The sequence below is a fragment of the Saccopteryx leptura genome, chromosome 1 (assembly GCF_036850995.1).
Source record: "Saccopteryx leptura isolate mSacLep1 chromosome 1, mSacLep1_pri_phased_curated, whole genome shotgun sequence".
Taxonomy (NCBI): Eukaryota; Metazoa; Chordata; class Mammalia; order Chiroptera; family Emballonuridae; genus Saccopteryx; species Saccopteryx leptura.
The window spans coordinates 172111728-172255906 of record NC_089503.1 but is presented as its reverse complement, the minus strand read 5'-3'; the positions used below and the strand labels follow the sequence as shown (position 1 = coordinate 172255906).

The window sequence follows — 144179 nt, the reverse complement described above, 5'->3', positions numbered from 1 at the left end:
CAGAAGTTAAATGTAGGGCCTCTTTCTTTCTTTACTCCTTCTCTCCTTCCCTCCTTCCCTTCCCTTCCCTCCCCTCCCCTCCCCACCCCTTCCCTTCCCCCTCTCCCTCCCCTTCCCCTTCCTTCCTTCCTTCCTTCCTTTCTTCCTCCCTCCCTCCCTCCCTCCCTCTCTCCCTCCCTCCCTCCCTCCCTCCCTCCCTCCCTCCTTCCCTCCCTCTCTTCCTTCCTTCTTGATTACCTTTATCATGTGAAAGATATTCTCTTATATTCTTAGTGTGCTGAGATTTTTAAACCATCGCTGTTTTGAATTTTCTCAAATATTATTTCTACATCTATTGAAATGATTATGTTGTTTCTTATTTAGTCAGTTAATAAAATTAATTACATTGATTAATATTGAAATGGTAAAACAGTCTTATATTCCTGGGATAAGCATCATTTGGTCATGACATATTAACCTTTGTATAGATTGCTGGATTTTATTTGCTAATATTTGGTTGAGGGTTTTGGGTCTATGTTAATGAGGGATATTGACTTGTAGTTGTTTTTTTTTTCTTGTAATGTCTCTGTTTGTTTTTGATATTAGGGTAATGATGACCTTGTTAAATGAGTTGGTAAGCATCTCATTTCTTTCTATTTTTCAAGAAAGTTTTTAGATTTTGTATTATTTCTTCCTTAAATGTTTGATAGAACTAACAGTGATCTCATTCAAGCTAGGATTTATTTTGTGAAAGGTTTTTAACTAGAAACTCAATTTCTGTTGTAGGTATAGGACTATTCTGGTTATTGATTTCTTCTTGAATGGATTTTGGTAATTTGTGTCTTTCAAAGAATAAAATTCCTTTCATCTAAATTGTTGAATTTGGGGGCATAGAATTGTTTGTAGCATTCCCTTGTTATTCTTTTAACTGTTGGATCAGGGGTGATATCTCTTCTTTTATTCTGATGTTGGCAAATTATAGTCACTGCTGTCTCTGTATCCAACAAATGTTATTACATTATAGTTTATTTTATTTTTTCATCTTGAAGTATTTTAAAATTTCCTTCAGACCTTTTACTTGGACCTAGGGTTATTTAGAAGTGTTTTTTTGTTTGTTTGTTTTGTTTTGTTTTCTTAGTTTCCAAATATTTATATTTAGGGATTTTTTTCAAATATCTTTCTGTTATTGATGTCTAGTTTAATTCTTTTACAAACTGAAAACATACTTGGTATGATTTCTGCTCTTTTGAATTTGTTAATGTTTGTTTTATGGTCCAGAATATAGTCAATCTTGCTGAATATTCTGTCTGCAATTGAAAAAAATATATGTATTTTACTTTTGTAAGAGCTGAACCTTGCACAGCTTCACATTAAAAGTCCTTTCTACAGTTTATGTTGCTCAGCATGTTGGTCCAGAGATTTATAAAGGCACAAACATATGCCTTTTTGGTTAAGGCTATAGTTAGTGGAAGAAACCAGCACAGTTATTGAAGGAATGCTATAACTTAGGGAAAAGGAAAGGTGTTTCTTTCAAAACTGGATTTCCTAATATTTGGAGTGTGACTCTGTCAGGTTTTGTCTACTTTCTACCCAGATTCTAGCTCTGTTTCCCCCCATAACCAGGGATACGGTACCTCAACCTGGCACAAAGTATTGCACAGGGCCTTGGGACCAATTCTGACCTAAGGCCAAATGGCAGGGCTTAGCAATCTTATCCATCACTGGTTCTGAGCACCAGGTCTGCTTGGCTGTTATTACCTGGTGCTTCCAGGAACCCTAACTCCTATTTGCAGGGCCACTTTGTGGAGAGTACATGGTCACGGTCTTCTACAGCAGAGACCCCAAGTGAATCCTACTGCCTCCTGCAGAGGGAGGACCCTCCACCCAGAAATTGCAGTGTCTTGAGTCAAGTCATTCACTTGCCAAAGCTTTGACTGCTCTAAAGACAAGCGATGCCTTTGAACAGCAGGCAGCATTCTGGAGGGCTCCATCTGGGAAGCTGTAAGCATAAAAAGTACATCTGTTTCCATTGTTAGAGAAAGATAAACAGGACCAGACTCAAGACAGTGTGGGGGAAAAGTTCCTGCTCAGCTGCTTACTGTTGACTGCCTTTCCAGAGGAAGTAACACCATGGATGTGTCGAATGGTAAGGATCAACTGGTGTATAGCACAAATCATCTTAAATATTTCCTGTCAAGGATCAAAAAAGACATTGCATCAACATGATAGAAAAATGCTCAGTTGATCATTCATTGATTCACATCTGCCCACATTTTAGCAAACTCAAGAGCCTGAGGAGGTTCATATTTATATTTGCTTTTTGGCTTTTTAGACTATGATGTACGAAAATGGAGTAGTTGTCCTTTTTGACTCTAGTCTGGTTATGGGTGTTTTTAGGCTACACTTGCTTTTCCATGAGAAACTACATCAGGTTGCTTGACAATAGAATTGTCTAATGCTCTCTTTGAGCATTTGATATTGTCAATCCATGCAATATATTGGGAATAAATTTGCTTACTTGTTATTTGAAGAAGTACTTCCTTTTACTTGCTTGAAAATGACTGGCCCAACTGGTTTTTTGACTGAATTAACTGGAAGGTTTGGCCCATTGATGAAGTCAGAAGTTGCCAAACAATGTAGAAGAGCAACATCATTTTTTCCCTTCTAGGGTAAAATGATGACGTTCCTACCTCCAAGTGACCTTTCCAGTCTTTTCAGCCAGGAGCCCTCAGATCCATGGAGATATTGGTCCACACTGGACCTTCTTGGAAGAGAGAGCGGGCCTTCCTTTCTATTAACTCTGCAGGCTGCACTTTGGCCAAGTCCAGATTGAAGACTTATTAGTCACGTCTGACCAGAGACACATCCTGAATCTGTGGCCTTCAAGGTGATGTATGGGCATCTGATAGGCTATTTGTTTCCCCTGACAGTTCCCAGCACCTACTTTCTACCCAGCATCCAATAATCAGGGATCCGTGGGTTGGGGGTGCCAGTTATTGAGGTGATGGATTTGTGTTAAACCCTAGGATCAGCAGGGCGTAATGAATCAGCCAGTGGAAATCTGCCTCAGTTAGAGACAGAGCTCCTTACCCAAACCACGTGTGGTTCCCCAGCAGGGCTTTGGGAAAATGCCTCATAAAACCCGGGGGCAGCTAGAACCACGGAGTTATGTGTGCTTGAAGGCTCTCATGGTAACGTTTCCCTTTTTGAAACTCTGTTCCACAGTTGTGACCCCCTGCTTCTCCCGGCCACAGACTCAGAAGAGATGAAAGCCGGTGGGTTTTTTCACCAGCAGGGTAAATAAATGAGAACTCAGCTTAGAGAAAGGACAGCTTCTCTTATGCTTTCCAGCTCGGCTGCTGGGCATTTGATGTTGAATTAACAGAGAATACACATGATGCAGAAAATGTGATTGAGATCACTCTAAACCAGCGGGCTGCCTTCTATGCACGGAAAGTTTCATGCAAAAGATTCCACTCGGTAGGGGAAACACTTCTCAAATAAACCCAAATTATCTGTCCTATGGCACCAAACCTTTTAATATACATCCATCTGTTTACTAATTTGTGGAGAATGCGAAAACCACAGAGTTCCTGTTTGCTCTGTTTCTTTGGGATAAAGTTCTTCTGTGGTCAGAGACACCTGAGACCATTAGGCACGCACACTACAGATCTGAGGAAGGCCTGTTTACCCTAGCTTCCAGGAAAAATATTGACAAGGTAGTAAAAATACTTGCCTTGATTACTCAACCTCATATTTGAAACCTAAAATTATAGGAACTTCTCTCTTTTAGCCGTGTATTTTTAGCGTCCCTATTTTTCCACCTTTTTCAGGTTTATTTGGCTCACCTTTTAAAACACGGTCTATTTATACTGAGACTGCAAATTGAAGGATAGCAAAGCCTTTTTAAGTGTTGTTATAGTTTCCGTCTTGGGGACAAGCGAGTCTCAGCTTCTGGAGGTAAATGGGTAAAGGACATGTGTGACCACGCCGAAAGGAACTCCAGAAAGTCCATTAGCTAGTGCTGGCTTTCAGGGAAGTCACCAAGTTAGCTGTGTCCCATTTCCCTACCTGTGACCAGAGGTCAGAAATTGTTCTGCATCTGAAGGGGAGGGGCTGAGTCAGATTTTATCAGTATCACATAGAGTGACTTTACTGGACTTGATTATGGAGATCAGAATTAGAGATCCAGACCACTCTCTCTTCCTCTCTTCCCTGACCACTTGCTATAATAACCCTTACCCCTTTATCTGCCCCTGCTATCTGTTTACTCATTGCACCATCTGAAATTGGACTATATATTTATCCCCTTCTCTGCAGGGGATACATTACAAGACCCTCAGTGGATGCCTGAAACCATGGATAGTACTGAATCCTATGTATACTGGGTTGTTCTTCTATATATAGACAACCCCATGACAAAGCTTAATTTTATGAATTAGACACAATAAGAGCTAACAATGATAGCTGATAATAAAACACAACAATTATAACAATAGACTGTAGTAAAAATTCTGTGAGGTGGCATTAGTTAAATCAAATAAGGGTGGCTTGAACATGACCCCTTCAATGCTGTGATTGTCAGGCTGATAACCAAGATGGCTACCAGGTGACTCATGGCAGCAGCATCTACAGCGTGGACATGCTGGACAAAGGGACAATTCATGTCTCAGGAAGAACCGAATGGGATGATGTGCGAATTCATCACGTTACTCAAAACTGTGTGCAGATGAACACTTCTGTATTGTTTATTTCTGGATTTTTTCATGTAATATATTCAGACTGCAGTTGACTGTGGGTAACACAAAACACAGAAAGTGAGGCCGTAGGGAAGGGGGAGGACCATGCACTTGTTTATTATTTGTGATTCTGACCAGATTATAAGCTCTAGGAAGGTGAGGGGCTTTTACTTGCATCCTTGACAGGTAGAGGAAAATAATGCTTTTGTTATTGAATGAGTAAGTCCAAGTCTGTGAGTGGACTTGCCTTTTTAATTGATCTGTTTATTAATTCACAACTGTTGATGCTTATTACTCTCCGACTTCTAATTGGCAGAGACTCACTTCTCAAATGAGACTGTCGCATATGAAGAAATATCAGTGACGCTAAGTCCCGCCCTCCCAGACCATTTTCAGAATGAATAAATGAATGATGCCTGAATGTGAAGCTTTCGCTGAATCCTCTCTAGGGTTAAATTCTGATTTTTAAAACTTTGGTGCGAGGTTCCCTGTGGCTCTCCTGCTACTTCCCCTTGCCAGTTTATATGTTGTATATCACTGTGTTGGCTGACTTTATATCCTGCTATAAAAATACACACATTCTGGTCTGGCTAAACAGCCATCAAGAGCAGACAAAAGACTCTGACTAAGATCAAAGAACAGTTGGGTCACCTGGCGTTGAATCACAGCTGCTCACTCCTGGAATGATTTAGTGCTGCTCAGGGGAGAAGGACGGTTAGTTGCATCAGGAGTAAAATATTGCTACTGAGCATTGGAAATCCAAGGAAAGGCTTTTGTAAAACGAAGCAATGCCAAATTAGCCACTGAAGAGGTAGGCATCATGTGGATTACTCACCTGAAATGTGACTTCCCCAAACCACAGGATCTTGCTTGGAAAAGTCCTACAAGGTCAGTCCATCTTCTTCCTATCACGGAGCATATGATTGGACATTCCCCCTCACTGAGAGCTGGCTATGCTTGGTGACCCGGATGACATAATAAGGAAAGTCAGTCTTCTGCAGGAAGTAAGTGCAAGCATATAATTCATTGCAATGATAGTTAGATGCCTGTGTAGTCATCATTATAAGGGATATCTGTTCAACTACTCTCATATAGAGTAAGCATGATAAAGATTGACAATACTCAAATAATAATGAGGAACATTGAGCATTTACTCTGTGATACATAGTGTTCACAGTATTCCAGAGCTATTTCTTAACATGTGAGAGGCAGAGTTGATACTCTTATTATCATTCCCATTTAAAATAGAAGAATCAGAGACTCAGAGAAGTTAATTTCCTCACAGTCACCAAGATCAAGATCTGAAATCAAAGAGCTTTCCTCAGAGCCCACCTGGGACACTTCCAGTCCTGACAATGACTGAGCGGTTGTTTGCACAGCCTGCGGAGTACCTTACCAAAATGAGTCATAGCTTCTAAGACTTGGCCACGTCTCTATTTTCGAATCCACAAATATTAAAATTTCCACGAGAAGCCTCAGAGGTCCCATTTCTGGCTCAGGAGAGGGTTAACACATTCTACCCGAGAGTCACCCAGCACTGGGCGTCATCCATTTTCCAAAATACACCATGTTCTGTTTATTAGTCTGCTCCACACTGTTAAAGGAAACCCGCACACCAACGCTGAGTTGATCTCCAGTCATGGGGTGTCTTTGTGAACTTGACCTCAATTCCTCCTCAGACGCTTGGTTTTGATTGATTCCCAGAACCCCGAGTTCTGTAGTAGAGGATTCCTATTAAAACAAAGAAAAATGTTTTAATGGTTTACTTCTACAAGGAATCAAGTCCTCTCTTCTGATGTGACACAGAAAGAAAGTCCTGGACATTTGAAACTCTGATTTCATTTGTTTTTAAGGGCTGGCAGCATTCTTGTCCTTCCCATCAATTGATTATTTAAGGCTTCGTTTGTGAACTTGTGATGTTTTAGCACCAACCAATATATTCCCTCTTAAGTTTATCTGAGTTAGATTTCTGTCACTTGCAATCAAAAGAACCCTGAGTAGCACATAGCACTTAAAAGGCTTTAATTAGAATTAGTCATTTGCATAATATTGCCACATCTTGTTAAATTAAAAAAACCAAAAACCTTTTTTTAGTCATTCTAGTTAAGAACACTGTATCTGTCTTGTGCCAGGAAGAATGACAGGCCTGTATGTACCTTTTCAAACAATTTTTGTTTCCATTTGGCATATGCAAGGTTGAAATATTAACAGTGAATCCCAGAAGAAAAATCCTAGCTCTGTAAGGGTCTATGGGTGATAAAAAATATATTATATAAATATTCTGAGTTCAAATCAGCATATTCTGTACATTTTTTTTCCCTGCTGGGAATTACTCATTTTTATGGAAAATGACCTGGTCCTCTAAAATAAACATGAGGGAAACTGCTGGGGAATACCTCTTCTAATACTTCTCATATCATAAGCAGGTAGTGAATAATGTTTTGTGTATTGCAGGATCCCATTTTTAGAGGTAGAATATTTGTAGGGGGGCAAGACTGAAGGTAGGTCATCTTCCTTTAAGTAGACCATTTGCCAACAGCAAAGTAAGTCCTTACTTGGTGCAAAGAAATTCCCCTTTCTTGAGGACCAATCTCGAGGAAAGCTACCAGTGCCCCCCACAAAAGATCTCTGTGACCAATAGAAATTAACTTTTGGTTGAGTTTCTCTGGTTTGTTTTCATTACTCGAACTGATTGTAGTCCATCCTTTGTTTCATGGCTGTTTTCCTTGTATCGTTTCTCTCTCTCCCTTCCCATTTCCCCAGGGCTTAGTGAATCCTCCATCCCTCCTCTTGTTGCCCACTTGTGAACTGCAGGAAGTGACTTCGCCACCATTCCACACAAGGGGAACGTTCAATAGTTTCTAGTCTGGACTTCTTGCTCTAGGACGTTGGGATGCTCAGAGGCAAACGGAGGAGAAACGAAGGATAATTGACTCACAGATTTCTGTTGTGCTGGAGATGTTCGCTCTTGCACACATGTAGCAATTCCTGATTGCTTAAGATGTCTCTGGTGTGTTTGGCAAGCAAAGACCTTAACATGTACCTGGCTCTGATCCAAGTGACAGGCACCGCTCTGGGATTACTTAACTACTCGTCTGCCTGCACGCTCTTCCAATTCCTTAGAAAGAAAATTGAAAACAAGGAGAGAGAAAGAAAAGGGGTGTTGACCTTGATGACCCCCCAAAATGTCCTTTTAGATACTTTCCAAGATAAACTTCAAGATTAAAGAGATAAGACACTCCTCAGTGGAATATTTGTGGAAAATAAGACCCAACGGAGACTTTCTTTAAAAATCAGATGGAGAGAAGGACTCTAACCCTTGAAAATGTGTGTGATCAAGTCTGTGTAGGTTTCATTTCATTTCATGACCTGATAGTGATCTGTAATGACTTTCAAATGTGCCTAGGATGAGGGACAAGTGAAAAGTAACCCAGAATAGAGTCCACTCTGTGTCATAGATAGACTGGATCTAGATGTGGAAAGCACTTGTGAGAGAAAAAGAATGAAAACAAAACAAAACAACAGACTGTAAAACCTTAAAAATGACTTTTAAAAAATGTTTTTACATATAAATTACCATGCTTAATTACACAGAGCCAAGACAAGATTTTTTTTTTTTTTTGAGAGAGGAGATACAGAGAGAGAAAGAGACAGAGAGAGGAAAGAGATAGAAAGAACAGAGGGAGGAGCAGGAAGCAACTCCCATATGTGCCTTGACCAGGCAAGCCTGGGGTTTCGAACCGGCGACCTCAGCGTTCCAGGTCGACGCTTTTACCCACTTGTGCCACCACAGGTCAGGCCCAAGACAAGAATTTGGAGTTCCAAACAGAGAGAGGAAGGGGAGAAGAGAAAGCACCTTAGAGACCCTGGGAAGTCACTCCAGTCTGTGTCTTGCAGGAATCTACACTTGCTTCTCTCCAACAGGAACCACTTCTGCCTTCAGGCCCCTGGGGGGCCTGGGGCATGGGTGCCACCCCCCCCCCCCCCGTGTGCTTGAAAGCAGAACAATCCTTACTCGTTTGACATAAGGCGCGTGCCATGCCCTTTGCTCTATAAAAAGAACGGTTCTTTTTTTTTTTTTTTTTTTCTGAAGCCGGAAACGGGGAGAGACAGTCAGACAGACTCCCACATGCGCCCGACCGGGATCCACCCGGCACGCCCACCAGGGGGCGACGCTCTGCCCATCAGGGGGCGATGCTCTGCCCCTCCGGGGCGTCGCTCTATCGCGACCAGAGCCACTCTAGCGCCTGGGGCAGAGGCCAAGGAGCCATCCCCAGCGCCCGGGCCATCTTTGCTCCAATGGAGCCTTGGCTGCGGGAGGGGAAGAGAGAGACAGAGAGGAAGGAGGGGGTGGGGGGTGGAGAAGCAAATGGGCGCTTCTCCTATGTGCCCTGGCCGGGAATCGAACCCGGGTCCCCCGCACGCCAGGCCGACGCTCTACCGCTGAGCCACCCGGCCAGGGCCAAAAGAACGGTTCTTTCTCCTATTTCTCATCCAGTACAGCCGCCCGCGCACCAAACTCGAAATTGAAAAGGCTCAAGAGCAGTAAGGGAACTTGGCGGCAGAGGAAAAGGGCTTGGTGAGATGGACAGTCCCCTGAACCTGAGAAAAAAAACCTCTTTCATTCTCTCTGCTGGTGTCGACTTTGCGGCCCAATCATGCGACGCAGGTGTGGTCAGGGTTTAGTCTTAGAATAGGACAGACTAGTTCCTATCTGGAGCATTCATGGAGGATTTGAAGAAGGGGAGGATGAAGGTCACCTAAAACTTTGTAGAAACTATTTTTATTGGTATTTTTCCCCCCAAACACCTGGCCCATTGGCACTGAAGAGGTGGGGATGTTTTAAGCGGAAGGTCTCTCCAAGTGTAAGATATAATTTAGATCAAGTATGGATGGTGGTAAGTGTGCAGTGAAAGGCCCGGATAATGGCTTTGGGAATCTTCAGAGTAGGGGAGAGAAATGAACAGCAGGTTACAGGAAATGCGGGGCAGGAGGAAAAAATAAAAAGTGAGGCGGAGAGAACTGCTCAGGGACAAGGAAGGACCTATCTCAGTGTGCGGTGTTTCTCTCTCTGCTGCCACGCCCACTGCAGTTACTATGCAATTAATTGTTCTTTGTTTCATGTAACTGCTTGCTTTAAAACCTTTCCTATGATACAGGACAGTCTGTAAAGGCTGGCCTGAGTCGTGTGGGCCATATGCCTTTTGTGTTCTGCAGCCATCTCTCTTACCCCAGAGCCAGGAGTTAAACGAGTACTCCATACACACTCCTTTATGGAGGGTTTGACCAGAGACGGCTAAAGGACCCAGCTACACAGCGCAGAAAGCTGGACCACATCGATGATCCATGTGCAAGACACCGCCGTTTCTGCATCACTCCATCGGAGGAAATTTCTCTTCGATGTCTCTTTGCTGTTAGAGATGTTAACAAGAGATACGGGGAAGTAAAATGAATTCTCTTTTTCTGATCCTCAGAGGCCCCCAACTTTGCCATCACTACAGCTAAGAAATTTATCAGCTCCTAAGTCAAAGGATTCCTCAGAGTCACCTTGCCCTCTTATTTGGTTTTGGAATCTGCTAGCTTTTTTACTTTTATTTTTTATTTATTTTTTTGCTGTACACAAAAGTCATAACCTCAGGATACAGCAAGGTACCCATAGGATTGAGAGCAAACTCTATCATCAGGCAGGGGATGGACAGGGCTGTTATTTTCTCTGTACACCATATTTAATAGGCCACATGACACTGGTCTAGATGGATGGAAAGGGAAGCCTGCTTTATTCCACGTGATGAGGGTCTGAGACCATCACTTTGGACACACGGTGAAAATTAAGATCAGCACTCAGCAGGGCGCTGGAGCACCAGATCTGGACAAATAAAGAATAGTGGGAGCTGTCCCTCCACCTGATCGTTATATGAGCCTTTCTCATCAGCCACCAAGAATTTTATGGAGCAGTCAACTTTCCCAGTGATGGGGGGTGCGACAGACTGAAGGGCACCAAAGTAAAAGTTTATGGGAGCCATGGAGAAAAATGGTGTTGGGGTTTTTTCTCCCCCCCAACTCTCCTTTTTGTTTAGCTTAGCTGGTTCTGAAGTCTACCATAGCAAAGGTCTCGATTATCAAATGTAATATTCACGTAAGATTGTGCCATGCAGCCTCACGTCGGGGACCATACAGGGCTTCAGTGTTCCTTAATAAATTACCTCTTCTTGTAGCAATTAACCCCCTTCTGTGAAGGTTCAGTGTTTCCCTGGGCCCATGCCAGTGCTAACAGCTACGGCTTAGCATTCTTTTTAATGGGCTGCAATTACTGCTGAGAGCAGGGAAACATAAAATATTAACACTTAAGCATCTTTTACACTTCTTTGAACGTTAGATTACGTCGAAAATATAACTGACTTTTTATTCTTAAGCCTGATATTTGCTTAGAATTCCACAGGACCCATGAAAATCCTTCAGTAAAGTGGTTTCTGTTGATTTATTAACTCCCATGAAAGCCTCTTGGAAACCCCACAGCCACCAAATATTGAATATGTTGTGCGTGCTTACAAAAGCCTAGTTTACTGATGCAATGGCTTTTTCCATATTTTACAGAAGATAAATGATTTCACATGCAACTTGATGAGAGTCCCGTTTTTCTCCTCGGTGCCTATCTATTGGGGGAGGGGAGGACTGAAGCTTCAAACCACCTAACTGTTAACGTCCAGGGAAAGTTGACTTGGCCTCTTTCTTCGTTAAAAACCTATTTGCTGTCATCTTTTGCCTTTTTTGGGTGTCCTGTTGATGTGAAGATCTACTGAGGTAAATGGAATGGAAATGTTGGTATCTGTACATTACTTACTATTCTGTATTCTCTGTATAATGTATATGTAGAATGCAATATGTAGTCACATATCCATGGCATATACTATATACAAAATATATATGTGAAGATGTACATTACATGTACTATATATGTTATATACACAATGTGCATATAATATATATATTATGTGGAGATTAGAGGGTAATAAGTAATGTATATAAATAAACATATGTATATTTAAGTGAATATATATGTAGTCATTTTGATGCCTGCTTTATAAAACCATGGAGTAAGAACTAATAGAACTATAATTAATTTTAAGAGATTATATGACTCCATCCCATGGTTTCAGGTGATTAAAAGTCTAAATCCATTAAGGCCCATCTATTTTCTTCTCTGCTATCTTTAGGACTGGCTTCCACATAGACTTTTAATTACAGAAGTAACTTAAGCACTTCTAACTATGGAAGGATTTTCCATACCAAAATATAAAGTAAATACCTTTGATAAAGAACCACGTAATAATTTTTGATGAATTAAATATATGTAATTCTCTTATATTAGTTTCTTTGTTTTACTTTCTTTTTTTTAAAAATTAAGTTTATTTTTATCTTTTTTTTTCTCCAAGACTTGCAACATTAAAGGTATATAGATTGATACTCAGCTTTACTCTCGTTCTACTATTAGCACTGAAGTATTTTCCAGTGATATGACAACTAAGACATTCTTCTTTATGAATCACTGAATTCCTTTATCATTTAACATAAGTCCATTTCCCCTGAACTGTCCTTTAATACAACTGAAATTAAAAAATGAAAATTGTGTAGACCACCTCCCTTTATAAACATAAATTTCCTCAAAGAGTTATTTTAGCCCTTCTAAAACTGACATTGGCAAACTATGGACTATAGTCCAAGTTTATTGCTGCCTGTTTTTGTGAATACAATTTGACTAGAACGTAGCCACACTTATTTGTCTATGGTTGCTTTCACACCACAGTGGCTGAGCTGAGTAATTATGACAGAGAATCCATGACCCACAAAGCTGGAAATAGTTACTATATAGCCCTTCCCAATCCCTGCACCATGGACATTTAGTACCATTAATTATGCTGTTATGAAAACAAACATTCACATATAGTATTGTTACCTGTATTGATAAGTGCATCCAATCATGAGACAGGTTCAGTGTGCATTTGAATATTTCATATCAAACATATTGCTTGTTTAATATGGAATTAGAAAAGAATAAAATGTTATAATATATTCATGGACTATGGCCAGAGCACATAGTCCCATGTATGCCCCATAAATAATTTTTGTAATGATAACCAAAGTAAATGTAAAATAAAGAATAATAATTATAATAATAGGAGTGTTGCCTCAGTTCCTCTCTGTATATATTCATGGAACCCTTACTCTTGTTCCTATATCCGTAACTTGGTCTGCTTCTTTGACTCATAATAAATAAAGCTCAAGGTTCATTCTGAACCATGAGGATATGATGTGAGGCTAAGCAGAACTCCTAGTTTATTTATGTTTCTTAATTAGCCTCCCTCGTTGAGTCTCTGTGTCTCCAAGCACAATTAAAATGTTATGTGTTTCTCTAACACACCAAACAATCTCGGTCCCCAAGCTCCCTAGAATCTCAAACCTGTGCAATGATTAAGGAAGAGGAAAATCCCAGAGGTGCCCAGTGGTGATGTCTGAACACAACAGATGCTCACATTCATGTTGACATGTGGAAATTCCAACGCACCAATCTATGCACTGCTAACGATGCCATATGGCCTAGACACTCTAGGACAGGTTCTTATTCATCCAGGCATTTGGGGTGTTTTTAATATCCTGGGAATTTTTATCTCTTATTCATGTTGCCATAATGTTTAAAATTTTACCAGTAGAGAACCATTTATTGGAGGATTCTTTTTCCGCTCCCTATAAACTAGATAAGCAATTCCTTTCTGTAACAACACTTTTTCCCCCATGAAAAATAATTTCTCCCCCCCCAAAGCCTGCATTTTGCCAGCCACTTTTTATAGCATATCATACATGAGCTTATTACATATTAGTCTGAGTCACTTCACCATCTCCTCTCCATACTCATTGGGAGACCTGGATACAGACCACATACCATTAGCTTTCTGTGAGCCCCAGATACCAGATATATGCTTGAGGACTGCTACCATAATGAAAACTATTTCTTGACTTTTCATAAAACTCTTAAAAGCTATACTTTATAAGAATGCTTCTACTAGTTAATGAAAGGTAGAATATATTGATCTAATAATCCTTTCTGCTTTGGACTGGATGTTGTGTTGCCTCCAAAACTTGTATGTAGGAACCTTTATTCCCAATGTGACAGTATTGGGAGGTGAGGCCGTGAGGGGATTATTGGGATTAAATTAAGCCATGAGGGTGGGGCTCTCCTGATGGGATTAATGCCCTTATAAAAGAGGGAGAAACACAATTCTTTTTTCCTCACTACATGAGGACCTTGCAAGAAGGCATCATCTACAAACCAGAAAGAGGAGACTCATCAGGAACAGAGTCTGCTGGCACCTTGATCTTGAATTTGCCAATGTCCAAAACTATGAGAAATGAATATCTGTTGTTTAAGCCACTTAGTCTATGGTATTTTTATTATAGAAGTCCAAACCAACTGAGACATATTCTTTCTGAATATTTACTTTTGGCCAATACTTTTGGTTGGCAAACTTCATGCCCAACCCTAATCCCCTTCTCTCTTACATACTTCTACTTATAGACATTGCCAAAAATATTGGTTGCCTTTATAGCCTCTTTGCAACAAGTTGTAACCATGTCTCACTGATCTGAGCAGTGTAATATAAAAGAGTCTACTGGGACTTCTGAGAAAACTTTTCATTTTCTAACAAAAGGGTGTTGCTGGCTCTAGACCCTTCCCTCCTTCCTGACTAGAACATGGACCTGATTGATGCCTGGTGCTTTGGAGGTCATCACACGTCTGAGCTGACGCTCTGCTCTCTTAAGGATGGTGAAGGGACTGAAAAAGCCTTGGTGCTTAAAGACCCTGTCAAACTATCAAACCTCCTTCAAGAGACAGTTACCCCAGATTTCATATTCTATCAGACAGTGAACTTCCCCCAACTTATTCAAGTCATTTAAGTTGTATTTAATGCTCCTTGCAATGAAATGTCCTATTAACTATATAATTAATAATGCAGCAGGGTCTTTAAAAATACTTATGTTAGAGAGATGATTAAAGTTGTATTGTACTATAACTGTTGTTTTTAAAAAGTAAGAAAAATAGCACAGCATTTAAGAACAAGGTTTTAGTTTTGAGCTCTAGCCCCACTGCCCGCTGGTTCACTCAGGTAAATTATTTCACCCTTTCTCAGACTTGGTTTCTGTGTCTGTAAATTGTGCAGGAATCTGTAATAAGAAGACTAAAGAGTTAGGTGACAAACATACATGGAAAATATTTACTAGGTGTACAGTAAGTGCTCAAGAAAGATGAAATATTTTCATTATTTATAATAATGTAGATGAAGCCACGCTAAAGAACTTAATTCATGGACTCTATTATGCTTCACAGAGGTTCCACTTATAAATTCACAATAGTTCATATTTTGGGATTCTGTACTGTCCTATTCAACTTGACATCAATAAATAAACTCACTTCTATTTAGTATTTCTTGCAAAAGAGACAAGAAGACATATCACAAATTTTGAAGAGAATACCTGTATTGTTCCATCATGCTGCTGTTACTGTACTTCTGTCATAATAATAACCTTTCACCATTCAAGTTGTTCAAAACCAAAGGTTCATTTGAGTTACAATCATTAGAATTAGTATCTCAGTTGCCAAGGTTAATTTGGATCACCTCATGCATTCAGAGAATGCTGGTCATTTCTCTTGCCCACTCACTGTTCAAAGATCTAATTTGTCCAATTTCTGATTGAGAAAAAAAAAATCCTTAAGAGTGTTTTATCTTCTCTCCCCAGTTTGGAAGAGGCCTTTGGCCTGGTTGCCCTTGCTAAAACCGGAGACACCAAATGGAAAAAAGATATGACTTATATGAGAAAGAATGAAAACACAACTCACACCCCACTTAGAGGAAGAGCCTGGGATCGAGTCAAAATAGAGATGAAAGCTTAATAACTCTGTACTCTGCGCCTGACCTGTGGTGGCACAGTGGATAAAGCGTCAACCTGGAAATGCTGAGGTCACCGGTTCGAAACCCTGGGCTTGCCTGGTCAAGGCACATATGGGAGTTGATGCTTCCAGCTCCTCCCCCCTTCTCTCTCTCTCTGTCTCTCTCTCTCTCCCTTGCTCTCTCTCCTCTCTAAAAATGAATAAATAAAATAAAAAAAAAAAACAAAAAAAATCCCAAAAAACAAAAAAAAAAACTCTGTACTCTTTAAGCCCTGCCTGAAATTCTGACTGATGGGATGTTCTGGAAGGAGGCTTAAGCAAATAAGTACGCGCAGGGGAACACTGAAGTTGTTTCATGCTGTGGCTGTTTTAATCTTTGGGTATGGACTAGTAATTATTTTCATAGGGTGTGGGGTTAGAAGTGACCAGGGGATTTCTGAGGCCCACAAGTGGATTTCTGTGGTGGGTACTGGGGACCAAATGTGATGCCACAAGATGACTGGCCCCTCCATCTCTTCTGACCAGTGAAAATTCTTGCCCACACCTCAGCCTGAGTGTGTCATCTCAGCTTGGGGCTGCAGAGGTGGGGGGACTTCTTCCTGCTGCGTGGGCTTTAGAATAAGTCAGACGGTGTTCAGTGTTATCTTAAAGGCAGACCTGATGGGGTCGAGTTAACCTGTAGCTCTCAGGGAGGTATGCATAGTTGAACGTGCATCTCTCTATAAGTAATTGCAAAGTGCATGGGGTTAATTAGCCAAAACAGATGGAAAAAGAAAAAGTCTGAGTCTCAACTACTGAGAAGACATTAGAAAGCATCCAGGAAAGGTAAAAAAAAAATGGCCAACTTCATTCAGTGATGTTCTTCTTGGGCTCAGGTACTTTCAGGTGTTTATTATTAGGATCAGAAGTCTGACAACTAAGGTTGTCCCCTCTGATAATAGAAAAATGTTTTGAGGATAGACTTCTTGAAGCTTAAAGGACCGACTGGCAGAGGTCCCAGGGCCTTGGGCCCGGATGATATTTAAATAGTCTGTAATGAAGAATGAAGAAAAAGAAAAAGCTCAAATTACTGGGAAGACATTAATATCCCATTACATTATTCTTTTATTTTACACACCGAGTCTATCTTTTTTCCCTAAGCCTATATATCACATAAATACCATTTAATGTCTCTTTGTCTCCTCATTGCAGATACAGGATATTAAAAATAACAATGTCATCCTGAGGGTTAGTGGTTTCAAAAGGTAGGTTTTTCTGTGGTTTACATATTTGGCATGCATTTTGATTAGGAGATGTTCCTCGCGGTTGAGCCTTGTCCTTTGACATTATCTTTTCCCAGCACCCTGGAGCTTGATTAATCTTCTCCAGCATTGTTTTTGTTGGGTCAGAAATGAGCCCTGGTTTCTCCTGTCAGTGATGTTGTTCCTTTTCCAATCTGACCAGCCCTAACTTTCAAGTCTCCTCTTGTGACTCTTGTATTTGAACTCGATTACTAAAGTCCCGACACACTTGGTTACTGCTTATTCTTCCAACATACTGCATAATTCTCCATGGGCTTGGTCTCCTCACTTCGAAATGCCCTTGTCATCTGTCTGTATGGCAGTCTGGTGTATGCATCGTGGGCTAAGTTAAAAGTATCTTCCTGCAAGAGGCCTCTTGTGGTCACTGTAGGTCTCATAGTTTCCTTTTCTAAATTCCTACAGGGTTTCATTTGTACCACTAGTAGGTCATTCTTCACTTATTGTCCTTTATTAAGCTATTTCAAAACCAGCCTTCATTAATTCAAGGCGTATTTCTGGACCACCCTCTCTGTGTCAGTAACTATTTTAGGAACAAGGAATATTGTAGTGAGCAAAACAAATGTAGTTCCAGGGGATCTACTCTATTAAATTATTAAATCCTCAAGGATATTCACTTTACCTTTATATTTGACCTTGAACAATGCTTTGAACATGGAAAGTAATGGCTATCACCGTTCAGTCAGTCAGTGGTTTCCAATCCTATAAAGCTCAATGACATTCTTTAGCCAGTATTTTTCTAATGTGCCTTTTACTATGCTGAAAGAAAAGTAACAAATAGTAGCATTTATCAACACATAATTTGAAAAATATTAAAAGAGCTCCACATAAAAATAATAGCTTCCAAAAAGGCAAATGAAAGAAAAGCAATTTAAACAAAATAATGTGTGTTTCATTACATAAACTCTTGGACATGACTACGTTGAAGGTGCAGTGAAGTAGTCAGAGGAGTAAGTGAGGATTCTCAACAAGTAAAAAGGTAAGAAATTGTTTCCTACATGAAAATGAAATAGTAGGCAGTTATGACAACCTAGATTCATCTGTATATAATATGGGAAGGAAAGATATCACCTTCATTGAAGTTGGGATAACATGTCAAGGACACCTGTGGCCCAGCAAAGTAGGGAAGTGAGGAAGTATGACAGTTCAACAAATGAGCTGCATCTTACCTGTAAGGGGGAGGTAATGATCTAGGACAGAGTAGTGACTGAGTAGAGGAGAAAACATCTTCTATTTTAAAACCTTTCCACGTGTTGGTGGAATACTTTCAGTTTCTGGTATTTATTAAGACTTTGAAGGCCAAATATTTTGGCAGGTGGTAGGGACCAGAGGGTGGATTAAGAAAAAAAAAGAGTAATATATACAGGAGGCTGTAGAAAACTGTTTTATGATATGTTTCTGGGGGAAATATAAGAGGAAAATTAAAATTAATAGGCAGTTCACTTCTGCTTCCGGTCACGACTGAGGAACTAGTATTGGAATAGCCTTCCTGCCATAAACAACACATATCTGTGAAAAATATGGGAAACAAATGTGTTTTGATGTTGGACAAGAGCCAGCACAAGATTGCAATTTCCGAGAGATGGCAAGCAAGGACGGTACATTGAATGAGCTCTCTGGTATTCAGTATGTGAAGCTGTGTTCTGGACCACAGCACAGGGAACAGGAGGTGACACAGAGGTCAGAGCCATTCCGAGGCAGAGAGAGCTAGAATGTTTAAGGCAGAGAATAAGAGACAAAGGAGAAATGAAATACTCTAGAAATCTGCATGGAAGTCCCCTTTAATCTAAGATGGAACTCCATGAGACCAGAGAAAAACCACTACTGTGAAAAGAACAAGAGCACAGGAGTGACAAAGTGAGTAATTTCTGGAGCAGACACGGGCTGACAACAGTTTGAATCTGGTTTGGTCAGAAGTGGGAGGATCTCATTAAACATTCAGTGCCTCCATAGAGATTCCAGAAAAGCCACGTCTTATAAGTAGGGCCAAACTAGTCATTCATGACTTGACCTAATAAAGCTTAATGAAAGAACTCAAAAGAATCAAACTAATCCATAAATAATCTAACTGCTGCTGGACAAAAAAATCTAATGCTCTTTAAAGAAAGACAGGAAAATTGAGAGAATCAACATTATAACATTCATACTATTCAGAATCTCTAATCAAAGTGTATTCAACATGGAAAAGCAGATACCCAACTACACTCATGACAATGTAAAAGGTCTAACAAATGTGTAGATTGGTGTCCCAGGAAAAGAAAAGGAAGACTAGAAAAATATTTGAAGAAATAACGCTCAAAAAATTTCCCAACCTGATACAAATTATGAACACAAAGGTCTAGGGAGCCAAATGAAGTGCAAATAGGACAAACACAAAGAAAACTACAAGGAAGTATATTATAATAAAATTCCTGAAAACTGCAAGAAAGAGAAAAATCTTAAAAGCAGCCAGAATAGAAAGACACACTATGGACCAGAAACAATACAAGCCAGAAGATGAGAAATGACATTTTAAAAATACTGAAAGAAAATAAAAAGAAACCAATTCACTATGTTAATCAAAAATTCTAAATCAGCAAAAACATCCATCAAATATGAAAATGAAATTAAAGATATTTTCACTGAAACAAAAGCTGAATTTGTTCACTAGATATTAGAATAAATGTTAAAGGATGTTCTGGAAGGGAAAGATGTCACTTAGAAACTCAAATCTACATGATGGAATTAAGAGCACTGGAAATAGTACATATGAACGAAAATGAAAGACTTTTTTCCCCCTCATTTTCTAATTTCTCCAAATATCAGTGACTGTATAAAACAAAATAAATACTATAGCATGGAGTTTATAATATATATAAAATTTTAAAATAAGTGACAATATTTCAAAGGACTAGAGGAGAAATTTCAAAAATACTTGTCAAGTGGATATAATGTTATTTGAATGTAGCCTGTGATAAGTTGAAGGTGCACATTTCATATGAAACAAACTATCTATAATCCTAATTTTCCAAGAAAACAACTGGCTCAATAAAAGATTAAATTTGTAAAAAAAAAATAAATAAATAAAAGGTAACCCAAACAAAATAAATATGCATTATAAATGCAAATTATGTACAAAATGGTCAAGCAGGGCCCTCCCACATTGCATTAAATATATATGGAAAAGAAGAAAGCAAGGAAAAAAAAGAGACTCTGGAAACGGACATATGATTTGCCTAACATATCTTCTTTATTTCAATACTGTCATAATTGTGGATAAATGTGTATTATGGCTTTGACTGACCATTTCAGAGGCATGGAAGTCAGGGTGAATGAAAGTTTGTTTACGCAACTTTGTCATGGACTCAAACTTTCAGCCATCACTTAATTGCTTTACATTATAGCTGATTTTCTAGTGAAAATGCAACATGTCATTTATTAATTATTAGTGCACAGATTATATGAATAGATTGTTTTGTAATCACTCTCTACTGAGGAGGTGTTTTATTTTTTTCTGTAATATTATGTGGATTACACCCTCCATGGATACCTAATTTGTAGCCAGGCTATGAACCTCTGAGCTAGAGTGATAAGGTAAAAGTCTGACTTGGAACGAAGGGTGGTACGTGTCTGATGTCTCCTCTAAATGACCAGCATGGTGGCTGCAGAAAATTAGAAAGGATATGAGTCCAACTGAAGACAATAGAGGCATCACAAGTCAAGGACATTTGACTGAAAATATCTAGGTGATAAAATATATTTTTAAAGCATGTTTTCTGAGTCAGTATTGCCACTGCAAATAATAGTAGCAAGCCACAAGAAAAGTTTTATTTGGCTCAAGTCCCCACCCAAGCCTCGCTCTGACACAACGGACATTCTTGGTAACTTGGCAATAGAATACCTCCTGTTACAGAAAGGCCATGTTCTTGAACACATATTTATTCCTCCCTTTGGTGTCAGGGGCCAGTCAACACACAAAGCTGTAGGAGCTGATACCAGGCTCCCCTTCCTCCCTGGCTTGGCTCCTCTGTCCCACCCCTTCGCCAGTCCTACTCCCGTATGTGGGCCCTCTTTGTCTGAAGGACTTGCTCGCAGCCTCTGCTCCAGACCTCTGTAATCACCGTGACTCTTGGTCAGAAAGTGCACCCATGGGGAAAACGGACTGTTGTTGGAAGTTGCCATCAGGGAAGGTGAGAGGTACTCTTTCTTCAACAGTGTTCTTGCCTTTGGAAGCAGGGACTCAGAACTTCTTGGACTGTTGTGTATTGCTCTTCATAGAGAAGTCTCATGAAAGACTTAAGAGTGAACAGGTTCTAGATACAGATGAACTTGAATTTGAACCGTAACTCTCCCACTAGTGCGTGAGCCAGCCTCCTACAGTCCCACTTTGCCCAGTACCTGAAGCCAACGCCTCAGGAAGTGTGGAACCACATGGGGACTCCAGTCTACCTGTTGTGTAAACAGAACAAGTAAAACATATTACAGATTGAATCAAAACATTACGGAACAAGAAGGAAGGTCCTGCAATTTCATGGAATTCTCCAGGAAGAATTTAATAGCTCAAACTCAGGCCATTCTTGTTTTCATATACTAGAGAACAGAGGGGGAAAAAAAGACAATAACAGCTGTAGAACAGAGCTTGAAAAGTGGAATTAACTTACTTTTGGTTGTGGTTCTTTAGTGGAATTAAATTTAATGGTTTTTTTTTTGGGTTTTTTGGCTGTTCATGACATGGAGGGTGATATTGTCCACCAAAGTGAAAACATGTCTCTTATTTCTTTGTCTGAGGGTGCGTGTGTAAATAGAAAGAACTGATCAACAGGTTCATTTTGTTAGGATAATAAACGCATTGCTAGGCATTTTCTTATTAGAGTAAGTGGTCATTGTGCTAATTGCCTGGAACCGAGGACCACCTGATGCTCACCTTCTGTCGGGGGGCCATCTGGCAGTTCATCTGGCGGTTCTCAGTGGTGTAGCAGAGTTTGCAGGGAACATCAGACATGGGCTCTCAGCTTCCCGCTGCCCCACACTTTTGTGTAGTTTGGGCTGCTTTTCTAAGTCAGGGAGATTTCCTTTCAGGGAAATGTGGGGAACTGAGAAGCCCTTTGTATCTTCCAGGATGTGAGGCGAATGGGATTCAAGTCCCCTGTAGCCTGGAAGGCAAGGGAGACCAAATGGAAGCTCACAATGGATGCCACTTTTTTTAATGCATATTTTGTATGTTTATTTGTAATATATATGTATTCTTACAATGAAAGGCGAGAGGAAAAAGATGTTATTAAGAAAAGAGAAAATACATATACTATATTTATTGAAAAAAATCACATATAAGTGGATCTGTGCAGTTCAAGCCCATGTTGTTCAAGGGTCAACTCTGGTCAGAACAAAACCTTCAATGTAAGAGAAAAAAATGAATTAAGTTAAAACTGCATATTGTTAAGTTTTGTGGAAATGTCAGAATTAGTTGACATTTTATTTCTTAAATATTTGTGTAGTTCTTAACTTTTTCCCTAAAAAGATCTAGAAATAAGTGACAATCAAATAGCAATAAACACCTCTAGCCCCAGACTATTTTTTTCTTTTTTTTTTATAATTTTACTTTTTTAATGGGGTGACATCAATAAATCAGGATACATATATTCAAAGATAACAAGTCCAGGTTATCTTGTCGTTCAATTATGTTGCATACCCATCACCCAAAGTCAGATTGTCCTCTGTCACCTTCTATCTAGTTTTTTTTGTGTCCCTCCCCCTCCCCCTTTCCCTCTCCCTCTCCCCCCTCCCCCCATAATCACCACACTCTTATCAATGTCTCTTAGTTTCACTTTTATGTCCCACCTACGTATGGAATAATGCAGTTCCTGGTTTTTTCTGATTTACTTATTTCACTTCGTATAATGTTATCAAGATCCCACCATTTTGCTGTAAATGATCCGATGTCATCATTTCTTATGGCTGAGTAGTATTCCATAGTATATATGTGCCACATCTTCTTTATCCAGTCATCTACTGATGGGCTTTTTGGATGTTTCCATGTCCTGGCCACTGAGAACAATGCTGCAATGAACACGGGGCTGCATGTGTCTTTACGTATCAATGTTTCTGAGTTTTTAGGGTATATACCCAGTAGAGGGATTGCTGGGTCATAAGGTAGTTCTATTTTCAATTTTTTGAGGAACCACCATACTTTCTTCCATAATGGTTGTACTACTTTACATTCCCACTAACAGTGGATGAGGGTTCCTTTTTCTCCACAGCCTCTCTAACATTTGCTATTACCTGTCTTGTTAATAATAGCTAGTCTAACAGGTGTGAGGTGGTATTTCATTGCAGTTTTGATTTGCATTTCTCTAATAACTAAAGAAGATGAGCATCTTTTCATATATCTGTTGGCCATTTGTATTTCTTCCTGGGAGAAGTGTCTGTTCATGTCCTCTTCCCATTTTTTAATTGGATTGTTTGTTTGTTTGTTGTTGAGTTTTATGAGTTCTTTGTATATTTTGGATATTAGGCCCTTATCTGAGCTGTTGTTTGAAAATATCATTTCCCAATTAGTTGGCTGTCTGTTTATTTTGTTACCAGTTTCTCCTGCTGAGCAAAAACTTCTTAGTCTGATGTAGTCCCATTCATTAATTTTTGCCTTCACTTCTCTTGCCTTTGGAGTCAAATTCATAAAATGCTCTTTAAAACCAAGGTCCATGAGTTTAGTACCTATGTCTTCTTCTATGTACTTTATTGTTTCAGGTCTTATGTTTAGATCTTTGATCCACAATGGATGCCATTTTAAGTTTGATGAGCTGAGAGCAGGGTGACTATGTGAAGCCCTGGAAAAACCCCAGAAGGTGGCTTTTCCCCCTTTTAATACAAATGTGTGACTAGATGCCTAAAAGCCAATTTGATTTCCTGGGGCACAGGCCTTGAAGGCCGCCACTGTTCCCAGCGGAGCGCCAGCCTTACTTTTTTGAGACCCAGCCAGCGATGTGGCCGCAGGTTCATGCACTGCGCTAGAAAACCCTCTGGCATCACCCAATTAAATATATCACTATGTCACCTCATACACAAATACTTTCCCTTAGACAAATATAATACTTATTCCAGAATGGGGCAAGAAAAATATATATATATATTGCATTTACTATCAATATTTTACAAAGCTTTCACATTTTTATGGAAAGTCCTACTTTCTGGGGTTTTTCCCCCCAAGGTTCTAGATGAATTTCCCAAAGTGCTAAGAAATTTTGGGCTTTCCCCCCTCCGGCCCAAGCTTCTGGTCAACCATACAATCTTGGAGTGGCATTTGCTTTGAACCTCTGCTGGGGCAGAGTTGATTATTTTTTGCACATGGACATTCAGATGCCAGACATCAGTTTTTGTCTCCTGGGGAAGCTATCTCTGCATTGAAGAGGCAGGCTTCGGCCAGTTCAAAGAAATTGTGCAAGTGCAAATTATGGGAACCTCAGAGAACTAGCTGTATTTCTGTAACTGAATCCCCTCAAGGTTCTTCTGAAGATGTTTGTGGTTCTTGAAGAAGCAGTAAATGCTGCCTGAGGGGTGGGGTGGGGGGTGTTGCACCAATACTCTACCTACCCACATTCCTCTGAAAGTATCCTGCGGGGTGGGTGCGGCTGCCCAGGCACAGGCAGAGATTAGGTAATAGCCCCTCCCCCTTAGACTGAAGATGTGTGAACTAGTTTAAAACTTTTATTAGGGCTTTTATTAGACTCCAATGCCGTCCCAGCCTCTTGACAATTGCCAACTTAGCCAGTTGCTCACAAGTTACAACAAATTAGAAATACCTAATGCCTAAGCTATTCTTACACTTTGGGGGCAAAGTCCCAAACAAATCATCATCTTCCTTGAGACTCAGGTCTCCCTCTTAGAAACAGAGCTTGCAGGCAGGATGGCCCCCACCCGGAGCCGGGATTTCACTGTGGCTTGGTAATAACGGTGCGGTTCAGTTCTTTCGAGCCCATAAACCCCAGTCTCCTTTATCATTTTCTGCCTGGCCACAGAGTTGCCCTGTCTTGGACCTTTGATGGCTTTCCAAAGTCATTTATTCTCTTCTTTTTATTGCATGTATTCCTTAAGTGACCTTACGGTTTCCCTGAGCACCAGGTTCACATCTCTGAAGGCTGCCATTGGCTCTGGGTCCTCAGAAGCAGTAACCACGGTACAGAGGATACTTCCCCCCATTTTTCCTCTGTTGAGGAGGAAGGGGCTGCCGCTCTTACCTAGGGAGACACAACAGCCTGGACTTGGCTTAAAAAGTTTTTATTACGTGCCAGTGAAACAAGCTTACCAGGCTGTCTAGCTCCTTCATCTGAGAAAGACATTAATCTTCCCCCTATTTAGACTGATTTAAAGGGGAGTGAATAGCACCAAGCAGAGGGCTCCCTTTCTTGACGTTAATGGTGTGCGTTGAAATGCCCCCCATGCAAGAGTCCCTAAACATTTTGCCTTGAAGTTTCAATCCAGGCACCAAAATAACCTTGTTGTGCCCTAATAGCTGCACCGAAACCTAAGTCTTTTGAACCAATGAAATGACAAAAAGTGAAAATGATCAATTGAATCACTATGTATGTTATATTTGAACTTATTAAAAATATCTTAATACGTGAGTCATATTGCGAGGATTGACCACCTGATCCATAACCAATATTCAAAAAAATCGACACAATTTAGTGTGCTTCTGGTTTTGTCCGTTTTTGTCAGTTTCTGCTTAATTTCCTGCCACTGCTTCCTGTGGTGATGGTTACAAATAAAGGGTTTGCTGAAAAATTAAGCGGATGTAACCCATTTAAATCTTATTCCCTTTATTTGATAAACAAAATTAAGGCCCAGAAAGAAAAAAAAAGAAAGTTTCCCAGAAATAAACCCCAGCTTTAAATTTTGGCTACTCTACCACAGCCTAGAAATTCGGTTGTGAACAAGTTGTCTTAGCCTCTCTGGCCTCAACAGTGAAAAGGAGTCAATGTTAACTAAACGTAACACTGGTGTGCTCATTAAATAAAGCGCATATTAAGTGTCTGGCATGGAATAGATGCTCAGCATTCTACTGTTTTCCAACAATCTACATCCTTTTTAAAAAATATTTATTTATTGATTTTAGTGAGAGATAGATAGAGAGAGAGGAACATCAATTTGTTACTGTATGTGCCCTGACTGGGGATTGAACCGATAACCTCTGTGCTTTGGGATGACACTCTTAACCAACTGAGCTATCTGGCCAAGGCTCAACAATCTACATTCTTTCAATGATACAATGCTGTTTCCTGTCAAGAATAGCAAGGAAGAAAGTAGTTTTTATGTTATAATGATATCAGGTTAGACAGTTTCACTATATCTCCAACAGTTTTGATAATATTTTAGTTTTTAATAGATGGTTCCTTTTAATTTCCCAAACTTATAATTAAAGTCTTTTTAAAAAAAGATTAAGATATACTGGAGATATAACATGATCTTCATTTCCAACATACAACATAAGGATTCCTATATGCTTATATTGCAAAATGATCACCACAATAAATCTTGTTCACATTCATCACTACATATAGTTACAAACCTTTCTTTTGTGATGAGAACTTTTAATTTGTACTCTCTTAGCAGATTTCAAATATACCATACAGTATTATCAACTACAGTTACTGTGATGTATGTTACATCCGCAGGACTTATTTATGTGGTAAGTGGAAGTTTGTACGTTTTGACTACCTTCACCCATTTTGCCCATCCCCACTGTCCCTACAGACTCTGGCAACACCCAATCTGTTTTCTCTATCTATGAATTCATTATTTTTCTTAGATTGTACATATAAGTGAGCTCACCTAGTATTTGTCTTATTCTATCTGACTTAATTTCATTTTATAATGCCTTTAAGGTCCATCCATGTTGCTACAAATAGCAAGATCTCTTTCTTTTATGGCTGAATAATGATCCACTGTTTTTATATCCATTAATCCATCAGTAGATGCTTAGATTGTGTCCATGTCTTGGCTATTGTAAGCATCACTACAATGAATGGGGTGGGGTTCCCTTTTCACCATATCTTTGCCAACACTTGCCCTTTCTTCCTTCTTTCCTTCCTTCCTTCCTTCCTTCCTTCCTTCCTTCCTTCCTTCCTTCCTCCCTCCCTCCCTCCCTCCCTCCCTTTCTTTCTTTCTTTCTTTCTTTCTTTCTTTCTTTCTTTCTTTCTTTCTTTCTTTCTTTCTTTCTTTCTCTCTTTCTTTTTTTTTCTTTTTTAACTCAGTGAGAGGAGGGGAGGCAGAGAGACAGACTCTTGCATGCTCCCCAACCAGGATCCACCTAGCAAACCCACTAGAGGGTGATGCTCTGCCCATATGGAATGTTTCGCTGTTGCTCAGCAACCAAGCTCATCTTAGCCCCTGAGGCAGAGGCCATGGAGCCATCGGGGCCAACTTGCTCCAGTCGAGCCATGGCTGCAAGGGGTGGAGGGAAGAAACAGAGAAGCGAGAGGGGGAGGGGTGGAGAAGAAGATGGGTGCTTCTCCTCTGTGCCATGACTGGAATTGAAACTGAACATCGATACACCGGGCTGATGCTCTACCACTGAGCCAACTGGCCAAGGCCTATTTCTTTTCTTAGTTATGGTCTTATACCCATTTCCATTAAATGTTCCTAGAATGTCACTTCTTACTGAAGTATTTTAGAAATATATAAGTAAATAGTCATGGAAAGTAAATTTTCTACACTTGCTGTGTTGGCAAAGATGTGAACAGAACTTTTCCACCTCTAATGACTCTCTCTCTAAAGTCAGCAGTTACCAAAGGCCTCTTCATAGAGTGATTTATGGGAGAAAATAACAAGTGACTTACATCTTGGATACAAAGAAGAACATCTTTATTTGTTTACTTTTGGTTTTCATTTTCTCAGATTGTTGCCTCATAGAATTTCTTTCTTGAATGTGGATTTTTTTAATCTACTTATTTATTCTCTACTCTTTTGATTATTTGGCTTTGTTGAACTTTAAGACGTTTGTGCAAGTAACCATTCATCTTTCTTCCTCAATGAAAGCTGACACTGGCTAATGTTGCACACCTCTGTGCAAGCTGACGTAGGGCATAATGCTCTGATTGTGGCTTCATGGCAACCAACGGGAGAAGCCAAGAGGAGATTTCCACGTAGGGTATGTCATCCAAACTCAGCCTCTGCCACAGCATGTGTGTCGTACTCAATATGATGATTTGCTGACCTGGTGTAATCACTCACTCTGTTCCAGTGACCTCAACCCGTCCCAACCTATAGTGCCCCCCCCCACACTTACCCATGTATATAATATTTATGTGTCTATATCTGTATGTGTATATTTCATATAAAGTTCTATGTTTTGTGCATAATATGTATCATCTGATGTAGTCAATAATATTTAAATTATTAAGATGTAATATATCTATAAATTTTGTATATTGCACATTATATACATACACAAGTACAGACATATTTCATACGTATCTTTTTTTGTATGGGTATAAAATACCTATACCTCTATATAGTCATACTGAACAGTATTTATTTCTGTGGATGGGTCCTGGAGATTAAGGGAGAAGAAGACTAATGTTTTTTGCAAGTTTTGTATTTTTTCCTTTAACTAGGTAACTAAAATAAGTGCCTCCCAGTCTTCACCTCTCCAGTGATCTTCAAGACAAGCCAGGCCTTCCAGCATCCAATACATTGCTGTATATTTGATCTAAGTCAATGAGAATGTTTGCTGTTGATGCTCACTTGTCTTTTTGGTCCTCTTTCTGCCAACACACTCTCCAATCTGCTGTCATTGTCATCCTGCTTCACGCTATTCCCCAAACACTTGATGGTAATTGAGAAGCCCTAGCGACTATCATAACATTAGAAGTTACATGTTCATGTCATGTCTGCATGGGTTACGTTCAGCAAATGAGCCAGTTACCTAGTGGCACTTAAAGAACATGTTACTCGGGGGGGACAAGGTTGATGGAAGGGAGACATGAGAAGATTCCACAGGTCATGTGGAGGCCCCTGAGTGACACTGGTGTGACATTGATGTAGGAGAAGAAGAGGGTACAATGAGTTGACTCTAAGCTAAGGAGGTTACTTAGGTTTAACTTTACTTTTGGGTTAGGTGTGTATGGACATGTGTGTATAAACTCTAAAGGCATAAAATTATGATTAAACATAGAAAACAGGGTACAGAATATTAGCTCATTTGCAGTGGGAAAAAATATAAGTTGTTGGTGAGAGACTGGTTATTCCATCTAGATTTTCCTAGCTTCAAATATAATGAAAGAAAAACAGACGCACTAATACGACGTTTATTTGGATAGGTGAGCTCATTGATCAGATGTCAGTTCTCAAAAGTTATTGTTCAACCTAGAAGATTGCAATTTATTCTCCTGTGTTATTTTGGAAAGATAACTATTTCGGTTTTATTTATGCTTGTTATATTAGTTTTCCTTCAGCTGCTGGTCCAAGAACCCCTTTCCACTATTGCTTCTGTCTTTTGTTGAGGTTTTTCACGCAGGTAAGCAAAATGTCAACTATAGATACAATTAAAAAATAACTAGCAATGATAAGAGTTTATAACACACTTTTTCAATCGTGATTTACCCTCTACTTTGAACGGTAAATTGATATTTTGGAAAAATCAAAATCCTTTGAGAGAAATACACTTATAAAATAGTCTAATGTGTATAATATAAAGTAACAAAAATCATTGAGTCTCTAAAATAATATTAGTTTTTTAATGTCAATTTTTCTTTAACATCGACCTTTTTAAAAACTGTTTTATTGAAAATTCTACAGACAGTAGCTTATTTTTCCACCAACCTAAGCACCTGAGACTTTTGGCTGATGGATATAAGACTAATAAAATTGCCTATAAAATGTAATTTTATATCATAACTTACACAATGTTTATAGAATATATTCCGACATTTACTTTTTTTCCTCCCAAAAGCAAACATCCCTGTGTTTGTATGTGTAGATTCATTGTATTACCATGGAAAACAAAAATTAATAACCTGATTTTGGATACTGATTGCTGGTAGTACTGGCTCTATTATGTTATGTTTTATACATGCCAATCAATAAATATAAAGAGAGGGACACCAAACTCACTTAGTGTAATTTTTTCAGAGCCTACAATGAAGGAAATAGAGTCATATTTTTATTTTATTTTATTTTTTTTCTATGTGAGCATTTTTTTTAAAATTAAATTTAATGCAGTGACATTGATAAATCAGGGTACATATGTTGAAAGAAAACATCTCTAGATTATTTTGACATTTGATTGTGCTGTGTACCCCTCCTCCAAAGTTAAATTGTCTTCTGTCACCTTCTATCTGGTTTTCTTTGTGCCCCTCCCCTCCCCCAACCCCTCCCTCCTTCTTCGCCGATCCCCCCCCCACCTCCCACCCGATCCCCCCCCCACCTCCCACCCCTGTTGCCATCACATTTTTGTTCATGTCTCTGAGTCTCATTTTTATGTCCCTTCTATGTATGGATTCATATAGTTCTTAGTTTTTTTCTGATTTACTTATTTCACTCGGTATAATGTTATCAAGGTCCATCCATGTTATTGTAAATGATCCGATGTCATCATTTCTTATGGCTGAGTAGTATTCCATAGTATATATGTACCAAAGCTTTTTAATCTACTTGTCCTCTGACGGACACTTGGGCTGTTTCCAGATCTTTGCTATTGTGAACAATGCTGCCATAAACATGGGGGTGCATTTCTCCTTTTCGAGCCGTTCTATGGTGTCCTTGGGGTATATTTCTAAAAGTGGTATAGCTGGGTCAAAAGGCAGTTTGATTTTCAGTTTTTTGAGGAATCTCCATACTGTTTTCCACAGTGGCTGCACCAGTCTGCATTCCCACCAGTAGTGTAGGAGGGTTCCCTTTTCTCCACATCCTCGCCAGCACTTATTCTGTGTTGTTTTGTTGATGAGCGCCATTCTGACTGGTGTGAGGTGATATCTCATTGTGGTTTTAATTTGCATTTCTCTAATGATTAGTGATGTTGAGCATTTTTTCATATGCCTATTGGCCATCTGTATGTCCTCTTTGGAGAAGTGTCTATTCATCTCTTTTGCCCATTTTTGGATTGGATTGTTTGTCTTCCTGGTGTTGAGATTTACAAGTTCTTTATAAATTTTGGTTATTAACCCCTTATCAGACGTATTGTCAAATATGTTCTCCCATTGTGTAGTTTGTCTTTTATTCTGTTCTTGTTGTCTTTAGCTGTGCAAAAGCTTTTTAGTTTGATATAGTCCCATTTGTTTATCCTGTCTTTTATTTCACTTCCCTGTGGAGATAAATCAGCAAATATATTGCTGCGAGAGATGTCGGAGAGCTTACTGCCTATGTTTTCTTCTAAGATGCTTATGGTTTTACGGCTTATGTTTAAGTCTTTTATCCATTTTGAGTTTATTTTGTGAATGGTGTAAGCTGGTGATCTAGTTTCATTTTTTTGTAGGTAGCTGTCCAATTTTCCCAACACCAGTTGTTAAAGAGGCTGTCTTTACTCCATTTTATTTCCTTACCTCCTTTGTCAAATATCAGTTGTCCATAGAACTGTGGGTTTATTTCTGGGTTCTCTGTTCTGTTCCATTGATCTATATGCCTGTTCTTATGACAGTACCAGGCTGTTTTTGAGTACAATGGCCTTGTAGTATAACTTGATATCAGGAAGTGTGATACCTCCCACTTTATTCTTCTTTTTTAAGATTGCTGAGGCTATTCGTGTTCTCTTTTGGTTCCATATAAATTTTTGGAATATGTGGTCTATATCTTTGAAGTATGTCATTGGTATTTTAATTGGTATTGCATTGAATTTATAGATTGCTTTGGGTAAAATAGACATTTTAATGATGTTTATTCTTCCTAACCATGAGCACGGTATATGCTTCCACTTGTTTGTGTCTTCCTTGATTTCTTTTATCAATGCTTTGTAATTTTCTGAGTACAAGTCTTTAGTCTCCTTGGTTAAGTTTACTCCTAGGTACTTTATTTTTTTGGTTGTAATTGTGAAGGGGATTGTTTCCTTAATTTCTCTTTCTGACTGTTCATTGTTGGTGTATAAAAATGCCTCTGATTTCTGAGTATTGATTTTATATCTGCCACTTTGCTGAATTCATTTATCAGGTCCAGTAGCTTTTTGACTGAGACTTTAGGGTTTTCTATATACAATATCATATCATCTGCAAATGATAGTTTTACTTCTTCTTTTCCAACTTGAATGCCTTTTATTTCTTCTTCTTGTCTGATTGCTGTGGTAGGACTTCCAGGACTATGTTAAATAAGAGTGGTGAAAGGGGGCACCCCTGCCTTGTTCCTGATCTTAAGGGGATTGCTTTTAATTTTTGCCCATTGAGTATGATGTTGGCTGTGGGTTTCTCATAGATTAGAGTCATATTTTATCAGAGAGTATTTTATTAGCTTTATTTTCAAATGCTACGGTAAAGCTGTGTCTTGAACTCTCTGTGCAGCCTGAAATAATATGGAATCATCATCATCATCATCATCATCATCTCTCTCTCTCTCTCTTTCTCTCTTGATTTATAATAGGAAAGAGGAATTGGTTCCCATGACCATGAAGGCTGAGAAGTCCCAAGATTGGCCACGTGGAAGTTGGAGAACCAAGAAAGCTTGCAGTGTCTGTCATTCAGTCTCCAAGATGGCCAACCATGGGAGTTGATAATGTAAGTTCTGGTCCAAGTCTGAAGGCTCAAGAACCATGAGGGCCAGTGTCTTAGGGTGAGAGGGGATGGGTGTTACAGTCCAAGCAGGGACCACAAATGCACCTCCTTCCACTTTTTTCATTCCAGGTTGTCTATGGATTGGCTGGTGCCCACATGCACTGGGGAAGGTGGTCTTAGCCCACTGACTCAATGCTAATATCTTCTAGAGATATGGTCACAGACACAGTCCGTGGTTTAGCAGTTACCTGGTGTAGTCGACACATAAAATGAACTATCACATCTCACTGCCTGTTCCCACCTCTGGGTCTTTGCCTGGAGTAATACTTTTTTCAGATATCCACTTGGCTCACTCCTTTACCTCCTTTAAGTTTTTGTTCAGCATCACCTACTCGGATAACCATGGTCATCCTATTTAAAATCACACTCTCGCCATTCAGCACCTTTCATCCCTTTTATTCTCAGTCATGTTTCTCTGGAACTCATCACTTTTGAAATACTCTGAATTCAAATATTTATTATGACCACTGTCTGTCTCCTCACAGTAGATTATAAAGGTCATAGCAGGAAGAACATTTTCCCTGTTGTATTCCCAATACCTACAGCCATGTACATAGTAGCCTCAATACATATTGTTGTAAAAATGAATAAATAATTAATAGGTGTAGGTTACTTTCTCCAGACATTTGTATTGTACTCATTAGTTACTTTCTTATTTTTTTTTTAAGTGAGAGTAGGGGAGATAGTGAAACAGACTCCCACATGTGCCCCGACTGGGATTAACCTCACAACCCTATCTGAGGCTGATGCTCTAATCAACCAAGCTATTTTTAGAACCTAAGGCCAATGCTTGGACCAGCTGACTATTCTCAGCACCTAGGGTCAATGCTCAAACCAGTCAAGCCACTGGCTGTGGGAGGAGAAGAGTTAGAGAAGGGGAAGAGGAAGGGTGAGAGAAGCAGGTCATTTCTCCTATGTGCTCTGACCGGGAATCAAACCCAGGATGTCCATATGCTGGGCCAACACTCTATCCATTGAGCTACCAGCCAGGGCCTCTTAGTTTTTTTTTAAGAAAGGAATTTTAGTATTTCATAAAAATAGCAGATCTATGATAACCACCACTGAAACTGATGACAACAAACATTATAATAATTTAGAGAAAAAAAAAATCCCAAAGAGAGGGAGCCAGTAATAAAATGAGGCAAATTTGCTGAAGATCATAGAATTCTTCTCAACCATAAAAAAATAATAAATCAATAAATGTAGTGTTACTCTGCCAAGTATGACAGAACCCAAGTTGTAAGTATGTGACTCATTCAGCACAAGACAAGAGATGGTGATGCTTAAACCAAAAGACTTGATAGAAATGTGATTTGTTACTTATTGACCGATATCATCCCGTGGGGTGTCTCAACCCCTGAAGTTTCTAAGTCACACACTGAAATGTGTTCTGGGCACTGGTCTCCTTCTATTGCAGAGGAAGCCAGGTAAAAAGCTTAGCAGCTTTCCAGAATGGACTTGTAATTGATCAGAGACTCGAAGGAGAAAATGACAAGTGGACCAGAAGAGGAGGGGCATAGAGATGGTGCTCACATTTCTCCTTCCCTTTCATTTCTGCACCTTTTTCTACCTCCACAGTTCCACTTAGTTTGTGGTTCCACATTTGGGCCTAAAAGGGGAAACACAATGTTGTCTTTTCATTTTTATTGAGTGTACTTTTTGTCCTCGCTAACGATAGATATTTATTGAGGAAGAAAAAGCTGTAATAGGTATTCAGAAGGAAAAGTCTTACAGAGGGTAAGTGAAATCAAGCAGTAAAAACCGTGGCTAGAGGAGGGGGGAGTGGAGACTTGACTTTTACAGACATCATATCCCACCTGGTAGTGTTGAACCACCGTTTGGTTCTTCCCATATTAGATTTCAAATTAATGTCTGGAAGAGGTTCAGAAGGGGAAAGAATTATTGCAATCATGTCATGATCGTGTGCCAAAATGTTGCACATTGTTGCATAACCCATACTGCAATACCCTTCGACAGTTTCCCATCAGAATAAAGTTGGGCCTTATTAAATGGGGCTCAGCATGTCTAGCAAACATTGTTTACATTCAGTCAAATGTTAGTACCCAAAGAAACTATAAAAGACATAGAAAAGAGGAATGGGCACCAATTTCTTCCGAAGCATTGGGCATGAAAAATGCCATCTGTTCTATTTAATTCTGAGGATTTCGTCCTCTGAAGTCAGATTCCTGCTTTGACTTTTTAGATTTCTGGGCTGTCTACCTACTGAAATATCTCCCACCATTTTTTCCCTAGCATCCACCTCCCTATCTTTAACTACATCTCCAGTATGAGCTAAAACAGGGGATTGAATTTGAGTAGCTCTAAGTTTTACATGCATTGGTTGGTTTCCCTAATTATAAGAGAAATGGGAGCTTTTGAACACTACCCTAGAGGTCAGTACAAGTCATCCCACTATAATTACTGAGTATACACAGTTAGATTCATAAGTAACCAGAAAGAGATGGGAAATAACCCTGAGAATTTAATCTCTCTCTCTCTCTCTATTTGTATATGTATTTGATTTCTATAAGGCAGTTTCAACATATTTTCTCATTTTACATTTTCTACATTAATAAAATGATTTTGTCATTAATTCCCTTTTATAGTGTAGGACTGGATTTAGGGAAGCCAAATAATTAAATAATTAACCCAGAGTGACGTAGCTACCACGTGGCAGAGATGGAATTCAAACTCGAGTCCAGCCGACTTTGCGGTCAACGTCCATTCAGACAAGGGAGCTCCGGTGGGGCTGGCTGTCAGGGAGGCACAAGCACACTTGTCTTCGGGCTTTTAGAACTCCCAAGCTCACCCCTTTCACCAACAAGGGGAACCCCACCCTGCCACATGCTACTCGCCCAAATACCACTTCTTTCTTTCTTTCTGTTTTTGCGTTTCTATCACACTGATTTTATTCTGCTTCCTGTGAAAGTTACTCCCTGAGGTGGCTTTTCCCCCAAGACATGGTGCAGGCATCAAAGACAGGATTCTGTCTTACTCATTTCACCTTTCCTCTGGGGCAAAGCCTGCTCCTGTGCACATATAGGTGCGCAGTAAACATTAAAAACATCAAAATAGCTGCGTATGAGCGTGGAGAGCCAGGGCTGTGAGATCTCTTAAGCCCTGTGAGATCTGCATTAGCTCAAGAGATAGAAAGAACGGTTTTCTTGGTACTGTAGTTTCGTCTGCTCTGGCCAAACATAGAAAGCTGTCGTGTGAATATTTTTGAACCTCAAAAACAATTTTGGTTTAAGTCTGGGTGGTGGTGGTGTGGGGGGGTGTGGGTGGTGGCTCTAATTTCTCCCACCCCCGTCTTCCCCTCTGATATTAGAACATGTAATCCCCGCAGTGCTGACTGCTCTGAATTTTGTGAACAGCATGTCCTCTGGACATATTGTTGGGTACACAGCTTGCCTCTTGAAGAAACTTACTTGTAGCTTATAATTAAATTAAAGGATCAGCTGCTGCCTAGATGCCCTGTTTACGAGTTTCTCAGGCAAGAGGTAGTCATGTCAGAACTACTATTGTTATGAGTTTGGCTGTTTCCAATGAACCCTTTGCACAAGTCAGTTGCTTAGCACCCGTCAGTCAGTCATGCACCTTGGCTCCGTCACACTGTTTCCCCTTTGCGCTGGCATAAACAACTCTGCAAAGGAAAACACTTCGTAAGAAAAGTCATAAGCGTTGGCTTAAAATCAAAACCAAACCAAACCCATAGACTGGACCCTGTGACCAATTCACGGGGCTGCTGCCTCCAGTTCCAATGGCCCCGGAAGACCACAACAAACACATGAGCCCACGAAGGCAGGGACCATCTCCTCTGCCCTTTGTTTCATTGATGGAATATTCTACTATGCAGTAGGTGGAGGACTGAGTCCCTGGCTTGGCTATGATTGTCCCAGTGTTGGCAATGAGAGTCTCCTGCCCTGGGAAACCCCTCAGTGCTGGTCAAGCTGGCATAGTGTGTCACCCCAGCATAAGGTGCCTTATTAGTGCTGTTCACCACGAGACTCCCATTCTGGGTCAGTTTGTGAGCTAGAAGGCTCTGGACCATGGTGCCCAAAATACAAATCCGTGGTTAAGTCCCAGTGACTTTTTGCTAAAACATAGTCATGCAATCCCCAAAGGGTCCGTGAATATCCTTGACTCCAGAACTTCCAACCCCATGTGCCCGGTGGTCTTGGGTGTTGACATGCTGGTGTGCTACTGATGGGTTGTGGCTCTGCCCAGCTGGGGACTCCCTTGGCTTTTGAGGTAGCTGGGCAGGGCCTGCTCTGCCTTCAGCCCCCAGTTTCTTTCCTCTCATCTTTTTAGCCCAGTGAGCTCTGAAAAATGACCTCATTTTCTACATGTGTCGTAAGAAGAAAAATGTTGGGAAGAACTAACTGTTCAACTCCAACCCATTTATTTTCTGGATGAAGCTTAACTTAGATCATTTTCTATTAAATGCAGGTTTGTATCAAAGCTGAGGCAAAACTGTTTAATTTGTCTGCATTCAGCTGATCCAGATGACTTAGATCACTGCCTGGGAAAGCCGATGAATTACGCGGTGACTGGTAAGTGACAGAACCCAGAAAACTGATAAACTGTGCTGTCGTCCATTCACTTGCATCAAAGGCGCACAACCAGCAGGTGAGAAAAAGAAGAAACATGTTTCTGGGTGCTATCAACACAGATCTCTACGATGCCTCACTTCATGTATGTTTTCAGTAAACCTTTTACCATTCACGTCTGAATTACCTTTAAGTTCAAGTCACCCAGCTCATGTCTCAGTTCTACACTAGAATTTGTATGTCTACAACATGATAATTTCAGAAATCGAGACGTCAGAAATGTAGACAGCCAAGCGAAAATCATAGACTCAAAAACCCCTGTTCCCAAGACAACAGGCATTTACATCTTTGCCAAATTATTCTGTAAATCAAAGATGAGTTCAAGCTCACAGTGGGGAAAGGATTCAGAGAGAAAGGCAATATGCACATAGAAGTCTCTGCCTCCAGGGTACCGGAGTCTCCGATTCTTGGTTCCTCTGCTGTTTCTCTAAGGCAGTGGGTGGAGAAGGGATGGAGTCTGTATATGAAGTTGGGTCTTTACAGATCAGAACTTGACATTGCGCCAAACTTGATTCCTGCCCAACTTCTGGCTCTTCGATTGCTTAATACATTAGTGGCCTCCTTCCAGTTCCCAGTGGTCAGAGCTCCACATCACACAGTCCTTGTCCCATCTGGTGCTAATTGGCACCCTTGTTGGTAGTTTCCAAAAGCAGAACAGGAAAAAAAAAGGCTACCTTTCTATCCTTAAAAGCTAGAAGCTTAGTACAGGCAGTCCTCAATTTAAATGGAGATGTCTCTTAAACTATTGTATGTAAATCAGTTGTTAAGGACCCAGAACATTTTTATTTTTCAATTACTGTTTATATTCAATAACATTCCAACTTAGTTGCAGACGTACAGCACAATGTGTACTTTATGGAGTGGTTTCCAGATATTTCAAGTACCCATCGGGCCTGTACATAGTTGTTACAGTATTATTGCCTATGTTCTCAATGCTATAATTGACATCGCTGTGACTACTCTTTACCTACCAGTTTGTGCTTCTTAATCCCTTCATCATTTTCACCAGGGTCCCTAAACCCCTTCCATTCTGTCAACGGTCAGTCTGTTCTCTCTATGAGTCTATTTCTATCTTGTCTGTTTATTTTGTTTTTCTTAAAAATATTTTGTTCTTTAGAACCCACATATAACTATAATCATATAGTATTTGTCTTTCTCTGTCTGACTTATTTCACTTAGCATAATACCTTCTAGGTCTATCCATGCTGTTGCAAAAGGTAAGATTTCATGTTTTTAATATATTTTTTTTTCTGTATTTCTCTGAAGCTGGAAACGGGGAGAGACAGTCAGACAGACTCCCGCATGCGCCCGTCCGGGATCCACCCAGCACGCCCACCAGGGGGTGACACTCTGCCCACCAGGGGGCGATGCTCTGCTCCTCCAGGGGGTCGCTCTGCCATGACCAGAGCCACTCTAGCGCCTGGGGCAGAGGCCAAGGAGCCATCCCCAGCGCCCAGGCCATCTTTGCTCCAATGGAGCCTCGGCTGCGGCTGCGGGAGGGGAAGAGAGAGACAGAGAGGAAGGAGAGGGGGAGGGGTGGAGAAGCAGATGGGCGCTTCTCCTGTGTGCCCTGGCCAGGAATCGAACCCAGGACTTCTGCACGCCAGGCTGATGCTCTACCACTGAGCCAACCGGCCAGGGCCAGATTTCATGTTTTTAAAATGGTTGAGTAGCATTCCATTGTGAAGAACAGAATTTTCCAATGAAATACATCTGTGCCTGATGGTTACTTCCTCAGGTCAGCTCAATTCAAAAAGTCTGTTTGACCCATGATGCACCCAAGAAACACTTCCCATCTTGATAGCCTGGAGCCATCATGCTGTTGAAGAGAGAAAGATGAATCTGAAGAGCATGTGGCTCTTCAGGGGGTGGGGGGATTCTGGAGGCTCTCATGGTGGCTGGGTCTTCAAGAGTATAGGAGAGAGAGTGACGGAGGAGAGGACCTTTTAAATAAAAAGAAGATACCTTAAGAAAGTTCTGGTTTGAGGATCACATATAAGAAAAGCTCCCAGGGGAATAAGTCACTACTATTTCCCAGAGATGTGTTCATTATTTTTCCCCAGAACAAGTGAAAGAGAACCCTAGGCTTCTAGTGAAAATCTCTGAGGATATAGGAGTAACAGAGCCAGCTGCGTAAAATACAAGGAACATTCCTATCTTTCTTTCATCCTTTGATAATAAAGACACACGCCTCTAGAAGTCCCTAGAAACAACTCACTCATTATGAGGAAAAGTAGCAAAACAAGAGTATAAGAGTGGTATCTCTGCCCCTCATGGCTCACCACCAAAGCAGCCCTGCCACCAAGGGCTCTGGCTCATGCTAATAAATTCTGTGCTAAAAGTCCCCCAGTGGAAAGGTAGTAATCATGTGGTTCTGTTTAATGAAAGTATAAACAGAGGCCATCCCTTTCTAATTCAGACAGGGAGAAAACTTAGGACCTGGGGTTCTTGGGGCAGTGACTCAGACGTGAGCCATTAACTCAAGAGAGAGCCTGTGTTGACATGTACAAATTGGGTGTGTGTTTTGACTTGACTGGTCAAGGAAAAAGCCAGGTTAGGGGTGTGTGTGTGTGTGTATGTGTTTAAGGAGAACAATAGGCAGGGGTGTGTGTGTGTGTGTGTTTAAGGAGAACAATAGGCAGGGGTGTGTGTGTGTGTGTGTGTGTGTGTGTGTGTTTAAGGAGAACAATAGGCAGGGGTGTGTGTGTGTGTGTGTGTGTGTGTGTGTGTGTGTGTGTGTGTGTGTTTAAGGAGAACAATAGGCAGGACAGTCCAGAAACAGTCAAAGTGATTGTTTAACAGGTGATCATTGTTTCCGTTTTGGTTTGTCACTTACATCAAGTAAATCACAGCAGTTAAAGCTCATGGACTTCATGTTCAATATACTCTTGGTGAAGTTCTACCACGCAGCTCATTTGGGTGGGGACTGCACAGTTCTCATTTGGCTCTCTCTACTTAAAAATTGTGCAGATCCTTTCTCTTCTGAAGCTAATTTCCAATGCTGCTTCTAACTGTTCAGGCATTATGTCAGAAGTCAGCTCAGGAAACTGACAGAAATCTATGTAAACACATTCACATTAGAGGAGAGAAGGTTTTGACAGGTCTTAAACAAATTCCCAGCTTGATTTTTACTTGTGACAGAACGGCTATAAGTCACTTGCTGACACTTTCTAGGAACCAAAAGCTCGAAGCACCCCAGACTGGAAGTCAGATGGTTTCTACTCTCCTGCCTGGCCAGTGGTTGACTTTCTGTGTCCTGGGACTCAGTCTTGTAATGGAACATCAGAGCTGGTCTACTTGATTTATACTGCTGTAACATCCTAGGATTGTGATTCTCAAAAGCTTCTATAAAATGGATTCACCATTGTGGGGCATTTAGACACTATTTATTTAGACATGCTTAATGTCAATTTTGGCTTTCCTATACATACCTGATCTTGAACATCACAGCTAATGGCAGGCAGTCTTTCCTATACATTTATAAATAACTAATTATACAGACTTTATGTCTCCAAACCTGTCCTTCCTGTAGATAGCAATGAAGTATGCTAATATTAAAGACTTAAATCCCACTATCTCTTGCCTTCTTATGCTAACATTAGTACCCCCACCCCCACCCCCCCAATCATGGGAAATTCTTACTCTGCAGGTCTGCCCTGCAGACTCACATGGCCACAAATTTGTCAGATCTCATGGTACTGGGCACAGAAGTTCTTAAGTTGAGCCTGTTGTTGCTCTACTGGGTGTGACAGGTATGTTTTTGCTCTGCCAGGCTTGGCATTTTCACTTGTGGTTCTGCTGGTTCAGCTGACTACTAGTGGCTGCTGCTAATGCCGAGCTGGGTATAAAATCTTGTGTCAGATGCTGCCTTTATTCTACCGCTGGGTATCTGTCTCTGTACTGATCCAAGAGTGTGGCATTTCCTCCTGAATGACCACACTTAGACTATTGACAAGGCATGGTGGTCGATACAGCACTTGCTCTGCTAGAGTCCTTGGATGGCCAACCCTGTGTGCTGATTTTTGGAAAAAAGTGGTGGGGAGAAATTGTTCCTTTTTGCTAAGTTCTGCTAGAGGGGATTCCAAAGCATAATCGCTTAGGTTGTAAAGCAAAACAACCATTTCAGCATTTACTTAGAACTGCTTGCTTTCTGTAATACACTAAGCCCAATGGGGGGTAAGTTTGGGATAAATCTCCAACTTGCTATGTTCAGAATCATCTTCCTCATGCAATGACTAAGGCTTTTTGACTGAGTCACTTCTTCATGCCTGCAGCCTTCCTCCCTCCGGACCAGTTATCTCCCAGAAGTTTCTTAGTCCTCATGTAAGTAGATTTATAGAGGCTGACACTGCCCTTCTGCCAGATGTCCCTAGACACATCTGAATCTCTTTTAGTCTCAAGCCGAGGCCTTTATTATAGTTGCATAAAAAGCTGGATAGAGTTCAAATTCTTGACAATATTTTCTGATTCCCTTGGACATTTAGACTCTGCCTTTCCACAAAGTTCATCCTGTGTGAGGGTCTGAATGCAACTTGTTAATATGCTTTGGTTATGGTTTGCTATGTTTGTGTATGGTACCTCCCTCTGAGCAGTAACCTTCTCAGAGGTAGAACTTGTTTTCTTCTGTTATGTCCTTTGTCATGTCTTGCAAAGTGCTGCTCACATACTAGGATTTTGATTGGAAGAGAGATACTCAGGCAGATCACTGGAAGGTGCTCTTGGAACTGTAAATAAGTCTCACTTCCTTGAGCAATAATAACTCTACATGCTCAAAACACTGGGACACAGCTTCTATTAGATTTCCGGAGAGCCAGACCTCATGGTAATACTGAAAATATAGAGAGAAATTGAGTTTTCTTCTTTAGCTTTGAAGCACTGGACTATATTTTAGTGGTTTAGTATATAGAATAACATGCTGGCAAAAAATCCTAGGGAGATGAGCCCAAGGCCTTAAGAAGATTGTAATTACACACACACAGAATTTTAAGGGACTGGAACAATTGGAGTAACTTAATGTTATGATTAATTGCAGGTTAGTCAGAAAATCATTCTGATTTCAACACTTTTTAAATAATCCCTATAAAATGACCCAAGCAAAGTCCCATATAATAAACACAGCTCCCTCATTCTTTGATGTCTGAGGATTTTTCAAGCCTTTAGGTTAATAGTAGCAACACAGGTTTTCATTTATGTGTTAGGAGGCAAGATGGTGCAGAACACTGGCCTTTGCCTGAACCAACCACTCTCTAGTCCCTAGACATTGGTTTAGACAAATCTTTAACCTCAGATTGATATGTCTATGGTTCTTTTGTCTTCACTATCCCACTCTCAAAATTAAGTTTGTGATATTTTGAGGAACCAAAAGTATGTGTATAGGAAAATATCATGCAAAATTATTCCCTCTACTCAGACACACCCTTTTTACCATATTAGGCTTTTGGTTTGTTTTGTTTCTATGTATTTTGTGATTTTTCCCCCCTCTGTGCATTATAATTTTAAATGAATCTTAGTATTCACATGTAAACTAAATATCTACAAGTGATGAAATCATTTAAGCTTCACAGAAGAGTAAAAAAATATATATAGTTTTTAAAAAGTCCCTCTCAGGCCCTAGATGGGTGGCTCAGTTGGTTAGAGCATTGTCCTTATGTGCCAAGGTTGTAGGTTAAATCCTTAGTCAGGGCACATATAAAACTCAACCAATGAATGGGTAAATAAGTGGAACAACAGATCGATGTTTCTCTCTCCACTCCTTTCTCTTTCTCTCAAATCAGTAAGTAAATTTAAAAAAATGAAAATAAAAAAGCCCCTCCCTGTACAAAAGATATAATATTCTGATTAAATTATAGTGCATCAAGTGTAAAGGACTGCTCGTAAAATCTGTGTAAATGAAAAACAAGCCACATGTAAAGGAGTAAGGATTGGATTGGTATCAGATTTCCTATATGCAACTAAATATTAGAAGAAAATGAAGCAATGTTCTGTGCCAACATATAGGTCAGGTGTGAGGACAGAAGAGAGATCTTTTCTGACTTCTAGGAAGGGTAACATTTACCTTTTGATGATGGTTTTTAGGAAGTTTGTTGAAGTTGTGGCTTGAGTCCAGCAGCAGGAGGAAGGACCCAAGGAATGGAAAATGTGGAACTCAGAGAATGGGGAATCAACCCAGGAGAGAAAAGAGAGGAGTCCCCAAATGACCACTATATAGAGAAAACATTTCAGTCTGGTGTCAGAGAGGACAAAGAAATCCATGAAGGAGATTTCCTTTTGGGGAAAAAAGGGAATTCTATGTAATAGAAGCTTTGCATTAAGGGATAAACACAGAAAACAGGATAATCAGAACCTCTAAAAAAAATGAAATCTGTGGTAGAAAGTTAGGATCACAATAATTCATCAATTAAAAGCACAATTGAAAGATTGAAACAGATTCCACTTAACCTTGGTGCTCCTGGGTGTTTGACTTTCATTGGTGTAGGGGTCTGCTTTGACTAAACATGGAATGTGCAAGAAAAGAAACATTATGCAAAAGCGTCGACCTGGAAATGCTGAGATCGCCAGTTCGAAACCCTGGGCTTGCCTGGTCAAGGCACATATGGGAGTTGATGCTTCCAGCTCCTCCCCCACTTCTTTCTCTGTCTCTCCCCTCTCTCTCTCTCTCTCTCTCTCTCTCTCTCTCTCTCTCTGTCTCTCCCTCTTCTCTCTAAAATGAAGAATAATAATAAAAAAGAAACATTATGCAAACACAAACCTTGGGCTGATGATGAACAATTTTTGCAAATTTAACGTATTACAATTTTTGTAATACGTCCAGAGCAGGAAAGTCTTATTTGTTGTGGAAGGGCAGAACACGAGTGTGCACAGTCTTGGCAATGCAGAAGTCAACATCTATCTGACAGGGAGGGGAGGGATGGAGGGAGGGGCTAGAGGAGAGGAAAAGAGTGGCAAGGTTCTTCAAAGGAGGAAGTTGAGCTACTAATTAAAATTGATGGAAAAGAAATTGTAGGTATATATTTTTTTAAATCTCAGAGGTATACAATAGAATTTTTATAATATTAATATTACCATCAAACTTTGCAATGCATGAATAGTAGGGATGGAGAAATATAAATGTGTTGTAGTGCCTAAAGGTGATTTAATAAAGAAATAGTGGTCTAAAATATTCTTTAATGTTAGGACAGCAGTCGCCAGAGGAATCCCATTGACTTAAAAGAACATCTTTCTAGGAGTGGGATTGGGGTTGCTGAGAAAGACATTTGCTTTTGTTAACTCTAAGCTTTCTTCGTCCCTTAATCTGTGACCATCTACATGTTCTATTTTGTTTACAAATTTAAAAATGTAATGGCCATTCACTATGGATATACCCCCTTCCCAAGTGTTCATTCACTGCTTCCTTTTCATAATAATAACCAGATTTTCAACCCTCTGTACATAATTCCTATGCTTTAGAGCAAAGGGGCCCCATCCCACATCCCATTTTGTGGCCCAGGGCTTGGATGAGGACTGAGCATGCACCCTAGATAAGGCCCATGGGACATGAGACAGAACTTGGCCTGGGATGTCTAGGGAAGAAGATTTTCCTTTCTTTTCCGGGTGCCATTGGGGGGGGGGATGGAAGTTGTCTTAAGTTTGGACATGAACAAGGGCACATCTCCTGCTGACAGCCACATAAGGCCTTGAAATGAAGGTGACAGAGCAGGAATCAGGGAGGAGGGAAGAAAAATGTTTTTTTAGAGTCTCTAAAAAGAAAATCACTGTTTAAAGAGTCACATAGGCTGGCCCTACCACTGGAATAGTTAAGTACGCGGGCCATTAAATTTTATATTTAAAGCCAGTGTAAGTCAAGTTCTTTGTAACTCGCTACCAAAAGATATCTAAAAGACAAATAAATAAAAGAGGAAAAGTACACTCTGAGAACATCTATAAGACAAATAACAGTATAGAATATTTATAGACGTGTATGGGTTTCAAAACACACAGCCCTTTAATCTTTATATCATCCTCAGGAGGTAAGAATTGTTATTTAAGTATTACAGACAAGAAAAAAAAAAGCAAAAAACAGAATAGTCAGGTGACCTATTCAAGTTCTCTGGGTTACAACTGACCAGATCTCTTGACCCTACATCCTGTGCTCTTTCCAAAATACCACACTGCAGGTGTCCACACGGGAACCAATAGGACAGAATTGAGAACCCAGAAATAGATCTCTGCATATTTGGAACTTTAATGAGGGGAGAGGTGGCTTGGCATTTCAGTGGAGAAAAGAGGGATTATTCAATAAAAGGAGCTGGAAAAATTGGTTGTCCATTTGGAAAAAAAAAAGTGAATTTGGATTCCACCCTTACACCATACTCCAAATCAACTCCAGATGGACCAGGGACTTAAATGTCAAAAGCAACCTTTAAAACACTCAGTAGAAAAATATAGGTGGATATCTTTCCAACCTTGGGGTAGGGAAGGATTTCTTAAACAGGCACAAAAAATGCAAGCCATAAAAGGGATGATTTATGATTCTGACTTTATAAAAATTAAGAAATTCTGTTCATCAAAAAACTTTTGAAAGAAGGTAAAAAAGCAAGCTGCAAACTAAAAGAAAATCATTTTGCAATGCATAGAACTGGCAAAAGTTTAGTATTAAGAATATGTTAAGCCTCCTATAAAATACTAAAGAAAGATCAAACAGCTCAAAAGAAAATGATTTAAAAAATAAGTCCAAAATACAGGAATAGACATTTTCACAGGAGAAAAATATTCAGTTAACAACATAGGGAAATATGCCCAGCCTTTTTATAGCAATACAGACTAGCAAAGCAAGTTATAAAATATTGAATCAAGATTATAACAGATACCATCTTATGCTCAATTTCATGCTAAGAGTTAAGATTTTAATCTGTATCCCAAATTGGCGAGGTTGTGGGTCAACTAGCTTTCCTTATATATACTGGTATAAGTTGGTTAACCACTTTGGAAAGCTACTTTAAACAGTCACATAGTCTATGACCCAGCAATTTTCTAGGTATACACCAAAGAAAAGTCTTTCATATGTACACCATGAGAAACAAACAAAAGTATTCATAATAATGCTGTTTGTAATAGCAATAACAGATAACAAAAAGACTATCAGTAGGGAAACAAATAGATTGTGGGACATTGTGGAATACATTATGCCAGGGAAAATGAACAAACCACAGCTAATGTGATGGTCTGATGCCAAATGATACTGGGTTCTCCGATGACCACACCATGATATTCTTAAAACACTCAAAGATGACTAAAACTTGGCAGTACATTTTTTGATCAAGCCTATCCATGTGCTAAAATCATTTTTACAATCGAGCAAGAAAATGATGAAAACATAAAATTCAGCATGTCAGAGCAGTACAAGAAGGTAAGGGGCAGGAGAAGGGCAGGGCGGTTGATGGAAATATTGTTCATGTTCTGATTCTTAAGTTCTGTGGTTGGTGTTTATTACGAACAAAGTAACAGGCAAGTGAAACAAAAAAACAAATGAAAAAATGAAATGGAGTCAGGCATAGTAATGATGGTGCATCATAAATCGGGTCTTCTCATCCGTGAAAGGGGTAGATAATTGTTCCTAGCCCCTGGAGTTGTTATGAGTATTAAAATTCTTAGAACAATGCCTTGTACATATGTTTGATATTAGTGTTTGTGAAGGGAGGGAGGGAGGGAGGGAGGGAGGGAGGGAGGGAGGAAGGAAGGAAGGAAGGAAGGAAGGAAGGAAGGAAGGAAGGAAGGAAGGAAGGAAGGAAGGATAATCAAATTCTGTCCACTTGAAGTTTATTATTAAACAGTAGCCCCATGCAAAGAAGTGTTAGAGGGTGCAAGTAAAGGCCATCTTAATTCTTTCAAGGAAGTAAAATATGAAAAGGTGTTTTTTTTTTAATGTAAAAGTGTTGCTAAAATATAAATACACCAGTGGGTAGGTCTACTGGTTAATGGGTTAACACTCAGGCTTCTAATTTCAGAGTGAAACTTCGTTGCCAGGATAATAGGAGGTGACATTTGTTTGATTTTCCTTCTTTGAGTTGTGGAAGAATCCTATAAACTCCTCTATAAATAACCAAGTAGAGGCCGAAAGGTTTCCTGTAACTTACAGCCTCAAGCCAGTAACCTCTGATGGCAGTCAGAGTGAATCAGCAGGGTGGCCACACTAGCCAGCGACTCCTTCCCCCTCCAAGGAGGCTGGACTGGGCAAGAGCATCTCACATGCTGTTTGTTCTGCATTCTCAGTAGTAGTGGCACTGTAAGAACTAATGCACATGAAATATTCCACATAGCGCCTCAGAGCTCCTGCATCAGTGAATGAAGCTCCACCCCTTGGCCACGGAACACAGTGTCCAGCTGTTAATGGAAACCATGCAGTGTTAACTCACAGCAATGAGAACGAACTCCCAGGGATGAGCTGTGGACAAGGACCCTGACTTCATCTGAGCCAAGGGTGAACTTGACTCAGTTCAGCGGCCTGAGTAAAATGCAAAGGACCCTGTGTCATGGTCCCTTTAAGTTGGAATGGGGAGGGAGAAAGTATGTTGGGGAGAGAGGTTGAATTGGTCATGGGTGTGGGCTCCATGCAGAAATGAATCACTTTTCACAAGATATATTAGTAGAAGTTTCTAGCTTCTTTGTTGTATTGGCTCCAAAGCCACCATTGTCTTTCATTTATTTCATGATTAGGTGTATAACTTATGAAGTGATCCTCTGATCAGGCTAGTACCTACCTGGCACCACAGCTAGTTAGTACAATATAATTGACTATTTTCCCTATTCTGTATTTTACATCCCCACGACTGTTCTCTAACTACCAATTTGTACTTCTAAATCTCTCCACCTTTCTCACCCATTCCCCCAACCCCTATCCCCTCTGGCAACTGTCAAAATGTTCTCTGAAAAATAGACACTCAGACCAATGGAACAGAATAGAGAACCCAGAAATAAAACCACATATATATAGTCAAATAATTTTTGATAAAGGGGCCAACAACACACAATGGAGAAAAGAAAGCCTCTTCAATAAATGGTGCTGGGAAAACTGGAAAGCCACATGCAAAAGAATGAAACTGGACTACAGTTTGTCCCCCTGTACTAAAATTAACTCAGAATGGATCAAAGATCTAAACATAAGACCTGAAACAATTAAGTACATAGAAGAAGACATAGGTACTAAACTCATGGACCTGGGTTTTAAAGAGCATTTTATGAATTTGACTCCACAGGCAAGAGAAGTGAAGGCAAAAATTAATGAATGGGATTACATCAGACTAAGAAGTTTTTGCTCAGTAAGAGAAACTGATAACAAAATAAACAGACAGCCAACTAAATGGGAAATGATATTTTCAAACAACAGCTCAGATAAGGGCCTAATATCCAAAATATACAAAGAACTCATAAAACTCAACAACAAACAAACAAAGAATCCAATAAAAAAATGGGAAGAGGACATGAACAGACACTTCTCCCAGGAAGAAATACAAATGGCCAACAGATATATGAAAAGATGCTCATCTTCTTTAGTTATTAGAGAAATGCAAATCAAAACTGCAATGAGATACCACCTCACACCTGTTAGATTAGCTATTATTAACAATACAGGTAATAGCAAATGTTGGAGAGGTTGTGGAGAAAAAGGAACCCTCATACACTGTTGGTGGGTATGTAAAATAGTACAACCATTATGAAAGAAAGTATGGTGGTTCCTCAAAAAACTGAAAATAGAACTACCTTATGACCCAGCAATCCCTCTACTGGGTATATACCCCCAAAACTCAGAAACATTGATACGTAAAGACACATGCAGCCCCATGTTCATTGCAGCATTGTTCACAGTGGCCAGGACATGGAAACAACCAAAAGCCCATCAGTAGATGACTGGATAAAGAAGATGTGGCACATATACACTATGGAATACTACTCAGCCATAAGAAATGATGACATCGGATCATTTACAGCAAAATGGTGGGATCTTGATAACATTATACGAAGTGAAATAAGTAAATCAGAAAAAACCAGGAACTGCATTATTCCATACGTAGGTGGGACATAAAAGTGAGACTAAGAGACAATGATAAGAGTGTAGTGGTTACGGGGGGAGGGGGGAGAGGGAAAGGGAAAGGGGGAGGGGGAGGGGCACAAAGAGAACTAGATAGAAGTTGACAGAGGACAATCTGACTTTGGGTGATGGGTATGCAACATAATTGAACAACAAGATAACCTGGACATGTTATATTTGAATATATGTATCCTGATTTATTGATGTCACCCCATTAAAAAAATAAAATTATAAAAACAAAATGTTCTCTGTATCTATGACTCTGTTTCTATACTTTTGGTTGTTTATTTTGTTTTTTTAGATTTCACATATAAGTGAAATCATCTGGCATGTGTCTTTCTCTGTCTGACTTACTTTATTCAGCATAATACCCTGTATGTCCATCCATGTTGATGCACATGGCAAGATTTCCTTCTTTTTCACAGCTGATTCATGTCTCCTTGTATATGCACCACTTTTTCTTTATGTATTCCATCTATTGATGGACACTTAAGTTGCTTTCTTATTTGGCTATGTAAATAATGCTGCAATGAACATAGAGGTGTATGTCTTTTCAATTTAGGTTTTTGAGTTTCTTCAGATAAATACTCAGTAGTGGAATTGCTTAGTCCTTTTTTGTCCCTTGTATTAGCTTTTAAAATTTATTTTGTCTGGGATAAATATTACTACTGCAGCTTTTTTATTCATTTTCATAGAATTATCTTTTCTCTGTCCCTTTACTTACAGTCTGTGTGTGTCTTTTGATCTGAAGTGAGTCTCTTGTAAATAGCATAGGTAAGAGTCTTGTTTGTTGTCCATTTAGCTACTCTATGTCTTTTGATTGGAGCATTTAATTCATTTGGATTTAAAGTGAGTGTGTGTGTGTGTATATGTGTGTGTGTGTGTGTGTGTAAAGCCAGCTTATTATTTATACTTTAAATTTTATTTTCTTCTTCTTTTTAAAGAAGACCTTTTAACATTTCTTGTAATATTGGTTTGATGGTGATGAACTCCTTTAGCTTTTTCTTGCCTGGGAAGCTCTTTATCTGTCCTTCGATTCTAAATGATAGCCTTGCTGGATAAAGTTAATCTTCCTTGTATGTCCTTGCTTTTCATCACTTTGAATATTTTGTGCCAGTTCCTTCTGGCCTGCACAGTTTCTGTTGAGAAATCAGCTGACAGTCTTATGGAAGCTCCTTATAGGTAACTAACAGCTTTTCTTTTTCTGCTTTAGAGTCTCTCTTTGCCTTTAGCCTTTGGCATTTTAACTACAGTGTGTCTTGGTGTGAGCCTCTTTGGGTTCATCTTGTTTGAGACTCTCTGTGCTTCCTGGACTTATATGTCTATTTCCTTCACCAGGTTAGGGAAGTTTTCCATCATTATTTTTTTATTTTTTTTATTTTATTTTTTGTATTTTTCTGAAGCTGGAAACGGGGAGGCAGTCAGACAGACTCCTGCATGCGCCCGACTGGGATCCACCCGACACGCCCACCAGGGGGCAATGCTTTGCCCATCTGGGGCATCGCTCTGTTGCGACCAGAGCCACTCTAGTGCCTGAGGCAGAGGCCATAGAGCCATCCCCAGCGCCTGGGCCATCTTTACTCCAATGGAGCCTTGGCTGCGGGAGGGGAAGAGAGAGACAGAGAGGAAGGAGAGGGGGGGAGGGGTGGAGAAGCAGATGGGCGCTTCTCCTGTGTGCCCTGGCCGGGAATCGAACCCGGGACTTCTGCGCGCCAGGCTGACGCTCTACCACTGAGCCAACCGGCCAGGGCCTCCATCATTATTTTTTTCAAATAGGTTTCAATTCCTTGTTCTCTCATACTCTTCTGCCCCCTCACCCTCAAATGATACAAATTTTGGTATATTTGAAGTATCCCAAAGGATCCTTACAGTACTTTTTTTTTCTTTTTTTTTTCTTTTAGCTGTTCTGACTGAGTGTTCTCTGCTTCCTTATCTTCCAAGTAATTGATATGATCCTCTTCTTCATCTATACTACTGTTGATTCTCTATAATATATTCATAATTTCAGTTAGTGTATCCTTCATTTCTGGTTGGTCCTTTTTATGCTGTTGAGGTTCTCACTAAGTTCACTGAGCACCCTTATAACCAGTTTTTGAATTCTGCATCTGGTAGATTGCCTGTCTACATTTTGTTTCATTCTTTTTCTAAAATATTGTTTTCTTCTTTCATTTGAGACCTGTTTCTTTATCTCTTCATTTCTTCAGCCTCCCTGTCTTAGTTTCTATGTATTAGGTAGAGCCACTATTTATCCCAATGTTGGTAGAGTGGCCTTATTTAATAGGTGTCAGATAGGGCCCAGTGACTCGGCCTCCCTGACCACCTTCTTTGGATGTTCCAGATGTGCCCCCCATGTGGTCTGTGTATACCTTCCTGTTGTAGTCAATCCTTGGTTCCTGTTGCCATGTCAATGGGAGGGATTTACCCCCAGGCTGATGGCCTAAGATGACTTGCCATGACTTGGAGTATTTGCTATGCAGGGGCTGACCCCATAGAGTAGAATTCACTTCTTCTGGGCTCTGATACCTGCCAGCTCCACCCCTTGAGTGTGTCTTTGTGGAGGTGGTTGGGTGTGCTTTATCTTGATCTGAAGCTATCCACCTGGTATACTGGCCCTGGGGCTTCCTGGGAGGTACAAGCCAAGGTCAGCCACCGCCTGTGCCTTTTCTTGGGCTATCTGGCATGTACAAAGAAGTTTTCAGGGGCTACTACTTGTGCTAGCCTTAGAGGTGCCTGGAAGAATCCAAGCTGTGAACCAAGGCTGGCTGCCATTAGGGATGGGCTTGGGGCTGCTTAGCAAAGGGTGCTGGGCATGCTGAGGCCAGATGCTGTTTGTTTAGGTTTTATGGACCCTTGAGAGATTTTGGGAAAGTCTACAGTATGAACCAAAACAGGCTGTTTGTATGAAAAAGCCACTGAGTGGGACAGGGTCTCAGGGAATCACCTGAGCAGGACAAATAGCCAGGTTGATGGAGACTCAGATATGGCTCATACTTGTGCCTGCAAGGGAAAGGGTCAGCAAAAGAATAGTGGTGTCTGCCAGCACTCCTGTCTGGGAGAAAGCTGCCCCTCCTGCCCTTGATCTGAAGTCAGACAATTCAGTTCCTCCCCACACATCCTGGTGCCCTTTGAGCTGGAGCTCAGTGAGTGAGTCCTTTAGCAGGTAAGTCCTTGTGTAGGCACTTTAGGAGGAATGCTAGGGAACCCTCTCTTTCACTCAGCCACAGTCCCTGCTGGCTTTTACAGCCAAAACTTATGGGGACTTGTCTTCCTGGCACCGGGACCCTGAGATGGGGGTCCTGATGTGGAGCTGGACCCCTTTGCTCTTCAGGAAGGGACTTCCATAGCCTTGATATCCCTCCCAGTTTTTAATTGCCACCTGTAGGCATGGGGCTTGCCTCTTCTGAGTCTCTGCCTCTCCTATCAGTCTGGATGTGACTTCTTTTTTCTGTCCTTGGTAATAGGACTTGAGTTTAGCTATATTTCATGTGGTTCTGAATGATGGTTGTTCTGTAGTTTAGTTACAACTTTGATGTGGTTGTGGGTGGAGATGAGCACAGCGTTTATCTAACACTGCCATCTTATTCCCAAAGATCTGCTTTATTTTTCATTCATGGAATTTATTTTTAAAACTTTCCAGGTCATGGTCTAAAAAGCTTATTGCACTTTGCATAATAGGCATGTTCTCATTTGGACCTTTAGCAGGTTGGCCTTGCTTAGGATTCAGCATCAATTTTAGGTTGTCCATAATTGAAAGCCAGTTAAGAACAAAACAAAGCAATGGGATAGGAAAATGTAGACTGCCTTGTCTACTGTTTCGTGACTCTCGTTGTTAGTGAAATTCAGGAGGGAGAGATGGGATATTTCCAGAGGCTCAGTTTAGCATCACCAAAGCCTCTCGCAGCTGCCTGCCCCCTGCACATTACTGTATCTGCTTTACTAATCAGAGGGAAATTTATCATGTAGGATTTAAGGGAGATATTTATGGCGTCTCTGAGAACAAATAGCTTTGCCTTGTGTGAAGTCAGCTATTCTCTTTAGGAGATAAAAGGCCACAGCTGATGAGATAAAAGACCAGGGGCCATTTGAAAATTTCAAAACAAAAGAATTTGTTGAAGCGGAGGGGATTTTAAACAGCATTGGCTTTTATTTTGTTCCTTATTTGAAGAACAAGTATGGGAGTCCATTCAAGAAATCTGCTTAGGGGTGAACGGTTTTGATAGTTGGGGAAAGATGGAGACTCTCAAAGTTTATCAGGCATATAGTCCAAGCCCTTGCTCCCTGTGAACCTCAAGGAACTAGGAACCTAGGCCAAGGCAAACCAAGATGGCGATGGGTGAATTTATCATAAGTCATGGCATCCTCCTAGCTCATCAAAAAAGAGAACAGTTATGTGACATGTCTGATGTGAGCACACAAATGCTGTTTTAAATTCACTGCACTAATGGTGTGAAGTGTATGATGTGGGTGGGGGGGCATTCTATCATTTCTTGAGCTTGTGGGGGAATCGTCCTAAATATATGATCTCCTGAAAGATGTGGTAAAGTAGCATGATGAACTGATTTTTGAAAAAGATTAGGGTCATCATGTGGAATTACAGGAATTTAAAAATGACTTAGGACATATTAAACACTATGAAAAGTAGAGATTAATATACACATTAAAGGTTATTAACAGCATTCGTATTATTACTATTAAAATCCTTGCATTCTGGCATCATCTGTTTTTATCCTCATAATCTCCTGATTCCACACAGTTTCTTGTCCTTAGAAAACCATCAATAAATATTTGTGTGGTGATAAAGAAAAGGTAGTTGCACTTTTTAAAGTGACTGCAAAGCTCTGGAACCACAGGAGACAGAATAAAAGAGTCACCTCTTGGAGGTGTTAAATCTTCCATTTGTTCATTTTTTCAACACCAGCTCTTGGGAAAATTGTGTGGCATTATTTTCAACAATTCCCCTTAGGAGCCCATTAAGTGGGCTTTTCTGCTGACAGGAGAGATGTCTTTGACAGCTGGCCAGCTCTCAGCTCTCTGAATTCCTGACCGAAGGAAGAATATGACAAGGATGTAGGATATCTGACCTAGAGATTACTCATTCTCCTCATGAGTCAATCTTTGAAGTCCAAATAAAAATCGTTATTAATCACGAAGGTTTCCTATTGTTATGAAGTCAGGTGTTCTAGCCACTTTCTAAATTATTATGCTGTCCGTGGGAGAGGCTGACTCCGCCATGGTCACCTTGGTTGATCCTATGAATGGGCAGGAAAGAACAAAAGAATTAAAAGTTGGTTAAGCATTGTTGACTTAATCCTGCCCACAGCATTTGCAGACCTAAGGGCTGCCTAATTGCTGGAAAGGCAGGGCTGTTGTATTGGGGGGGGGGTTGGGGGGACATTTTCCTGACTTCAATGAAACAGAGTCTGTCCACATCTTTATTGGACAGTGAACGCGCCCATCATACTGATCAAAGGTTGGAGATTTGGGACATGTGGGAAAGCTTTAAGATCTCACCTGTGGCTGAGACAGATGTGCATTTTGAAATGCTAATTTCTTTTCCTGTGAAGCCAGGTGTACAAGGAGAGAGCTAAGGGAAAAGTTCTACTGCCCCATCCCAGGTGAAAATATGGATTCAATTCATTCTGACTGAATTAAAAAAAATATTTACTTACTTTGTGTCCCTTAAGTAAGCAGAATATTATCCTGGGGAAATACTGAAGTATGCTAGGAAGGCAGGAAGGCAGGAAGGCAGGAAGGCAGGAAGGCAGGAAGGAAGGAAGGAAGGAAGGAAGGAAGGAAGGAAGGAAAAGGAAGGAAGAAAGGGGAGGGGAGGGGAAGGGAGGGAGGGAGGGAGGGAAGAGGCAGAGAAGGGAGGGAAGCAGAGAAGGGAGAGGAGGGAGAGGACAGTGAAAGGAAAGACTGCTGAGTGACCTTTAGTGCTATTTCATAGACACGTGATCCCTTTTGGTGCTCATAGTCTTTAGAAATTGGTGGTGGTTGATCATCTATAGACAAGCAAGTGGCACTCAGGGAGGTTGTTACTTCCCTAGTAAGGTAAACATTGTTCATTTATTATGTCTGGTATCTTAATTCCTTCTTATATTTTCGATATTCCTCATGCTCCAATGCTTCAAAATGGGACAGGGCAGGCAATTGTGCACTTGCTACTGGAACAGAAAATACTGGGTGCTCATGCTCCCCACTCTCCAGCCTTCTGCAATGCTGTGGCCCAGGATGCCATTATCAGAGGCATCTGCCCCAGATGTCCCCTCAGAAGAAGTGGAGAGTGTGCTCACGCTCACTAGCAGTGACCCTACCCTCTCTCTCTGTCTGTCTCAGTGTCTCTCTTTCTATCTTGTTCTCTCTCTGCAAGAGTGGAGCCAAAAATCCAATGCTTAGTGAAGACGGCAGGGCATTCCTTAGTAAAGTTTTTCTGAGACTTGATTTTGGGTAGTTTCTAGAAACAAGATCATACGCCTTGATTTTCTGTCCCTTATAATATTTTTTAGCTACCCAATATCTTTTTTAAAGGAAGCTTTGTTAGTGACTATTTATTATGTGTCAAAATATAGAGAAGACTATAATAAGCCCCCGTATATCAATTACCTGCTTAAAAAGTTATCGGCACACGAACAGTTTTGTTCCATTGTATCCTTATCCACATATATCCCTCACCTGGATTATTTTGAACAAATATCAGACTTTGTATTATTTCATCCTTAACACTGTCAATCTTTATCTACAAAATACCAATACAGGAAGTCCCCAGGTTACAAATGAGATAGGTTTTGTAGATTTGAAAATGTTTAAGTATTTATATACTCAGAAAGGTAAAAATAAATATTATGTTAAGACAACCATCTGTCTAAGGTGTGTTTAATAGGTAAATGTACCTGTTCCAGCTTTCATATAAATTCAACTTAAGAACAAACCTACAGACCCTATCTCATTTAAAACCCGAGGACTGCCTGTATTCTTAAAAAAGAATTGCCACAATACCATGAGCCTATCTAATAATGATCATCCCTTAATCTCACTATCAATAGTTGATTGCAGGAGCCTGAGTGTGAGCATCTGTTTTAAAGTGGTCCTAGAAATGGAATGGATGCCTTTTCAATGTATTCTTTGCACAAACATTTGATGGGTACCACAGGTGCAGATAACAGAACCTGATTGAACTAATTTCATCAGTAAGCTATTTAATTATATCCTTGGGTGCCTACAAAATAGAAGGCTCTGGAAGCCTGGGATCTAGGCTGACTCCTGTGCAGCTAAATAAAGCCTGGAGACCGAGCCTCTAGCTGCCATGGAAAAGCCAGGCACATTCACCCCCGCGTTGGTCAGCAGGAGCACGGCTCACATCCAATCTGTGGTTTGCAAGTCTCATTGGGAAGTCTGCGTGGTGCAAGCTGTCCCAGGGTGGACCTTGACTCATCCCCAATGTTAGCTCTCTTGCCTCCAGCACAGAATATGGTTTTCCAGCAAAAAGGATTTGATATAGTTAAATAAGTTAATGTGTTGTATCCAATGTATGTCCCTACCCTGCCAGCAATTCAAAATGAATAAGAGCCAGTTCCTGTCCTTAAGGAGCTTATGGTCTACTAAGAAGGCAGACACCGGAAGAGAGAAGTATCCTTCAATGTCACCAGCACAGTGTTAGAGACAGCTATTAACAGGGCCACCAATGAGTGATATTTTACATCTGGGTTTTGATTATTAATTGGAAAATGTGTAAGTTGAAGTGCTTAACTTTCAGGAGAAAAGTATTCTATTAGTAATGTGGGCTCCCTCAAACAGCAAAGGGTTTAAGGGAAGAGAGAAAGTGTTGGCTTCTTTGGTTGTTGCTTTCCTAAGAGACTGACCCTTTGATTTCCCGTGGGGTCCTTCTCCCTCTCCTCTGGGACACACTCAGTGCCATCGTCTCCACTTTCTTAGACAGTGGCGCCCTGTGGGTTGCCCAAGCTGAGGTTAGTCATCCATGCCACTGGCAGAGAGGACTGGCCCAGGCGAAGCCTGAGGATGAATTTACTGTTAGCTCTTTGAGTCACAAAGCAGCCCCTCCTCCTTCTTCTCGCCCCCGGTCTGAACCCCTTGTGTCCTGTTCAAAGATATTTCTCCCTCCCTTTGACTTACCTTCTGAATTCATTTTGGAAGAATGTATCCAGATCCTTTGGATCCTACTGGAATGTTCAACTCAGTGAAAAGTGATGTGGTTAAGAAAGCAAATACTAGGCTGAAAGATGTTCATTGGAAGTGGCTAGGGACATCAAAGAGACTGATGGATTTGCATTTCAAAAAGCTGGCAGGGGGTAACATTGCTGCTTACCTCCTATCCAGCCCTTATATCTATCCTGCTTCTAAACTGGGGATTTGCTGCCAATGACTTTTCTTCCTTCCCATCCGGACAGAATAAGACTCTAGCCCCAGGAAAGAGATGTCTGGAAATGGTATTGTCCTCTTAAATCAAAGCCGCTCAAAGAAATGTATCTTCTTTATAAACTGTAGAACACCGTTGTGCACATTGGGTGAGCACCTACTACATTTCAGGCACTGGGCTTGAGCACATAGGTGCATGACTTCATTGAATCCTCTGAGTTGCTGAAAGAGTAGTATTGTCCTATTTTACAGTTCAGAAAACCGAGAAGTAGAGAGGTTAGGAAAATGGCCCCAATTGTAAGTTCTGGAGCAAATATTCAAACTCTGTTGATCGTGTAGGGCACTGTGTGGTGATGTGTTTTTAATTAAAAATCACCCAAGATTGAGGTGTGGGGTGAAGGAAATATAGAACACACACAGTGTTTAGTGAAATTGATTTTCCAGGGCAAGCGAGAGAGCAGAAATGCTCAGATAACCTGCCACACTGAGCTTCCATGGACAATTATGGATTGCCATGAAACAGGCATACAGAAGTGAGAACTGAAAGAACCTGGAAGAAGCTACACAGGCAGGGCATTGAGTGACAACGTGGCAGTGGTGGAGGCTCAAGGTCATTGGCATCAAACCCCAGGTTGGAAGGGACCACGTGGAAGGTCAGGCACAGCACATGACCTCAGTCCCTGCTCCAACATCTTCAGCAGCAGGACATGTTCTACCTCAGGTGATGGCTCTGTTTTCACGAAACTCTTAAACTGAAAGAATAATTGACTTTGTGTTCATCCAAAACCCACATCTCTGTAGCCTCTATGGCAGTCATCATCTGGTTCTGACTTCTGCCAGCAGATCCACTTTCCACATGACAGCTCTTCAGCTGCTTAAAGCACCTTTCCCAGCTCCGTCAGCCATGCTTCCTAGATGTGGATTTGGACCACTCACCATGCCAGGATCTCTCCTTTGGGCATATTTCAGTGCCACTTGCACTTGGAGGAAGGGATTTTGTTAGGTAGAGAATGTAAAATTGAATAAGACATGTTTAATGTCTTAAAGGCTCCCTTAAAAGGCAACTGTATAAAATTAACTATCTCCAAAAGACTCCTTAAACATGCATATGTAGAAGTGGACTGTTAGAAGGGTTTAGACTGGAATTATGATCTCCCCAGGTTGGACACCACCATCCTTTAAGGAAACCTACATTTACATTAGCCCTTTGAGTCAGCCTCTAAATCTTTTTCACACCAGGGGCTGCTAAACCACAAACCAAAGGACAGTCACTGTAGAGGCATGGGATAGGAAGGAACGTGGGTTTTCTAGGCTTTCTCATCCATTTAGCAATTCATGTTAATATTACCCACTCATTCATTCATTTACTTACTTGTTCATCCATAGCATTTTATTGAACACTTAAATCTGTCTAGTTATTCATAACATACTTGGGTGGGGTGAATGTGAAAGAAATATGAGACATCACTCCCTGCCTTCAAGAAACCCATAATCTAGCTAGGAAGGGGGTGGGGAATGGAACCAATAAAACATTGTTAGTTCTCAAAGTATCACATGATGGAATAGCATGAAATCAGAAATGCTGAGTTCTAGATGGAACTTTGACAAGTCAGTCACATCACCTCTCCAATCTCAGTTTTCTCATTTAAATAATAAGACACTTGGATTTCTTGGGCTTTTTCTAGTGCTAATGATTTATGCTTCCAATTACAAGATGACTGCAAGCTTCTTGCGGGCAGGGGTGACATTTGATAAAGGAGTTAATTCCCCATCAAACTGTACAGGGTTCATCTGGCATATCACTCAGTACATATTTATTGAATGGGCTCAAGATTGCAGATTAAATACATATAAGGTTCTCTATACCCCTTGGCTTCAGCTTAGGGTACAGAAGCAGCCCAAAGCAGCCCCAAAATAGATATGGGAGTTTATACTTCAAGTGTCACTGAGTGCAGTGGTCCAAAGATTTGCATAAACAGTCTTGATGCTCGGATACAGAAATGACATATATATTCTCACATATGCCATGATTAAGGGTGAGATGCAATTGCATGCCTCCTGGTTTTCTTCAGGGTTCTTGTCCCTTTCTCTTTAGGTCTTTTTACCCCTAAAAGGCCTATTTTGCTCCTTTTTCTTACCTAAGTATTTGGTGGTCCATAATGAAAAGTTTGATGGACAGTCTATGATGTGCCATGTTAGTGATCTAACACGTATTGATTGATTTACCTTCTTTCAAACACTAGCAAGAGCATCTTCTCCTTGATACGACCAGATTTCTTGGCATGGAAGCAAACACACACAATTACTAGGTGGTCACCCTACTACATGAGTCTTCACCCACATAAAAAGTAAAAAACTATTGGCAGAATAATATGCCACATGGTGTGAAATATAAAGGCACCTGTAGTTTGGAAGTTGAGTTTGAAAAGTTAACTGTGTGCAGAAGGAGGAGATGATAGGCTGTTTGGAAGACTCTGAATGTTAAACAGATGAATTCAAATTTGATACAAGAGAGAGGCACTGTGAAGTCTTTAGCTACGGGAAGGCTATGCCATGTAGTATAGTGATTTGGGGCCGTGTCCAATAGTCTTGTTAGTCTTTTAACTCCTTAAGGTGGAAAATCACAAGAAGGAGGAAGACTGGCAAAGAGCTGGTCCCCCTCTGTGGGGTGGTGACAGGCTTTTTTTCCTACAACATTTTAGATGAGGAGAATGGCCGTTTTGAAAATAAAGTCTATTGTAAGCGATTGTTAAAACAGCTACTTGAAACTTACAAAATCTTGGTTTTGAATATAACTCTGACCTTGGATGTTGTATTTCCCTGGCAAAACTTGACTCCCACCAGCATCCATGTGAGAGACCAAGAAATGAAAGCTCAGGAAACTTTGGCAACACGTATGCAAATGACATTTTGATGAGTTAACTGCAAGGAGATCAGGAACACATGGATTAAATCTTCCCCAGAATACCCACTGGCTTCGAGAGCAAAGGTTCTGTTTTGTTGACATCATGGATTTTCGGTTGTGCTGAGCTTCTCATCTTTGGAAAAGCCATTGAGCTCTCTCATCAGATGTATACAGCTGTGGGTTTGTCTCAGATCTGCTTTATGGTTTTACGGCTTTCCAAATGAAGCCAAAAACCTTCCAACAGTCATGGCAAGAGGAAGATCTGGAAATTTTTGAAAGCATGTTCCCAGGCAGAGCCATCGTGGCCACAGCCTTTTATAGCTGGTACCTGCCTAAGGGCTAAAGTTACAAGAAAACTAATTTGGGATTTTTGTGTGTTTGGAGACCGTTCTGGGTCACCAACTTTGCTGGGATGTTCTAAATGGAAAATTTGGCCATTTCTGGTTTTCCTACAATTTAAGCGACAATTAAATTGGAAAAACTACAATTAAAATGGAAAAGAAAACTCAAAATTTTCTGAACTCAGGAACACAAGCAGCGACTGAAGGCTGTTTGGCAGCTCGGAAAAGATGCAGTCACAGAAAAGAACATAACAAAGCTTGGTGGCTGATCAAGGTCCCCTCCAGTCGCGCCTTTCTAATATCTAAGGTTAAGTGATCTCTGAAGTCACTGTTGCCCTTCTGCAGGGGGTTGGGGGGGAGTCAAGGAAAGGCTGGGTGACTTCTAACTTTCACGTTCTCAAACTGCAGACAGAGTGTCCTTGGTGAAAAGAGTCTATTTCACATTTCAGAAAGCAACGCTAAGTTCACATGTTCATGTTGGCTGCGGTCCTTTGTTCTGTAAAGTATCCACATAGAAAATCCAAAATCACACACACAAAATCTGACACAGTCAAAAGATGTGGCCACTGAATCCACGATGATGGTACCTCTAGATCTATCCCTTTTGGCCATCTTTCAGATCCGACTGTACTTGGCCTCTGCTCCCCCTTTTTGGAGCTAGCCTTCCCATGAGCAAGATAGTTAGCCCCCTAAGACTTATTTTCATTAATAAAATAAGGATGTAAAAGAACCTACCCCATCGAGTTGCTGTGGTCATTAAGGGAGATAAAAATATGAAAGGGTCTCAGAAACTTAGCTAATAAAATGTCTCATTAATAAATGTGGGTGCTCCCTGCCTCTCAGAGCAAATGGTTGCTGTTGCTACTGCACAAACTTCTACAACAAAAGCAAAACCCAAGTCAGACAATTCTTTTTCCTGTGAAGCTTCTTAATGTGAGTAGTAACTGCAAGAGACAACGCTGAAAGCGAATGACCAGAAGAACAAAGTGAGAGAAAGAGTTTCTACTTTAAAAACAAACAAACAAACAAACAAAAAACTAATGATCTAAACTGCTAGAATTTTCCTTCCCTAATTTTCCTCTTAGGACCGATCCACGAGGTTTTGGGGACAGAAGCATGGAAGGATGTGCATGGACGTCCTTGTGTTTCCTGTTTTGTCTCAGCTGCTCTACAAACAAGCCCAGATAGCCCATGGCCCAAGCAAAAGGGTATAAACACTCACTTAGGAGACTCGGTGGTCAGCTCTGCTAAGCTCATTTCCCCATATGGAGCCCTGAGAACTTCTCATGAAGTTTCTGCTGCATGGATTTTACAACTACACAGAATGAGGACCACAATGTTGAGTTGTTCTTTGGAACTGTTCGGTGGGGACCATAATGGAAGTGGACCTCAAGAACTACAGAATTCGGAAATAGAATTTTCTTTTGTCTCAGAAATTATCTTTTTCCCCGCCTTTGTATGTGGCCTGAATGTAGGCAGCACATAAGATGGCTGGTGTGTAATGACATATTTATACAAGAGAAGGCATCTTCGTATGCATGATCAAAAGGAAAAGTATGTCTTCTATAAAGCTCTCCCCATGGCCACACCCTGTACTAAAGGTTCACATATGCTGTACTTTCTTTCTGAATCGGACAACCAACTCCATGAGATAATTATAACAGTCCCCATTTTACAAGTGAGGTGATGGAGGATTGACAGGGCACGGTGACTTTAGTCTAGCCAGGAGCCAGACATCCTTGCAGGGTTTTTGTAAGGTTCTGGTTAAGTAGTATCTAAAAAATTTCTTCATAAACTCTATATAATAGTATACAGAATTATTACTGTTATGTGCCTAGTATATAAGTATACAAAATGAAAGGAAGTTGTCTACAACATATTAAAAAAGTAATACATCATGACCAAGTGGGATTCATCCCAGAATCTCAAGGATGGTTCAACATACGTAAAACGGTTAACGTAATACACCATATCAACAAAACAAAGTACAAAAACCACATGATCTTATCAATAGATGCAGAAAAGGCTTTCGATAAAATACAACACAATTTTATGTTTAAGACTCTCAACAAAATGGGTATAGAAGGAAAATATCTCAACATGATAAAGGCCATATATGATAAACCATCAGCTAACATCATATTAAATGGCACTAAACTGAAGGCTTTCCCCCTTAAGTCAGGAACAAGACAGGGTTGTCCACTCTCTCCACTCTTATTTAATGTGGTACTAGAGGTTCTAGCCAGAGCAATCAGACAAGACAAAGAAATAAAAGACATCCATATCGGAAAAGAAGAAGTAAAGATATCACTTTTTGTAGATGATATGATCCTATACATCGAAACCCCCAAAGAATCTACAAAAAGACTACTAGAAACAATAAGTCAATACAGTAAGGTCGCAGGATACAAAATTAAAATACAGAAGTCAATAGCCTTTCCATATGCCAACAATGAAACAACTGAGAACGAACTCAAAAGAATAATCCCCTTCACAACTGCAAAAAAAAATAAAATAAAATACTTAGGAATAAACATAACAAAGAATGTAAAGGACTTATACAATGAAAACTATAAACCATTGTTAAGAGAAATCGAAAAAGATATAATGAGATGGAAGAATATTCCTTGTTCTTGGTTAGGAAGAATAAATATAATCGAGATGGCCATATTACCCAAAGCAATATACAAATTTAATGCAATTCCCATCAAAATTCCAATGACATTTTTTAAAGAAATAGAGCAAAAAATCATCAGATTTATATGGAACTATAAAACCCCCCGAATAGCCAAAGCAATCCTAAAGAAAAAGAATGAAGCTGGGGGCATTACAATACCTGACTTCAAACTATATTATAGGGCCACGACAATCAAAACAGCATGGTATTGGCAGAAAAATAGACACTCAGACCAATGGAACAGAATAGAAAACCCAGAAATAAAACCACATATATATAGTCAAATAATTTTTGACAAAGGGGCCAACAACACACAATGGAGAAAAGAAAGCCTCTTCAATAAATGGTGCTGGGAAAACTGGAAAGCCACATGCAAAAGAATGAAACTGGACTACAGTCTGTCCCCCTGTACTAAAATTAACTCAAAATGGATCAAAGATCTAAACATAAGACCTGAAACAATTAAGTACATAGAAGAAGACATAGGTACTAAACTCATGGACCTGGGTTTTAAAGAGCATTTTATGAATTTGACTCCACAGGCAAGAGAAGTGAAGGCAAAAATTAATGAATGGGACTACATCAGACTAAGAAGTTTTTGCTCAGCAGGAGAAACTGATAACAAAATAAACAGACAGCCAACTAATTGGGAAATGATATTTTCAAACAACAGCTCAGATAAGGGCCTAATATCCAAAATATACAAAGAACTCATAAAACTCAACAACAAACAATCCAATAAAAAAATGGGAAGAGGACATGAACAGACACTTCTCCCAGGAAGAAGTACAAATGGCCAACACATATATGAAAAGATGCTCATCTTCTTTAGTTATTAGAGAAATGTAAATCAAAACTGCAATGAGATACCACCTCACACCTGTTAGATTAGCTATTATTAACAAGACGGGTAATAACAAATGTTGGAGAGGTTGTGGAGAAAAAGGAACCCTCATACACTGTTGGTGGGAATGTAAAATAGTACAACCATTATGAAAGAAAGTATGGTGGTTCCTCAAAAAACTGAAAATGGAACTACCTTATGACCCAGCAATCCCTCTACTGGGTATATACCCCCAAAACTCAGAAACATTGATACATAAAGACACATGCAGCCCCGTGTTCATTGCGGCATTGTTCACAGTGGCCAGGACATGGAAACAACCAAAAAGCCCGTCCATAGATGACTGGATAAAGAAGATATGTGCACATATACACTATGGAATACTACTCAGCCATAAGAAATGATGACATCCGATCATTTACAGCAAAATGGTGGGATCTCGATAACATTATACGAAGTGAAATAAGTAAATCAGAAAAAACCAGGAACTGCATTATTCCATATGTAGGTGGGACATAAAAGTGAAACTAAGAGACATTGATAAGAGTGTGGTGGTTATGGGGGAGGGGGGAAAGGGAGAGGGAAAGGGGGAGGGGGAGGGGCACAAAGAAAACTAGATAGAAGAAGACAGAGGACAATCTGACTTTGGGTGATGGGTATGCAACATAATTGAAAGACAAGATAACCTGGACTTGTTATCTTTGAATATATGTATCCTGATTTATTGATGTCACCCCATTAAAAAAATAAAATTATAAAAAAAAATAGCAATAAATGTAAAAGGCTTAAAAAAAAAAAGAAAGGAAGTTGTCTAGTGGGACAAGTCATGTTCAATTTGTCTTTGGAAAATGACATGTAGCTTTGATGTGATAGGTCCTAACAGTTTTATATATCCCACTAAGACATTCATTTATGTATTTGGTATTTGTTTGTGCTTGGACCACTGCTCAGAACAGTGAACTACTCCAGAGAAAATGATGTACAACCACCCTCTTTTTGGAGCTTACAAGGAAAATATGGACATCTGTAACCATAAGACATAGTTGAATGTCAAAAATGCCAAGAAGGGTCCGGCACAGGTCTGTGCATTCTGGGTGAGGATGGTGGCCAGCACATTACTTCCAGTCCATAACAGCAGAAGATGGAATCACTCAGCAGTGCTTTGTAAAGAAGCAGGTGTGTCTGGGCCCTGATGGTAAGGGTACGATGTGTGGGTGCTGGAGGTGAGGTGTAAAGAGAGGAAGGGGTGAGGAGAGCACAGTGCTCTCGGAGAAATGAACTCTCTGGACAAGACAGGACGACAGGGATGTTTTAACCTGCCTTCTCTCAAAGTAGCCTTAGGAGTTTCCTGATTTGTCTCATGAATAATTTGCATGTGCCTTCATGAATTCTTGTGGGAAGGAGAGATGGTGTACAAACTCATAGATTTCTATTTTTATGACCAAGAGCAAGTTATCCCTGACTGATCAAGTCAATGACTAAAGATGACTAATATTTAGTACACAGGCACCAAAATTAATAAGTTACTAGAATTCCCTTAAGCCTATAACTCTATTCTGCTGTGGCGTCTGAGTGCAAGATCAGGCTCATACTGTCTTTGTAGGCACCTAGATAGTTGAGATAGATGTATGCCCCCCCCCCCCCGCCATCCCTCAGTTTTCTCTGGAACAAATAGTTTACTGTACATCTTGACCTAAGTCGGTGCTGGCTTTCAGTTTTTGCTCCTTTATGACAAATCCCTTAAAGATGTATTCTTGTTTTATGTTTTAGTTCTTATATAATTGCATTCAAAGGCTTTGACCTTTGAATAATGATTAATTTTTTTCACTAACTTTTTTTCTTCTGGACAAAAGGAGTAAGGGGTGGGGCTCTGTGTGTCCTTTTTCCTGCCATAATATATCTCTCCTGCACTGTGCCAAGCTTTTTTTTTTTTTTTTTTTTTTTTTGCTGCCCCTGGACTAATCTTGTTATCTTCAAGGAAGGAAGTTGATGTGCAGATAAAAGACAGAGTTTGTGATTCTCTAGATGAGGGGCTGGATAATTTCAACCCATGAATCAGATCAAGTCTGCCGTCTGCTTTTGTAAATTGAACTTGTATTGGAACATGACCATGCCCATTCCTTCATATATGGTCTGGGGCTGCCTTTGCAAATGGCAGAACTGAATAGTGCCAACAAAGTCCCAGCAATCTTAAATTTTTACTCTTTGTTCCTTTACTGGAAACATCTTCAAAATGATAGCTTATTTTGGGGAAGAAATAGTATTCGTAAGAGGTGAATCAGAGCAGGTTATGGAAACTCACTGAGTGATTCCTTCAAAGCTCAGAGTGACCCGACCACTTTGGGAAAGACGACGTTACAAATCCTCCTTTTATCCCAAATGGGCACAATCACATCTTTGTTCGTGACAGTGGTCCTCAAAACACAAGTGATCACTTGACTAATAATCCACATAAAATTAGTAATCCTTTAACTTTTCCAGGGTTACCCACTCTGTCTCAGATTTTCCTTTCTTTACATCATTTTGAGTCATCCTCTAAATCTGCCTTCTTGTCAAGCAATGAACTCACCCTGAAATTGTCCCCTGCCCTCCTTCTGCCATTGTCCCCCTCGTCTCATTCCTTTCCAACTTCAGTTTTATCACGTACACACTCATGGCAAATAATACTCATGGGTCTTCTATCACAATAGGTCTTCTAAGTGATTTCTGATGGCCTTGAGGATGAATGTAGATCTGAGGGGTGAAGGTCCAAGTCTGGGTTTTACCTACTGGATATTACTTAGTTAATAGAAGCATGGCCTGAGCACCGCTCACTTTGAATAGCAGCACATCTGAAACACAACAGCCTTGTCAAGTATCTGCCTGAGATGTCAGGACATTGAGTGGCTTCCTCCAAAACTGTGGACAGGAGAATTGGCTGTGAATGTGGCTCCAACAGACACCATGATTTTCTCCAGGGGCCTCCAGGAGGGTTCTCATTTTGTTCACATATATTCTGATGTTCTTACTGTTAAGTCACCGACTTGAACCATGAAAATGCAAGGGAGGCCATGGGATTAAAGAGCTGAAAAATCCTTTTTGTATTCATGTCACTTAACCCTGACAGTTTGGTAGCTGGATGGATGACAGGATTCACATAGCTCATAAATTTAGCTTAATCCTTTATTTTTAAAATGATTACCTTAGGAATTTTAGGTTACACTCTGGTCACCAAAATTGTGAAACATTTCAGATCATATTGGGAGGTATTACTGGTTTACTGGCCATGTCAAATGGCCAAGCAAACTGTTTACTTCTCACTTGAACTTTTATTTAAAATTCCAAATTTCACAACAGTGCAGATTTCCCCCGGGGGTGTTTGCTTAAAGTGGATTTCATTTAGAAATACTTGGTATGTTTCTAAATTATAAGGATTGATCTGCAGGAATAAAAATTTCAGAATAGATTTAGAATATTCTGGATATTTTGCAAAAGCATGCTATCTCTAATTCTGTGAAATCCAACATTACAATTAATGCCCAAAGCTTGGAAACCCAGAATTAACACTAATAGGGAAAATGTTAGGAAAAAATATGCCACCACAGTAGGAAAAATACATGTTTCTAATTATTGTGCTTTTTTTTTCTTTTCTTTTTCAAGATGTGTTTTCCATGACACTTAAATATTTCTTTTGTAGGTGGTCAGCAATTTATTGACAATTGGAAAACTTATACAAAAGCAACATTATCAAATTATAAAGCAAGTCATTGGAGAAAAAAAATGTAGGTTATGGGTGGGCAACTCTTGGGATTTGCAAACTCAATATTTGAAGTATCCTGAACTGAATTGTAGATGACAATTTTAAGAGGAGTAGGTGGGTGATTGCTATTGTCTAAGAACAATTTCCAAATCAGTTTAGAGGCATAAAGAACAATATATAGCAAAATCCTTATTTTTGCAATACAACTATTGTCTTTGCTCAGGATTATGAAAAAGTAGAGGGTGCAATCAAAAGGAAGTACAGATCATTAGGGTAAATATTCCATTGATAACTTTGGCTCATACTAGTTCTCAAATCTTTTATTTAATGTAATTACCTCTTGATGACTGTAATTCTGAGTTTTAGCAAGACCTTTCCGCAGCCTTTGGCATAATAGATGAAATTTTAACACTGTAAGTTTCTTCACATAGCTGTTCTTGGAGTTCCCATCTCAGCCTCTTTCCACATGGAGTCCTTGCCCCAAGTCTCCCTATTCAGATCTATGATGTTTTTGCTTGTGAAAATGACCCCACTGTGGACTTTGTCTAACTACTGGAGGTGATGAAGGATGAGAAGGCAGTTGAAATGGTTGGTCCCTTTCCTAAAGAATGGTAGCTGGTCCCTGTCCATCCAGTAAGAACCATGAGGACTTAGCATATCAATTAAGAGCCCTGGCTACTCAGTCCAATCACGAGACAACCAGCAGCGAAATCCCAATTGAGGGGTGTTTTATAAAACAACTGATCAGCACTCCTCAACACTGTTAAGGTCATCAAAAACAATGAAAGACTAAGAAACCGTCTGAGCCAAGAGGGATTGAAGGAATCATGCTGGCCGATTTCCTGGGGTTTTCTGCACGTATCTTAGAACAGAAAAAGGACACGAGGTGAAAACTAAAGAACTCTGGGTGAAGTATAAACTTTGGTTACTAATAATTTATTATTATTGGTTCATTAGTAGTGATAAATGTACCATATTAATGTAAGAAGTTTTATAAAAGAGGGGAACTGGCTGTGGGATGTCTGCAATCTCTCTATACGATCTTCTTAACTTTCTAGAAATCTCAACTATTTTACAAAAAAAATTATTTAAAAAAATAGCTGAATGAATCAGAGCAAAATCCACCAGTTCAAATGGATCCACTCGACATTGCACAAATGTCTTGCAAGTGTTGAGGAGGACATTCAGATTGTTATTTCTATGGATAAATTGGTACAGTGTCTTTAAGTCAGAAAGTTGCAGCCCTCCAGGATGGGAATGTTGTGGTGGGTAAGGATTTTGTGCATTGCAAATTTTACTTTTCATAGAACCATACAGAACGAGATGGAGAAGTTACCTTTGAATTACTCTAGTGCACATGTCTTATTTTACAGAAATGCACTTACTTGTTCCTTACCAGCCTATATCTCTATGAGAATATAAGGCTATACAGCTTGCAAGCTGCAGCATTAAAGGTAGAATCAGGCCAGTCTTTTCCCATTGTGCCATGTTATCTGCCCAGGTGTTGTTATAATTTGGTAGCTATTTTAACATTCTGTGATCACAGGTACATTGCAATGTATACTTAATAACCCTAAAAGTCTTTGAAGTAATAGAAACACTCATTATTTTCATCACTAGTTTCTTCCTCTTCTTTGCCTTTTAGCTTCCTATTATTTTTTTAATTAGTGAAATGCATATTTATAGTGAAAATGTAAACTAATACGAAAAGGCTTATAATGAAAACCAGCTGCTCCCTGCCTATCACTTTTACGTCCCTGTGCCATTTTTCTGGAAGAATCCACGTTAAACTCTTTTAGCTGACTAGTACTTGCTCACATGTTTCTAAATACATTAATAGGATATACCGCTATGCCAGTAGCAAAGTCCAGACTTAGACTTACTTAATACAGTCAGAATCTGGATTAAAATGATAGGAGAATGGAAGGAGGAGTTATATAAACATGAGGGAAATAGTAGTTCCAAGAAAAGAAAAGAAACATTTGTTTCCACTCATTGGGAAGAGAGCTGATTTGTTGATCACCTTCTGAAATGGGTATGATTATCCCATATTATGGATGAGAAAGTAAGGCTCAGGATGTTCAATTAACGGCTAGGAAATGAACTGGAACAGAGTCCATATCTCCTCATCTGTTCATTCATCTAACAAATATTGTTGAGGCTCTGTTCTGTGCCTGCCAGTGTGCCTTGGCTGTTTTCAGTCCCAAGCTCATGCCTTTTCCTCCATTACTATTGTCACCAAGCAGGCAAACAAGGGGAGCTTGTATAACCTAAAATAACATAGCACAGGGTACCCATGGAGAAACAAAAGTAAAATTGGATGTTGGCATTTATTGCACCACCTGGGAGCAATGGAAGCCATGAAGGGCAGTGGTCATGGCAGACAGAGGATGGGCTGACAGGGAGGTCTGGTCATCCTAGTTAGGGCCTCACCCAAACCCCGTGCATTCAGCCTTCTCCCTCTAGGGCAGGGGTCTCAAACTCAACTCAGCATGTGGGCCGCAGAGCAAGATCACAGCCGTTTGGCGGGCCGCACTAGGTCTACAAAAGGCAACTGTTACGCAACGCTTTTCAGTGTCACAAAACGACCAGAAACTGTAGTTCGCATCACAACTGCTGTTAACTAAGCTAATATCTAGCTAGGATGCTAAAGAAATGAAAAATACAAGTAGGCCCCTAGGCTTATTTAATTTTATCCAAAATATTTTGAACTTCGTGGATTAGTCTGCCGGCCGCACAAAATTGTTCGGCGGGCCGCATGCGGCCCGTGGGCCGCAAGTTTGAGACCCCTGTTCTAGGGTATGCGAAAGTGTTTGGGTTGTATCAAAGAGGCTCAGAAGTACGTAAGAAATGAACATGGCATAAATGGTCTTCATTCCACGTTTCCCAAGTTTATGTTCTTGGGAACCCCCTACCTTGTTTATAGATTGCAATTTAATATGACACTGTAAGCTTGTGTCACAGAAAACACTTTGTAAAGTATTCTTTCTCCAACTAATTGTGGAATGCAGTTAGGCTGTCAGCTTGTGAGAATAAGAATTGTGTCTCCAGTTCCTATCATCGTTCCCTGGGCACCATCAGAGCTTGGTAACTAGTGAATGCATGCATACATGCATGAATAAATGAATGACTATAAGAATTGTAAACACTCTGGTGGAGCTATTGTCTGTAAGTGGTTTTGTGTTTGCTTTATTTGCTTATTTTAAAAGGTAGGGAGCTCTCACGGAGCCCTTCAAATGACATTGGGATGGCTGCTTACTTCTCTTGGCTGCAGTATTCAGAATGAGATTAAATACTCCTTTGTTGGGTAGCCTTTCTCTCTGGCCTCAGAGCTGATTTGAGTTACCAAAATAAATAGGGACTTCTCTCTTCTTACCAAAAGATATTATGGGTTATCTGATTCTTAAAGCACTGCTTTTCAAAGTGGCTATCCCAAATGGATCAAATTTGGAAGGTGCTTTGTTTATCTGGCTCAGGGAGCAGCAGCAGTCAGCAAGCCTGCCTGAAGGAAGATGGGAGATCCCTTATCTGGAGGAATTTGATGAAAAATAAACAAAAAGTTGGCTACTATTTTAGGAAGGCACAACCTCTTACTACAATTTCATTTCCTTTCAAGAAAGAAGATGATAGGAATTTTTACAGATGCCAACATATTAAGGCGTTCTCTACATGCATTATTATTCCCCAGGGTAATCCCCAGCCCCCACAACCTTCAATTCTTTTTTTGTCGAGTAATTTTTCTTCAACACATGAGTTCCATTAGCCGGTTCAGTTACATCCTGCCGGGTATCTCTACCTACTTGATTTTGACAACACCAAAAGCTGGAACTCTAAACCAACAATTCCAAAAATAGTTTCTTTGAAAACCCAAGATGCAATCACAAATAGATTGGATTGAAAAGTCCCTTGGATAATGTCTTCTTGGGTTCCTTAAAACAAAAACAAAAAACAAAACAAACAAAATACAAATGTAATGAGCCAACTCATCATACCAGCGGGTCCCAAGAAGCAAACCACAAAAATGCATTTATCTCTTTTGTTGAACTTAATGTAAATTCTTAGCTTGGAGACCTTATCTGGGTCTGTCTGTATTGTGCCTCTTGCCTGTGTCGGTAACACTGGACTGAAATGCAGGCTCCCATGGGACCCTTTTCATATCACCATGGGAGTGATAAGTACCAGTGCTCTTTGAGATAGGACCTTTCAATTTGAGAAGATTCTGTAGGAATTAGAGATAGGATATGAATTCTTTGTTGTAGTCGTATAAGCATTTTGAGGTAACCCCTCTTTCCATTCCCTCTGAGCAGAGAATTTGCTTCCTAGGGCTAACCCACCTTTCCAAACATTTCCCATTGTAAGGCCAGGAGCCACTGCTGCCATCACAGCCACCTGGCTTTTGCAGGTTTGCATTTGATTCGGACAGACGGTAATGAAGCAACAGAGCCAAGAACTGGTAGAACATCTTCCTTTATTCTAGACTCGTTCTGGCCATCAAATAAAAAACACATGGGCACCAAAACCCATTCTTTCTGTTTTTTTCCCCTAGAATCAAAGGCTTCCACCTCTGTTTGCCTCCATTTTGGCTGCCTCCTCCCCTCCAACCATGTGTCCTCTCTGCCCTCTGCAACAATGTGGTCTCTACCTTCTACAACAGCGTGGTCTCTCTTCTACCCCAAAATGGCCTCCTAGTTCCTCCTTTTAAAATTTTTGGTGCAAAAGCCTTCCCCCAGCACACATTAGCACAACCACGTCCCTTCCCAAGCATGAAAGCCATCAGCCATATCACATCAGAGCATCATTATTAAGAAGCAGTAGTCAATCTGACGTATTTCATTAACAATCAGTATCAAAAAGAAATGCAGAATAGAGAGCCTTCATTTTTTTTTCAAAGCCAACTTGTTCATTCCTCTGCAGTAAACTCCAAGGTAGGAAACCTAACCACGGTCACGTGGGAGTGAGGACTCCATGGGTCTAAGGAGTCTCCCTCCCTGGGAATAGTAGATGTAAACACTTGACATGTATTTATGTATCTATTCAGTCAGGTTTCCCAAAATTAATGAACCTAGCTCCAAAGGTGAATCTCTTTCTGAAGAGATGAATGCTAGTGTGCTTTTTTGTTAACATTTTCATGAACAAAAACAAAACTCTCATATCCACACAGCAACTAGTTACACTAACACAGATATTCACAAATGCTGGGGTTTTATTTTTCATTTAAGCTCTAGATTTATACATTTACTATGCCCTTGATATGGTACTAATTTCTAGGAATGGACAAATAAGGCACTATCCCTACCAGATGGATGATACAATCTAAGTTCAACATGGGGGTTTTCATAAACAAAAATTTTTGTTTTCCTTCTTCTTCATATCTGGTCAACCTAAAAATATCGGCATGATCATTTTGGCTTGATTTTTAGAAGAGCACTATGTGTGCAGAAAAAGAAACAGTATTTCTAAGCAAGGAGAACCTGATCAGAAAACAAAACCATACAAGTGTGTTCATTTGCTAAGTTTATTAGCCTAGTTAATGACACTAGTCCACCCAGTATTAACAAGCAGTAGAGTTGTTAGAGCTGTTTGACTTTGGTGGGTACATACCTGAGCTGCAGAGATAAACTTACTTCAAATCCTGCGTGATATGTTTTTCTAGGCATTAGTGCCAAGCGTGCTGGCTCAAATTTCTGTCTCCATTTGAAAGCTTCCTTTTCTCGAACAGGAGACAAACTGTCGCTTTATTTATTTATTTATTTATTTATTTATTTATTTATTTATTTATTTTTTAGCAAATTAAAATCAGTTCAGAGCGCCTGGCCCCAACAGCAGAGAAAATGGTTTGCCTAATAACAGCTATTTCTCTTTTCAAAGGTAGGCTTCTGCCTGATACCTCAATGCTTCTAAGGCCTTTTAAGACAAGGGAGTGCTCAGATCTCATGCCTGTTGGGTTGCAGCTTGCACCTGACACTGATGCCATTCACAGAGCTGGTTAATGTCAGCAGCCATCGGACTGACAGGAGAAATGAGCTGGAGGGAGGGACACTTTTATGATAAGTACACTTGCAAGGCATTCCAACTTTCAGATCCTTTACCTAATGGTGGCATACTCTTGACTGCCTCCAACGTGACCTTACAGAGTGCTTCCCTGTTTGGAGGTTATTGGAAAGGATGGAGGCAAGGACCAGTAATGTGGGATGGATCAGGGCCGTCTCTGAACCTGCTCAGACCTCTTCCATGCTGCTTTTGCATCCGTCCGGTGTATGAGCTTTGCTCTCAGCCATTTCCTCTGCACTTTGCTAGCACAGCGTGAAGCCTTCTATTAGAAACAAGGTTTATTGCTGCCTTGCAAACATTTATTGGGTAGTATCTAAAACATGGTGTCAAGTTATAGTAATGGGCTGTTCCGGGAACCTTTTTAGGAATTTTAGTGTTTCAGAAAATGGTCCTCTGAGAATTCTTGTGTTTCAGAAATGAAAAATAGTAGAGACTATATTTGCACACACACACACACACACACACACACACACACATGCATGCACACACATGCACGTGTGCACACACACACCTCCTCTGATTCTTTGGTAGAGCAGTACCATTTTTCTTTCAAGAGAAACATCTATTCTGAAGATAGGTCATTCTTGGACTTTTCAAGGAGTGTGCCTCAGAGAACAAATATCCATATTTGCCTGGAGATATTATTCATCTGTATTTATACTAGGTCATGACACACATTGTAATCCTCAAGATAATTTATTTGACATTACTATCTATTCAATCAAGCTCAAACCTCTCTACTTCACAAGGAAAGAGTTCTATGTGAACTCAATGCAGATTTTTAGAAATGTTGCAAGAGGGAAGAGGATTTACTTTGAGTTATTATTGTGGAAACATTGACTGTGCCACCTGACTGTCGCTGTGCAAGCCTCCTTTCCTCCCCATGACGTCTGGAGAATGCTTTCTATTGGAAAATGCCCAGGGAATGGTTTGTTGATTTAATAGATGCTGATTAAACAGATTAATCAATAAATGATGAAATATCTTGTTAATATATGTCTTGTTAGAAGACATTAGAAGACTTTACCAACTGATACACTGTTGTTTTTCCTAAACTATTTACAAAGCACTGTACCAGATAAAGTGATGAAAAAAAACATGGAGGTTTGTTCCCTGCTGTGAGGGAGGACTTGTTAAAAATGAACAAGCCAGTGAAGGGAATGCCAGCCCAGTACTTTTACAACGTGCCCGCCCCTCTTTGACTTTGCAGTGTGCTTACTCACAGCCTCTCCATTGAAGACTGCTCCCTATATCGCTGCCCTGCTACACCTGCCACCATCTCTGTCAGCCTCGGACTGGACCTGCAGGACCCCATCCAACCCCCTCTCCTCCTCCTTTCTTCCCCTCCCCTTTAACCTTCCCATTCCCCATTCTCAGTCATCCTTTAGATCCCAACTCCCAGCTTTGGCTTTGATATCCATGTGTGTGTGTGTGTGTGTGTGTGTGTTTCCCTAGTGCCCAATACTTATGTCTATTCAGGGTCAGCACATTGGAAAACTCCAGGGGAGTTTATTATTACTATTATGCACATTATTATTCTGTACCATAAAGAAAAAAAACGACCAAGTGACTGTCTGAAGAGGCCATCTTCTGGTACCAAAATATTTAAAGATGGTGAGGAGTAAGTCAATGTTCTCTTTATTTACAAAATGACATAGTTGAAATGCCTAAATTACTTGCAACTTCCTCCTCCCCCTAAAGAGATTCCTTGTTAAGATGCTTGTTATATAATTAATATCTCAAATACTTTACTATGGACTGTATTCCCCAACAGTCGTATGTTGAAGCCCGAACCCCCTTCAATGTGATGTTTTTGAAGATGGGAACTTGAATACCTAATTAAGTTTAGATGAGGTTATGAAGGTGGGGCTGTCAGCATAGGATTGGTGCCCTTACAAGAGGACTAAGAGAGAAATGGCCAGGAAGAGAGCTCTCACCAGAAACTGACTGTGTTAGTGTCTTAATACCCAGTCTGTGGTATTTTGTCATGTCAGCTCAAGCTAAGACAGACAGCTAAACAGAGTCCCTTACAGGTAGGTCCTGGTGGATAAAAAGATTATGTTTTTAAATGAGAAATTTAAAGCAATTACTTCCTGGGAGAAAAATCCCAGATTAAGGTTCTTAAATTTCAGACAGTAGAAACAAAGGTATTAATTCAACAGTCTTCTAATATCTTTCTGCTCTGGTCTGCCCTTCTGTTTTCCATGTGCTGCATTCAGGGATGTGTCAAAGGACCATATATATTATTGTTCTACTTAACCCTCCCTACTGCCCTGAAGTATAGTCTGCTATTGAACTTGATTCATCAGCAATAATCTGTCTTTCTGGTGGGCCTTTGCATATGCTGTTTATTCCTTTTGTAACCCTGACCTCCCTGCTCCTCCTCTCCTCCACAGTTTTCAATAACTGAATTCTACTCAGCCTTCAGAATTTAATCAGTACATCATACTTTAGGGAAACCCCCCTTGGGTTCCACAAAGCTGAAATGATGTCTCTCACCTGTGCTTCTAATTCATTATAAGCATCCACTTTAAGTCCCTATGCTGTGACTATGTACTTGTCTGTCCCTGTCCCTATATTATAGTGTCTTCGAAGGTGATGACTATTTCTTCTCTTCAGTATGTATACCTAAGAGCTGAACCGATTACTCGGCATGTGTGTGCACATCAGTTTTTATTGAGAAAATGGTTCAATGAGTCATTTACTTTCTGGGTCTTTCTGACTAATATTGTTACTATGACTCATGGTCACAAGTTCAAAATTGGTCCTCACAGCTGAAAATTGTACCTCTCTGGTTTGCATGCCCCTGTGTTTCAGTATCCTTTTATCTCTCCTGACCCTCAAGTCCCAGTTATTTCCTGGCTTTCAGATAGGAGCACAGTGTGAAGATCTATTTATTCTGACTTTAAAGTTTGAAGCAGGAAAGAAATAGATTCCAAGCAACGTCTCTGGTCTTTCTGACTTTCTCCTTCATTCTCTGAACAGGAGGACCCGTTTGTAGGTTTTATTCTCTCTCCCTTTTTAGTTCTTTCCCCTTTATCATAATAAGATGATATTAATATGATTTAACTGCCTAGATTAACATGAACTCAGAGAGTAGAAAACATCTCTTTCAACACTTCTTAATCTTACCAAATGATGCATACAGTAAAGTTACAAATATTTGTACTTTAGCCTTTTCTATTGCCTCCTGATAGAGGCGTTCTTCAGATGGTACTGTGACAGTTAAGACAATCTAGTTTTTTTCAAAACCGTTTTAGTAGAAGCACTAAAAATCAACTTACTTCAGCCAAGATCAATGGACTCATTCATGTTAATGTTTATGAAATTTTATGATGTTATGTTTGATGTGAAGGCTTAGCTTAGGAGAAAATGCGCTTTCAAAAACAGATCTGATTTAGCCAAACTAGTTCTAGTTTCAAGTGTGGTACTGTAAAACAAAAGAAAACAAAACATTCGATTTTTTACTTAAGATGGTGGGCAATTTGCTTTATTTTTGGTCTGGGATCTGATTCAAATGCCTTGATTCAGCTTATTAAAGAATTAACTAAGCTCAAACTCAAAGGAAAAATTTTAAAGATGATTTTTATAACTTTGACATCATGATATAAAATGCTGGCATTTCATATATTCCAAACAGAAATTTGGAAATAACAGAATATGAGTTAAACAAAAAAAGTTGAAATTAATCCAATTCTGTATTTTTCTTTCCATTTTTTTTCTAACCAAGATGTTTTATTGCCAGCTTGTACTTTGCATAATAATATATGATGAATTGTCCAGAAAAGACACAGTGGGTACATTTATCTTAGAAATAAGCCTCTCTGTGCAATGGGAGGCCAAGTTCTAGGACAGTATACTTATATAATTGTGTAAGATTTTTTTCATATTACTGTACAATTGATCACCCTGGGCATTTGTCAGATATGCAAATTCATGGAGGGACTGGTCACCAGAAAATTGAAAACACAAATCACTCTATGCAAATACATTCCTATTTCTAGACAAACAACCCTATCTCAAACATACAACCTATTAGCAATTTTACTAGTGATATTATCTAGGTGTATCGAAGCAACATAGTCAATAAAATTTTGCATTTGTTTATTTAATTGCTCTATATTATTACACACGTGGGCTCAAACTGTGGACTTGAAAATATCTTGCTTAAATATTTTCTAAAAGAATTTTGAAAAACTATGAATTATACTTTTTAAAATATACACAATAGGGAGATGATGTCAGAGTAATGGCGGGGTAGGAAGTGATACCGATAAATCTCCCCAAAACTAAACAAGATCTTCAACAAGAAACAGAAAAACCTATCCTTGGAACCTCCAGATGTTTCGCAATACACCCGAAGGTATGGTCAAGCGAAAAATTGGCTAAATATATAACCAAACCCCGAAGGAAATAGGGAGTAAGAAATGCTCCGCCTTCCTCACTAACCTAAACAGGGCGGCTTTCTCTGGGAACTGTGAATATAGAAACTGAGGCGGGCAAAGGGGGTGAATAGATCCAGGCCGCGGCACAAACGGCCAAACCAGGCTGTGGCACGGAGATCCAAGCCGATGAAAAACTGATCCTGTGGCAACCCGGGCAATACAAGCTAATACTCGCGCCAAACCCAAAGAAAGACAAGCGGGGCAGCCATTTTACCCGATCTCCTGGTCGGCGTGCGCAGATAGTGGGCGAGAGATTCCTTCCAAAGCCCTGGGAGTGGGCGCCCGTGTTGTCCCACAGAGAGGAAGAGACAGAGGCCTTTGTGTGGGCCGAAAGCGGAATCTCTGGGCAGTCCCAGCGCCCTGGGAAAGCTGCGCACGAGAAGGAGCGAGAACTAATTCCAACAGTGGAACTTTTCCATGCTGGTGGGGGTTTCACTCAGAGGGAAATGCGGCCGGCCTGATATCCTGGTCTGCGCGCGCAGATAGTGAGCGAGAGATTCCTCCGAGTGCCTCGGCAGTGTGCCTGCCTGTGTTACTAGACAGAGTGGCAGAGCCAGAGGTCTTTAAGTGGGCGGAAACCCCGCCTGATTATGCTAGCAGCTCTGACTGACTGAGCCTTACCCAGAGCCCTGTGCTGAGTGGAAATAGAGTGGGGAGTTGCCAGCTCTTTGAGCCTCTTACTATCCAGGCAGAGGCAGCAGCAACCCCATAGCTGGATTATCAGGCTACTAATTGAGGAAGGAAAGACTAGGAGAAAGGCTCCAGGAACACGGACTCTCTCACTGTCGGAGCCTATAAATGCTAATGAGCCTCGACTGCCAACGAGACTAAAGCACAATACATGACATTGCCATAGAGACTTATCAACTGCAAACCTCTACGTGAGCGTGCCAAAGGGGCAGAACCTGGGGTACAGAGTCACCGACCAGGAAGAGGGAGAGAAAAGAAAAAGCAAGAAGATAACCTCTCAAAATCAAGAATAATCCGCAGACTTTTAACCTATCCCATTTTATTATATTTGTTCATTTGTTTCTCTTATCTTCATTCTCGATATTTTTTTCCTCCTCCAATTTGGCCGATTAACTCTCTGCCAGTCTTACTCTCTCCTCTCCTTGAACTACACTACCCATAAGTGTTACATCTCCCATTATCTTTTCTTTCCTCTTCCTTTCTCTCTATGAGGGTTGCACTCCAAAACCCTTAACTCTCTCTCTCTCTCTCCTCTTTTTTCTTTTTTCTTCTTTTAGTGGTTCCCTCTTTTTCTCTCTCTCTCTCTTTCTTTTCTCCCTCTATATTAGTTTCTTCCTTTCTCTTTTACATCTCCTCTCATTCAAACCTCAGTAACAAACAAATTATCTTATCTGGGACTCAAACTTATGTTTGTGGCATTTTGGGGGGTTTTTACTTCACCTTTTTAACTCACTAGCAGTGCTCCCATCCCTGGCTCTCCATTTTATCTAGTTCTTGTTCCACTAAATACAATAGTAATTTTTTAATTTGTCCCCCCATTTTTCTGTTTCCCTCTTATTCCTCTCATCATAACTCTTAGTCAACCCACACCCAAAAGCGAATCATTTTATTCTTTTTTTTTTTTTTTTTTTCATTTTTCTGAAGCTGGAAACAGGGAGAGATAGTCAGACTCCCGCATGCGCCCGACCGGGATCCACCCGGCACGCCCACCAGGGGCGATGCTCTGCCCACCAGGGGGCGATGCTCTGCCCATCCTGGGCGTCGCCATGTTGCGACCAGAGCCACTCTAGCACCTGAGGCAGAGGCCACAGAGCCATCCCCAGCGCCCGGGCCATCTTTGCTCCAATGGAGCCTTGGCTGCGGGAGGGGAAGAGAGAGACAGAGAGGAAAGCGCGGCGGAGGGGTGGAGAAGCAAATGTGCGCTTCTCCTGTGTGCCCTGGCCGGGAATCGAACCCGGGTCCTCCGCACGCTAGGCCGATGCTCTACCGCTGAGCCAACCGGCCAGGGCAATCATTTTATTCTTGACCCAAATTTTTTCCTTATTTGCTTTTTGTGGGTCCATACCCCCTTCTTTTTTCTTTCCTTTTTTTTTTTTTTTCTTTTTTTTTTTTTTTGCCCCTTTATTACTTTTCTCCAATTCAGGCCCTCCATTACAGGCATTGTTTGTTATAATTCACAGTACACCACAAGATTTTCTCAAGAAAGAGGGGAGAGGAGAGAAGAGGAAAAAAGGAGGGGGGGATAATTTCCTTTTTTTTAAAATTTTTATTTTATTTATTTTTTCTTTATTTCATTATTAATTTAAAAAAAAACAACTCTTTTTGATTTTTTTAAACTTTTTATTCTTTATTAAATCTCAATACTATCAACAAAACCACCCTCAGATGCCATTAAGGAAGAGAAAATCGAATATCATGGATACAAAAGAAAGAGAAGTAACACAGCTAGATGAGGAAAAATCTATGGAGAAAAAATTTAATATATTGGAAAACTTAGAGCTAAATGACGGAGAATTCAAGATAGAAATCCTAAAAATCCTCCGAGATATACAAGAAAACACAGAGAGGAAATTTAGGGAGATCAGAAAACAACTCAACGAACACAAAGAATATATGTCCAAGGAAATTGAAACTATAAAAACAAATCAAACAGAGATGAAAAACTCTATACATGAGCTGAAAAACAAAGTAACAAGCTTAGCTAATAGAATAGGTCCGATGGAAGAGAGGATTAGTGAAATAGAAGACAAGCAATTTGAGGTACAACAGAGAGAAGAAGAAAGAGACTCAAAAATTAAAAAAAATGAGATAGCCCTACAAGAATTATCAGACTCCATCAAAAAGAATAACATAAGAATAATAGGTATATCAGAGGGAGAAGAGAGAGAAAATGGAATGGAGAACATACTCAAACAAATAATAGATGAGAACTTCCCAAGCCTGTGGAAAGAACTAAAGCCTCAAGTTCAAGAAGCAAACAGAACTCCCAAGTTTTCTTAACCCCAACAAACCTACTCCAAGGCATATCATAATGAAATTGGCACAAACCAACGGCAAAGAAAAAATTCTCAAGGCAGCCAAGGAAAAGAAGAATACAACATATAAAGGAAGGCCCATTAGATTATCATCAGATTTCTCAACAGAAACTCTACAAGCTAGAAGAGAGTGGACCCCAATATTTAAAGTCCTGAAAGAGAGGAACTTTCAGCCACGAATACTATACCCATCAAAGCTATCCTTCAAATATGAAGGGGAAATAAAAACATTCACAAATACAGAAAAGATGAGGGAATTTATCATCAGAAAACCCCCACTCCAGGAAATACTAAAGGGGGTTCTCCAGTCAGATACAAAGAACAAAAAAAAAAAAACAAAGCCACAAGTAAAAGCTCGAAGCACAATAAAACCAAATTTAAACTGTGACAACAACAAAAGAAAAGGGAGGGGAGAAGATGGAGATTAACAGTAGCAAAGGACGATGGAGTGCAAAAGTACTCACAAAATAGTTCACTACAATGAACAGGGTAGGAACCCTTTTCATTACTGAAAGGTAACCACCATTGAAAAAACCACCACAGAAGCACATGATTTAAAAAAGATAGCAACAGAGGAAAGATGTATGGAATACAACCAAATAAAAACAAAAGATAGAAAAATGAAAGAGAAGGATCAAACAAGACACAAAACTAACAGAAAGCAAGATATAAAATGGCAATAGGGAACTCACAAGTGTCAATAATTACACTAAATGTAAACGGATTAAACTCACCAATAAAAAGGCACAGAGTAGCAGAATGGATCAAAAAAGAAAATCCAACTGTATGCTGCCTATAAGAAACTCATTTAAGTAACAAAGATAAAAACAAATTCAAAGTGAAAGGCTGGAAAACAATACTCCAAGCAAATAACATCCAAAAAGAAGCAGGTGTAGCAATACTCATATCTGTCTGATAATGCTGACTACAAGACAACAAAAGTACTCAGAGACAGAAATGGCCATTTCATAATGGCTAAGGGGACACTGAATCAAGAAGACATAACAATTCTTAATATATATGCACCAAACCAAGGAGCACCAAAATATATAAGACAGCTACTTATTGACCTTAAAACAAAAACTGACAAAAATACAATCATACTTGGAGACCTCAATACACCACTGATGGCTCTAGATCGGTCATCCAAACAGAGAATCAACAAAGACATAGTGGCCTTAAACAAAACACTAGAGCACCTGGATATGATAGACATTTACAGGACATTTCATCCCAAAGTGACTGAGTATACATTTTTCTCTAATGTACATGGATCATTCTCAAGAATTGACCATATGTTGGGCCACAAAAACAACATCAGCCAATTCAGAAAAATCAAAGTCCCACGCATATTTTCTGATCTTAAAGCCTTGAAACTAAAATTCAACTGCAAAAAAAAAAGGAAAAAAATCCCACAAAAATGTGGAAACTAAACAACATAATTTTAAAGAATGAATAGGTCAAAGAAGAAATAAGTGCAGAGATCAAAAGATATATATAGACTGGAGTGACATCACAGAAATGGCGCCGTGAGCAGCGTGTCCGACAGATCTCCCCAAAATCTCAACAAATTTATCAACTAGAAACAGAAAAATTTATCCTCGGAGCATTCCGGAGTTCCACACAAACTGAAAGAGAAAGGACTGTTATCACTTGAATCTGAGAGACGAGGGTGTGGAGGAAGCTAACTACCGCAGGGACGTTCATTCAAGCTGCGGAGGGAGTGCGCCTGTGGTGAGTGGGCCCACACTCGGGAGCGGCGAGCAGCCGCTGGCGCGCGCCCGGTGCCACAGTCCGGTCACAGAGCGAGCACCGCCAGCGTCCCCAGCGGCCCACGCACTGCGAGTGAGAGTCCCCAGCCACTGGTGCCCGGAGCACCCCATTTGCGTGCGTGCCCTGGGCGTCCCACGAGCCCAGAGCGCCCCACTGGCCCGCACACCCAGGGTGCCCCATTATCCCGCGTGCCTGGTGCGCCCCAGCCGCCAGCGGCGGGGCGAGCGGGAGAGGCTCCAGGGCTGTCTTCCTACTTGCGAGATTCTCTGCGTGGGCGGGGCACCTCACCCAGCCATTCAAGCTAACAATCAAGCGTTGGGGGAGGGGCGTGCAGGCAGCCTGAAATACTTTCTGGAGCACAGCTGCAGATCCAATCACTGAAATTAGCTTAACCCATGAAATCTGCGCACCCACGGGGCTCTAATTGATAAGATCTCTCTCAGTTCAGCGATCCAAGACAAGAGGCGTGATATTTTTTAGTGCCTCTCGCTAAAGGGGCGAGGGCAACTTCTGATTGACAGAGCCTCCATATTCAGGAATAAACACTAACAAGAGGGCCTTGGCAGATAATAAGATCTATACTACACTAGTCGCAAGCAACGACTAGTGCTTCTTCTTCCCAGCCAAAACAGGCTACAAAGTGTGGAAAGCCTGGGTTGAGTGGTCCAACTGAATGCTAGGCGCTGAACAGTCACCTTGACAACAATTTACTCCCAGCCCCGCCTGATTATGCTGGAGACTCTGACTGCCAGAGCCTTTCCCAAAGCCTTGCGCTGAGTGGGGATAGAGTGGGGATTTCCTAGCTTTTTGAGCCTCTTACTCCCCAGGCAGAAGCAGTAGCAGCCTTATAGCTGGATCACCAGGCTGCTAATTCAGGAAGGGGAGACTAGGAGAGAGACTCCAGGAAAGCAAACTCTCTCATTGTTGGACCCTGCAAACGCCAACAAGCCTTGACTACCAGCAAGACTAAAGCCAATTATGTGACATTGCCATAGAATACCATCAACTGCAAATCCCTACCTAAGTGTGACACAGAGACAGAGCCTGAGGTACAGAGTCACCGACCAGGAAGAGGGAGAGAAAAGAAAAAGGAAGAAGTTAACCTCTCAAAATCAAGAAAAACCCACAGACTTTATAACTTGTTCCACTAATTTTTCATTGTTGTTGTTTGTTTCTTCTATTTTATTGCCTTTATTATTATTATTTCTATTTCCTCCACCTCGGTCCATTTATTCTCTGCCCATCTTATGCTTCCCTTTTCTTGAACTACACTACCCATGAGTGTTACATTTTATTTCTTTTCTTCATCCTCACTCCCCTTTAAGGTTACACTCCAAAACACTTAACTCTCACTCTCTCCCCTTTTGTTTTTTTTGTTTTGCTTTATTTTTATTTTGTTTTTTTCTCTTCCTTTTTTTCTTCCTTCGTTTTTCTCTTTTTCCTATTTTTTCCTTTCTATTCGTTTCTTCTTTTCTCCTTTTACTTTTCCTCCCATTTTATCTTCAATCATGAACAAATTATTTAATTTGGGACTCAAGGTTTTTTTGGTTTTTTTTTTTTTTCGCTTTTGTTTTTGTTTTTTTGTTTGTTTGTTTATTTTTGTGGCATTTTGGGTACTTTTTACGTTGCTTTTTAACTCACTAGCATTCCTCCCAACCCAAGGTCTTCATTGTATTTAGTCTTCCCACCACTTATTACAACAGATTTTTACTTTTTTTTTTCTTCTTTATTATTCTTTTTTTCCCCCTTTTTTCTGGTTCCCTCTTATCCCTCTTATTATATCTCTTAGTCGACCATCACTTACAAGCAAATCATCTTATGCTTGTCTAAGATATTCTCCTTTTTTTTTTTTTTTTTTGCATTTAGTAGGTTCCTATTCCCTTTTTTTGCCCCTTGAACTCTTCACCCCAAATCAGGCCCTCCGTTATAGGCAGTTTTTGTTCCATTTAGCATAATATAATTCACAGGTCATCACGATATTTCCCTGAGGAGGGGAGAGGAGGGGAAGAGAAGAAAGAAAAAAGGGGGAAATAATAAATTATTACTGTTTTTTTTTGTGGGGTGTTTTACCTTTTTTTTTTTTTTTTTTTTTTACTTTTTACTCTTTACTAATTCTAATTAGTGCTATCAACAAGACCACCCTTAGATGCCAATAAGAAAGAGGAAATCAAATATTATGGATACAAAAGATAGAGAGGTAACACAAATAGATGTGGAAAAATCTATGGAGAAAAGATTTAACATAATGGAAGCCTTGGAGCTAAATGACAGAGAATTTAAAATAGAAATCTTAAAAATACTCAGAGATATGCAAGAAAACACAGAAAGGCAATTTAGGGAGATCAGAAAACAACTCAATGAACACAAAGAATATATTACCAAGGAAATTGAAACTATAAAAACAAATCAAACAGAAATGAAAAACTCAATTCACAAGCTGAAAAACGAGGTAACGAGCTTAGCTAACAGAACAGCCCAGATAGAAGATAGGATTAGTGAAATAGAAGACAAGCAACTTGAGGCACAACAGAGAGAAGAAGAAAGAGACTCAAAAATAATAAAAAACAAGAAAGCCCTACAGGAATTGTCTGACTCCATCAGAAAGAATAACAAGAATAATAGGTATATCAGAGGGAGAAGAGAAAGAAAATGGAATGGAGAATATACTCAAACAAATAATAGACGAGAACTTCCCAAGCCTGTGGAAAGAACTAAAGCCTCAAATTCAAGAAGCAAACAGAACACCAAGTTTTCTTAACCCCAACAAACCCACTCCAAGGCACATCATAATGAAGATGACACAAACCAATGACAAAGAAAAAATTCTCAAGGCAGCCAGGGAAAAGAAGAGTACAACATATAAAGGAAGGCCTATTAGATTATCATCAGATTTCTCAGCAGAAACTCTACAAGCTAGAAGAGAGTGGACCCCAATATTTAAAGCCCTGAAAGAGAGAAACTTTCAGCCAAGAATACTATACCCATCAAAGCTATCCTTCAAGTACGAAGGAGATATAAAAACATTCACAAATACAGAAAAGATGAGAGAATTTATCAGCAGAAAGCCCCCACTCCAGGAAATACTAAAGGGGGTTTTCCAACCAGATTCAAAGAACAAAAGAAAACAAAACCACAAGTAACAGCTCCACCAAGAACACAATAAAACCAAACTTAAAATGTGACAACAAAAGAAAAAAAAGGGGGGAGTGGATGGAGATTAACAGTAGCAAAGGATGATGAAGTGCAGAAATACTCATAAGATAGGGTACTACAATGAATATAGTAGGTACCCTTTTCATTACTTAATGGTAACCACCCTTGAAAAAACCACCACAAAAACACTTGACTTAAAAAAGGTAGCAACAGAGGAAAGAAGAATGGAATACAAACAAACAAAAACAAATGATAGAAAAACAAAAGAGAAGAATCAAACAAGATACAAAACTAGCAGAAAGCAATTTATAAAATGGCAATAGGGAACCCACAAGTGTCAATAATTACACTAAATGTAAATGGATTAAACTTACCAAAAAAAGACACAGAGTAGCAGAATGGATTAAAAAAGAAAATCCAACTATATGCTGCCTACAAGAAACACATCTATGCAACAAGGATAAAAACAAATTCAAAGTGAAAGGCTGGAAAACAATACTCCAAGCAAACAACACCCCAAAAAAAGCAGGTGTAGCAATACTCATATCTAATAATGCTGACTACAAGACAGAAAAAGTACTCAGAGACAAAAATGGTCATTTCATAATGTTTAAGGGGAAGTTGAATCAAGAAGACATAACAATCCTTAATATATATGCACCAAACCAAGGAGCACCAAAATATATAAGACAGCTACTTATTGACCTTAAAACAAAAACTAACAAAAATACAATCATACTTGGAGACCTCAATACACCGCTGACGGCTCTAGATCGGTCATCCAAACAGAGAATCAGTCAGATATAGTGGCCTTAAACGAAATACTAGAACACCTGGATATGATAGACATCTACAGGACACTTCATCCCAAAGCAACAAAGTATACATTTTTCTCTAGTGTACATGGAACATTCTCAAGAATTGACCATATGTTGGGCCACAAAGACAATATCAGCAAATTTAGAAAAATTGAAATTGTACCAAGCATATTCTCTAATCATAAAGTCTTGAAACTAGAATTCAACTGCTAAAAAGAGGGGTAAAAGCCCACAAAAATGTGGAAACTAAACAACATACTTCTAAAAAATGAATGGGTCAAAGAAGAAATAAGCGCAGAGATCAAAAGATATATACAGACAAATGAAAATGAAAATACGACATATCAGAATTTCTGGGATGCAGCAAAAGCAGTAATAAGAGGAAAGTTCATATCACTTCAGGCCTATATGAACAAACAAGAGAGAGCCCAAGTGAACCACTTAACTTCACACCTTAAGGAATTAGAAAAAGAAGAACAAAGACAACCCAAAACCAGCCGAAGAAAGGAGATAATAAAAATCAGAGCAGAAATAAATGAAATAGAGAACAGAAAAACTATAGAAAAAATTAATAGAACAAGGAGCTGGTTCTTTGAAAAAATCAACAAAATCGACAAACCCTTGGCAAGACTTACCAAGGAAAAAAGTGAAAGAACTCATATAAACAAAATTTAAAATGAAAGAGTAGAAATCACCACGGACATTTTAGATATACAAAGAATTATTGTAGAATACTATGACAAACTTTATGCCACTAAATTCAACAACCTAGAAGAAATGGATAAATTCCTAGAACAATACAACCTTCCTAGACTGAGTCAAGAAGAAGCAGAAAGCCTAAACAGACCTATTAGTAGAGAAGAAATAGAAAAAACCATTAAAAACATCCCCAAAAATAAAAGTCCAGGCCCAGACGGCTATACCAGCGAATTTTATCAAACATTCAAAGAAGACTTGGTTCCTATTCTACTCAAAGTCTTCCAAAAAATTGAAGAAGAAGCAATACTTCCAAACACATTTTATGAGGCAAACATAACCCTTATACCAAAACCAGGCAAGGACGGCACAAAAAAAGAAAACTACAGACCAATATCTCTAATGAATACAGATGCTAAAATACTAAACAAAATACTAGCAAATCGAATACAGCAACATATTAAAAAAATAATACATCATGATCAAGTGGGATTCATCCGAGAATCTCAAGGATGTTTCAACGTACGTAAAACGGTTAACGTAATACACCATATCAACAAAACAAAGAACAAGAACTACATGATCTTATCAATAGATGCAGAAAAGTCTTTTGATAAAATACAACACAATTTTATGTTTAAGACTCTCAACAAAATGGGTATAGAAGGAAAATATCTCAACATGATAAAGGTCATATATGATAAACCATTAGCTAACATCATACTAAATGGCACAAAACTGAAGGCTTTCCCCCTTAAATCAGGAACAAGACAGGGTTGTCCACTCTCTCCACTCTTATTTAATGTGGTACTAGGGGTTCTAGCCCCAGCAATCAGACAAGACAAAGAAATAAATGGCATCCATATTGGAAAAGAAGAAGTAAAGGTATCACTTTTTGCAGATGATATGATCCTATACATCGAAAACCCCAAAGAATCCACAAAAGACTACTAGAAACAATAAGCCAATACAGTAAGGTGGCAGGATACAAAATTAACATACAGAAGTCAATATCCTTTCTATATGCCAACAATGAAACATTTGAGAATGAACTCAAAAGAATAATCCCCTTCATGATTGCAACAAAAAAAATAAAATACCTAGGAATAAACATAACAAAGAATGTAAAGGACTTATACAATGAAAACTATAAACCATTGTTAAGAGAAATCGAAAAAGATATAATGAGATGGAAGAATATTCCTTGTTCTTGGTTAGGAAGAATAAATATAATCAAGATGGCTATATTACCCAAAGCAATATATAAATTTAATGCAATTCCCATCAAAATTCCAATAACATTTTTTAAAGAAATGGAGCAAAAAATAATCAGATTTATATGGAACTATAAAAAGCCCTGAATAGCCAAAGCAATCCTAAAGAAAAAGAATGAAGTTGGGGGCATTACAATACCTGACTTCAAATTATATTATAGGGCCACGACAATCAAAACAGCATGGTATTGGCAGAAAAATAGACACTCAGACCAATGGAAGAGAATAGAAAACCCAGAAATAAAACCACATATATATAGTCAAATAATTTCTAATAAATGGGCCAACAACACACAATGGAGAAAAGAAAGCCTCTTCAATAAATGGTGTTGGGAAAACTGGAAAGCCACATGCAAAAGAATGATACTGAACTATAGTTTGTCCCCCTGTACTACAAGTAACTCAAAATGGATCAAAGATCTAAACATAAGACCTGAAACAATAAAGTACATAGAAGAAGATATAGGTACTAAACTCATGGACCTGGGCTTTAAAGCGCATTTTATGAATTTGACTCTACAGACAAGAGAAGTGAAAGCAAAAATTAATAAATGGGACTACATCAGACTAAAAAGTTTTTGCTCAGCAAGAGAAACTGATAACAAGATAAACAGACAGCCAACTAATTGGGAAATGATATTTTTAAACATCTGCTCAGATAAGGGCCTAATATCCAAAATATACAAAGAACTCATAAAACTCAACAACAAACAAACAAACAAAGAATCCAATAAAAAAATGGGAAGAGGACATGAACAGACACTTCTCCCAGGAAGAAATACAAATGGCCAACAGATATATGAGAAGATACTCATCTTTGTTAGTTATTAGAGAAATGCAAATCAAAACTGCAATGAGATCCCACCTCACACCTGTTAGATTAGCTATTATTAACAAGACAGGTAATAGCAAATGTTGGAGAGGTTGTGGATAAAAAGGAACCCTCATACACTGTTGGTGGGAATGTAAAGTAGTACAACCATTATGGAAGAAAGTATGGTGGTTCCTCAAAAAACTGAAAATAGAAGTACCTTATGACCCAGCAATCCCTCTACTGGGTATATACCCCCAAAACTCAGAAACATTGATTCGTAAAGACACATACAGCCCCGTGTTCATTGCGGCATTGTTCACATTGGCCAGGACATGGAAACAACCAAAAAGCCCATCAATAGATGACTGGATAAAGAAGATGTGGCACATATACACTATGGAATACTACTCAGCCATAAGAAATGATGACATCGGATCATTTATAGCAAAATGGTGGGATCTTGATAACATTATACGGAGTGAAATAAGTAAATCAGAAAAAACCAGGAGCTGCATTATTCCATACATAGATGGGACATAAAAGTGAGACCAAGAGACATTGATAAGAGTGTGGTGGTTACGGGGGGAGTGGGGAGAGGGAGAGGGAAGGGGGAGGGGAGGGGCACAAAGAGAACTAGATAGAAGGTGACAGAGGACAATCTGACTTTGGGTGATGGGTATGCAACATAATTGAATGACAAGATAACCTGGACATATTATCTTTGAGTATATGTATCTTGATTTACTGATGTCACCCCATTAAAAAAATAAATAAATAAAATTATAAAAGAAAAAATATATATACACAATAGTTCATCACAACTTGAAATAATTGGCCAATGATTAATTCTCATTATAAATACTGCTATTATAATAATTCTATAAAGTTGATGACAAGCTGAAATATATTCTCATTAATAAATATCAAATATAGATAGGAAATAGTTATTGTAAACATAAATATCCTTGTAGATGTATTGGGATTCTCCTCATTCGATCATTTAATGGAAACAGGGATGAATATGATGATTTATTGTCAGTTGGAGGAAGAGTCAAATGGAAATTACTAACAAAAATTTTAAAAAAGCATTGGGTCACTAAGAAAGTGAGGAGATTATAAAATGTTTTTATTTTCAAGAGCATCATTCACAGGAGAATCTATAATGTATGCTTATTAAGGTATGGCAGTTGTAATGTATAGTAGAATGAGAGAGTCTGATCAAAGGTTGATAGATGCGAGAAATTTTGAAAAGAAATAATGAAAATGTTTTTCTTATAAGTCTGAATAAATGGTTAAAAGATAAAATGTTAACTAATTGTAATATATATATAATTTCAAAATGTAATGTTGATCTGTAAGAAATGTTACAAAACTTTTTATCTCCTTAAAAAAATGCAACACATGCAACTGACATTTGAGATAAATTAACGTGTTTGCTGGGCTCTTTCTTTTTATTGGAATGAGAAAAAGGAAGAGAGGGTGTATTTTGTGCTAAAGTGTAACTTCCCAGGATACTTTTAATGCACTTTGACTGTTGAATCCTAAGATAGGTAAGTATGTAGATAAGTAGAGAGGTAAGTAAGTAGGTAGTTAGATAGGTAGATAAAGGCACAGGACTTTGCCTTGAGTTTGCTTCCAGGATGACATCAGCATTGCAGGCTTGAGTATTTCTTACTGATCCTTGCTTTGCTTCCACAAGTCTATTCCTCTGGGAGATGCATTCTTTGACAGCACTTAGAGAATTAAGAGGGATGTCTTTAAACAAAAATTCACATTATTGTTATCCTAGTATAGAACTCTACAAATATTCTAAATTCAAGATACTTCAACAAGGGCTCAAGTAACCCCCATTCTTAAGCATAGGCTTTGCCCTTAGCAGAAATATATTTAAGACAAGGAAAGGTATGAACCTGTAATGTGAGATTATTGTGTATCATTAAAGGAGGTTTGTCAGACACAAATATTTTATAATATTACTTATTTTCTGCCCTGGAGAGTTTTACACCTCAGTATAGTGTACCACAATTTGATTCAGGATGGATGAAAATTACACTTTTCTTTGGGACACAAAGGAAAATAATGATTGTGTAAGGGGACCTGCGAAGAAGAGGACCTGGCTGATGTTGTGAACACAGGTCAATTCGTAGACATCAGTTTTAAGGAAGAGTAAACATAAGGAATTAGAGGATCTAGAGATTGTCTCCCTTAACATCATTTATCATTATATACCTCCTTGGGAAGTATTTCTAGATCTCCATGGTTGCAGGGTTTATTGGTCCATATAGCCAGAAAGTTTAGGGGTAGAGCAGGAATCAAGGCAGATGTGATTTAATGCCAACTGGGGTCAGGAAACTATTACTTGCAAACCTCAGTCCTCTCCTACTGTGGAGATGCAATCAACCTTAGTATCTACTTTATAGGTGATTGTAAGAATTAAATTATACCTGATAAAATATATAAATGTGTGGAATTGTTAATAGTAGTAGTACATTCAACCCATTCCAACTTTTTTCATTCACCAAAAAGATATGAAAGATAAAGTTTTATCCAAGATGCTTGATATTCTATGTATTTTTATGGGATTCAGAAATTGTGTTTGCAGTTTAGTTTTGTTTACAGATCATAACTTGGTCTAGAACTTTATGATTTTTTATAACATGATTCATAATGTTAAGACATGAAATGATTTTGTAGCTGTATTCAGTAATGAGTAGCGCAGAGTTCTTTGAGCATGGTTGGCTCATCAGAGTTTGGAGTATGACTCTTGGGTTAACTATTAAGGATTATACTGATATTATGACTAAGGTATACCATGTCATTTGAAATATCTAAAACTACTAAAAAATATATCCTCCTTGATTCTGGAGAATTAATTTTAAAAATAACCATGACAAAACTTACATTCTTTTTTTCTAACAGTCTTATCCAAATAGAGAGCTGAGCTTCAAATTGGAAAATATCTCCAGTGTTTGAGATAAGGTCTTCTAAATTGAATATATAATATATTCTAATTTGATTTAAAAGTTTTAAGTTAAAATTTCAAAACTTTTAAGTCAAAATTGAATTAAATTTTAAATTAAAATTAATTAAAAATTTTTTGATTTTGAAGGGTTTTTTTGAAATCTCAAACTTTCTTATAAGTAAATAAAGTCACTTGTCAATTCTGTGAGTATGAATTATTGAGATATTGATCTGGCATTATAAAAATTTTATTCTAGTCACTCTCCAAGGACATTGAGCAATGCTGGTCCCAAATATACTTAGGTCATTTAGTCTAAGCTTTATTTCTTGGAAAATTTGTGCCCAATTTTTTTCACTTTTACATAACTTTAGCAAAAACATCTGAGTCTTGGAAGCCAGAAAAAAGATGCATCAAATGAGGGACTTCATATTTTTTCCAGAAAAAGAAAAGTTTGATAAGCACATGTTAATAGTGACTTGAAAACCCATCTTTACTTATCTTCCACATATCTAAATGAAGATACAGCCAAACTGAAAAAATAATTAGCAAAATTTAATACTTTCACTTATATTATTTAATAATTATAAAGAAATTCTTTAGTGAGGAGAAGAGGATAAACAGTCATCCTACATTCAAGTAGAGTTGGATGAGGTAGAGCAAAATCAATTCTACCACTTCATTGATGAGGAAAATTAGAACCAAAATCTTAACCCCTGTTTTATAACCTCTTGTACTTCTTTATAAATTGCCTACAATCTGACCACTAGAAGGCATGTTGAGAAATTATATTAATGAATATAAAATAATTTCTGCATGGCTTAAAGTAGTTAACAATATTTTGCAGGTTTTTGTGTAGCTGGGTATAATAGCATGTAATACCATTAAGACATTACAAGCCACATAAGGAGTCGAGGGAAAATTATTTAAAAACTAGAGATATTTAAAAAAAAAAAGTAAGAGCAAGTAGTAAGAATGGGGTGGAGGGGGCAACAGGTGTAAAGAGGAACAAATATAAGGTGATGAAAAAGGATTTAACTTTGGGTGATGGATATACAACATAATGAACAGTTCAAATGTTATAGAAATGTTTACCTGAAACCTATGTACTCTTATTGATCAGTGTCACTTTGTTAAAGTTAATTTTCTAAATAAAATTTAAAAATTAAAAAAAAGAAGATAACATATTCCTTATTTGCTAAAAAAATAAAATGTTTGTACATCTCTATAAAACCTAATGTTCCCTTAAGGCTCATTAGTATCTGCAGAGGAGTCAATGACATTTCATACTTTTTAATTTACATTAATATTGTCATTTATGATCTGATGTTCCAGTTGTATTCAAGGAGAAAAATTGTATAGTAGACAATTTGGGAGATATTTTCCATGATTGATGCCTCCCCAACAACCCATGTATACACATGTGGACACTTGAAATCATATCTATTTCATGAGACTGTGTTTCCAGTCACAGATGATTTTGATTTTTATAGGAATCCCACTAGTCCTGAATCATCCTAAACATACTCTCTCTCCTTAGAGTTTGGAAATTAGATGAATAATAGTAGGTTCTACTAGTCTTTCAAACTGAGAACACATTAACTCCAGAGTTATGCTTGAAGAGGAAAAGGAATAAATCCACAGAGAAATAGACATGATGCAAGAGTATGGAGAAAAGCAAAGCAAAATCAGAGACTAAGAGAGAAAGAGAGTCTAAGAGAGGGTTTGTTTTGGTGCCTGGTGGTATTTCTGTTGCTTTTCCAGTCTTTTCTCAAGCTCAAGTACACTCCCTGCCTTTGGGATCTGTGAGAAACATTGCATTCTTACAATGATTTTCTTACCTTATTGCATGGTCTTGTCAGGAATACACTTTTCCATATGAGGAAACTGCATTTTTTTTTCATGCTCAACCAATATTTTGTGAGTGCTTACTCTATACAGAGTACTGTGTTCTGAGTAGGGTATGAACAAATAAACAAATAATGTCACACTCACAGTCTGAAAGACAGAAATTAAGGATGGCGATTAGTAGAGAATACACAGCATTTTCTGTGGCCATAATGATAACAGCTGCCCTAGTGCAATGGTACTGGAGAAGCCTACCATGAGGAAGAAATGTTGAGGCTGAGGCTGATGGGTGGAGATTATGGAAGTCACGAACTTCACCTCTGTGTGAATTAGAATCCAGCCAACCTTGCTTGCCAATTATAAATATCAAATACTGCTGGGAAGGGAGCATATTAAATTGTTTTCTCCCTACTCAGGTTTTCACAGGTAATTGTACAGTTGAAAAAAGGGGGAAAAAAGAAAATCAAATGTGAAAATATCATTTAAAAAGAAAGTGAAGAACAGTTGATGTATTACCCCTCTTCCAGTGAACTGTGACTCCAAAGATCTAAGAATCTTCTTCAAATCCAGAGGCTCAAGTACAATTCAGGTGTTTAAGATAACTTAAAACAATTTGACCTCAACAGAGTTATTATCTTTTTGTGTTGGATAAAAGGAAATTACAGAAAACTGAAGCTTGCCACATGGACTGTAGACCAAGAATTAGATAGATTTCCTCCTTAGGGGACCTGGCTTCAATTTGGTTAATCATCTAATCAAATTTCTTTGTTTTAATTTTAGTTTCTTTATCAAGTCAAAGCAAGACCTTCTAGAACACCCCATCTGTGTAAACATAGCCATTACAGGTGAGAGGGGACAGCTTCTTTTTCTGTGCAGGAGTCTTTAATTTCTTTCCCTTTAATTATGGATCAGCTAAAGGACACACACATATAGTATTTTAACAAAAGACATTTTTTAATGCTAGGTTAATATTAATAATCAGCGAGCTAAGTGCAGGTGGGGAGCACCTGATCAGACTGGAATAGCTAAGTGAAGGATGCAGAGCAGGAAGAAATGTGAAAGGTTGTTATATTTGGACCAAAGAGCAGGAGGGGAGAGTAGGAAGATACTAAAGAGATAAGCAGGGGCCAGATTATGCAGGGTTTAGAAGCCACAATAAGAATTTGTAAATTTATCATAAAAGCTGTCAAAAATTTTCAGGCAGAGAGATGATACCATCAGAGGTACATTTTAAGACGACGGATTAGAAGGGAGTGCATATAGAAATTTTTGTTAGAAAGTGATTGCATTAGTTTGTATGGCTTGAACTAGGCTACGGAAGAAGGGGGGGATGGATTTGAAAGAGATTCAAGAGATAGAATGCATTTGACGATTAATGTTTTCCAAGGAGAGAGGGAAATTCAAAAAGGACAGCCATGTTTGTGGGTTGGTAACACTGGAGAGGAAGCAGGTTTGGGTCAAGGTCACGGAGCTCAAAGTTCTGGTGAGAGCTAAAAGAAGGGGCCAAGAAGACAGATCTGGAACTCAAAAGGCATATCTGGGTACAGTTTTTGAATTAATGCTCACTGGTATGTAGGTGGTACTTGAAGCAATGGGTATCCTTTGGGATTTCTTAAGATTTTACAGAGTCAGAGTGAGCAGGCCTGGGATAGAGTCCTAAGCGGCTCCAAGTCTTAAAGATTCAGTGCAGGAGGAAGCTAAGAAAAGAGCCTAACCCCCCCCCCCCAAAAAAAAAAAAAATCAGCAGTAATGAGCTACTGGGAGAACTCTGGTCATACGTCCAAAAATATTTCTTGGACCAAATTTCTAAATAACTCCTATAAATGTTTGAGGAATCTCAAGTTTCTCTTTGAATTACAGGGAAATACATTGACTATGACAATTCAGCACCAGTCACCCACACGGATACCTTTGTGGGAGAGTTGTGCTAGAACATGGGTCTGCTTACTCTTAGTATAAAAGTCTTTCTTCTGTACAATAATCTAATAGCTATTCTTTAGTGGTTCTACTCAAAACTTTGTCAGAGTCAGTGAAAGGGTACAATGCCTTAGGGGAATAAAAATACTAAATGGTACCTGGCAGAGGAAGTAGGCTTCCAGATTCCTAATTTACTTTTGAGCCATATATGTGTAGCCAGGACGTTCTGCCATCTTCCCATTGTTGCCCAATGGGAATGAGAGATTAAATTATTCCAGTGCCTGGAGTCCACCTGGCCACTAGAGGGCTCCAACCACTCAGGTGATAGGTTGTTGTAGAGGTAGCAGGGCCCACAACAACCTGTTTCAAAGGCTATCTGTGAAACCAATGTATTTTTGTACATTTCAGTCATACAATAGAGTTAGTGTTAGAAACACCGGCTGAGGGAGGAAAAAAAAAAACAAAAAACAGATGAAGTGATTATATTTCCCTCTGCTTGGAGGTCTTTTCCCAACTGCATGTAATTTACACAGGTTGGCAACCTACAAAATTCTTTGTTAGCAAATTATAGTGTACAATTACTTCTTAGCTCTGCCTTTGTTTCTTTACCCTCTTGTTCCTATGAATCATTTTATCCTTCTTTTCTCTTTTGTAGAGTTTGCAAAGGGAAAAAAAAGCAATTAAAACTGAATATAAGAGTTCTGTTCCTACCACTGGCCTTCTGGTCTACTACACTTTCCTGAATGCTTCCTAATATGTATAATGTGAAGTTATTTTCAGTGTCCCAAATCAGGAACCATGCTCCAGCAATGGATCACAACTTTTTAAAGTGAGATATTGTAATCACATGTCACCCCCAAATTCCTCCTGAATAGGCCAACCATTTTAGAATACATTAGATTGGAAACTTGTCTCCTTGCAGGATCTTTGAACAATTTTTTTTGAGTGATCTTGGGACACAAACTCAGGGACTGGAAGAACTGTAAGAGGCAGCTCATGCTTTAACCCTTCTAATCCTATCCTGGCCTATACCTGTTACACTAATGTCTAGGGGCTCCTGGGTCAAGAAATTCCATTTTAGCCATATGCTCCTCTTCTAAAGAAGGTGGATTCGCTAAGTGTAGAGTAAGATCAAAGAGCTTTTTCTGCTTCCTTTTTAAAATAAGTTAGTTCTACTTTGGAGCCAGAGTGTTTAACATCTCTAGCAGACTTCTAAGTGGGTATATCTGCCACCAACAGAAAGCCTCACCAACCTTGACATCTTTGGGGAATTACAGGGAAGAGCAAACTCACCATTCAAGTTAGCAGCCAGGTGTAATGGCCTAGACAATCCAAAATGAGTAGAATCTCTTTTGGATCTATTGTACATCCTGCAGTGTGTGGGTTAGGGAGTTACTGTGTTGTCATTTTCCTCATCTCTTAGTGATGAAACAGCCACAGTAGTTAAATCTATTCTCTGGATGAGCAATACATATTTTTGTCTGATGGGTTTCTCTTTTTTTTTTTTTTTTTTTTTTTGCTTTTATCAGTGACAGGTTATATAGGAGTGTCATTTAGGACTTTCACATACAGCATTCCTGCACATATTTTATGGTGCAAAAACAAATCATAAACTACAAATGAATATATTATAGGGTTTAAATTGATTCATGTTCATGAAGCTCCTTACTGAATGTGGGTTACACTATATTTGAAGTCATTTAAAAATTACAAAATGTGTTCCAAATACTTTTTTTAACCAAAGAGCATAATCAGATGGTTCACCTGATTTGTGGATTATACTCTGTATGTTTTGATTTTATCAATTGAAATCACCTTTGATCTGAAAAAAGTTTGAAATAAACTAGACTGTATAAACAGAGGAATCAGATAGCTTCTCCTAGAAGTCACTGCTTGGATGCCTACCAAATGCTTCCTGATTCCCCCAACAGAAGGGTTATGCACACAGTTCAAGGGACACCAAAGAGAACAACATTTTATGTAATCGAACCGTCACGTGGCGATCCCTTGTTAATGATGGTACAAATGCAGGAGTTCAAAAATTGACAAGAGCACCCTCTCTCAACAGTTTCCTTTACCCATTGCGACATGGCCATTGGGATAACTTCTGAAGAAAGTTTCCCTGCATGGCCCCATCTGTTTTCCTTTCTCCTACCTCTTCCATAAATGAATCATGAGCAAGTTTTGGAATCCCTGGTAAAGATGAAGATGGATGTTTCCCTTCGTAACCCTGGTCTCCCTTCTTCATAAAGTCTTCGTTAGTCTTCCAGTGATATATTTGTTCATGTAAGATGGGTAGGCTGTGAAGGAGGGGGGACGGTAGGAAAGAGCAGGGGAAGATTGGCAGAGGTGAGGGAGATGGGTGGTGAAGCCTTTCTACTTGAAGAAAATGCCATTGTCCAAACAGAGAACGAGTCACATGTAAACAGGAATGACATCAATCATTCCTCTTTTTATTAATGTCCGAAGCCACAGGATCCATCTGTCACTGTATCTATCCTAAATCAAGCTCACATGGAATATTCCGCTGGTTCCCTGTGCCAAAGCATAAGAGAGAATCTTGCAATAAATGTGCATTGATTTGGTTGGGGGAAATATAGGCTACCACAGAATTGAAACAGATTGGGCATTCATAAACTCTGGAGTTATGCCTTTTATAATTTTTTGTGTTTGCATTAAATATTATGCATGGGTCCTTGTATTAGTTCCAATTTAATGTTATGGCGAACTACTGACTGAGCAGATCTGTTTGCCATGTGGGTTATAGGCATCTGTTGAATATCAGGGAATATAATCAAGTGACTTGCCAAGGACTCCATTGGAGAAGTGTCATGTGCATTTTTCTGAGTGGAGAGCCCCCCCTAAAGCATACTGACCTACAATAGTGCAGTAATTCATCAGAATTGGGGAGAGATGTCAGCCAGATGTTAATGTGTCACAAATAGATAACTACCTTTCTCATTTATCACAACACCAATGCAATTTCTTATATCTACTTCCAGAACTTGCAGATCCCAACTCAAACTACCTGTGAATTTGATTCTTTTTCTATCACGGAACTTAAAGAGCTGACCTGAATTTGGGGTAAAGTATAAAGCAAGGAGGTATATATTTTTAAAGACAACTAAATACACTGTAGTGACAATAATTTGTAATTTAAAAATTTTCTACACTAGGAATTGAGACTCACTTCCTATGGGACCAAGAATTGAGTTGAGTTTTTTTGTTGTTTCATTTTGTCAGTGGTCCAGAGAGTCTTTCTAGATATAAAACATAAGAAACACATGTGTCATTGACTGTTTTTACTAATGTTTTCACAATACTGTCATATAGATGCACTATAGTTGGATCTGAACAGCAAAAATATTGCTCTGGGTTAGATAGATGTTTTTTGTGTCACCTTTGTCTAAAGTTGGCTAAATTTTGTTTTAAAATCTATTTTTCTTTTTGCATGGGTATGTCTTTTATTTCTGTGATTTACAGCAGGGTATAAAGACCAAGTTGTGTACAATCATGTTTTAAAAATGAAATTTAGACACATGGATAGTTTTCTCTCTGACTGGTTAATTTTAGCATACATCAGTAAGCTGGCTGGCCATTCTTTTATTTATTTATTTATTTATTTATTTATTTATTTATTTATTTATTTATTTATTTTCATTTTTCCGAAGTTGGAAACAGGGAGGCAGTCAGACAGACTCCCGCATGCGCCCGACCGGGATCCACCTGGCATGCCCACCAGGGGGCGATGTTCTGCCCCTCTGGGGCGTCGCTCTGTTGCATCCAGAGCCATTCTAGGGCCTGAGGCAGAGGCCACAGAGCCATCCCCAGCGCCTGGGCCATCTTTGCTCCAGTGGAGCCTCGGCTGCGGGAGGGGAAGAGAGAGACAGAGAGGAAGGAGAGGGGGAGGGGTGAAGAAGCAGATGGGTGCTTCTCCTGTGTGCCCTGGCCGGAAATTGAACCCAGGGCTCCTGCACGCCAGGCCGACGCTGTACCGCTGAGCCAACCGGCCAGGGCCTGGCTGGCCATTCTAAGTATATATTTTCTTTCTTTTGCACAAGGCGACTTGGCTCTGGTCTGAAAGGAGGAAGAGCTTCCCTTTGCCATGAGCCTGAGCCCTCGCCCGAGCAGTGGATGTCCTCTCTGCAGGACTTCCCGCATGGCTGCAGCTCTCCAGCCCCTTCCTGGCCTCAAGCCTCGCTTTCCCTTTGAATTGAATACGCGCTGTGTGTAGTTGGAGTCTCTGTCCAGCTAGGGAAGCCTACTGCAACAGCAGGCCACACTCTGCCAGACTGCCCACCTCCCTTTCTGTGCATTGGACTCCTCATGTGCCACCAGAGGGTTCTTGTCAGACAGTAAAGGTGGAGACTGGACCTGTTCACCCAGAAGAATGGTGGCTGCCCAGGGCATGGGTCCATGTACCCCATGTCCTTTCCTACAACCCCTGTTGTTCTGCATGGCCCCAGGTCACCATGACCTCATCACAAGGAAGGCCCGTGATTTATTTAGTCTCTAGTATCAGCACAGGGTCAAGATTAAAGTGGGGCTTCATGACTATTTGAATAAAACCAATAAATGAACATCTCTTATGCCAATTTCAGACAAAAATCCTCCTAGTCCTCCTTGAACACCTTCATAAAGGTGCCCTCTTATTTCAGGCTCTGTCTCCTCCCCATATTGTCATTCAGTGCCATGCTCAGCCAAAGCTATAACACTAAGCCACCTTGTGCTATGGTCCACTTTGGCTGTTTTCCTGGCCCAGAGAAAGAACGTGTTAGGTATGTGAAGAAACTGCTTTCTATTTGGTTCTCATATGAGAATGTATCTCTGAGTTCCCTCCTGGGTAGATAGAGAAACTATCCATGAATCTATATAACAGCCAAAAATTGTTGGGAAGGAAATGAGCCAATATAACTGATTATGGGTATTCATGTCTTAAACTGCTTACTGCCCTTTAGTTTTCTCTTTAATTTGACTTCTGTTTCTTATCATAAAGCAGAGATTGGCAAACTATAGCCCTGAGGCTACATCTGACCTGGTGCCTCTGGTGCCTGTTTTTGTCAATAAAGTTTTATTGGAACACAGCCATTTTCATTGATTTTTCTCCCTACAACAACAAGGTTGAAGATGACTACTCTTAAGTACTTCATATGAGTAAAATTATATCATGTTTGTTCTTTTATGCCTGGTTTATTTCACTTAATGTAATGTCTTCAAGGTTCCTCTACATAGTGGCATGTGCTAGAATTTTCTTTCTTTTTAAGGCTGAAACTAGTCCATCAGATGCACCTACCATGCTTGTTTGTTTGTTCATTTTAGAGAGGAGAGAGAGAGAGAGAGAAAGGAGGAGGAGGAACAGGAAACATCAACTCCCATTTGTGCCTTGACCAGACAAGTGCAGGGTTTAGAACAGGTGACCTCAGTGTTCCAGGTTGACACTTTATCCACTGTACCACCACAGGTCAGGCCTTGCCTACCATGTTTTGTTTATTCATTCATTCATTGATGAACACTTGGGTTGCTTTCCCCCTTTGGCTATTGTGAATAGTGATGCTAAGAACATGGATATACAAATGTTTGAGTCCCTTCCAATTCTTTTGAGTCTTGGTTCAGAAATGGAACTGCTGGATCATTTTTAATCCTAGTTTTAATTCCTTGAGAAAATTTGTATATTATTTTTATAGTGATTGTATGATTTTACATTTCCACCAGCAGCACACAAGAATTCTGATTTCTCCATATCATTGCCATCACTTAAGTTTTTCTGGCTTTTCAAAAATAGCCATTCTAGTGGGTATAAAAAGGTATCTCGTAGTGCTTTTGATTTGCTTTTTCCTAATGATTAATAACATGGATCACCTTTTCATGTGCTTGTTGGCTGTTTGTACATCTTCTTGTCTTCTTTTGGGAAATAGTTATTCAAGTCCTATGGCAATTTTTAAATCAGGTTGTTTTATTTATTTATTTTTGTTGTTGACATGTAGGAGTTCTATATATATTATGAATAATAGTCCCTTATCAGATAGGTGATTTGCAAATATTTTCACCCATTTTGTGGGTTGACTTTTTACTTCATTGGTAGATCCTTGGATGCGCAGAAGCTTTTAATTTTGATATATTCAACTTATCTTTTTGTTTTATTGCCTGTGCTTTTGGTGTCATATCCAAGAAATCATTGCGAAGTCCAATGTCATGAAGTTTTCTTCTGTTTTTCACCAAGAGTTTTATAGTTTTAGCTCTTACATTTAGGTCTTCAATCCAGTTTGAGCTAACTTTTGTATATGGTATAAAGCAAGAGAGTCCAATTTCATTCTTTGGCATGTGAATAACCAGTTAACCCAGCACAGTTTTTTTTTTAAAAGATTATCATTTCCTTATTGAATGGTATTGGCACCCTTGAGTATATCATTCATCTGTATATGTAAGTGTTTATTTCTGAGCTGTTTGATTCCATTGGTTCATATGTCCATCTTCATGCTGGTATCACACTGTTTTTATTACTGTAGCTTGTAGTACATTTTGAAATTGAAAAGTGCAAGACTGCCAGTTTGGTTCTTCTCTTTCCAACTGTTTCAGCTCTCTAGGGCCTCTCAAGATTTCATGTGAATTTTAAGAATTTTTCTCATTCTGTAAAGAAAAATGTCGTTGGGTTAAATATACTTTTTCAGAGAGCACATCTCTGACATAAACGCAAATCTCCCGTCTCTCTCTCATTGTGTGACCTGAGTATTTTCTTTGGTTCTGCTCCTCACTTTTTTTTCCGAGGTAAAAACTTTTTTATTTGCCTAGAATGTATTTCCTTTGTCTTGCCATGTATAATTTAGACTGGTGGACGTGGAGACAAGGTTGGCATCACTTTTCTTGGGCAGTTACTTCTCTCTGGGGTTGCTACCACTCTTTGGAGGTTTCTGCCTTCTGTCTCTGTGCAGAAAGAGAAGGCACATGCCACAGGCAGCCACATCTTTGAGCTGCACAATGGTTCATGGGAAACTTTCACTCCGGCTGATGTAAACATGGTCAGATGGCTGATAATGCTTGTGTGGAGCTGGTCAGAACACAGCTGGAAAACATAAAGATTCAGCCTTCCTTTGCCAATGGGATTTTAATGACCAAACCACAGAGGTTTGGACGATTTAAATAAAATAGGGCAAATGGAAGAAAAATTCAATATCCCTACAAAAAAGGAAAGAAAGAAAGAAAAAAGCAAGTGATTTGTAATCGGCAGGATTGTAAAACTGATGTTGTGTTGGAGGGAAAAGAAGTAGAAGCATTTCTTGGATATGAACAGCAGACACCACTTGGAGTTTCAGTATTTGACCCAATAAACTGTATTATTAAAAATTTGCAGGCAGAAATCTGAAATCTCTTCCTTTTTCCTTTGGAGTTTGGTTTGGTTTTCTTTTTTAGCTGTCTTCCAAAAGAAATTCCAAAGGTGTTTTTTTTTTGACAATTTTATCATTTCTGACTTAAGCCTGTTGCAAATCTCTTTGAAACAAGTAGGCCCAAGGGTGGCTCGAGCAGCTGCCTGACGTCCACGCCAATGTAAAAAGTCTCTTCCATTTTAAGTGCTATACTTCGCCATAATCAAATCCAGATGCTTAAACCATTCAAAGATTACCTTTTACAGCGTGAACAGAAGCATGAATGTAAGTGTTATGTTAAAATGTAGTTAGGTTCCAATTGTTCCAAAGCTTTCTGAGTGTGTCTAAAGGAGAGTTGAGGCAGAGAGACCAAGGGAGAGGGGGAGCTAGCAAAGTAGTCCTGGGAATGTCTAACCACACAATCACTGGGGAGAGACATAATTAGATTAAGAGCTGACGAGTATATATAATTAACAGCAAAGAGACCAGGAGGCTCCCTCTGAGACTGGGGTAATAACTCAGCAAGCAGGGGCCAGGTTTCTCCTCTCATGTAATTCGAAGGGAATTCCCAATATGAAGTGAAACTGAGCTTCCACAATTCAATACTTTGTCAGCTACCGTAACTTATCTTGACTTCCCAATGGAGCGATGAGGGAAAGTTCCCATTGTTTCTCGTATGCTGCGTGTATAGCACAGGCAAGCTCTCAAAGTCTTGCTTTGTATCACTTGATTCTTGTTGATATGCTGACACATACCCTGATTTAACATTCATAGTTAGTAATGCCTTACCCACACCGGTGTGCATCAGTACCCAACTGTCATGTCAGAATAAGTGACTTACTTTTTCAGCCACCAGAATGCCTGATGGTTAAACAGTAGACCAAATCCATGATATGGCCAATGTAAATATTTGTGTAGTCCAACTGTCCAACTGTTTTTGCCTTTAGATCAATATTAGGGCAGTGCTTGAAAAATCTTAGTGATCTACCTGCAAATGGTTGAGTTGATTGTTTTTCTAGGAAAAAAAGATGATGGGTATGGAAAATTTTTATCATTTTATATTTTCATCCAAGTACATTTATTACACATAGGCATGGTGTGAGAACTTGTATTTCAAATATTTCAGAATGGAGAATTCGTATTTGAGACCAAAGCTGAAAAATCCTAGTGAAGGTTAAAAAAGGTAGCCTTTTGAACTGAGAAGTTTCTGCTGAGAACCCAATTACTTCATCTGAGGGTCTTGATTTCTCTTTTGGAAAATGAGGAAGCTGGACAAGATTTCTAAGTTTCCTCTGCTTCTAATATTTTGTTTCTAAAGTTGTCAAGTCAGGACAGATCCTCTGCATGGGAAAAGTGTTTCTTATAAATATGGTTGCAAAGGTTCCCTGTCCTAGCATCTTCAAAGCTGGCACTTTTATGTTTCTTTATGTGATGAGACAAAAAGATTTCATCTGTGGGAGTCCACAAACTTCCTAAAGTGAGGAGACTTAATATTACTTCCTTTCTCCAGTGTTGGAGGGTTATAGTGTTTCTGAATTTGGGGGATTCAGAATTGAGATATTAGGGGAATACTTGGGTGCATCAGAGTGGTTGACAGAAAAGAGGGAAAGCTCCAAGTCACCTGAATCAGGTCCCAGAAGAAAAGGAACCAGAGCTAGAGGATCCAGTTTCATAGGGAATGGAGAAAATGGAACACCAAGGACAAGGTGAAATAAATGATGGAGACAGACTTCTCAGGCAGGAGAATGGGGGCATCCTCAAATTGTAGGGATCTGGAGAAGTAGGCAGCCTGGCAGATTTTGACAAGAGTTGTTGTGGACAATACACTTAGATCTCCCTTTATGTTCTTTAAGAACTTCAAGTCAAGACGAAAATTCCTGCTCCTAGCATGCCCCTTGGAATATGGCTCATCCCAGGATGGCTTCACTCAGTTATAACAATAAAGCCAACTTTGCATTCACAAGAAGTACCTTTCTCTGTTCTTCTAAGCAGTAGTTGGCTTTCCCTTCAAAAACAAGTTCACATGTTGCTTCCTTGGAGTAGTTTGCATTGTATAATTTGACCTCTGTCTAAGTAATTGGTTCTTCCTAAGTACTCCTGAAGCATTTTTAAAATTACCTCAATGATAGGACTTATTAAAGTCTGGCACATTCTATACAGGAATACATTTGTCTTCTTCCTACACCTTGGCTTGATCAGATCTGTATCCCTGATACCTTGAATATACCTTACATGTTACATAGAACCAGGACATATTGGACTGAACTGAATAAGATTCAACAGATTCAGTCTGGTCTCCATCAGTCCAAATATCCAAGTCTGTACTGTGCACTGTGGTCTAGATACAATAATATTTACATGCAAGGATTAAAAATTTTTATATGACTAGAATATAGAGTGTTAGCAGAATGCTAACTCTAATTTTTTCCTTCATTTTTGTGCCTAAGAAGACAGAATGCTTATGTGACAACTTAAAAGTCTAAAGCAGTCTTCTTTTATCGTCTCCATTTCTTGTGTGTCTGAGTCTGTTATTTGGAAAGGTTATAGAAAAGAACCAAAGGAAAAAAATATATTTAAATTGTCCCCTTTTATTGGGTTTTATGATTAAGGAGATTTGTATGCCCAAAGTTAAATGAGCCTGCTCAAATCCTTTTGGAGCTTAAGGGGAATATAAATAAAGAGAGAAGGAACACTCTCTCTTCTTGCTGGGGAAAATATTTGCCTGGTGCCAGGTTCATGATGGCAGAATAAAGTGATTCACCAGGTCACTGGAGTCACTACTCTCCAAAGTCTGCTTTTGCTTAGATGCTGTAGATAGTTCAGGGTGGTTACAGTTGGAATTACACACATGATCGCCTCAATTCTACCCTTTATTCAATGATTGAAAACCTTGTCTTTGGGCTCATAGCAGATGCTGGTGGGCCAGCCAGCAGCCTTAATTTTATTTCTGTCTCACTGACAGAGCCTGCCAGCCCTCCAGGTTTTCACGTGGGTATTCACCCCTGCCCCATGTGATTCAGGAGTGATTATCCCCAAGTCCAAAAGTGAAGTTAAATTGGGTATGCTCGTGACAATCGGCTTCAGCATGGGTCAGACACATAATGATTGTGATGGAGGTATAGGGCAGGACATATTAGACTGAACTGATAAATTCAACAGATTCAGTCTGGTCTCCATCAGTCTAAATATCCAAGTCTGTACTGTGCAGTGTGGTCTAGGTACAATCACATTCACATACAAGGATTAAAATATTTTCTATGTAGTAATGGAAGTAAAGATATTTACTTTCTGGAAGGCACCCGGGAAAGATTCCTTTTAGGCCTAAGTAATAATAAAATGAAGAAGCTGTCTTTACATATACATATTGTAGTGCCTAACTTTGGTGTTTGGAACTGCTGAAGAATAAAGCTGACCTGCTGAGGCTGACAAGAAAAAAAAAATAAAGATGCACAGAACCTCCATCCTTGATATTGCCTTTGATCACCACATTTTGCATTCTGGTGTCCTGCCACCTTAGCATGAAATGCTAGGTGAGAGGAAGAATATACTTCATTGTTTAAGATACTTAGGCTGTTATTTTAAAATTATTTTCTGCCAAAGGCATTTTAACTGACCTAGAGAGAAGGATAGAGGAGAATTACAGAGATATAGTTATCTTGGCTTATGATATAAGGAAAGTAAATTCAAAAAAGAAAGGACAAGAAAAATTACAGTTATAGGTCAGGTAGAGGGTCTTAACTGTTTTTGTCAATCTGAATATTTTTTCAGACATATGTTTTTAAATAAATAAAAGACATAGGCTCGTAAAAATATATTGAAACTTTCTCCCAGATTAAGACTCCTACAAGGATACACAATTCAATGTGACACTTAACCTTTTTTATGACATTAAGCTCTCAGAATCAGGATGGCTATGTACTCAAGCCCAATGCCAGTTTGTTCAATGGCTAAAAAGCAAAAGGTTCTGTCAAAGTGATCATCTTCTGTTTCAAACAACATTATAATAAACTTCACTAAAAATAATCTGAATTTAATTACATTGTTTTTCTATACACATGCTACCAGAGTCATCACCGAGTGGCAATAATTGTTATTTTATTTCCCCACTTCCTGGAAGTAAAGATATTCACAAGCAATGGAAGGGTACTACTCTTTTTAACGGAAGGTGCTGTGAGGTTGAGTGTATTATTGGTTCCAAGTGTATGTGATGTCTCCTTCTCCATTCATTAGGCCCATCCATAGGGTTCCTCCCTGGATCCTGTCTGTGGTAAGATTATACTTCCCACCTTAGTGATATCAAGCGTGATTTGGCCAATAGGATGTGGGCAGAAGTGATATGTACCACTTCCCACCTGAAGCTTTGGAGTAAGTCTTGAGGTTCCACTGTCATTCTTTTCCCTCTGTTATGAGCATGTGGTACCCCAAATTGGGGTCACTGCTGTAGCCTGGATCCCAGAATGATGACACATTAAACAGAAATTTAATTTGTCTACAGGTGACAGGTCCCAGGAACAGGCACTACACCTTTGTAGTTGTAAGTCACTCAGATTTCAGAGTTATCACCAAAAGATAACTTAGTGTGAAGTAATGAATACAAGTTGATATGTATGAGGAATCTTTCTGATTTCTCCACAATTATCCTCTTTTCTGTTTCTATGCAACCTCTAATTTTTAACTTCTTTTTAAGTATTGGCTTTATTATTTCTCAAACTAAGGCACATGGTAGACATTTAAATGTTCTTTATTATTTGCGATATTCTTTTGGTAAGATTTTCTTTCCTTTTAAATTCACCAACCTTCCAGCATGAGTAGTGAGTGGGAAATTGGTTGTATAGTTAGATAGATCACTCCCACTATGGAACATGATGTAGGCTCAGCCTGAAGCCAACATGTCTAGGTGTGGCCTTTTCAGTTGGAGGATTAACTAACCAGAAGTGAGATAAGGCCATATGAACAATATAAAAAATATAGATTAAAATTTAAAATGTACTTAATCATCTTGAGATATATATATATATATATATATATATATATATATATATATATTTTTTTTTTTTTTTTTTTTTTTTTTTTTTTCATTGTCAGCACACCCAGCCTTCACATACTGAAGTTTAAAGTTATCACATCGGCTGAAAGCATTCAGCTTCCCTAGACCACAGTTGAGGCCCCCAGAGAACCCATCAAGATGAAGATAATGATTTTCTGAGACTAGGGGAAAAAATATTTTTAAGTCAAAATGTCCCTGCTGTCCTGGGAGGTACTGACCTAATTTCCATTTATCATGGTCACATCTGTGCTTCTGACTTGCTTGATAGCCCTATTTTTTATGACTCAACATGAAAGGAATTTTTGGTATCATGGAACGCTGTCAAGAAAGCAGAAGAGCGGGGTCTGTCCTGGCAGCATTCCCAGGTCTAAACTTTGTGGAGGTATCCAGGGAAGAGCTGTTATTAATTGACATTGACAGTCACGTGAGATTGGTCAACTCCTGGTGATCCACGACTGTTTATTCAAGCCCCAGGCAACTCGGGTTCCCTTTCTCTTCCTTGAAGCCTCCCCTTATGTCCTTTTGCTTTTTATTAACACTTCTACCAGAAAATCAAGACAGTGCATACTCAGCTTTGTTAAGTAGCTTGGGCAACGGATTAGCATGGAGAATTCTAACTCATTGAGATTTGGAAACAATAATTTCATGCAGGAAAGTATGCTGATCATTAAGTGTTGGCTGAAAACCACTGACATAGAGACCCAACTGAACTCCTTTCACCTTGACCTTGAGTTCTTGTGCATTCTGTAAGACATGATTCCAGGATCACCTCTCCATGAATCCTTCCCAGACTCAGTCAGTGGTGCATCCTTGTTCCGGACCATCTCTCCTAGGTCCTTGCACAAGCTTTCATCATGCTTAACTATCGCACTGCCTTGCTCTCAAATATAGGACAAACCAATACTGTGACAAAGTAAATCAGATCTCTGGTGCAAACTGTTAGATTTTTCCATCAAACACATGGAAAAGAGTCCACATAGGTTGTTTCAACACTTTTTTGAATACAGGATCACATTGTTTAATTGAATTTTCCAGCATTATACTTGTCATTTGGGTATAGTGGTTGGGTGCAGATGCAGCTCAGATAAGTAAGTGGACTCTTGGTGGAATTTGTAAAAAAAAAAAAAAAAAGATACCTGATTAGCTTGAGGGGAACCTAAAATTAAAGACATTATACTTAATGTGACTTCAATACAAATACATATCAGGTGAAACCCAAATAGAGACAAGTTGAATATATTTGTCCATGAAAAAGGAAATAATTATTCTTCTGTAAAACTGATAACTTTCTTTCTGTTATTTAAAATCTAGTTTGCTTGTTTGTTTACTCAGCAACAAGGTCTGAGGATCTAATTAAAATATAGTGACTATAGTTGATACACTGTGTTCTATCACTGAGATTTGCTAAGAGAGTACAGCTTAAATGTTCTCACCCAAAATAATAAGAATAAATAAGTAAATCTCTGAGGAGGTGGGCGTGTTCACTAACTAGTTGTTAGACGATAGGAATCCATTCACAAGGTATATTTATATCCAGTCACCACGAGGTACAATTTAAATAGCTTACAATTTTATTTGTCAATTACATCTCAAAAAGACTAAAAAAAAAGAATAATGAAGAAAAATGATAAACTATGCAATTTAAATTTATATTTATGCAATTATAAATCTATTGCATGCCTATTTGGTATTAAGTCTTCGCAATCTAGTGTGTACCAGCCACAGTTCAAATGTTAAATAGCTACACATGGCCAGTAGCTCCACCCTGGAGAGCACAGGTGTAGAAAATGAGTCACAGAGAGGCAAGAGAGGAGGCAGGGAGGGGTTCATCCTGAAAATCGTCCTGGGAAGAGACAGCGGTGTCCTGGACTATGGTGACATTGATGAATATGAAGTGAAGTCAGTGACTTTGACATATCTATATTTTGGACATAAAGGCAACTAGGCATGCTATGACTGCTACTTACTGGCTAAATGATCTTGGACAAAAAAGCCTTTGAAGACCAAGTTGCTCCTGAGTCAAATAGGAATAATACAGCCTTTCGCTCTTCCATTTGAGAGACGGGGATGAGATAATCCAGGGACAGTACCTATCAGAGTTTCTGGGACAGAATCAGCCCTTGAAGTCATATGGAGGTGGTCTAAAGGAAGAACTCTAAGGCATCAAAGGAGGCAGAGTATTTCTGAAGGTTAATCAAAGAAACTCCCTTCAAAACAGAGCCCTGGGGGACAAGTACACTTGAGACAGGCAGACGTGATAGAAGCAGGTCTCCCAGGAGGAGTTACTGAGGTAGCAAATCTGAAGGCACAAGGAGAAAATGACAAGCAGTTAGATTTGGACCATGTAGAGGTTGACAACAAGGGAGCCATGAAAGATATGGCTGGGAAGTGATGTGGTTGAGAATGTTTGGACTCTCAGTTACAGAGTTAAATTTTATTGTGCAAGTCGTGAGAAGTTTTGTTCTATTTTAACCAGAGAAGTGACATGAAAGTGATTTTTTTAAAGGAAGATCAACAAGGCCAGTAGTGATTAGGCGAGATTAGAGAAAGAAGAGATTAGACTCAGCAAAACTAATCAAGAGGCTTCTGTGATTGTCCAGGCATGAGACAGTGAAGGACTAGGGTAGGTAGATGAGTGCAAAAATATTCCAGAGAAATATATGTTGGCGCCACCTTGTTTTTCATTCCTTTGTCCAAACTTCTTTGTAGTGCTCTATTTCTGCTTATATAACACTAACTTCATTGCTTTTCAAAAATTAGAGGCTACACAGACTAACAAAACAAACACACCTGATGCCAAGTATTAAATATATGGGCAAAAGAAAAGATTGAAAAATAAGATTTATCCAGCATGGTTGGGAAATCAGTTTATCTGTATAAGCAAATCTTCCAGGTCACTGAAACGTTTCTATTTGAACATTAAATATTTTGAAGTTTTAAATTTATTGGAGTTGTCTACATGTCTAGATAGTTGCATGGAAAACCTCTGTGTGTGTGTGTGTGTGTGTGTGTGTGTGTGTGTGTGTGTGAGAGAGAGAGAGAGAGAGAGAGAGAGAGAGAGAGAGAGAGAGTCTTATTTTAATTGAAAGAGCCAGGGACTTAGATTAGTAGAGAGAGACTTATTTTAATTGAAAGAGCCAGGGACTTAGATTAGTGAATACACATTCGTTTCTTGCTGTGTGACCTTGGACAAGTCACAAAAGCTCTCCTATTATAACAGTCTATTAACCTATCGAAACAGAGAAGCCAGAAGAGTTAACATTTCATTTTGGTAACCCTTCATCTATTACTCGTTTCAGAAAAATGTCCAAAAGAGAGGTACAAAGCCTGCAGGTTTATCTCTCTAAATGAAGGAGAGATTAGCTGTTTTTTTAAGAAGGGATGATTTTCTTCTCAGAAATACAGAAATCGACACCAAAAGACTGAATTTGCCAGAATAGATTGCTTTTGAAATCAGAGATTTGTGCCAAGCTCAATCCCTCTCAAGTTCTAGTTCTCTGTTCTCCTCACTGTTGTCATACATACTGCGAATGATAATTTCTCCTTAATAATGCCTTTCTTCTGGAGCCCCTGTGTGTTACTATTGGAAGAGCCTCTTCTGCTATTTCTAAGAAATAAGGCTTTACTGAGAAAGCCTCTTGGACTTCTTGGACAGGCAAATCACCTCTTATTCTGCATGTATTGGACAAGAATGTTGCTGAGTGAGGAGGTCCCCAAAGCCCAGATATAAAAGCTGAGAAGAAAGTGTGTGGTTAAGCACATTCCTGCATTCTCTAGGCTCTCAACGTGAAGAAGTAGCTTGAGATGTTTCTCATCAAAAGCTGGAAGATGCACATACTCTCTGACAAGCAAAACTATTTAGACAACTTGTTTAAAAAGGTCAGCTTTAGAATTCCTCCCCTGTTAGGCTCTTGCAGTGATAAATCCTAGAATTAGGACTTGGAAGATGTCTGAACTAGTGGGGTCATCCATCCTCCCCTCCATCTGCTCCAATCTTCAGTCCTGGTGAAGAACACAGGCCATTGGTAGCTCATCAACCTGTTTTCTAAGTTAGTGATAGGAGAGCTGATGTCTGTAAAGCTGTACATAATGGAATCATTGCTAGTTTAGAACTGTATCCAAAACTTAGAAATCATATATTCACGTATGCACGCACACAGGGCAAATATCCCAAATTAAGCAGTTATGAGAGAAACACGTCCTTTCTTAAGTATTTTGTTGTCTGTGCAAAAGGAGAAAAATTAGCCTGACCAGGTGGTGGCACAGTGCATAGAATGTCGGACTGGGATGTGGGGGACCCAGGTTTGAGATGCCGAGGTCGCCAGCTTGAGCACGGGCTCATCTGGTTTGAACAAGGCTCACCAGCTTGGACCCAAGGTCGCTGGCTCGAGCAAGGGATCACTCAGTATGCTGAAGGCCCACGGTCAAAGCAAATATTAGAAAACAATCAATGAACAACTAAGGTGTCACAACGACAAACTAATAATTGATGCTTCTCATCTCTCTCTTTTCCTGTATGTCTGTCTCTATCTATCCCTCTCTCTGACTCTCTCTCTGTCTCTGTAAAAAAAAAAAAAAAGAGAGAGAGAGAGAAAGAGAAAAATTAGTGATTGATGAGTCTTCATTATCGGGACACTTCTATCATAAATTCTCACTATGTGTATTAAGCACCTGGTGCACCTTTTCTGTGCATGAGGCAGCAAGAACAAGGTCAGGAGGAGCTTGTGTCCAGTAGAGAGGCCTGCGCAGACATGGTAATGGTGTTTTTTTTTTTCTCCATGAGAGCCGTCTCTCATCTGGCCATTGAGAGAAGTTCTTAGAAACAGGCTCATTGCACTTTTATGTGACTAAGATAAGCATCTGGTTTTATTAGAAGTGGTATGAATTTGCACAGACAACAATGTCCTCTTGTATTTCCCTTTCAGGTCCTGAAATATATGTATATCACATGGCCACATGTGTGCGTGGGAATGCGCACATATATGCGCATGCACACATGAAGACTTTACTTCCCATTTTCATTTATTTCATAAATAGATTTGAGAGTTTCTCACTGCCTGGAACTCTGTTGCCTGCTGAAATAGGAGGAAGAATAAAAATAATGATGATGTCTCATGGAAGTTAAGTTTTCGGGTGTTTGTCCAGTGACTACAACAATGCTTGTGAGCACAACCTGCAGTAAATGTTTCAAAGGCAAATACCTCAGTGCCATGAATCTGCAGAGAAAAATGGCAGACTCTAAGAAGAGACAATGGAGTTAATAAATTCTGCATTCAAAAGGCAGGGATAACTAAAATTTATCAGCAAGAAAGTCTCTTTGTGTGCATTTTCCAAAAGCTCACTGAGTTTAGAAGGGTTTTTGGTAAGCTTTCAAGATTCTAAACTTAAACCTGGTATGGTCTATAGTTCCCCTGTCGCTATACAAAGCTCTTTCTGACTATAGTCAATTATCAACTATGTTCTCTTGGAATTTCTTACACATGGAGAGACAAGATGACAGTCCTGACTGGATTTTCCAAAGTTATTGTTTTGCGTTGTCTTGGATGCCATGAAAGTTCTTATTGAGAGAAGACACTGGGCAAACAGGAATGGCTGACCCTCGAAGGAAGTTCTGAGGAAGCTTCTTTGTGTGGGTACCCACACATTTACACTGTATAGCCCAAGTCATGCCCAGGTCCAGTCCTGGGCCTTTCCAAAACCAGCCTTTTTATGTCTTGCATGTGAAGTAAAAAATAAAGCCATCTTTGACTGCCAAGCCACAGAAATGATGGTTTTGATTCCAGGTGCGTCAGGTAATAGAACATTTCGGACTTGCATTTTTGCTTTACAATCAGTTTATATCCCTTCAATGACATTTTCATGACTTGTGTGTGTCTGTTTGTGGAATTTTTTTTTCTTTCTCTGCATAAGTCCACGGGATGTTATTTGTTATGCACTTCATGTTGGTTTTTAAGAAACTGGATCATTAAACCCACATCCCCCGTTCTTGCAAATGACCTTCAAGTATAAAATGAGGGGAGGGCTGTTATTTTTAAGAAGAAAGGAAAGCTTTGTGAAGGACCATACTGGGCGGACTTCACAGAATCGGATTCTGTTCTCTCCATTGTTCACTAGAAAACTGCCCGTCTGATCTCCAAAGTAATGGTTTTTTTATGCTCCACCAGAACTCAGTCTCCCAAATAATGAGACTGATGTAACATGGGGAATAGTCAAAAGGGGATAAATCCCTGATGTAAGAAAGCAGTTTGCTCTGTAGATCCTTAAAGAGTTTAAGACGACAGTGATGCTCGGAGGTACTCGCCACACTGCTGAGGTAAGCACAATGCTTTAACATGATCTTGACACCCACAGCCTCATTAGCAATTAGCCAGAGATGTCCATGGTAGCTCAGCAGATCTCTTTATTGTATTAAGGATGTGTTTTGTTGCCAAGAGTTTGTTTTGCCTTTTTTTTTTCTTTGTTAAGGATGAGGTAAGATTTCTCCAGTTGGAAAACCCCTCATTTTTGCTAACTTATAAAGAGTCTGTGATGTGTTGTGAGCCTCGGCTTTTGTTTCCTACCTTTAGTTTGGTACAACCGATGAATAGCCTTGCTCAATCAAAACCTTCATTTTGTAAGAGCTGAGAAGGCCCAGTATGGTCCCTTCTGCTGCTGATCTGATTGGTAAGCTCAAGAAGTAATCAACTTTTACCAACCAGGTACAGAAGTGGGACACCCCAGATGACCAACAAGATGGCCCAGACTAAGAAGGATGTGACTACTAATGACCATGTTCTCTTGATCACCCGAAATAGGCAGTGTTATCACTGCTACATTGCAAGAAAGATTTAAAGGGATGCATTTTGCCTTTTTCTGTGCATCATCTCATTCTCTGCTTGTCCACATACACTGGTAGAATTAGTAAAAGGCGGTTTTGAAAAGTAGAACTGTCAGCAGCAGGCAAATAGATGCATTAAAGTTTTACTCACTGGTCCCCCACCTTCCGGGGCAGGCCCTTCTCATCAGTTGGGAATACGTTTTTCTTTGGGAAAACAAGCATATTATTATTGTTTACTTTGGGAATCCATAGCCCCACATTTCAGCAGATGCTCAGAAGGGAAACAACATGCCAGTACAGAAACTAACACATGCCTCTGGTTATACAAAGTGAGGCTCACTCCCAAAGGGACCCTGGTGGGTCCCCAGGTGCCCATGATGCTCATGTGTCAGGTGTCACCTTGGAAAATACATACTGAAATATGACTTTTAGGAAAGTGCCCATTGTGTCAGGGAACCTATACATGGGCATGCATGAGTGTATATAAAAATGCTAAAAAATGTCCTTACAAACATATGATCTATTTGGTGCCACAAAGTTCTCATAAAACAGAAAACCATGATGTCAGTGTGCAGAAGGCATGAACACAGCAGGCGAGTTTAATAGTGTAATGGCGGGGAACACATGGAGTCCCCAGAGACTCCACTGGGGAAGTGGAGTCAACCTCCCTGTAGCTGCTGGGGAAATTTTGATCTTTTGTGCCCACTGCTCCCCTATGCTGGCTTGAAAAGGATGCAAAGAGCCATAAAAATAAAAAAGTCAGGTCAGAGATGCCTCAGTCAGAGGTGCTGTACCTGAATTTGATTGTGGGGACACAGCACTCTATATTATTGCCTTCCGCATAACTCCTGACCCAGGGGACACCTAGCCGTTGCACCCTCTGCTTAGGACTCTCAGTAATAATGGGTTCACTGGGGGCCTATTGTGAATGTCAAGGGATCCAGAAGCCACATAATCATTCTGGTTTCCTGCCTGGTACTTGTTTACAGCCTGCGTCTGGATTCCCTGGGAATCTGGCATGTGGGCAGGAGGTTCATTAGGGAGAGCCTTGGAGAACACCCCCTGGGGAGACGTGAGCACCGCAGGGTGAGGATCGGCACTGGAGAGGCTGATCTGCCCTGAGCGATAGAACAAGGTCTTGGCCGATTACTGCGTGGGGAGCTCCAGAGTTGAGAGCCAGACAAGGTTTTTTCAGATGGGGCTGAGTGCCAGGACCTCACACCTGCAAGTCCATGGTCCCTGGAGGCAGGCTGTCTCCAGAAAGGGCCTGACCTTGGGCAGGGCAACTCCTTCAGACTGAGGCAGTCCCAGAGAGGACCTCAGAGGAGAGCTGTCAGACGCTGGTGCTGGGGGGCAGCTGCAAGAAGTGCAGTAACCTGGGCAGTGTGCGTCAGTGTTTTCTGAGTGGCTTCCCCATGGAATTGCAGTACTGTAGGAATTCAGGTGTTGAGGGAAAAAATGAGGCCAGGAGTGCCCGGCTGATGCTTCATGCACGGGGTAGGCAGTACTTGAAAGTTAATTTGGACAATGGGGAGTTTTCAGGTAGTTCCAGACAAGATGGGAGAACTTAGGGAAATACTAAATTTAGTGGGGACAACATAAATGAATGGAAAATGGTGGCAGTGTGCTTAGCCTGATAGTAGCATTTCACAGAATAGTTATAAAAAAGGATATATATAGGGTAGGGGAGTTCATCTAGGTGACATGGGGTAGAAGAAGGGAAAGAATGTGGGGAATCTTGGCAGGGATAGAATTATTTCTAATATTCTTCTTTAAAATGTATAGTCAGTATATAACATTCTGTTACTTTCAGGTGTATAATATGATTATCTTTTATTTATTTCCCTTACAATGTAAGCACCCCACTAACTCTAGTAATTATCTGCCGCCATGCAAACTTATCACAATATTATTGACAATGTGCCCCTTCTAAATTTTTTAATCTCTTAGCATGCAATTGTTCGTTATGTTCCTCTTTTCAACTTTTTAATGCCTATCGTCTCTGTAGTTTTTTTCTTCTCTTATTAATAATATTAGTAAGTTGATTTTTTTTCTTATCAGTCTAGCCAGAGGTTCATCAATTTTTTTGATTTCATTTGTTTCATTGAATTTTCTGTTTTCTAGTTCATTGGTCTCTTTTTTATTTACTGTCGCTTACTTTATATTTAATTTTATCTCCTTTTCCTGGTTCCTTAATGAAGAGATTTAAATAATCAATTTTAGACCTATTTTATTTTCAAATATTATTACTTCAAGCTATATATTTCCCTCTAAGATTCCTGGAGTTCCTATGTCCCTTGCATGTGTCTGCAAGAATATAAATGTGTGTGTGTGTGTATACATACACATATATACTAGTTATATATAATTATATATAATATGCTAATATTACATAAATAGTGTATAGCATCTTCTCACTTGCTCTACAATTTGCCTTTACCAGACGCTGTGTTAATAAAAACACATGGTAGGCAGCCTTTTCAGAATGGTTTCTTTCACTGAGCATGTCGCCTGGCCTGAGAGCACATTCATTTCCTTATTAGAGTTCACAATTCCACTGTACAGATGTACCTAGGTTTGTTCATTCATTCATCCACTAAAGGCCATCTTGGTTGCTTCCATTTTGGGCAATTATAAATAAAGATGTTGCAAATATCTTCATGCAGAGGTTTATAACAGATGTTTTAGTGTAGACAGACGTTTTCAAATCAGTTGGTAGATACCTAGGAACAATGGATTGCTCATTTTTCATTCCCATTGATAATGAACTATACACATAGTTCCCGTGGCTCCACATTTTTGCCAAAAATTGCCATCTAACCATTCCAACAGTGGGCAGTGGTATCTCATGTCATTTTAATTTGCATTTCTCTAATGACATAGGAGGTTGAACATCTTTAATCTGCATACTTGCTATTTACATATCTTTTTCATGAGATATCAATTCAAATCTTTTGTCCTTTTAAAATGCTGTTGCGTGTTTTCTTATTGTTGAGTTCATGGCTTTTTCAATCTTCTTTGTGGTGAAAAGAAAAACACTGGTAAACATTGCTGTTACGTAGTGAAGTACAATGGTTGTCTCAAGGAAAAACGTTTGTGTGTTTGAGTTGCAAGCTAAAATAGCTGTTTTTTTTTTTATTTTTAAAGAACACCAGTTTTATTTGGGGAAAAAAGTGAATGCTCACTGTGGCAGAGGTTGCCAGTTTGATCACTGGTCAGGGTACATACAGGAATAGATTGATATTCCTGCCTCTCTTTCTCACTCTCTTCTTTCCTCTCTCTAAAATCAATAAAATAAACATAGAAAACTTTTTTTATGATGAGACTGGTAGTGATATTCATAAATGTAATTTTTGATAGTATGTAATATGATGTATCAACATTTAGAAGAGCTGCTTAATTCAGTGTACAAATATTTTCCAAGTGATCAATGTATAATTTAACAAAATTATATATAGGTATATGATCCATTCAAAGTATAGAATCTGTTAATGGATTTTATTTTTATTTATTTATTTATTTATTTATTTTTCTGAAGTTGGAAATGGGGAGGCAGTCAGACAGACTCCCACATGCGCCCAACCAGGATCCACCCGGCATGCACACCAGGGGGCGATGCTCTGCCCATCTGGGGCATTGCTCTGTTGCAACCAGAGCCATTCTAGCGCCTGAGGCAGAGGCCACAGAGCCATCCTCAGCGCCAGGACCAACCCTGCTCCAATGGAGCCTTGGCTGCGGGAGGGGAAGAGAGAGATAGAGAGGAAGGAGGGGGGTGTGTGGAGAAGCAGATGGGCACTTCTCCTGTGTGCCCTGGCCGGGAATCGAACCCAGGACTCCTGCATGCCAGGCCAATGCTCTACCACTGAGCCAACCAGCCAGGGCCACGTTAATGGATTTTAATATAATTAATACAAGAAAAATTCATATTGATGAGACTTCATATTTCACATTGCAAATTATCTTTAAAAATGACTACTTCTCAAGTTCTGGCACACTTCCAAGAAATATCCACAATTACCTGTAGAGACTATTAAAATACCCTATCTTTTCCTAACTATAAGTTTTTATAAGGCCGTATTTTCTTTATACACTTTAATTAAAACAACCTATGGCAACAGATTAAATGTAGAAGCTGATAGGAGAATTGAACTGTGTTCTTATAAGACATTAAAGAGATTTGTGAAAAGCAAAACAATGCCATTCTATACTTCCTTTGTAAAGCAGTTAATTGTGTTAATATTGTTAAAATCTTAAGTTTTAATTTATTATAGGACAAATATTGATAGATATAATGCACATAAACAAAAAAACTGTGATGGTTGTCAATTTTTAAGTGTAAAGTCATGTTGAGATGATCAAGTTTGAGAATCACTATTCTAAACACTACTTAAGCATCACCCTATAGCCTTTGATATATTTGAATTTTCATTTTTCTTTGGTTCACCATATTTTCTAATTTTCTTTCTGACTTCTTCTTTGTCCTATGATTACTTAGAAGAATGCATTTCAATTTCCAAATACCTAGGGATTTTCCAGATAGCTTTCTGTTTTTGATTTCTGATTTAATACCATTGTGGTCAGAAAACAAACTCTGGTTTCAATCCTCTGAAATTTATTGAGAGATATTTTATGGCCCATCATATAGTCCATCTTGGGGAGTGTCCCATGTGCTCTCGTAAGAAGCTATGTTTTGTAGTTTGGTGTGTAATGTTCTACACATCTTCTTGATTGACCCGTTTTACCATTATTTAATCTCCTTCTTTATTTCTAATATTATTCCTTGCCCCAAAGTCTAGTTTATCTAAAATAACACAGCCAATTCATTTGGGTCTTGATTTAAAAAATTTTTTTTCTGTAGTCTAACAATCTTGGACTGTTCATGATGTGTTTAATATGGTCATATTCAAATTGTTGTTGACATGATTGGTTTACTTGCTTTCTGTTTATCCCATCTGTTTGTTATTCCCTTTTTCTTCTTCTTCTCTCTTTGGGACTACTTGATTTTCTTTTCAGCATTTCCTTTTACTTCCTTTATTGGCTTATTAACTAATAGATCTTTGTATGTTTGTTTTGTTTTGTTTGTTTTTTAGTGGTTACTGTAGGCTGTGCTGACCAGTGCAGTAGCCCCTAGTTCTGTGTGACCCAGTTCCTTAGTTCAATTCCTTAGTCACAGTTGTCACATTTCCAAGTGCTCCTTATCACAATGGCTAAGGAATATTGTTTTGGATGGTGCAGATATGGAACATTTCCATCATTGCAAAACATTCCAGGAGACAGCTCAGCTCTAGGCTTCACAATAGGCATCTTTAGCTTAGCACAGTCTACGTTTAAATAACATTGCATTACTTCACCTTTAACGTAAGAACTTTCCAACAATATTTATCCATTTTGCACACCTGTTCTTTGTGTTTTTGCCATATCTGTTACTTCTGCATATGACTTAAATCCAGGACAAATTATGATTTTGACTTTCAGTGGACAAGTATCTTCTTTAAAAATAAATAAATGAGAAAAAAAGGCATTAAACTACACATTTACCATAACTAATAATTTCAGCCCTTTGTGTGTGTTTACATTCTATCTGTAATTGGCTTCCTTCAGCCTGCGGCCCCCCTCCTTCAGCATTCCTTGCAGTCTGTGTCCATTGGCCTCAAATAATCTCATCTTTGGTTAGCCTAAACAATATGTGATTCTTCTTATTGTTATCAGACCATAATGCAGTTTCTGTTTTTTAGCTATCTTCAATTTTTTTTCTTTTATTTTTTTGCCATTTGTTTTGTATCATTTGATTATGACATCTCTTGGTGAAATTTGCTTTGATTGTATCCTACTTTGGGTATAAAGATATTTTTGGATCTATGGTTTATTGGTTTAAATAAACTTGGAAAATTTGGCCATTCTTTCTTCAAATAGCTTTCCCTCCAGTCCTGTGTTTTGAAACTGTGTCAAAGACTCTGCCTGACACAATCCTATAGGACACTGAAGCCCCATTCATTTTTTGTCAGTCTTTTTTCTCCCTATACTTCAGTTTGGACTATTTCTATGGCCCTATGTGAAAATTCCTTCTTCAGTGTCTAATCTGCTATTATATCCATATAGTGAAATATTTAAAATTTCAAATAGTGTCTACTTTGACCCTAGAGATTTTTTTTTACTACATGTATTTTCATTTTAAAATTTATTGTATCTATGCTTTCATTTAGCCCTCTACACATATTTATAATGCCAGTTTTAAAGGTTTTGTTTGCTAATTTCATTTTCTCAGGCATATCTCAGTCTATTTTAATTGGGTGATGTCTCTCCTATTTAGGGGTCATATTTTTTATTTCTTCACATGTGTAGTAACATTTTATTACATGCTAGATAAAATAATTTTTGTGTTTCTGGGTGTTTGGATTTTGTTTTCTTTTTTTTCAAAAAAGAATGTTGAATTTTATTTTGGCAGAAAGTTAAGCCACTTGGGGGAGGCCTGTTTGTCCTTTTGATGCTTATTTTCACACTTTTCTTGGTGTGTTCAGTGTGGCCTTTCTCCAGAGATCATTTAACTGACTCAGAGGCATAGTCTTTCCAGGGTTCCTACCAGATACCTCCTGTGTTAGACAAAGTAGCTCTGCTCCAATTACTCAGCGCACGAATGTTTCCCAATGCTGTTCCACCTTTAGAAAAATTGCTCACTTTTCCACAGCTCTTCTTTAACAGTTGTTCTTTGCCAGGATTCATGGAGTCTTACCCTGTGCACATCATTCAAGTTTGGTTTTCACACAAACACTTAAGGAACCCCTATGCAGATTTCTGAAGCTCTCCTGCTGCTTAGCAACCTCCTAACTGATACCTTGCTCCACAAATCCCAGTGCCTTCAGCCTCTCTCCACCCTAACCTGTCTCCACAGTGACCTGCTTTGGTCTTCCTTCCTGTTCTAGGATCTAGTAACCATGTCTCCAGGCAAAACTCTGGAGTAATAAAAAGGCTTCTGTCCTTTGTTTCAGTTCGCCTAAAAACAACACATTCTTGTGCTGACGGCTTTTTAGTGTCTTCAAACTGTGGTTTGGTCCAATTTTCTAGTTGCTGAGAGTAGGAGGGGTAATTAGTTGGTACCAATTACGCCATTGTGGCTAGAAGCAAAAGTCAACATTTAGTCTTGATACTGTGTGAAATGGGAAAAATAATGAATGATTTGATGAAAATAGTGACGTGATAAATATTGTGTATAAGAAGGATCAGTATTGAGAAAGACACATGAATTAGAGGGCAATCAGACTAGGATAAGGAAGACCATTTTGGAAGCGGTAAGTGAAAGATAGGATGAGTAGTACAGCCTGACCTGCTCACGGTGGTGACAATGAACGCTTAGCTGCAGGTGGATGAGACAACTTGTCTCAAGGATAACCGTAAGGCAGAGATATGGCTGCGGACTGGAAGGATAACTGCAGGAAGAGAGTGTTCATAAATCACGAAGTTTACTGAGCACCTCCTGTGCTCTAAAGGCTTTTCATATTTCATCCATGTGTTCTTCAGAATAACCCTGTAGATCAGGGGTCAGGAAACTTTTTGGCTGAGAGAGCCATGAACGCCACATATTTTAAAATGTAATTCCGTGAGAGCCATACAACAACCTGTGTACATTACGCATTATCCAATAAAAATTTGGTGTTGTCCCAGAGGACAGCTGTGATTGGCTCTAGCCACCCGCAACCATGAACATGAGCGGTAGGAAATGAATGGATTGTAATACATGAGAATATTTTATATTTTTAAAGTTATTATTTTTTTTAATAAAGATTTGTCTGCGAGCCAGATGCAGCCATCAAAAGAGCCACATCTGTCTCGCGAGCCATAGGTTCCCGACCCCTGCTCTAGATGTTAAAATTCTCGATTTGTAGGTAACGAGACTGAGGCTAAAAGAGGTTAAGTAACCAAACAGTCGAAGTAGCTCGTAAGGACAGCCTTCAACTTCAGGCCTGGCTGTCTGCAGACCAGATCCCAAGCTCTGTCCTCAGTCATATGTCCTCTCTACCATGAGGCAGATGTAGCCCTTAGATGCTATATTTATATCAATGGAGAAATAGTAGCAAAATTATAATCATAAAACCTAAGACACTCTCCCCAAGTAGATGAGAAGTTTCAAATCCCTGAAAACTACAAAGTCCCACCCAAGTGGAATGTAGAGGTGCTTCTGTCATCTCTCTGACATACTGGTTCATTATAGATAATATGACTTAACTCCAAGTCCCAGATAATGTCCCATTGCCTGTGGCACACTCACAGATGATGCTTCCAACATCTGTTTATTCAGTTCCCTGATGAACTGTTTGCTTAATCAGCTTGATGGTATGATCTATTACTAAGAGTTCCAAGTATATCAAAACCATCTTCTGTTTTGTTTTAAAAGCCTCAGACTGATGTTGGGAATAAAAGAGAAAATAGAGGCATGATTTTCTATCTTGCCAGAATCAGCATTAAACAAATGAATAGGCTGAAGATAAAATAACCAACATGGGCATTCTCTGTGAAACAATCGATGATTACCAGACATCCACCAGTAGCCTTATGGACATGGCTGTTCTAACACTGGACCAGCAGTTAGATTGATCCTGACCAGAGTGACTTAGTGATACTCTATATAAAAGGACTTGTCTTTGACTGTGTAGCCTCTGTGACTCCTTCGCTCTCTTCTCTGTTACTACCTTGTTTTTCTTCTCCATCATTTGTACTGCTGGGTCAGCATGGACCTTCTCATCCCAACAGTTAGCTACTGGGAAGTTCTCTCAATAGCTGGAGAGCTGCAAATGGAAAGGTCCTGAGAAAGAAAGTGTATGTGTGTGACTATGTCTATTACGCATGTCTTGTCTAATCTAATTGCTGTCAAGTACAGTGCAGGGGAAGTATTAGCCAGAGGCATTTGGTAAATATCAAAAACAGTGCAGATCACTGACTGTGTTGTTATAGAACCTGCTCTAACAAGCACCCAGGAGACTTCGAGGGCCCTACGTAGTAGGCCCAGTAGAGGCTGAACTAGCCCCCCAATCTTTCTCTTTTCTACCTATGGTTTGTTATGACATTTCCGAGCAAGATAAACGAATGCTTCGGAACACGGCCCCTGACCCACTGGGCTTTTCACCCTCTTGAAGAAGTCCTGCCAGGAATCAGTTTCCATGGCGAATGCCAGAGGATGGGTCAGGCTCATCTCTTTCACCCCACTTAGCTGAGCTACAGATGTTATTCATATTCACCGCCGTGTCCAGCCCTTTGACAAGAGTTACAGAGTTCCTTGGCTCAATAAAAATCATGTGTCATCGAGTTCCCTGGGTTAAGTGCATGCTACTTAGGAAAGCATTTTCCTCTGTCTATTTGTTTGATGAGATGCTTGCAGACCTCCAACATCTGCATTTCGGTTGCAGCCCGCCTTTTCCTGTCCCGTGGTGGCCCAATGCCCTTTGCTTGGCTCTGCTTCGTTCTCCAAGGTGGTTACTACCTCTGTTCAACTCCACCCGCTACTATCTGTTGGCAATGCTCAGCATCGCCTTGAGTCCGGTGAAATGTTGATACTCTCCCTTCAAAGTGCAGAATGCTGGGAGCAAAGGGAGGAGGCACTGTAGCTTCACACGGTTTTATTATTTCCTGGCCTCACTCTCGATCCCAAAGGCTGCAGATTGATTCCAAATGTGCCCTGCAGCCAATCCCATCATTACACGGATATTAGGTCCTACAACCCAGCACTGTGGCTTCAGCATCTCCGGGCCTCGTGAGACCGTGTGTGGGTTGAGTTTTGACATTAAGAAAAAAAAATAAACTTGTAGAACTGATTGAAAACATATACAGTGTGGCAGAGCATGCCACACTGGCTCTTAGCCTGTGGCTTCATCGATTGGAACAGAAAACATCAATCGATGCCACAAAACGGTCATTAGAAAATAGATACATCTTTTCATTTTCTCTGTGGCAGCAGGTAAAAGCTGGTTCTGTCCGCACAACTTAATTTGCAGGCTCGTCAGCTGATGTGTAAAATCTCTGTTATGGAAAACTCTTCTTTTCTGCTATGGAATGGAACCTCACCCTTCCTGCCTTCTCGGGGGTCATCTATTGAAGGTGTCTTTGGCTAATGTAATGAACAATTTTATTCTCTTCCAAAGAGATCTAATTGTTGTGTAAATGAAATGGAGGAAACAGTGTTTCTAAGATCACATTACCATCTTCCCCCTTGTTATTTCAGAAATTGAAGCTAAATAAGACTACACAGTAAAAGGTTTGAATGAAAACAATGAGAAAGAAGAAAATTGTGTATGGAGGGCTTTTTTCATGATCATGTATGCACGATTTAGAAGATGCCACTCAAAGTTCCTCAGATATACCAATATTGTCTTTCCAGTTCATTGTCACACTGCCTTCTCCTACACACACACACACATGCATGCCTGCACATGCATGCACACACACATGTGCACACATGCACATACACTCTTGTTCTTCTCTGATGTTGCCATCTTTGAGGGCCTAACCCTGACAATCACAGGATGAGCTCAGCTGCCCCAATTTTGTGCTTCGTTAAAATTCTGTTCATGCCTCTCTTATAGCATTTACACCCTCATTATTGCCCATGTCTGTTTTTTCCCCTCTAGTAAATGTTTGGTGAAGCCAGGGACCACATCTTACTGAGTCTACCCATCACTTAGCTCCTAACACACAGCAGGTTTTCAATAAAGGCTGAATGAATGAACTATAAAACTATAATTATTCTAAGGAGGATCTTTTTGGAAACACTTTTAAGAGAACTAAGGGTCAATATTGCGGCATCTTGAGGGCAGTGACTTTTGTATATTTGGTCTAGTGGTCATAGTCAGGTAGCCTCAGACACGTTTGCTTAACCTCTTCAAACACCAGTCTGCTCATTTGCAAAATATTATCTGACATATTGTGAGGTTACAGTGCAATCATTCACTTAAAGTATGGTAGCATTCGACACCAGCTTAGATGGTAAAACTAGAGGTTGGCCTTATTGTTAGAGATGACACCTTCAAGCCATTCTCAGGGTATCCCAACGCCACAAAGTGGGGACTTTTGTCTTTTCTTTATTCCCAGCCATTTGGGGACAGCACCTGGGAAGCGCCCGGCACATAGCAGGGCTTTGGTCAGTGTTTGTTCACTGAATACATGAATACAGGTTGCTTGCCCAGGAGAAGTGATGGGTTGCACAGCTTCCTGCCCATTCTCTGGCTTTTCTGCATGTTTACAAGGTAGCTGGCTGGGTGTTTAACACAATACAATGAACAGCAGTAACCGAAGCAGGTGATTGAATTCCCTGAGATGTTTGGCTTAATGACCTGATTTGTAGGATCCATAAGTATGCAAGAATGAAATGGAGAAGGTAGGAGATTAAGAAAAAAGAAAAAGGCGAGGGGCATGTTCTTTCTTGAAACTCTTTCAGACCTGGAAGAGAACCATGTGTTGAAGTGACCCAGGGCGAGTGAGGGGATGTATACTAAACGACCTCCAGAGCCCCTTTCAACACTGACAGTCCCTGAAGGAGATTTACGGACCCACGTGAACTGATCCCCCAGCCAAGCCTTGGTGTGCCGCTTTGCCCCCACTTGGCCAATCTTCTCTCTTCATTCACGATGGCAGCTCCTTCCAAACCCACCCGGCCCCAGTTCCCCCGCTGCTGGAAATTACCCTGGCCCGTGGCCCGGAGGGAGTGGCTGGCACCGTGGAGGTGGGATGTGCCTGACTTGTACTTAAAGGCAACAGCTGGGCGATACACACAATGTGAGCAGAGCCAACTGTGTTTTATGACGGGCCTCCCATGTGCAATCCGACTTTCTCCTCTTTGCTGACTTGGCCGGTTTCACAGTGGTCACTGCTGGAGCACAGGAAGCACATATTTGCTACAAAGTCTCTTGGGAGACTCACATGGCCCTCCGATGAGCAATAATCCAGATTTCTTATTTTATTTTATTTTTCTTGGGGATAAGTGTACTTCTCTGCCAAAGGACATATTTTAGGGTTCTCTTTTGGCTGCTCTGGGGTAGGGGGACGTGCAAGGGCCTGGTGATTTTTTTTCTTTTCTTTTTTTTGCCATGCTTCAAGGGGAAGGTAGATTCTTATGTTAAAAGAAAATAGGAAGGGGAAACAGACTGCATGCACCCAATTAATCTGTCCCCTCCAGGGAAGGAGGCTTCAAGGGGAACGTTGAATCCATTAACCTCCCGGTGAGGTGGCAGGACATCTGGGAGGAGAGAGTAATGGGTTATTTGAATCATTGTAGCCACACCTCTTGTTTAGAAAAAGTCAATTATGCTGTGCAAATATTTCGTGGATCACAACATCTCTTGGCAGCTAGACTTGCTTTTTCATTGTGAAGAAAAGGGAAAACAGAATTTGACAGAACTGGGCAAGGGGGGGCGGGGGGGGGGAGGCTATTTCGGACAGCTCCCAAGAGGGGCAAAGGTTGAATCTGTGTCATGTTCCCCGGGCGAGGACCTGGGGACTGCAGAAGCATTGGGATTTAGCATCATTCTTTATGGATGCTGGTGACCAAGACGGGGAGGAACTTCACGGATGCTGACTTGAATTGCACCTGTATCGGATTTTGTTTTGTTTTTAAGAATGGCCAAAAAGTGAGTTCATTCAAAGTCTGTGCATGCAAGTGTTGCCAGAAACGGGGATGAGAGGAAGGAAAAAGAAGTACCAAAGTCAAACACTGAGAGGGATTTGTGGAAAATCATGATTAATGAGAATGGGAATGATGATGTCCCTTGAAGAGAAATGAGAATGAAAAACCTAAAAACCTAAAGACAGAAGAGAGGGAAAAATGATGAACAAGAAGCAAAATTAAAGTATTCCATGAAGCCCTTGCCAGTTATCTCAGTTGGTTAGAGCATCATCCTGAAACGCCAAGGTTGTGGGTTCAATTCCGGGTCAAGGCACATATGGGAATTAACCGATGAATGTACAAGTAAGTGGACAACAAAGGAATGCTTCTCTCTCTCTCTTTTCTCTCTGTAAAATCCATCAATAAATTTTAAAAAAGTATTACCTGAGGAATTTTTGTAGTTTAATATGATGTTTTAGTTAAACTGAACAAAACTTTTCACGCTATAAATAAAAGCAACCAAGGAGGAGCCCCTGGTGTTTGTTAAAAGATGTCCCCAACAGCCTTCCCCAGGTGGATTCCCCACCCCTCTTCCCTGGCCGCAACCTGGCTACTCTCCACTTCCCTTGTCATCAGGCACTTTGAGTTTGACATCCTGTGTCTCCAGCTGCTGGTCAACCTTTATCTTCTAACTAACAGCTTCTCTTTTCTGGCTGTCCACTTCTGACTGCCAGCCTCCGTTTACCAGTATGGTCACAGATATATTACTCTCTGAGTTCTTCCCCTCCGCTGGCTTACTTGGGTTTTCCTCCCACTCACAGGGTCTTCTGGGGGTGTCCTAGAGGGTTAGAGTCCCACAAGGGGTCTTTCTCTGATGTCCGCCTTATCAGTTTTTATTCATTTCCTGTTTACATGTTGGTAGACCAAATGGAAGCTCAGCTCCAAACCTCCTTGGACCCTTTTCTGTGTCCAAACGCATGTTCCAGACTTGATCCCTTACCCCATCCCTCTGTCTACCTGGTCCCAGAGGCCAGGGGAAATGACAAATGTAGACCAGGAAGGACAAACCTTCATGATGATGGTGGAGGACAAATACGTGATGTATGAGAACAAAGACAAGGGCCAGTGTTATCAAGTAGCCAGAACTTGGCTTTGAAGTCCGGTCCTTTCAATGTGGGGTTCCATTCCTTTTCCTCCTTTTCTTCTTTTGAACACCAGTGACCACCAGTGTGGAAGGGAGGAAGCAGAAGGGCAGGGGGAGGCAAACCAATGGGATGGCTCTCCATTCCCTCCCGTCCGGAACCCCTGCAAATCGTTCCGTTGAGAAGCCCAGCTGCAGGCGGTTCACACACGAGCATGGAAGTACAGCCATAAGTCAGGGTCTCTTCTGTTAGAAATTTGAAAATGAGGAGAAGGAAATGGATGGTGTGTATGTGGAGGGGGTGGTAGCAGATTTCAGAAAAAAACTGCTCGGGACTGAATGACTTGAGCCAGTCTTAAGTCAAGTAGAAGCTTTCTGCAGGAAGAGAGAATTTAAGAGGTGGGAGAGTTTTAATCAGAGAATCACTGATTAAAAAAAAAAAAAAAAGGGCAGCCCTGGCTGGTTGGCTCAGAGGTAGAGCATTGGCCCAGCGTGTGGAAGTCCCGGGTTTAATTCCCAGCCAGAGCACACAAGAGAAGCATCAATTAGCTTCTCCACCCTTAACCCTCTTCTTTCTATTTCTCTCTTCCCCTCCTGCAGCCAAGGCTCCATTGGAGCAAAGTTGGCCCAGACGCTGAGGATGGCTCAATGATCTCTGCCTCAGGCGCTAGAATAGCTCTGATTGCAGCAGAACAATGCCCCAGAGGGCCGAGCATTGCCCCTTGGGCAGGGTGAATCCCAGTTAGGTGCATGCGGGAGTCTGTCTCTCTGTCCCCCATCCTTCTCACTCAGAAAAATACAAAACAAAACAAAGCAGAGAAAGGCAAGTGTGAATGAAAACAATTTACCTGTGGAGATGAAATTACCTTTAGAACATCAGTGATTGAGTTGGTATTTCCCTGTCATAGAAGGAAGAAAGAATGACTAAATGCTGGGTAGTTGTAATAAGACAAAGTCCTAAGAGAAGGAAGGTGAGGAAGCTCTATAAATAGGGGTGACATGAGTTTAAGATGATCCATTCTTCATATTCTGACTCAAAGAGAAGAATGAGACCTAACATCACCTGATTTGTTAACTAGAAGGCTGTGGGTCAGTTGTGATTGTTGATTGCTTTAAGAAAAAAAAATGTGTTGAAATAAATGGAAACAAATATATATGATCTGAGTATAAGGCATTTTTAAACAAACAGTATTAAAAATAGTCGTGTTTATTCTCCCCTGCCCCCCCCCCCCCAACCTGACCTTGATTTAAATTTTGTGTCAGTAAGACAAATCTAACTAGAAAGATGGCAAATGTTCCTTATGGAGAAATTTTCAAATTTCAAGTTTCAATCAACTTTTTATTGCGACGGCTTATGAATCCAGTTAATTTGGATTTTGTTTTAAAATAAATTTGATTCATTTTTATTATAAATTTGACATAAATCTGAAGCAAACAGCTTGTCATTCATGCTCCGACCTATAAAAATAGGCTATGGTAAGTTCACTTAATGGAAAAAAAAGAAAAGAAATGATAAGTGTATTCTTTAACAATGGTTCTTTGTGGACTTTTGTTTTCATTAGATTTTTAATAATAAAAGGCCACTTGGTTCAGGACAGAGAGGTATAATAAATGCAGCACATTAAAACAAAATAAAACATACATTACCCAGCTGTCTAATATTGAATCTGACAATTTATCAAGTTGACCCAAAATAATAAACCTTACTTTGAGGGGAAAAAAGAAAGTAAAATTGGACCCTTTTTGAAAGAGAGTCATATTGCTCATGGGACTCTCCACCTCAATACTGTCAAAGGAGGAAGAAAATTTATAAAACATGGAAGTTGAAGGAATTTCTATGTATTCTAGAACTAGGATGCATACTATGTTGTTAAAAGTGGTGGAATCTGGGAATGTGTATTCAAATTTATTAACTTTGTGCTTTCTGTGAAGGATTTGAGTCTTTGGTGACGAATATAAATATATCAGACACTATCATTAACAAGATAAAAACCAAAGGAATAATAATGCTAATAATCATAAGTTGTGTCTTGAATGCATACCATGTGCATTGTTTGTCTGTGGTTTTGTGAACCATAGACAGTTCCTGTCTTTGGATATTGGACTTGGATGGGTAGATTGGGCAGACACATGCCCCCAGAGCATACGTGAGTAGCACCCTGCAGGTTAGGATGAATGCTAAGTGAGTTCAGACAAAGGCTACGGCTGTTTGGAGGAGGCCTTGGGATCTGGAGGGGCTAGAGAAGGCTTTAAGAGGTAGAAGGTCAGATGGATAACTCATTACTCTGTCCTGTTTCAAAACAGAGCTTCCTGATTTGTATAAGTAAAGATGAAGGAAGAGGCCCAGGTTCCAGCTGTCCTTTCATGGCTGACTTTCAGGCCAGTGCTACATGGTAATCCTCCCTGTGCCCTCACCACATCTTAGCCATCCCAGCCTCCCTGTGTTCCTCTTTGTGCAAGTGGGCCGCTCATTAAAAGGATTGAAAGGCATAGATTTATTTATTATTTTTTTATGACAGAGACAGAGAAAGTCAGAGAGAGGGACAGACAGAGACAGATAGATAAGAAGGGAGAGAGAGATGAGAAGCATCAATTCTTCATTATGGCACCTTTGTTGTTTATTGATTGCTTTCTCATCTGTGCCTTGACCGGGGGGCTACAGCAGAGCGAGTGACCCCTTGCTCAAGCCAGCAACCTTGGACTCAAGCTGGAGAGCTTTTGCTCAAACCAGCTGAGCCCACGCTCAAGCTGGCGACCTCGGGGTCTCAAACCTCGGGGTCCACATCCCAGTCCCATGCTCTATCCACTGCACCACCACCTGGTCAGGCTAGATTTATTATTTTAATCAAAGGTTGTTGACTCAACTCTAAGAACAAGGAAGAAGGCAAGTGAAAAGAAGAAGTTGTGAACTTGAGTGGGGAGAATGGGAAAAAAAGAACAGGAATATAAATTCATGTCAGCTCCCCCTCACCTATTGAAGTTGTCCTAGAGGCTTCTTACACTATCTTGGTTTCTTGGATCCTTTTTTTCTTTTTGCTGTTCTGATCGGGTGTTTTCTGTGTCCTTACCTTCCACACGGCTGATGGGATCCCCGCTTCATCCACACTATTGTTGATTCCCTGTAACGTAGTCTTCGTTTCAGTTGTACTCTCCACTGTTGGCTGTTGGCTGATTCTTTTTTTATGTTTTCCATGTCCATTTTTCTGCTGAAGTTCTCACTGAGATCATGGAGCATCCCTATAACCAGCATTTTGAACTCTGCATCTGGTAGATTGCTTGTCTCCATTTTGTTTAGTTCTTTTTCTGGAGTATTGTTCTCCTTTTTCATTTGAGACATGTTTCTTTGTCTTCTCACGTGCCTGGACAGGTCAGCTCCTCCCTCTATGTTCCTGGTGCCTTTTGAGCTGCAGTCAGCAGGTATGGGGACTTCTCTTCCTGGCACTGGAACCCTGGGCTGGGGTGCTCAGTGTGGGACTGGAACCACTTGCTCCTTGGGGGCAACCTCTGCCGCTGAGAAAGTTCTCCCAATTTTTCACTGCCACATGTGGGTGTGGGACCAGCCTGCCTGCATCTCTGCCCCCTACCAGTCCTGTCATGGCTTCTCCTATAAGTCCTTAGTTCTAGGATCTCTGCTTTGCTCAGCTAGACTTCAGGTAGCTGGTTGTATTTTCCTATAGTTGTGGGGGGATGCAAGCACAGCGTTTACTTACTCTGATCTTTGTATGAGAACAGAGCAGAGATCTAGGTAGCTTATAGCAGCTCGAGTCTTGGTTAAACCTGAATGAGATTTGGCACCGGAATATTAAATTGACCTACTTCTGGACCTTTTGAATAAATAACAGAGCTACTAAACTTGTCACAGAAAGACTTCACTGAACCAAACATTATAACTCTTTTCTATTACTTTGTTGATACCCAAAACGATAATTATGAGTTACAGGATAGTCTGCACAAGTCATTATAAGCTGTGCATTTGGGCCCCTGCATTACATTAATTTGAAGGGTAGGGTAAATGGTTGCATGTGTCTTTTCAACACACGTCATAGTCACAATGGGTGGGGTAGTTTTCTCAGGCAGACACTTTTGAGAATCTTAGAGAAAGAATTGCGAGAATCACGGAGAATGAATATAGTCATAAATTCCTGCCCTAGAAAGGGGAGAAATTGGTTAACAAAACAAAAAGTCAATAGAGAGGAAGCCCAAGACCCTGCCAATATGTGGTGTAAGAATGCAGTGGGTTTGGGTTGGTCAGGGTTCCCAAGCTAGCCTTTACATATTTGAATTAAGCAAAGTGCTTTTTTTTTTTCTCCTTAATTTTTCAACCCTAATGTATTGTATTTGCAGGGACATTTGATCCATATGTTTCTAATTCATTTACTCTAACTCATCAAATGTTATTTTGTAAGACTATTCTCTGCTTCGAGTTTTTCTAAACAGTCTTAAGAAGGTCCCTAAACTACAAATGGGTAGATGTAAGGGGCACCCCTGCCAAACCTAAATTGCCTTGAACAGAGATTTAAGTAGAAGACTAGCATCTATTTTTAAAACTTGGCAACCTGTCAACGCCATTCTGCCGCTGACTCAAACAGAATCAAGCACAATTAGCTAGTATTTTGTCTAAATTGTGGATGCTAAAAGATTGTTGTTTCCTAAAAATCTATGGGAAAAGGTTCAGTTCTTCATAATAACTAATAAAATGACACTGAATTCACTTTTCCCTAGAACTTTCTGAGAGTTCATTTTCAGCCTTGCTTCTCCTCATGACTCCACAGACAATACAATCAATAGTCCTCTTCATTGTGTACTCGAAGGAACTGAAGTCCAGAGAAATCAAGCCACTTTCCCTGGGTCACATAGGGATGTTGTAGCAGAAGAAGACCTGGAAACCAAATCTCCTGGCTCTAAACTCCTGGATTGTTGGACAAATAGTGATGTCTGTGTCTCTCCATGGCTCATATAAGGGGAGACCGTATGGCAGCATGGTGACCCAGTATACATATAACTCACTAAGAGTGTCACTAAAGGTCTTGTTAATGACAGGCCAGACAAGACACAGAATTCTTTTTCCAGGATACCTATTCCCTTCATGTGGGGTCCAGAAGCCTTTCCTTAATTGACTAATACATTAATTTATCTAATCCCTTTCTTTAGGTGATCCAGTTGTAGGTTTTAGGCCTCAATATGAAATAACAGTTGCAAAAGAATAAACTATCTCTTCCTTCTCCAAACTTACCCAAGAATGAGACATGAGTCTTTTCCTGGTCACCGACATTCTCTGTGATAAAAATGCCACATTCCCTGGAAAGAATGTCCAAAATGGAAAAATAAGAATTCCATCTTTTGGGGAAAGCGTCACGAAGGTTTCTGTTTCAGTTCTCTATTGCCACCTGACAAACTATCCCCAAATTCGGTGGCTTAAAACAATACTAAGTTTATTACTTCTCACCATTCTGTGGATCAGGAATTCAGATGAGACACAGCAGGAATGGCTCATCTCTGGTTCATCTGATGTTTTCTGGGGGTAAAATAGCCACTCATGTCCATGGCAACTCAGCTAGGATCATTTGAACACCTGTGAGCTGGTTGAGAGAGTTTATCAGGGGTGAGAGAGTTCAATGGGTCCAGGCTCTTGCTGTTGGCTGAGCTCCTCAACTGTTCTCTATGCAGCCTGCGCCTCATCCTACAATACCCTGTCCTCTCTTGGCCTTTTCATGTGGTATCTCCAGCCACTGGCTACCCTGATCCCTTGAATGGCAGTTGGGATCCAAGTAAGAGAGAGAAGAAGCTGCCAGCTTTCTTACTGGTACCATTTTCTGAATGGGCATAGTGTCAGAGTCTTCCCCTAAAGAAACTCATATGCCTTTACAGAACGTCCTTTTTCCATATCAGCTAGAAATACCCCTGACAGTTGCCGTCAACATCCTATGTAACCTTGCACGAACTACCAAAGAAGCAGTATTCCACTTCAGAACCACTCAGTCATCCCTCAGATGCTGTGAGACCCTAGCATGATAGCAAGTCAAAGGCAAAGTTCAAGTGAAAGATGGAGCGGTGGCCTTCTTCCTTGCTGAGGGAATGTACCTCTCAAATATGTAACCATTCATTACTTGGATTCTGGCCACAGGCTGACTTGTATGACTTTCTTGACATTAGACAGTGCATTAGATTGAATTGTTGGCTCCCATACCTAACCCCAGCCCTTTCCATGTGAATTTTTAGCTCTCATTAGAAGCAGAATATGTTTTCCTAGTCCTTAACTTTGGGTTCAGCCAGTGGACTTGATTTGGCTGATGGAATACAGGAAGAAGCGACAGTTGCCAGTTCCAAGAACAGGCCATAAGAGACATGTGTGTCTCCATTGGGTCCTCTTCATGCCTTTGCCATTGCCATGAAATAAACATGTCTGGCTGGTTCACCAATCACATGATGAGAAACATGTACAGCGGACCCAGCTCCAACCTGGAAACCAGGATATGCCTCATGGAGGCCATACTGACCCCCAGCTGAGCAGCAGATGTGTGAGTGGGAGTAAGCATCGTTGTTTAAGAACACTGAGTTTGGGGGTGTCGTTATCATGGAGCATTATTCTGGCAATAACTGGTGAATACACATGGCAAGAGTCAATCAAAAGAGGAAACTTTTCCCATGACTCCAAGTAATGGCAGTCACTATGAAATTTTGAAATCATCAATTCAAAGCTATCCAACCACCTAGCCAATGCTAGGGTTCCTGTATTATCAAGTGGTCTCCAAATTCTGCCAGACCAAATGAATTCCCGGCTTTATGGTGTACTTGAAAAGATGAAAATTATAAGCCAAGAGGATGAAAATAACTCTTAACTGATGCGCTGATGCGTATCTTGAGTTGATGGGAAGTTGCTGAGATGCGTTTACAATAGCGGTAATGCTGGCCTGACTCCTGCCAATTGCTAATGTGGGACTTGGAGCAGCTTTGGAAGCCAAGAGGTAGAAACAAAAACTGTGTATTATCCAAACAATGCCTGTTGCCTCAAAGCCAACAAGAGCCTTGGTCATGCGATGGTCTTAGCACTTTGGCGCATAGATCCATGGTGACAGATGCTAATGCAAAGAATGGGGACACACAGCTGTTACGGGACACAAAGACATCTCAGTGGTCAAAGCCAACAACTTCCCTTCCCCTCAGCTTCTGGGTCAGCAAAAGCATTTTGTTTGATAGAAAAGCGATTATTTTGTCAAATGCATTTAGAAATGCATGTTTGCAGGTTGCCTTCTCATTAGCTTGATATCCAACGTGATCACACATTAGTTGATATTTTTAACATTCCAACCATATAAAGGCATCATTATCTATAATACATGGAAGACAAAATCAGAAATAGGTTGAAATGTACCTTACATTCAATGCAGGAGCCATGAAAAGAGTTACAGTTTGATTTCAACTTTTGCAACAGAAGCAAATAGCACTTACAAAAACTGATGTAAAAATACAGTTTCATTTCTTTTTTTTTTTTTTAAACAGAGAACACGATTATTTTATGAAGCTGGGTCTCTGTTCTGATTTAAAATATTTTGTGTTAGTGCAGCAGCATTAAATATATTGTCTACAGTATCTCACCCTTACTCTATAGGTTATGTCAACATGAAATTCCTGAAAGGAATGTCAATGAAACATGAAATTAATTTTGTGTGGCTTGCTGGCTTTTGCCAAAACAGCAGTCATGTCTTTAAAGTGGTTACTTAAAATGCAGCTATGTTCTGTCTATGGAAAGTTTAATTTTTCTCTTAGGATTTGGTCCTTTTATTATTCCTCCTTACACAACTGAAGGAGCTCAAACCTCACATGCCTTCGTGGCATTCTGTGCCCCAGAAATCTGTAAGACCATTCCCAAGCGGGGGCCTAGAGTAAAATCTAGCATTTATCTGCTGGTCTGTGCTACATAAATGGCAGCTTAATGCTTTTTATGAGAGAGAAAAGGGTCAAAAGATATTGTAATAAATCAGTGGTGGCGAGGATGAAGAGAAGATTACGGGAATGCTTTTGGGGAGACAGTTCAGTTACTTGGACACTGCAGGTTGTGTAGTTTCCTGCGGTAGTCAAAACCTTTGCAGCTCAGGTTCTTATTAAGTGCTATCATAGCTGGCTGAGAGGGAGAACACTGGACATGGAATTTCCCCTGGACACCAGTTCTTTCCTCACACTCCCATTGAACATTGTCAGAATTGTTTTGGGAAAAATAAGTTACCGGCTAGCTTCCAAACCAAGTTGTGTCCTTGGGGAAATGCCTAATAAAAATGCAAAATTGACATGCCTGTTTAGAATGCTTCATCGACTCATAAAAAAAAAGATTTTAATTAAATCACCATTTGTCCCCACCTAAAAAACTTTTACATACCTATTTGATTAATGACAATATACTTAAGACCATGGGAAAGTGTTGAAGCCAGAAAAGAGAGTTTTCTCAGAAATCCTCCTTGTTGTAGATGCATTGTCATTGCTACATGCTTGACAAAAATTAGGCCACAATTATATTTTATAATTCATGAATCAAGGAGTAGTTATTTAGGATACGGTTTGGATCAGGTATTATGCCAGAACCTTTCTTTTTTTTTTATTAATGTTTCTTAAGTGAGAAGTGGGGAGGCATAGAGACAGACTCCGGCATGCACCCTGACTAATATCTACCCAGCAAGCCTCCCTATGAGGTGATGCTCTGCCCATTTGGGGCTGTTGCTTCATTGCTTGGCAACTGAGCTATTTTAGCACCTGAGGCAAGGTTATGGAGACATCTTCAGTGCCTGGGGCCAATGTGCTTCAACCAAGCCATGGCTGCAGGAGGGGAAGAGAGAGATAGAGAGAAAGAAGGGAAAAGGGGAGAGGTGGAGAAGCAGATTGGTGCTTCTCCTGTATGCCCTGACTGGGAATTGAACCTGGGGCATCCACACATTGGGCCAACGCTCTACCGCTGAGCCAACTGGCCAGGGCCTCTTTTTGCATGTTCTGTGATGAGCCTCTATTGATGTTCTGTGATGATTGCTCTTCAGTCCCATAGGGGAGCCAGAGTGGTACCAGAGGAAATCCAACTCAGAGTAGAAGGCTTACAGGAAGCAAGGGACTTTCCCCTTGACCCTTTTTCAAAGATTCATCTTTCTTCTGGTTCTTCTCACTGTCCAAGAAGTAAGAGCTGGAGAGTCTAGACTTGGTGGGCCCAGGATAAGGGTAAGGAAGGGCGCTGAGGAAGCTACTGTATTTTTCGCTCCATAAGATGCACTTTTTTTCCCCAAAAAGTGAAGGGGAAAATGCCCGTGTGTCTTATGGAGCAAAAAATATGGTATTTTATTAAATATTTTAACACACTGTTTGGTTCAGAATTGTTTTTTCTTATTTTCTTCCTTAAAACCCTAGGTGTGTCTAATGGTCAAATGCGTCTTATGGAGCAAAAAATACGGTACTTAACCTACTTTGACTTTTAACAGGCCAAAAGAATTCTCCAGCTAAGACACGATGTTAGTCAACTGCCCAGAGGCAAAAATCCCAGAAAGGAGTTGGGGTCCATACCAGTATGGTATTTTTCCCCGCTGAGAAAGAAGGAAGAGGCTGGAGCCACGAAGTGTGGAATAATAAAAGGCTTTATTGAGTACAACATGCATCCTGCCCGACGAGGTCCTCTGGTCCCGGGGGAAAGAGACTAGAGGAGTAACAAAGAGTGAGCCATGTGAGAGATATTTAAAGGGTCCCTAGGGTGGTCAAGCTAATATGACGTGGTGAAATCTCATTGGCTGACAGAGGTGTCGCTCTTTTCCAAAGGGCTCCTGGAAAGTTTCTTTTGTGGTGCTGGGTGGTGGGCGGTTCTAGCCAAAGTTTCTGGGAGGGCCAGAGTTCCCCACATGACCATCCCCCATTTTCCACTGACCTTACATTCTGACCTTTTGTGTTAAATAGAATAGGGGCGCCGTTTATTTTTCTGGCTACTTCCTGCTGATTAAGGGCGTCGTGGGGAGGGGGAGATCAGAAGGTGGTGGCTTTGAGGGGTGTCAGGAGGAACATCTGTTTGGCCATGACTGGAGAAACTTCGCAGATGCGGTCCTATAAGGATTTTAAAAAAAGAGGAGTAATAGGGGGATTTGTAGGGTCCAGCCTTTTGGTGAGCTGGAGATGGATGGAGTCCAGTGGCTCCGACTGCCAGTGGTCCTGTATGGAGGCAAACTTGAGGCAAAACTGCATGTCAGGAGTGGCGTAAAAAGGAGAAAGGAAGGGGTCCCATTCATTTCCATAACGGAGACCTGTGAGGGAACTAGAGGTTCAGAGTGTGATGGTAAAAAGAAAAGGTAGTCCCAGTGTCCACAAGAAATGAGCTGGACTTACCCACTAGTTGCAGCATACCCTGGGTTCTCCGAGTCCAGGCCGTGTCCTAGGAGTTTGAGTGATGCGCCCACCTGGCTGGATTGGCCTCCCATTTGGGCAGCTTGTCCTTCATGTAGAGGCGCTGAGGAAAAACCTGTTACCCAAAGGGGCAATCGCTCTGCCACTGACTGGACTGCTTGCAGTCAGGGCAGGGCTCAGTGGGCAGCTATGGGCAGGGGCCCTGCTGGGACCAGTGACCCTGTTTGCCATACTTAAAGCAAGCTGCTGGTGGGATTTTCTTTGCGGCTTGGACTTGGGTCAGGCACTTCCTGTGCCTTGCCTCTGTTGCTCTGCTGGCCTCAGGATTGCCACAAGAGCCGGGGTTTGGAGCATTACCTTCTGCTGCATGTGGGCCTGGAAAACAGCATTGGCCTGTTTCTACTAGTTGGGACCATTAAAAACTTTAAATGCTGTGTTCAAAGGTCCCAGATAGGGGTTTGGGGGTTGAGAATAAGAGGAGGGAGCTCGTGGGGAGCCCAGAACCCAGGTCTGGCAGGAAACACTGGAGCCAAAGGCAGGACAGGGCCAGAACTTCCTGCAAGAAAATTGGGATTGGACATCCTGAAAACAGGTGTAAGAGCCAATAGTAGGTGGAGAATGGACTGACGGAGGAGGGACTTAAGAACACAGTGGAGAAGGGAGGGGCCCCTGGCCAGCAGGGAGGAGAAAGAGAGAATGGTAGTGGTGAATAAGAAACAGGATTTTGCAAAGGGAGGGGAGGGGGCTCTCAGAGGGAAGAGACCCGAACACAAAAGAGGTCCGCAGAGGGATCAGAGAGAAGTCTTGAGAGAGGGACACCCCCAGGGGTCAGGCAGGAGGGAAAGAGAGTTGGGAGTCCGTGAAGAAGGAAAGATCAGGAGTGGAGGTTTTAGATGAGGTTTCTCTGGCCAGAAAAAGGCCTGCGCAGTGGAACAGGTGACACAGAGATTAAGGATGGGCACGTGAATAACTAGAAGCCATGAATGTAAGAGATCTCCAACCAGCTCCCAGCTTTTTTGGCGACAGTTAAATTGGTGAGGGTGTTAAGACCGAAAGTCCCTTCAGGAGGCTAATTCAGTGGGTTCTGTGGCCTGGTCACAGTGGAGAAGAACAGTTTCTTCTTCTTTAGGGAGGGAGATTCCTGTGCCCCATGGCCACCCTCAGTCCTCGGAGTGGCCAGATTTGAGAACTGGCATCCCAAAACTCAAGCTCTGGCCATGAACGGATAAGGTAAAGTGGATGTGCTTGGGATGTCTCCACGGGCACACATGCACTCGGATGGAAAGAGGTCCCTGACTTAGCTACGGTTTCTGGACAGGGAGTCTCGGCAGAAAGAACTCAAGGGTGGCTGAAGGCAGGGGACTTACCGCACTGTGTGCTGAAGTGGTGGAAGGTCGGAGATCCTGGTTCTTTCTCAGGGGGAAGGGGAGAGGAGCAGTCCTTGTGGACTTCAACTCCTCCCGGGTTTTGGCACCAAAATGTAAGGTATTTTTCCCCACCGAGAAAGAGGGAAGGGGCTGGAGCCGCAAAGTACGGAATAATAAAAGGCTTTATTGAGTACAGCATGCATTCTGCCCAATGAGGTCCTCTGGTCCTGGGATACAGAGACCAGAGGAGTTGCAAGGAGTGACCCACGTGAGAGATATTTAAAGGGCCCCTAGGGTGGTCGAGCTAATATGACGTGGTGAAATCTCATTGGCTGATGGAGGTGTCACTCTTTTCCAAAGGGCTCCTTGGAAGTTTCTTTTGGCACTCTTGGTTGTGGGCGGTTCTAGCCAAAGTTTCTGGGCCTGAGTTCCCCACATGACCATCCCCCATTATCCACCGACCTTACAATACCCTATAGTAATAACTGCTTCTGGAATCACAATAGGCAACTGAAGAAGGATTTTAATTTCCAGGGTCCCAGCCATCACTCTCCCTTCTGCCTGGGGGCATAATTAACATGTCACCAATTCCTGCTAGGTAGCGTGGGCATTTTATCTAGGGAGTTTTCATTTTAACCCAAAGAACAATTCATATGCCTTTCTATCTTTAACAAAGGCCTTTCCATGTTAAGTATCCCCACACCCCCCAACAAGAAAAACAAAACAAAACTAAACTCAATTTGCATAGTAGGGATTTCAGGTCAGTAGGATTGAGATTTGGGAGCCAGGAGCCTTTAAAATTTTCAAATTACATCATTTAGGTGCTTCTTTCTTTACCTACAAAAAAATAATAATAATCCTGACAGATATACTTTTAGGATTGCATCACTTGCCACATTGCCCCCAAATTCTATTATAATCCATAACTTCACACAGGATTAGACCAAAGAGACTACAGGGACCACGGGGAACCAACACCTCTGCTAAAACTCTGTGGATAGACAATGCCTGCTACAGGCGCGGAGAGAGGTGGCTGACTTCATTCATTCAGAATTAGATCAGAATTTATTCTGTTTCTCATCTGGGAAGGTGAGGTAAGAGGCGAGGTGATGAAGGAAAATATATGTATGCAGTGGCTTAATTGACTTGTACTCTTTTACAAGGGACAACCCATTGTTTTTATTCTTTTCATATGTTCTTGAACTCTCAGAAACTCTCAAAGCAACCAGGCCCTATAAGCGCAGAACCATAATGTTACACTACTGCGATTTCCATTCTCATTCACCCTGCTCTTATGTTGTTCATGAGTCAAGAAGATAGTGTCATCTATGTATTTATTTCTTAGCATGAAAATCTTCAGAACGTCAAGGAGAGGGGGTGTGGACAATGTTTCAAATTTTCTTTTGCAGGAGCTGTCACTTGGCCATGCTGTCACAAAGTGTAAAAACAGAGGGGTAGGGACAGGGGCTGAGCGAATCTATATGGCAGATCTTGTACTACAAGTGTTTGTGGTTAACCGAGAAACGCATTATGAGTCAAGCCTTTGGGAAGGGATGAGTAATTAAAGACAAATGCATGACATAATCATTTACACACGGCTGAAAGGTTTTAGATGAAATCTGGCCTGACCCGCTGCTCAGCAAGTGTTATCATGGATTCTTGAGAAGCCTTCATTTATTTACTTTCTAATTTGGCCCATGTGTTTTATTGAAAACAACAAAAACATTTTTTTTTCTTGTATTTCCCATAGGAAATAGCCTGAAGCCTGGTGGTTAATAAGGTTGGTGTATTTGGGAACAGTTCTCCCGGGTGCAGTGCACCAGCGGACCCTGTGAGCACCATGTCAGCTTGAAATCACCTCATTTTGGATAAAGCCAAGGAACTTTGTCATAAGCACAGTTGCTGGAACGAGTTCTCTGATAGTTAGGGAGTTTACTGTGTAAAACATAATTTTGCCATGATAACAAAAATCATATTTACTAATCTTTTTGCTTTGCAAGTCTTTTACCTCCCCCCCACCCCACACACACATACCTTTTGGCTTCATCCTAGATTTCGGTCACCATCTATATTAACTCGACGTCAGGAAACCAGGTTTTAGAGGAAGAGGCAGGATCTAGCCTCCCTGCTTTCTTAATCCTAGCACGATAATATAAAACACACCATGTAACTGCAGGAGATGGCTTCAAGACATTTTTTTACAAATGCTATCAAGTTTTAGCTACTGCCTTTATTAAGTGCAGAAAACGGGAGTGAGGAGGGGGAAGGGATGACAGAACAGAGAGGTCCTGCCTGAGTCTCTACCTTTTGTTCTTTTTATTTGAGGAGATGGGGACTTGTGAAAGCCAGGCAGGTTTTCAGTGGAATAAAACAACAGGGGGTTCTGTTCTGTGTGGTGACCTAACCCAGTTCCTCCGGGCATTGTGGAACATTGTCTCAAAGAGCTACACCATTTGTCTTAGGGAAGAAAGAGAAACCATGATGACATTCATCCCGCCCAGAGAGA

At 40.0% G+C, this 144179-nt stretch overlaps 1 long non-coding RNA gene across 1 annotated transcript; it reads left to right on the top strand.

The window, feature by feature from the left end:
• The first annotated feature begins 32504 nt into the window (after positions 1–32504).
• On the top strand, positions 32505–143550 carry LOC136389101 (uncharacterized). The gene is made up of 3 exons (XR_010748266.1): positions 32505–32629; positions 37136–37239; positions 143424–143550. It is a non-coding gene; the product is annotated as an uncharacterized lncRNA (long non-coding RNA).
• The last annotated feature ends 629 nt before the right edge of the window (positions 143551–144179 follow it).